This window comes from Anolis carolinensis, chromosome 1 (assembly GCF_035594765.1).
Source record: "Anolis carolinensis isolate JA03-04 chromosome 1, rAnoCar3.1.pri, whole genome shotgun sequence".
Lineage (NCBI taxonomy): Eukaryota > Metazoa > Chordata > Lepidosauria > Squamata > Dactyloidae > Anolis > Anolis carolinensis.
The window spans coordinates 357,186,559-357,320,901 of record NC_085841.1 but is presented as its reverse complement, the minus strand read 5'-3'; the positions used below and the strand labels follow the sequence as shown (position 1 = coordinate 357,320,901).

Sequence of the window (134,343 nt, the reverse complement as noted above, 5' to 3'; positions counted from 1 at the left end):
ATGCCTCAGATGACCTGTTTGGTCTGTTGATGTTAAGGTTTAGAGGATAGGGGAGCTTAGGCTGTGTCTCTGTCTAATACTCCTTTCAACCTGGGTTTCTTAGTCCTTACACAACACAGAGAAATGCTTCTCAGACATTTCCTTCTCTCCATCAACTATTGCACAATGCCCAGTCCAGACCTTTGAAAGGATCCTTTTTTGTACTAGAAAATAACAACAACAACAACAACAAGGCATGAAACTATTGCATGAAATAACTTAGCTGAGGGGGCAACCAGTTAAACCATCTGCAGATTCAAACTATGCTTATTTTTTCTTAAATTGCCTTTCCCTGGTGTGAGTCTGATGAATATAAAACATATTTCTCCGAAGAGACGCTTTAAAACACAGCAAGGCCATTTGCATTGATTGCTGAAAGCTTAGTGCAGATTTACCTTTATGGAAATGCCACGCAGGGTCATAAAAATTGGAAGTGTCCTATATGTCTCATCTTTTGACTAGCAAATGCTCACTCTTCTTAATCGTCTTTTCTATGACAGCATCAAAAATGCAAAGCAATGTTCTTTTGGGCAGAGGAAAGGAACAAACATCTATACAAAGAATGGGCACAAAATGTATTTCAAATTATGTGGGTGGGTTGGTCTTCTGAAGGGTTCAGTGGAATCAAGTGAGGGTTTGAAGAATATTTGTTCTGATCTCAGTTATGTAGACAGGCAGCATTTAAATCCTGAATAAGCTTGCAAATTAGGTATTTTCTAGATTCAAATCAACATTAGTTGTTTGAATAAAGCACCGAGGGGAAAAGAAACAACCATAGTTTTAAGATCTTCTGTTATGATGATGTTTAATTTCTGCTACTAGATCTAGGAATCCATATAGACATTGCCAGAAATACTTTTGAGTACAGAAGCCACAAGGTTTCTGGGGGGAAATAAATGCAGTGTTAGAACGACCTTTGGAGAACTGCTCCCAATGATTTGCTAACTATGTTGGTTGACAGTGTGATGGAAGTTGAAGTGCAGCATATTTCTGGCTTGTTAGGTTAGAAAACAGCAATGTTAAACAATACTGAATTAGATAAATTAGTGTTGTCATTTACTATGAGTACCCTAAAGCATCTGAAAGCAAAGGTGTCACTATCTTAGCTACCCATGTAGATGATTTTGGAGTACAGTTGTGGTTTTGACTTTTGCAGATTTGATTATTCATGGATACGACTTAAAATGTCTCCTTTAGAAATCTCTAGGTCCTCCAGTCATGCTGGAGGACTGAGAGATTTCTAGATAGACTACTTCTCTAGGAATCTTTAGGTCCCCCAATGCAATTCTCTTGTGCACAGTTTTCCACTTTTATACCTGTGTCCTTAATAACAGAGAATGTGAAGGGTTGACTATATTTCGGATTTCTGGGTAAAGGATGTTCACCTTGTATTGTGTTTTTTTTTTTGTTATGTGGTTAATTTATTTTACAAATTGTGTTGCATTTTTTTGTTTTTAGCCTTCTTCTCTCCCTTTCTTTCTCTGTGAAGGAACGGATGATACAAATAAAACAATGTAATGTGTGATTAAATGCCTTTGGCAGAATCTACTGTTTTTTGCTGTTTTACTTGTGAAGTGCCATGCAAGTGCCTGTTTGCAAGATCAGAGTAAAACAGAAGATGAAGGGGGCTCTTGGAGGTTTCTCATTCATAAGAATGCCATAAGTAGAAGTTGATTTAATAGCAAGTAACACTTTCAAGATGCTAAAAAGGTATAGTGTTTTACATTACTTGAGTTGAAATGGTGAAGCAGTCTTAATAGTAAAGCCAGAGGACGACGCAAGAGCCCTTTCTTGTGTTTATCAGACATTTCTCTGAGGGCTGGGCCGGGGGGAGAGAGAGAGAGAGAGAGAGAGAAAGAAAAAAACAGATTCCTGTGAAAATCTTCATTCTTTAGGCAGGCATGTATGACTGAATATGATCCCCCAGAAAGCATAGGGGCAAATGTTATAGGGTTTGAGAGGTCATGACCAGTATTTTGAACTGTGCCTGCAGGGTCAGATTATCATTGATTCAGCTGGCACAATTGTTGCGGCACCAACCAGAGGCCCAGGGCTAGAAAAAAGGTGCAGCTTGCTTCCTCTTTCTGCAGTCATTTTCGCTATCTTCCAGTATATCTGTCATCACTCTTCTGTGCATTATTTAAATACTTGAATAAAAATGTGTGGAATCAATCTGTTGGTCTCACCAAAATCATGAGGCTGAAAATGAGTTCATTCAAAGTATACTTTAATGGTTGCATATTCCTTTCCTTTCAAAAAGGGAAATAGAACAGATTATGAAACTATCAAGGTTTCTCCCTTTAACTTCAGCTGGGAAATTCCTTGTAAGAATCCTCACAAACTGCCTTCTATTGATTTCAGAAGACATTATCCTTGAATCCTAGGTAGGCTTCCACCCCTCAAGAAGAACAGTGGATATGATTTTCATTGCACAACAACTCCAAACAATGTTGACCATTTCTGCTACCTAGGCAGCCACCTCTCCACCAAAGTCAACACTGGCTGAGAACAGCATTTTTTCAAATGAAGCGGAGAGTGTTCAAGCATCGAGATATTTGTAGGAATATGAAGATACTTGTTTATAAAACTATTGTCCTTCCATCTCTGTTGTGCGCCTGTGAAACATGGACCATCTATAAATGTCACTCTCAACTTCTGGAAAGATTCCTTCACCATTGCCTCTGAAAAATCCTGCAAATATCTTGGGGAGACAGGTGGACAAACATCAGCATCCTGGAAGAAGCAAAGACCACTAGCATTGAAGTGATTTTCTGCGATCAACTTAGCTTGACTGGCCACGTTGTCCAAGTGCCCGATCACCGTCTCCCAAAGCAGCTACTTTACTCTCAGCTAAAGAATAGAAAACAATGTTGATGGACAGCAAAAGAGATTTAAAGGTTAGCTTAAAGCAACCCTAAAAATGTGGCAGAAACACAGAGAACTGGCAAGCCCTGGCCCTCAGTTGTTGCCAATAGTGTCATGGATTTTGAAGAGGCACGGATGGAGGACAGAAGGGAGAAACATGCCAAGAGGAAGGCACTCCAAGCAAACCCTTGCCGGGATTGCCTTCCACCTGAAATTGATGTCCTCATTTTGAAAGAAAAACTATGTAGATCCAGAATATGTCTTCACAGTCATCTACAGACCCACCGCCAAGACTCTACCGCTGGAAGACAATCATACTTGTCTATGAGTGATCCCCTAAAGATAAAGACAGATTCCTTTATTCAATTTCTATGTGACTATTCCTAGAACAACGTACACATGTACAATAAGGGGCCTCAATTTGGGAGCTGCTCCCATGTCCTAATCCACTTTAATCTCCCTACTGGCAGACAGTGAAACTGTTGTAAGAAAGGAATCATATTCTCTTTCCAATCTTGGTGAACAATCTGGCCAAAGCGTTTTGGACCTGAAGAAGTTTTCAGAGCTGTCCAGCATAGAGAATTTGCTTTCAATAACTCATTATTTTGTGTGTGGCTTAGATGGAGCTGAATTTGATGGCTGTATTTAAAACTCTGGGGGTTTTATTGTTGGAAAATGAATAAGTGCATAGTTCCAAGAAACCTCCACAGACTATCTCTCCTCCAGTCACTGTCTACATCTGCGACTGGAACTGTGGCAGGAATCCAGGAGGCTTTGATGCATTGAGGCAGAAAGAGGCTCAGTAACTTCATGCCAGGTACCCCTGAAGCTTTCTCTACAGCTAAGCAGACTGATATTGCCATGTATTATTAAACAGATATTTACTTTCTTTGGAGGCACTAGAGAATTTTTACTGTGCAAACCTATGCATATTCATTCTGTAATAGGTTTATTGCTTTCAGAGAAATGTAGTCCTGGGTAAGTACGAAGGATTGCTGTTTAGCAGAGGTAATGTCTTTCAATTTGGACAATCAGTTTCCATGACTGGAACTGGAAGAAAAATATCCCTCTCTCTTCTTCAGTTCTCCATACATTCTAAAAACTACTTTAGAGAGGTTAAGAAGCCCCGAAGAGCAGGATTTGGATGTGGTAGATGGATACAGCAAAGAGGGGAATGAATTCCTGATGCATTTAGTCCGAGAAGTTGTAGAATATGAATGTGGCTGAGTGATTTTATTAAAGCCCTTTATTTTAAAGATCTTAGTATACACTTTTTACTTTACAAAAGTAATATCTCTTTCTGAAATAGCGAATATAGATATTATCATTATCAACATCACCATCAACGACATGAATCGAATAAATCACATTCAATTTGTGAAGGCGAGATTTGAAAAATCAGTGTCAAAGTTCTAAGACCCAGCTCAGTAAGCTAGAAGGATAAAATTCCTTTTAAGAAAGTAGAGCGACATAAACACCACATGCGCAAAATAAGTAATTATAGTGGACCTTTAGTGTTTGCTGGAGTTTGGTTCCAATAATATACCATGTCTTGGAACCAAACTCTGGGGATGTTAAGGTCCTATTATATATAATAGCATAGTAAGTGGCTTCTCTTCTATAAAATGGCAAACAACAGTTTGCTTTTGGGGGAATTTTTTTTCTGAATATTTTCGCGTCATAGTTGATTGTATAAATGGATCCAAAACCCGTGGATACAGATGACTAACTGTAAATCTGTATGTGTATATATATATGTGTGTGTGTGTGTGTGTGTACACACACACACACACACACACACACACACACACACACAGGAAAATTGAAGTTCCTACCTTGAAAGTTAGCTTTCATTAGGTTTTGTAGAAACATGTGCAGACATTGTTGAAATTTGACTGAAATATTTGAGAAATGGAATTGGATTGAAGGACTTGCGATTTGCCTTGCTTACATGAAAATCAGGTATTTTGCCATAGTTGGCTAATGAGTCCTAGAATCATAGAATCATAGAGTTAGTTGGAAGAGGCCTTGGAGAAAATCCAAATGAAATCTTCCTCTGCTGCAGGTTGCAAATATAGGCTTTCCTTGTATCCATCTCATGAGTGAGAGACTGTATAAGTGAGATGCTTTGTTTCTTGTAAAATGTATATATGTACAGAGCTGTCCTCGCAATATCTGCCTATTTGTAATGGGTGTTATATAATCGAAAGTATTCTTCGTGCAATGCTTTAGTCATTTTAATGTGAGTACTGTATTTCTGATATATTCAACATTTCCATGTAGGAATCTAGGTTACTCTGCTCTAAAGGTTTCATTTTATTTTGGAATGCCACCCTTCTTTTTGTGTGTAGCTTTTTAGTTTTATCAACAGAAAAAATAATGCAGAAGGAATTAATTATGTGGCTTTTAAAAACAAATTGAGAACCGAAACAGTGCTTTATTTCTTGAATGAGAAAGAGATTGTGGCTTAAATGATTTGAAAACTTGGATGAGTTATGGACTGCAGAAGTTTCAGTTGCAGCAGGAGGAAAAAAGCAGGAATGGCATTTTGTATTTCAGCTTGACAGTTGTTTATTTTCAAAGGCCGTTGAAGATGGAGTAGGGTTAGGGGCTAAAATAATATGAAAATGGATCTTTCTAATCTATCAGTTTTGTCCCCTTTTTTCACCCGGGTGTTGATTGATCAGAATCAATGAGATCAGGAAAATAATACCCTCAAATTCCATATCCATCCATGACTGGTATGAGAGGATGAGGAAGACCAAAAATTTGAATAGAGGTTTCCATGGGGAAGTCATCAGCCCTTCCTAAGGAGATTTTTCTACACTTTCTGAAATCTGAATTCTTCTTTGTGGTCTTTGTTTTTTTTTTTTCGTGTCAGGAGCAACCGGAGTTGCTTCTGGAGTGAGAGAATTGGCCTTCTGCAAGGACGTTGCCCAGGGGACGCCCGGATGTTTTGATGTTTTTACCATCCTTGTGGGAGGCTTCTCTCATGTCCCCGCAGGGAGCTGGAGCTGATAGAGGGAGCTCATCCACACTCTCCCCAGGTGGGATTCGAACCTGGCAGCTTTCAGGTCAGCAACCCAACCTTCAAGTCACTTAGTCCACTACGCCATCTGGGGGCTCCTTGTGGTCTTTGTGACTCACACATATGGGTCTTGTGCCCATACAGAATATGATCATGGAGAGAAACAAAAACAGGCATTTACTAAAAATGGAAAGAGTGAAAAAATTGCATAGCTGCTTCAGTGCTACCAAGGAGACACTGACAAATTAATTTTATGCTCAAAAATTTGTTAAAACTCCTTTCCATTTCAGCTTTAGCTCATGCTGCCCCATTTTAATCTGTATCTAATAGTTCATTGGTCAGTTTCCTTTTTCCTTTGAAGAACAAGATTGCTTATGAATGATTCCTGGGTAAATGGAACTGGAATCTTCTTGTAGAACTTGTTCAAAATGCTTTCAAGTTATGCAGTGCTTGAGTTTCCACTTTTTTATTTTCAAAAGGAAAACTAGGTTTTTATTTTCTTTCGACAAACCTTGGAATTATTCTTGGTAAAATCAAACATCATCCCTTTCTCTAATGAGCCGCAACTGAAAGTAGAGAGTTTAAACTCTTCTCATCTGTTGGGTTGCAGCTCTGGACCTTGTTGTAGGATATGTCCAAGTTTCAACCTGTTTTAACTTAATGATTGAAACAGATCTGGGGGGGGGGGGGGGGCAACAACACATGTAGTCTCTCAGGTTTGGCAAACAAGTTGGGAAGTTTTGGAATTTCTTGTCATATTTCTTAGCATTTTTAAAATATTGCCAAACATTTTTGTTTTTTGTCCTTCCCAACACCAGCTGCAGCATGCTATTTGCACTCTCAAGTAATTCTGAGCAAGTGAAAGCTGAAGAATCACAACCTTGAATACCTCTTTGGACCCATCTGAAAAAGCCAGTTGCTAGTAGCAGATGCAAACTTAAATATAGTCATGGCACTCTGCCCTCATTTCATCTTTAGCCAGGCATGCAGAAATTTAGGACTAACATTGATTTTTCAGGGAGCCTTGATTTCTTAGGGGCAGTTAGTTTGCAGAAGTGTGTGTATAAATGCATCTTCAAGTTGCCTTTTGACTTATGTCGACCCCGTGAACTTAATTGGGTTTTCTTAGGCCCCTTCTACATTTCCGTATAATCCAGATTATGAAATCAGATAATCCAGATTATCTGATTTGAACATGATTATATGTCTACACTGCCATATAATTCAGTTCAAAGCAGCTAATCTGGATTTTATATGGCAGTGTAGAAAAGGCCATAAATAAGGAATACTCAAAGGTTGTTTTGCCAGTTCCTTCCTCTGAAATAGAGCTCACAGGACCTAGTATTCAGTGTTCGTTTCCCATCCTAGTAACCAAGGCAAATCCTGCTTAGCTTCCATGATCAGCCAGAATCTGGTATCTTTAGGGTGTTTACATTTTTACATTTTATATCTATGGTATCCTTCTTTTCATTTATGAAACAAATAGGGATTTAATTAAGAAAATTAATTTTGATTCCATTTAAAAGGCCATCCTGAGAACTTATGTGGAAGTTTAGAGAGCTCTGCAGAGATAGATTAAAGTAGTTTCTCCTTTCTAATTAGACCTTTCAGGAAACAATTGATTATAAATTGCACTAGGCTTGCTGTGTGATATTTGTTTGATATTTCTTATGACAAATGATAGGTTTTGCCTAATAAGTTCACCAGTGACACAGGAAAGCAGCTGCATTCAGTTACAGTAAGCCTGATGTCAGTAAATCTTATTTTCCACCCCTCCCTCTCCAAAGAATTATAGCTAACAAACCATTTTCCCCATACTGTTAAGGTCTAGGAAAGAATTTCAAGCAGGAAATGGATCGTATAATGGCCAGTAGAGTGCTTTGATGAGATGTTTTAAATCCAACTTTATAAGGGTGAACATTACCTTCCTAGTACAAATCTCCTAAAATATACCACAGTCCTAAAACATCCCGTTATATCTTTCCAACAGGGTCAGCATATTTCCTTAGCTCCTGCTCCGAAGATTGAGGAAGTGCTCTATGAATACATGCCGTTGCATGTAGAGACCTATGGGCCACAGGTTCCAGAGCTTGAATTACTGGGGAAATTAGGGTAAGTATTCTGCACATCCAAATGTGACTGTCACTGAGATGTTGTTCCATTTGGGAACTTTTTTCCCCTCCACCAAAGTGGAATTTTTGAAAAAGAAGAAGCAAACAGAAAAGCCTTAATGAAATAGTCGACATCCTGCCCAAACCAATGTTTTGTTTGGGTGGCTAAATGTGATTTTTATTTCTCCCTCCCTCTTTCTTTCCTTGTCTGGTCTTTTATAGATCAGTTGAGAATTTGGTTGGATTGCATTAGTGTTTGCAAGGTTGCCGTTGGCAGTCAAGAAGAAATAGCTGTTCATTTTCAGTTGCATAGTATCAACATGTAGAAAAAACAACAACGTAAGGGGCTTGGTTTGCCCAGCAGCTGCTCTAAGCCAGTAAAAATATCAAAACTGGTGTTTAGTTATGGGAGATGTTAGATTTTACTCTGTCTTAGCACGCAGTAATGTGTTCTGTTCACATACTCTTCCAGATGGGGTATATATGTCAGGAGTTGGCAATATTTGGCCCTTATTTTTCATGGTTTTTAAAAAAAAGATTCAACCAACACTTTCCCAAAAGTTGGGGAGGAAAAAAGGAGATGAACTATTTTAGATTTGTTTCTAACCAACAGAAGAATACTGTTTAAGTGGGTAGAGATACAGTGTTCCCTTGCTACTTCGCTGTTCAGTTTTCGGTCCCTCGCTGTTTTGCGGGTTTTCAATTAATAATAATGTACACATTTATCGTGGTATTTTTGCTGTTTTGCGGGGTTTTGTGGTGTGCAAAGGGTTTTGGAAGGTGGAGGAAGGAAGAAATAAAGGGGGGGAGTGTAGGGAAGGATTGGAAATTAAAAAAAAGGGTTATTTAGCTTCCATTCTTCTTCTCTGCTGGTATACTGTATATTGTAATTGCTAAAATAAAGTACAGACTGCATAGTAGTAAGTGGCCTGTGGTTTGCTCTCCTCCACACATAAAATAAATATAGTGTCCCTACTTCGCGGATTTTCACTTATTGCGGGTGGTCCTGGAACGTAACCCCTGCGATAAGTGAGGGAACACTGTAATGGTATCCTTGGTTGGGAGTGATAATGTCCCTTTGGAATATGTTATACAGAGGAAAGGGAATATCAGACACATACTCTTAAGTTCCAAAAAAGCTGATTTTAATTATCTCAGTGAAATACTGGGCGAAATCCCATGGACAGAAGTGCTGAAAAGGAAGGGAGAACATAATGCATGAGAGCTTCTTAAAATTATGATATTAAAGGCACAGTTGCAAACAGTTCCATTAAGGAAATAAAATGAGAGGTGTCTACAGAAACCAGGGTAGATGTTTCAAGAACTTTCAAATGAGATGAGATTTAGAAGAGACATGTATAAGAAACAGAAGAAACGGGAAACCACCAAAGAGGAATACAAATTGATAAATTTACTTGCAAAAGAAAATCAGAACTCAGCTAATGTTTGGCTTTTATGACTATTTTCAGATTGAGAGGAACAGCAAGGAAATAGAACAGCTATATAGAGAAGAAAGTAATGGAGCAGAGAGAAGTCTGACTTGTTCAGTATCTTCTTTCCTGGGCCTTCTCTCAAAAGAAAAATGGTTCTCGTACTTGTGAAAATAGATGAAATAGTATAATAATGGCATAGGATAGGGAAAGAGGTAGTAAAGGAACACCTAGCTACTTTAAGGGAATTGAACTTTCCAGGGGCAGATGAATGGTTTCAAGAAAACTAGATGAACTTAGAGATGTAATATCAGGGCCACTACCAATATTCTTGTAGAATGCTTGGAGAACAGGAGAAATCCCAGTAGATTGGAGGAAGGCAGATGTTATCCCCAGTCAGCATGATGTCGATACAAGGAAACTGATCATTAGTCTGTGCAGCCTTAGAAAGAAATTCATAGAGTGATAAAGTTGGAAGACACCACTAGGGCCATCTAGTTCCAACTGCATTCTGGCTTGCAGGGAATACACAATCAAAGCACTCCTAGCAGGCGCCCAACCAGGCTCAGTTTCAAAACCTTCCAGAGGAGGAGAGTCCACCACATTCCAAAACAGTGTATTCCATTGTCAACCAACTCTTACTGTCAGAGTGTTTTTCCCCTGTAGTTTGAATCCATTGCTTTGTGTCTTAGTCTCATGAGCAGCAGAAAAACAATATGACATCCTTTCAAATATTTAAGCATTGTTATCATGTCCCTCTTAACCTTGTTCTCAATGCTAAACATACCCAGCTACCTAAACCAGTCCTCATAGGTCTTGGCTTCCAAACTTTTTACGTTTTTGGTCATATTTGTCTCGAAACATTCCATCTTGTCAATAGCCACCTTGAATAGTGATGCCCAGAAATGGACTCAATATTTCAGATGAAGTCTGACAAAAACAGAATCAAGTGTTATTATTGCCCCCCTCAATCTACACACCACGTATACACTTATTTTTTCCATATAATTTTATTGCAAAATATATGAGGAATGGGGAAGGGTAAAAGAATGAATATAGAACAGGAGCATTTTTAACAGCTTGCATTTCTGTCTTCTTCTATTACTATCCAATAAAAAAGGTTTCTTTCTTGTTAAAAAGGGGAAAAAAGAAAACATTTCTAATCTGAAACAGAACTAATCTTAACTCTTTTTTGGAGTTACAATCTTGGTAAGACAGAGAGTGTTGTGTATTTAGTATACAGCCAGTCCCCAAGTTACAAACATCCCACTTACAAACAACTCAGAGTTAAAAATGAAGGTGAGACAACAGGAAGTGAGAAGAAATTACTATGTCTATGTTTTGTTTTGCACTCGTATTTTGCATGTCACACCTTAAGTGTTCTGTGAGCTGCCCTGAGTCCCTCTGGGAGATGGTGGCGGGATATAAATAAAAGATGATGATGATGATGGCCCCTCGGAAGGGAAATTCACTCCTGGAAGAGTTATCATGGGGAAAATGTGTCTTAGCTGAATCATTTAGCACCAGTCATTGTTTCCACAACAAGCCAAATTTTTCAAAATTCAATTATCACAGCGATAGAAAAGAGGTGAAATCTGCTGTACAGGGCACAGGCTACAAAATAAAGAACAAAGGGGTGCTACCCTTTCCCTATATATATTTTTGGCTGGAGTTATACCTTAAAAATGTACCTGTTTTGACTTACAAATCCATTTTATGGACTAACATACAGAACCGATCTTGTTCGTAATTTGGGGACTCCCCGTACTTTGTTTCAGTAAGGCTTTTGACTGGGTTCCAAGGATGGTATATGACCTTCTGGTCCTACATTTCTCAACCTTGTTTTTTGGGGTGGGGGGGGGAAGGCTGTTTGTGAAGAGGCCAGACAGAAAGGTAAGGAATAAATTAAGTCAATAAATAAAATCCTGCACTGGTTAAAGCAAACAATTAGCACAAATGCATCTATCATGTGAATAAGATTGTGCAGTTGGTTACAATATGACCTCACTGTGTGGGGTTGGCCTCAGTTTCTTGAGGGTCCATTCCAGCTGCTTAACTGATGAGCTCTTTAAATGTTGAGTTTCGTCTCCAGTTTATTGTTCTGTGCTTTTTCTCTCCATTTGCTGGTGTATCAAGTTATCAGAGGCAAATATTAATTAGCTTTCCCAACCCTAACATGGGCTGATCTAGCACACACCACCTGTTCTTGGAACAGCTGCTTGGGCTGCCAAAGCCCTGGGATTTCTGATGACAAATGAAAATGTGCGTCAGGAAGCAGTCCTCTCATTCCATACCAAGTACCTCTTGGTTCTTGACATTTTGCGTTTTCCTTGTGAGTTTGAGAGCAGCCTTACAGCAATAGATGTGGAACAGAACACATATCTAAGGCCAAATTTCATCAGGTGGTGCTTGTAAAATATTATTGCTCTTTTAGAAAAAGTATACATATCAGATGACTAATAACATAGATCATTCTTAACACAGGATCAAATATTGTAATTGTGATTAACAATAGCCATAATGTGGAATTGATTACAGTAGAGTTTCACTTATCCAACATAAACGGGCCGGCAGAACGCTGGATAAGCAAATATGTTGGATAATAAGCAGGGATCAAGGAAAAGTCTATTAAACATCAAATTAGGTTATGATTTTACAAATTAAGCACCAAAACATCATATTATACAACAAATTTGACAGAAAAAGTAGTTCAATACGCAGTAATGTTATGTTGTAATTACTGTATTTACGAATTTAGCACCAAAATATCACGATGTATGAAAACATTGACTACAAAAATGCGTTGGATAATCCAGAATGTTGGATAAGTGAATGTTGGATAAGTGAGATTCTACTGTACTTACATATAAGTTGACCTCATATATAATTTGAGGGCAGTTTTTGGGGCCAAAATGATGGAATTTGATTTGACCCATTGATCAGTTAAGGATTATTCTGCAGAGAGAGAAAAGCATTAGTGATGCTTTAGGGGGCCAGCTGCCCTTGACCACCATTATTTTCCTTCTCAGACACTCAAAAAGACACTCAAAAAGCGGCATCACAGTGGAGATAGAAGAAATGGATTGATGCTTTCTTTAGGACTAAGGTTTTGTTTTCTGCTACTCTACAGAGAGATGATCTGTTTTCTGATAAGAGTTATGGTATGTTCTTACGTTGATCCATGTGTAAGTCAATCCAGGTTTTTTTGGGTTGATATTTTGGCTAACATTTCTAAACTTCTACATGAGTATATACAGTAAGTGGTTGGCTTTAATAGACTTTAAATAAAGGTTGTCCATAGTTAAAGTGGAAGCTGTTAAAAATTATTATAAACACATTTTATGATTTATTTTTTTCAATACAAATTTCAGTGTCAAAGGTGCAGGTGGCAAACCAAATCTCAAAAGAAGCATTCCTCTTTGCCTCCTACAGGAAGAATCCTAATGCTAAGAAATATGTGTCTTTTAAATGATGGTGATAAAATATTATGTACATCCACTTATCTGTGAAAAAAGAATCAATCACAATCAGCTAATTTGACCACTAACATTTCTGAGATCACTTGATTAACATTTTTGTGCTTAGCTTGCAGCTCTAGTCATTAATATCGCAAGAATCATTGCATCAACTGCCAGGTAGACTAGAATTATTACATTGCCGTTTCAGTGCTTGTCCTCGTGGCATACAAACCATGTGGCAGAAATGTTGCAAGGACTCCTTGGGGAAGTTTTGTGACCTCAGCCCCCAGTTGCACCTTGGCTCCCTTTTTCAGATCAGTCCAGTTGAGACTTGAGCCATGTTGAGTTGAGAATATGGAAAAGAGGCAGTACCTGAATCAGGAAATTCCTGTTGTGCAGCTCAATGTCGTAGCTATTTCTGTCCTGCTTAGAATTGAGAATGGAAAGAAGGTGCTTGATAGGAAGAAGATGCTTGCCTAGGGTCTCATCCATTGAGTATCACCACCAATTAATGTTTTATTTGTTAGAGCTTGCTTCCTTCCAATCATTTTTAGTTATTGAGTCATTGCACCTAGCTGTTTGAGAGAGAGCTAATGCCATATGGTCATCTAAGCTCAAAGCTATGATTTTGGAGACCAGGAATTGCATTTTCACTTGGTCATGGGAATCTAATGGTTGACCTTGGGCAAGTCATACTCTCTCAGCCTGAGGGAAGGAGCCTTCGGTGGCCTAGGGGATAAAAGCCCCATGACTTGAAGGTTGGGTTGCTGACCTGAAAGCTGCCAGGTTCGAATCCCATCCGGGGAGAGCGCGGATGAGCTTCCTCTATCAGCTCCAGCTCTATGCGGGGACATGAGAGAAGCCTCCCACAAGGATGGTAAAACATCAAAACATCTGGGCGTCCCCTGGGCAGCGTCCTTGCAGACAGCCAATTCTCTCACTCCAGAAGCAACTCCGGTTGCTCCTGACACAGGGAAAAAAAAGCCTGAGGGAGGCAAAGGAAACAACTCCCAAAACAAGTCTTGCCTAGAAAGCCCCTTATAGGTTCTGCTGAGGTCATCATAGAGCAGAAATGACAGAAAGTCCTCCAGTGCAACTCTTATGGTCAACTTCAGCAAAATTTCAGCAGAAGTTGATCATAGATTCATACTAGAAGACCTATAGATTCCTAGAGAGGTGTTGTCTTAGGTCAATTCATTGTTTTTCACTTTCACAGTGGTATTGTACCCCTAACACCAGCGAATGTGGAGGGCAGAGTGTACTGTGTATTCCTAAGGAGGAGAAATATTTCAAGACCTTGACAGGCTAAATGTACTGATGCTTTTCGGTACAAATAAGATTGTTAATTTCAATTACTTCTTTTAGAAACGGAAGTGTCAAAATTGTATTGAGCAAAGTGGCAACTGTTTGGAATAAGAGCGTCTTTGTAGGTTTTGAATCTCATCCTTCCTAGTTTTAGTCCCAAACAGTGCAACTGTTTTCGGTGAAAACATCTTGGTTTAATCATTCAAGGAAGGATCTGTGTTCAGTGCCTGAAAATCTTGTTCCTCCCTACTTGTTCAGCGAAAGGTGTAGCAATTTTGCTGAGGAGGCTGCAGTGAGCACACTGTTAATGATATTAGAAAGGCCGGCATATTTTTGAAGGACCCATTGCATGGAATGTTCTGAAAGTAATAAACCACATCTCAAAAATCAATAGAAAATGTTACTAGAAGTAGATTTTCAGAAAGCTGCAGGACAGAAGTAATACACTGCATTGACAGCAAAAATTGGATGGGGTGGGAGTAGCGGTGGGGCGATGGGGGAGAGACCATTCCCCCTGAGAGTTATAGAAGCTGAAGTCTGCACATCGCTTTAGGAAACTGCTGGTAAGCAATAAATCGTAAGTAATCAAGTTGCAGTATTATTTTAGGGACATGGAGTTTTGCTGTATCCAGAGACTAACTGTATTATTTTAAAAAGATAATAAAAGAAGGGAAAAGAAAGCAAGCAAGAAAGCACAGCAAAATGAAATGGCACCAGTTCTTGAGGTCTCATCATGCATTGTTTTCATTCTGAGTTCAGAAGAATCCAAGGATTCTGTTCAGATTTATTGGAAATACCTAAATTATATGTAGACTTGCAAACGTTCTCATAGCTTACAGATATATATGTATGGTGCCGCTTTGGCTGCATAACGATTAACAGTCAGAGAATGAGTTTTGTATTGGTTTATAGGATATGAATGGTTTAATAAACATCATTTTGATTGGTGCTTGAAAGACAATGAACTTTATGCCAGGTTTCCCTCTTATAAGAGAATATTCCGTAGCTGGGGAACAGCTACTAGGGGTCCTTCCACACAGTCATATAACCCAAAATATCAAGGCAGCTAATCCACATTATCTGCTTTGAACTGGATTATCTGATTTCGCACTACCATATAATCCAGTTCAATGTGGGCTTTCTGCAGCTGTGTGGAAGGGGCCTAGGTCTTCTTTTCGACAAAGACACTGTTTGAAGATGGGCATTGTGGACAGCCCTTGGCATTTAGCTTATCTGCATCATTTGTGAGTAAAGCTCAATTGTAATTGAAGTCTAAGGAACACCATGTTGACCAATCGTTGTCCTTCAAACTAATTACAGTTGCCTGTTGGGCCAGCTCTTTGATCCAATATTTAATATTTTTACAACATATATAAGAACTCTGGCTATTGGTCCAAACTTTGGATTCATTTACAGGTTGTAGCATACACATGCAATTTAAATGTCTTGTTCTCAATATTTGGAATTTCTGTCCACTCAGTTTTTCACCTGCATTTTGCAGGTAAGGCTTTAGTGGATTGCATTCCAAAAATATGGAAGCCGGACGTGTATTACCTCCAACGCATAGATTCATAGTGGGTGTGAAGGACTTATTGCATGGAATCTTACATCCATTGTTTTCCATTACATTTTTCATGATATATTTACCCAGTTTATTGAATAGTTCTTCTTTACTTTTTTGTGGTGTAGGAACATACCCCTGGTATTCACATTATTTTTGTGGTCTAAAACCACATTTTCTGTGAAAGAAGCAATGTACAGGAATGCATCTACTTTGTTAACTGACATATATCTATATTGAAATATCCATCTGACTCCTAAGCAGTGTATTTCTCTGCCATTGCTAATTATAATAATTTGCTCCAGGAAAGATGGAGAAGTCTGTGTTTTGCCAATGATCACTGAATTTTCCCAATGCAGAGTGCTGATTGAGATTCACAAGACTGCCCTGTTGGCCATCATGATATTCCAGGGTTAGCAAAATACTATTTCTCTCTCCGTACAAAATTTTTGTGCTGCTGTTTACTTACTCCTTGTACTTTTTGTTCTTAAAAACAGTCCAAGAATTTTAACAATGAAAATAAAATAATTGTAATTTAAATTTAAAGAGTAAAAGAGGAGAAAGGCAACTGAGCAGAGCAATATCACTAACAAATGAAATGTGGTTCCAGATTGCAAGCCAAAAATATTGGTTTTTTTTCTTGTGCCAAAAAAAAGTCAAAGAAAGGACCATGTGGACCTACTTAGATAAAACCAATCAAACCAGGCGTGGCCAATCAAACCTCTTGTCAGTGTACATTGTAGGGGTGCCGGGGCCGTCACCAAATAAAATGGTGAAGGAAACTCATGGGAAGGAAAGGTGATTAGCAGAGTTCTTCAGTGTGGTCCTAGAACCCTTTCGAGCCCCACTCTTCCACCCAATTGAGAAAAAAATCCTCATTATTTTCTGAAATATCCCCCCCCCATTTCTTAAAGTTTACATATTTAAAATGAGAGTTTAACGCATTTTAAGCCACCCACATATGCAAGGACTTGCTTCTCCTACTTCCCAAAGCCCTTCAAAGCTTCCAGTCATCGTATTTTAAATAATAAGCCAAACAAAAGCCCTAAACTACATGCAAACATGGTAGTTTGTTTCCCACAACTTCCCAGAGCTCCCCAACCTCCCAAAAGAAAGAAATCACCCCCCAGATTGGCCCTAATAGTATCTGATATTGACATGTCACTTTTGGTATGCCCGAAACATGCTTTTGTAGCCCACTGGCTGAGTATAAGAGGGAAAAACTGCCCCTGTGCTTCTCCACTCCTGTCCTCATAATATTTTATGTAGTTTGTCCTTTTAAAAACATGTATTTCAAAACAGTTGATTTGATTACATTGTTTTTGGTCTTCCAAATCATGTTTTGCATATACACCAACATTTGGCACCTGATCTCTCCCCCAAGCACATAGTGAACACATCATGTGCTGGGATATTTATTACAGAATATTTAGTACAAGGCAGGAAAGCCATTTGGATGTTTCCAAGCTGCCTGTGGATTAACACGCTTGGACTAATCAGTTGCCATGTTGTCCCACACACCAGGGGATCAGTCTGAGGAAGCCATTATCTCTTCCCTCTCGTGCTCCGGCTTCTCAGAGCAGCTGGGATGTCTTAATGTTCCCTCTTCCCAAGTAATGGAAAAACTTAAATAATTGCTGTTAATTGATAGGAATAAATGTTTCTTTGCCCCTGTCCTATAACAGAGATTCTCCCATGCAGAAGTGTATGATGCAAACAATATACAAACAAAAAATTGGCTGAAAAAATTACATATATGCATGTATATAAGTTGACTTATTATATAGGTTGAGGGTAGATTTGGGAGCAACATTTATGGATTTTGATTTGACCCATGGATAAGTAGAAAGTCATACTACAGAAAATGAATAGTGCCAGTGCTGCCTCAGGGGAGCCAGATACCCATGGCCATCATCATCATCATCATCATCATCTTCTCACCAGGTATTCAGAATGGCCAAAAGCAGCACCCTGGTGAAAAGAGAAGCAATTTATTTTGTATGTTCTCCCAGGATGGACTACGTTCTTGTCTTTTACCATTTAACTCTGAGAGGGGGATGATTCTTTTTTGGTTGAGAATTAAGGTGCAGTACATTGGCCCATTGATAAGTTGACTCAGTTTTTTTTGGTTGATGTTTTGACAAAAGATTTCTATACTTATACTGAGTATATACAGGACATGCCTATCATCCTTTCTCTGGGATCCATTATACTGATTAGATAACATTTTTCTCTAGCTATGACTTAGCAAACTCCTTTCCGGGGATGCTCTTTGGTAATAAAGCTTAGTTATGCGTGCAAAGACCTGAATTTGGACCATTTGTTTTTGTTTAGAGGTGGACTTATTTTGCAAGAAGATTTGGAATGTAATTTGTTCATGTGGTGGTTTGAAATTTCTTGCGGTGTTTTTCTTTTCTTTTCTTTTGGTAATGAGGGAAGCAGATAAGGCTAGTAGTCCAGCTGAATCGAGACCAAGGACAGGGACGTGGCCTCCTGCAGGAAGCCTGAAACCCTCACTGTTTAGAAAAACTAGAGGTTTTGGCAAAGCGTCTTCTGAGCTTTTCAGGCGGCACCCTCTAGTATATGGAGGTTTTGAAAGGAGAACTTCTGTCAAGGTCATTAGCGGAATATGTTGGGAGCGGGCTGCTTATGAAACAGAATTTTTGTCTTCCTGTCCGCCCACCTGTGGGCCTAGTTGTGGGTTCTGTAACTTAGCAGTCTCAAGAGGATTGTAAAACCCAAGAATATGGAAAATGTATAATGGAGCAAAAAAGGAAGCCTGCGCTAGACTGCGTACGTACTTATATTCCTGGTTGGCTGCCGTCGGGCATGTTACCACTAAATTAACCTCAGAAAGCCTGGACTTGACAGCCGAATGTCCCTAGTAATTGTTTTCATTGGCATTTGGCTTCAAAGTTAACTCATTGATCGAACACGGGCCTGTGTGCTCTGAATATTTGTCCGGTAATGAGTCTGTGTGGTTTCCCTGCTTTCAAGGGTTTTTTTTAAAAGATGTAATCACGAGAAAAAAATGTTTCTGCTTTGAACAGTTGTCAAACAAGCTTCTTTCACTGACAATCAGATGCAGGGCAGCTGAAGGGGGTTGTTTAGTCTAGAGTAAATACTCCAGAGAATACAAGGTCATGCTAGGAAATGTAATTACGGTGTACCATTTTATTCGGGAATAGTCTCTGGGTTCTGGGGCTTGTTGTGTGTGTTGTAAGAGCAGTAGGGCCTACAGGATGCCAACTCATGGTGTTTGTTAAAATTACACACACAGTTGCTTTCTCACTTGTTGGAAATGTTAGAATTTCAGGGCCAGAGTATTACGAAGTTACAGAATATTGAGTACAGTTGACCGGAGACACTAATGTTGTAGAGCAGTAGTTCTCAGCTATTTGAGGTTAGTACCACCACAAGAAGCCTACTTTTTCTGAGAACATGTATATATTTACAAGTGCTTGTTAAATTAATCATTTATGGTATGCTTTAAAAATTATTAGGAATTAAAATTATTGCTTTTAGTAAAGTATAAATGAAAATAATTATGAATTCCGTTTCCCACTTCATGTCTCATCCATGGGACACAACTCACTAGTTGATAACCATTGCCTGATGATTTTTTCAGACATTTTGTTAAGGATTTCTCATGAAAAGAAACAGACAAACTTCCATAAAACCCGGGGCAGCTGCAGTGGTTCTGAACACATCTTGTACAGTAATACATTTTCAAACTAGCTCAGTTAAACTAAAGTTTAGGGCCTCAAACTATTAGTGGTCTTAATTACAGATTTTTGTATTTAATTCCCATTTTTAAATGCTTGTTTGAATAGTACATGTTTATTTTGGCAATACTACAGAGCCTTTTATTGACATTGGCCAGGTCTCAATATCACACTTACAGATGTGCAGCCTGGCGTTACGCATCCATAAATGATCCATATTTACAATCTCAACACATTAATTGTGGCACTACTATTGCCATGCAACTGCCTCTCCCAACCAACAGTTCTGTAGGTTTTGAGGAGGCACGGATAGCGAGCAAAAGGGAGAAATGTGCCAAGAGGAAGTTAGGTCAAGAAAACCCTTGTTGTGACCCTCATCTATCTGAAATATATGTCCTCATTGCGAAATATCTTGTGAATCTAGAATAGGTCTCTACAGTCACATACAGACCTACCACCAAGGCTCTACCCTTGGCGGACAATTATATTCAGCCATGAGTGACAGCCAATGATGGTGATGAGTATCAGCTACACCAAGAGAGCAATTGGGGCATGGGTGAATGGCAATTAGAAACAATGTTTGTTACACTTCTGTGTCACAGCTTTGTTGGCTGATGGAGGTGGGTGGGAATGTCATCTACCTATGCCTCAGTCACCAGCAAAATTTTCTGAACATTTTTAAAACTTCTGTTTATTTTATTTTATTTGTATCCTATCTTTCTTCTAATATGGGACCTAAGGTGACAAATCATTCCATAAAAACCCAAGGATGGGGTCACCAAAAGTTGGTCTCAACTAGAAGGAACATAGCAACAACCAGGCCTTGGGACATCTGGGGAAAGGGGGCATGGGAAGACACAAATGCAGAGCTGGGTGATATATGCAGTTTATGGGCCACATTAAAGAAAAATATAGTTTGAGCATAGAATTCTGAAATCGGAAAGACTACAAAATTCAAAATTGTCCGGAGATAATGACACCTTTGCTGTTTGATGGTTCCGTGTGGACAAACTTTGTTTCATGCACAAAATTATGAAGAAAAATATTGTTTAAAATTATCTTCAGGCTATGTGAATATGAAACCTAAATATGTAGAGTTTGTTTCCAAAAGGTACCAAATCTAAATGGGTTGAAAAATGAGTTCTGTTGTTGGCTAGGAATAGAACATTATGCACAGATCAAAACTATGAAAATGTATCAGATCACAGGGTTTGGAAAATTGCATTTTATAGCAAAATAATGCACATTCTCAGTACATTTTATTGAATTCCTGTAAAATTTGTTCAGATGGATTTGGTATTTTTTCGAGTGAAGCAGAAAGTGTTCAAGGATCGGGAAATTTGTAGGGATATTCAAGATGCTTGTTTATAATGCTATTGTCCTTCGAACTTGATTGTACGCCTGTGAAACATGGACCACCTAAAACAGGGATCCCCAAACTAAGGCCTGCAGGCTGGCTGCAACCCTCCAATGTCATTTACCCACCACAAAAGAGACTTAAAGATGGACTTAAAGCTAACCTAAAAATATGGTATAAATACCAAGAACTGGGCCCCTGGTGGCACAGTGTGTTAAAGCGCTGAGCTGCTGAACTTGCGGACCAAAAGCATATGACTGGAGGTCAGCTGTTACCAGCAGTGCTGTGGATTTTGAAGAGGCAGGAATAGAGAGCAAAGGGGAGAAACATACCAAGAGGAAGACGGTGCACTAAGCAAACCTTTGTCATGATCGCCTTCTACCTGGAAATTTATAGCGAAGGACCATGTGGATCCAAAATAGGTCTCTACAGTTACCGGATCCACCACCAAGACTTTGCCTCTGGAAGGCAATCATACTCAGCCACAAAGGATTGCCCATGAATGAATTTGTCATTCAATCTAACATTAGTTCACTTTTAAGGATCTGACATAGTAAGAAATTACATTTTCTGAGTTTGAATATTATGTTGTGTTTCCCTTGTTTGGAATCTAAATATCCCCCAATCATGTAACATTTCTAATAATAAAATAATGACTTGAACATATGCAGAATTTACAGATTAGCCATTGTCAAGGCTAGGAGGCAACATGGATATATTTTGGTTCCTTTGCATAACTGGTTTTAAATGTAAAAACATAAATCCTCCGTTGCTGGAGGGGTAGTGGTGTGGTTTTCATTTGCTGTAATTTCCTGTGAGACACTATTCCAGGCAAGGCCTACCTTCGCAAGACAATACAGTTTTGCATTCACCAGAATATATCCCAATATATTTAAGACTTGTTAACACGACCTGGGTATATCATACAGTCTCCACGAATGTGTTTAATAAAGAGCACTGAGGTTTGAAATAATCTTTTGAATTATTTTACAGTAGAAGCAGAAGCTAAATCAACCCCCTTGCGGTCATAAATGTCTCCGGTTTTCTTCCACTGAATACTTTTACTTGCTTGCCGCTGCAAAATCAATTGTGTGACTCTTTCTGGAACTCCAAAAAAAGAAAAATATCACAACTGGCTTGTACATTACTGACTTGCAAGAACACTATACCTCTGTAACTTGTCAGAATCAGGTTTTAGTTAATAGGTATTTTTCAGTGATGTAATGGGAAACGTTTGGCAGAGAGACAAAATATAATGGACTGTGATTAATGTTTTAATATGCACTTTTTGCTCTTACATATGATGCAGAGGCGAAATGTTTTCACGCTCAGATTGATAGGCCTTCAGCAGGTGTGTGTACGTAATCTTTTTGGAAAAATGCTAAAAAAATAAAGCTAAACTTTTTAATTTGTGTGTGTGCTTTTCTAAAAAAGAAGTGGGTTTTGATTCTTTAAAAAACCCTCAGCACTATTGATGTGTATGAAAGCATGCCTTCTAGGGAGTTTTTTTTCCACTACTTAAAGTAATTGCTTTTAAAAAAGCCCCACACATAGTAAAAAGATTTATTTGAAAATACCTCAAAGAGAGTCTGAGAGTTAAGTTTGATAATAGCAGAGTTAGATTTATTGTTAATTCTAGTGTGTATGTATTATGTTCACTTAGATTGACTTTTCATTATGGAACTTACATTTTCTTGACCCTTTTCTATGTTCCCTTAATTCATTTTTCAGTTAACATTTTGTTTAGTATCCATCACTCAGAGCTAGCCCCTTGTTTAAATGCCTGAGAACATTTTCAGAAGTGGTATTCAGAGCTGTGATTGCAACACTTGCCTTTTCATCTGCTGTGTTGAATTTAGAATGGTTTTAAGTCAATTATGCTTTGAGGATGTTTAGAAATAATAGCTTTTTAGGGCTGGGGTCAACAACTAGAGCAGAGATGGACATAGTTCAAGCTGTAGACTGCATGCAGCACTTGAACCTCACTTTTGTCATATCTAAAGCCCCTCTCCAGATCCCCTAAACCTCCAATCTCCCAATTTAAAAAAATCTGTGTGGTTCTGTCTCAAAACTATGCAGAAAACCCCACAAATGTATGAGAATATAAAAAAAAAACCCCTAAAAGCACCCGGAACCTTTTATTATCCCCCAAAAGCTTTGTTTTTCTGAGCAGCTCTTCTCAAAATAACGAGAAAAAATTATGAGCATTGATTGCTTCATGTCACTATTTGGAGTGGAATTTTAGAACAATAAGAAAATATTATTGTTACAGTTACTGCTTATTTTTATAGCGTCATCAAATCCACATGGTGCTTTGCAAGTGAAACAATTAAAAACTCTGTATACTGCCAAAGGTGTTTAGTCTAAAATATATAATTATGACATGCATACAGAGAAAAGGAATGACTAATAAAATTATGAAACGATTAAATATAATTGTAGAACAAATTATCCAAATATGATACAAAATATATAAAGCAAACTGACCAACACATGTAATCAAAACTCATTATTATAAAGCAATATTAAATTCAAATTCCCAAGGCTTTGTAAAACCAGCAAGTGTTTAATTGAGATTTAAAAATAACAAGGGAAGGAGTAGTCCACAAACATTCAATGAGACAATTCCAAGAGTCTGGAGCAGCAAGTGAAAAAAAGTGAAACTGGGCCAAAAGATAAAGAAGAATTTTATAAAAATAAAGCAAATACTACATCCTTCTTTTACAGGGTAAATGGGAATACTTTTGGAGAACTAATGTTTTTGGAGCAAAAAAAAATTTGCCATGTTATGTTTTAGCAGCGATGAAGCATCCATTCTGAAATATTTGAAAACAGATATTTGGGCCTTCTGAGTGAGCTACTACCCTCAGATGCGTGGCTCCCTTGTTGTCTCAGTAAAGTGTAGACAAGAGAATTTCAGCAGCCCAAAAGGGCCTTCCTAAAATAGACCTAGAGTCCACTTAAGGCATAAGATGTCTTCCCATAGTTATGAGCTATGGGAATCTCATAACTGGACCCTCCTTACCATTAGACAGGGCAACATTCCTCAAGCAGGAAATGCTGGGGGTCTTGCCAATGAATTTGGATTGTGTGCCTTGCAACCTATTACAACACATAAGCTGACCAGGTGTCCTTAAATGTGTGGAGAATGCTGCTTTGTCATGAAGAGTCAAAAAAGATTCAGTTGTGCAAAGATGTCAGGCAGGGGGGAATCTTTTTAAAATCCTACCGCTGACACCAATTGCAGAGATGTGGATAAGTTTCTATTAATTAATTATATTTATATTATTATTATATATTTTATATCCGCTGCCACCAGTTATTAAAGGTGTTTTTATTTAAACGCTGCCACCAGAGGTAAAGATGTTTTATAATACGGCCACCAGATGTAAAGGGGATTATCAACTCTTGCCACCACCATGGAAGATAATCCCACCGCTTGCCACCAAATTGAGGAGATGTGGAGGTGGAGGTTGTTTTATTTAATTATATTTTATTTTAGCGCTGCCACCAGTTTAATTAAAGATGTTTATATTTAAACGCTGCCACCAGTTTAAAGATGTTTTAAACTTTAAAATACCACTTCTTCCTTTACTGCTTTAACCTGCAGTCACCCTGTGAATTTCAATCACAGACTATCTGTTCCTTATCTGGAAACAGACTACCTTAAAATAAGCCACCAAACTTATTTTAAACTGACTCAAAATCAAACATTTTGCCACCCTGATCCCTTCACTGAGGATCAGTCTTAACTGCACCTCCTTAGGGCACAGACTAACGGCTGCTTTTCAAACCTGCACTTTTCCACTGAACTGACAGTTGACTCCGCCCACTTCCCCATGGCAACCAACTCTTGAGTGCAGAGTAACTGAAATATTGACTCTTTTAAAACACAATTAAACATGGCATCTGTAAACTAAAAAAAAATCACACTTCATTACAAGTTGCTAGTGCTTTTGGCTTATTTATGTTGACCTTCAGGAAGGAGAATAAATTCTTCTATTTTGTCCCAGGCAGCAAAACGTATTTTGCCATCCTTAAGAGATTGTGATTAATAATAGTCAACCATCATTCTACCCCCCTTATCCTGTGCCACAAATGGTTGCTGATATAGTTTTAAATACATACTGAGATAATGCAATGTAGAATCTCATAGGCCATTGAGCACCCTCCCCCAATGCACATGCCCATTCTATACCCTCCAACATTTCACAGATTAAAAACAACATATGTGTGATCAAATAACAGCAGAGTATGGTCAAGACGCAGACGCAGACTTCAGCCAAGAAATCAGAAGATGTTTACTTCTTGAGAGGAGAGCAATGACCAATCTCGATAAAATAGTGAAGAGTAGAGATATCACACTGGCAACAAAGGTCTGTATAGTTAAAGCAATGGTATTCCCCATAGTAACCTCTTGCTGCGAGAGCTAGACCATAAGGAAGGGTGAGCAAAGGAAGATAGATGCTTTTGAACTGTGGTGTTGGAGGAAAATTCGGAGAGTACCTTGGACTGCAAGAAGATCAAACCGGTCCATACTCCAGGAAATAATGCTTGACTTCTCACTTGAGGGAAGGATATTAGAGGCAAAGATGAAGCACTTTGGCCACATAATTAGAAGACAGGAAAGCTTGGAGAAAACAATGATGCTGGGGAACATGGAAGGAAAAGAGGGGCCTACCAAAGACAAGATGGATGGATAGTATTCTTGAAGTGCCTGGCTTGACCTTGAAGTAGCTGGGGGTGGCGACGGCTGACAGGGAGTTCTGGCGTGGGTTGGTCCATGAGGTCATGAAGAGTCGGAAGTGACTAAATGAATAAATAACAACATGGTCAAGGTGGAAAATATTAATGAGGAGGAACACACACGGTAGGAGAGGCAGAAGCAGTTTATTTTTGTTCGATTTGCTAGGGAAGGTATGGATCTCATGCCTCCATGAAACAGGCCTATAAAAATAGTGAGACCAGGAGATACCCCACCTTCCAAAGATCTCATCACCAAGACAGGCTCAGGATGCTTGGGTCAAAGTTGTACAGGGTTTTTAACGGGTCATAACCAGTGCATCCTTGTGCTATAGTTCAGTTGTCTTACTAGTCAACATCCTTATCCAAATTGATATCCATCACATCACGAGCATGTATCTTAAGAGATGTTTAAGCTACATACGGAGACTATTTTTATGTCTTTCTACTTTGTTTCTATAACATGTTTGGTTACTTCTTGTCAAAATTTTATCTTGAGTGTACTTATTGGACAGTTATAGTTTACTTTAATGATGCTAGTAATTCACGCTTCATTTTGTTCCACCTCCCCAGGAGAACTTGATTGATATCATCGGCTAAACAGGGGATTGCTGTTTGGCTTGACAAAGCTGCCTTGAGTTTTCACATTTGCCTGTTAAGGCCACAGGACAACTTTCATGAGACACTGAATTTGGGCTGCAACATTTAATAGATTGGGCAGAGTAAGAGATTTTTAAAAATTGTTTGACAGCAATGATGAGGGCAAATGTCAATTGTAGAATGTTACCAAAAGTAAAATATTTATTTAAAGGCTTAGAAAAATAAGGGATAAAAACCTTTAGATAGTGAGTATGAGGTTCAGATAATTGTTTCCTTGTTTACTAGTGTAATTTGTGTTTGTTTTTGTAGGTGTGCATTTTGTTTGTGTGTTTTTGTTTTGATGTCATTTTGTAGTTGTTGTAGCTAGAATGTAGTTCTGTAGTATTAGCATTATTTATTATACTACTGCTTTTCTAGTATATTTTATTTCTTTTTGAATAAAAATTGCTTATACAAAATCTTGACTGACTAAAATGATGCTTCCAGTTAATCAGGCAAGTTGTTTTTTTTTTTAATCTCAATATTAAATATAAATACTTAGAAGAATTAGAAGTGATACTACACTAGAAAAGGTTTTCCTTCTTTCCCCCCCCTCAAATACACACATTTGTTTGGGTGTATTCATGGTTCAGCTTTGGACCTGGATGATGACATTTTGGTGGTGTGTTTGCACAGCTGAAGCAACTGCATCCATCCTTGGAGGTGTCAGATCCGGTCATGGTGATGTGTGCCTCATATATATCTCATATGTGTTCCATGATGTAGACTTTTAGAAGTGTCTGGAATCATCCACTGGTCCAAGATGTTGTGGCCAGATGGTTAACTGGGGCCAGTTGAAGGGAGTATACAACTCCCTTTTCACAACAGCTCACTGGCTAGCTATCTGTTTCCAAGAATAATTAAAAATATATGTAACTTAGGTCCAGCCTACTTAAGGGAGCATACTCTCCCATATGAGCCTGCTTGGGCATTTAGATCTTTGAGGGAATCCTTTCTCTCCATCCCATTGTCCTCAGAGGCATGTTTGCAGGGAATATGAAAAAAGTAGTTATTTGATGACTATTCAACATTGTGGAAGTTCGTATCAAGAGAAGTCAGGTTTTCCCTGTTTAAATCCTGCATAGAACTTTTAATTCAAATACGCCTTTAGCATCCAAATTAAGTTGCTGTAGAAGGTTCTTTCAAGCCAAGAAAGAAACATATTTTAATTGCTTTTAAAGTTGTTTGTTTTAACCAATCTGTTCTATGTTTTTAACGCCCTTGTTTCATTCATCGTATTGTTAACTGCCTCAAGTTCCATTTTGACTCCCATGGCTCTTTCCCAACTTGTGCTTGAAATGGCGTACAAATATATTATCTAAATGCAAAATGTGGTTTTTGCTTTAGAGACCCATAAAGTGCACTCCTGTGCAATCTTTTGCAAACGTCAGTTGAATAAACCTCATGCAGTTAATTGACTGGGCTTTCTTTACACACACGCTACACAACCTGTTCACCTCCAGACTCCTGACAGCTTCTTCCTTTGCAATGGTTCATGTTCAGTCACCGCTCTTGTTTCTCTTGGCTTTGGGTCCAGTACCATTTCCCTTTAGCCAAGTTTTCTTCCTCCTGAGCAATCCCAACCAATCAGGGACCATGTCATCAATGCAAAGGCACTACAAAACTATGTAGCCAGATTTGTAATATGTAATAATGTCACTGAAGGAAAACAAAACCATTGTTTTTCTCTTCGTTCCTAGTGGTCTGGAGAGCAGAGGGAATTGATCAGTTGGGTCAACAGTGGGAACACTGTCTGAATAGATTTCACTACAGTGCAGGAAGACTGGAGGATGGGGTGTCCCAAGTAAGCATCCAAATCAAGATTTTTTTATTAGTATTAAATAACTTTAAGCAGGAATAGACGATTCAGAGGTGAATCCTTGGTCCCATTCTGATGACAAGGTGTAGTAGATTAGCAAGCATTTCAAACTCTCTGTAGTTTTAAAGGAGTAGCAGCAAGTAAACTCCTCCTCTTCTCCTGAATGAATCAAGATAGCTTTAGGGAAACCGGTAGTAGATTAGAGGATTGCTTGTAGGCTCTAGGTCTGGTTTATTGTTCTTGTTATGTTTCATTAAGTCAGCTTTAACATAATAGTGACCAATCTCCATGATCCCCAATTCAGGTTTTTTAGAAGTCAGAGTCATGACTTCTTTGGTTGAGTTCAGTCCATTGGTTATGTCCGTTTCCTCTTTTCCAGTTGCCATCCACTTTAATAGAGATTGTATTATCTTGCAGTGACTCATGTCATCTCAAAAGCCGATAGCCTTAGTTTAGGCATATTGACTTCTATTGAGAGTCCAAGCTTAATTTGATCTACAACCACATTATCCTTTTGGTACTCCACTATATCTGTAGGACTCTTCTCTGGAATCATATTTCAACCTAGTTAATCTTCTTCCTGTCAGCTTCTTTACTGTTCAGCATATATTCACAGAAATTGGGAATATTCTGATGTGAATATTCTGAATGATTCTGGAATCTGGTGATAGATCTATGCAATTGAGAATTTTATTGATTCCTTCCTGGCTGCCATTCCAAGTCCTAGTCTTTTTGTGATTTCTTGACTACAGCCTTCATTCTGATGAATGATTGAACTAAGGCATCAACTTCCAACTTTAAAATCATGTAAATTGTCTATAGTCATTATTTTTGTTTTCTTAATATTTCATGGTAACCCTACTTTTGCATTTTCTTTCTGAACTATCATCGGTACTCACTCGTCCTTGGCAGTTCTGGTAATGAAAGCGAATTCCTCACGTAAAAGCATGTGCCGAAAAGAGACAGCTTGTCCTGCAATCTTTATCCCCCCCCCAGACACCAGTTTGCTGGCAGATCTCTGAATTCCAATGAAAAACAAAATATCCCTACAATCCTGAAGTTTGTCAACTCCTGAACTAGTTGTATCCAAAACCCTAGCTTTTATTGGAAGGCCTAAATGTCTTCCGTACACCATTTCCAGTGACTGACCTTAAGGGGCCTTGTTAAGCAAACTCATAAACTTTAGGGCTACATTGGAATATCTCCGCTCAATTTTGGTTTTCCCTGTAACCGGGCCTCAATTTCATAACAAAAAAATAGTGTTATGAAATCACTGTGAGCTATTGCGGTCAAATCTTTTGCCCTTATGAACAACATGGTAGCTGGTTTAACTGCATATCTGCTTCTGTATTTAAGATTGAAATCTTGCCTTTAGTCCAAAAACTGTTTTGGGGGAGGGATATGAAAGCAAAATCTCATGCTTTAGTTTCTGCTTAGCATTCATATTCCCTCTGAGAATTAAATGGAACCATAAAAATAGTATATGAATCCAATATTTAGGTTGGTATGAATATTTTAATATATTTGGGTTTAAAGTAACCACAAGTTTTTTTGTTTTCCATGTGTCCCCTAGCAATCCCAGGAGTGGAACATATTTGTCCTTTATTTTCTAAATTTTTTTGCCTTGCCTTCTTCCTCACAGGGCTGTTGAAGGGGCCTCTTGTATTTTGGATGATCCTAGATTGTGGCGCTTGACTGTAAAACCCAGACTAAAGTATATTTCTTATGTCAACTTTTTTTTAATGTTCTGCTTTGGCTTGCCTTGAGGATATCTTTGCCTTTTGGATAGCAGATGAAGTAGCAGAGTCTTGCTGTACAATTTCAGCCAAGCCCCACTGGAAATGGCATCGCCACAAAATATTTAGGGCCTGTTTTTAGAACAAGATCTCAGCTGCCAACAGCAAAACCAAAACAAAGCAGCATCTTAAGGCAACGAATACAAAAAAAGGAGCAGTTGTGGAGCGCACATATTGCTTAAATCTACTTCCAATTCCTATTTCTTTCAATTTAGCAATCTAGAAACTAACTCTTTTTCCATTTCCTCTTAAAAGAATTACATTTGGGAATATATCACTAATTTTCTTGTAATATAGTTGCCCCCACCCCCAATTTCAACATATAGGTAGTTATGGAGCTAATTTCTTGGATACTGCCAACTGAAAGGCCCTCCAAAATAAGACAAAGGCATCTGTGTGGTTTTATAATGAAGTATGTTATTTATTTGTTTACTTACTCTTCTAGTTTAAATCTTGTCTTTTCATATACAGCAGTGAAAGCAAATAAACAACAGTGATGAAAAGGATGTGGTAAAAAAAAACAAAAATTAGTAAGATGAAAAAAAAGAAGAGAAAGATAGAAACAATCAAACAGACCAGACAGTGACCATATTGTAACATCTAGATGTAAAAAAACAAGCCTTGATTTTTAAACAAAATAAAAGCTTGCAACATCAGGAAGCTCATAGAATTATAGAAGTTGGAAGAGACTACAAGGGCCATCCAGTCCAATTCTCTGCCATGCAGGGACACACAATCAAAGCTGATCCTAATGTTTAGTTGGCATTCACCTTCTTGTTATTTTAACCTATCAGTTCAGGTCTATCCTGAGAAGGTAACCAGCTCAATCCATCTTCCATCCTTTCAGCTGATTCCATTTTTCCAGACGAACCATCTTCACTTCTGGGAGTTGAGAGGTATAGTCCAAAATACAAGATTTCTATTCTCTGGTGTTAGTGTCTCTACCCAAAGTATCTACAGTTCCTTTCTCCAGCTAGTAGCCTTTGTATTTTTGGGATTGGAGCCTAATCACTTTACACCATTATAGAACTTGAATTCCACTTAGAATTATAGAATAATAAAGCTAAAAGGGCCGTTTTGGCATGCAGGAATAGACAGTCAAAAACTCTCAACAGATTTCCATCCAGCCTATGTTTAAAAACCTCCAGAGAAAAAGACTCCACCACACTCCAAAGCATTATATTCCTCTATTGAGCAGGTCTTAAAGTCAAGTAGTTCTTCCTAATGTTTAACTTTAGCTGCTATGATGGGATTTGTAGCTCTATAATTGAAAATTCTAAACGTTCTCCCTAAATGGTAAATTCCAGGCTTTCATAGGATGGAACCACAGCAGTTAAAGTGGAATTATTATTATTATTATTATTATTATTATTATTATTATTATTATTATTATTATTATTATTTTATTATGTCACAGCAAACAAGATAGATATGCTGGATTTCGTATCACAAAATCACTTCCCAAGTGTCTAGGACTGTGTGATGTATTTTCAGATGATGTGCGCAGATCCCAGTAGGGTGGCCTTTTGCAGTTGGCAGATCGTAATTTTGTCAATGTCTATTGTTTACAAATGCCGGCTGAGATCTTTTGGCATGGCACCCAATGTGCCCATCACCACTGGGACCACCTGCACTGGTTTCTGCCAGAGCCTTTGCAGTTCGATCTTGAGGTCTTGATAACGGGTTAATTTTTCTTGTTGTTTTTCGTCAATTTGACTGTCACCTGGTATGGCGACATCAATAATCCAGACTTTTTTCTTTTCCACAACTGTGAGGTCTGGTGTATTGTGTTCCAGAACTTTGTCAGTCTGGATTCGAAAGCCCCACAGTATTTTTGCGTGTTCATTTTGCAATACTTTTGCAGGTTTGTGATCCCACCAGTTCTTTACTACCGGCAGATGGTACTTGTGACATAATTACCAATGAGCCATTTGGGCCATATAGTTGTGCCTCTGTTTGTAGTCAGTCTGTGCAATTTTCTTACAGCAGCTGAGGATATGATCAATGATTTCATCAGCTTCCTTGCACAGTCTGCATTTTGGGTCATCAGTTGATTTTTCAATCTTAACCTTAATTGCATTTGTTCTGATGGCCTGCTCCTGGGCTGCAAGAATCAGGCCTTCTGTCTCCTTCTTCAGCGTACCATTCATGAGCCATAGCCAGGTTATTATTATTATTATTATTATTATTATTATTATTAAATATACAACAAAATTAGTACACAGCAAACAAGATGACGCTGGTTGTTGAATTGGATCACACGGCGGACACTTCCCAAGTGTCTAGGACTATGTGATGTATCGGCGAATAATGCGTGCAATCTGAGTAAGGTGGCCTTTTGCAGCTGACAGATGGTAATTTTGTCAGTGCCAATTGTTCTTAAGTGCTGGCCAAGGTCTTTAGGCACTGTACCCAGTAAGCCGATCACCATTGGGGCTGCTGCTGCTGCTGCTGCTTCTTCTTCTTCTTCTTCTTCCTATTCTGTTTTTATACCCACTTTTTCTCTCCACAAGGCGACCCAAAATGGCTTATCACAGTGTGATAATTTTAGTGAAATGGCGGTAAGCAGATAATGCAGGTTTTGGTTTTAGAAAAGAGTTGCCTATGCCCGTGTTTATCTTTCTTTTTCTTCTTACCAAGTGTTCACAGACAAAATTGACATATCTGTAATCAAGGTCTGGGAACCTGGCCCTGCATTATTATTTTTTTTAAAAAAAGAGAATCTCGTTTTATTTTTATTTGTAAAGGGAACTCTTTCTCAGTTTCCTCCTTCAGTTCACAACATATCTGTTGTCTGTTTCTTTCACCCACTTTTTATTGACTCTTCAGTTTGGTCAACTGAATTCATATTTGGATTATGGCTTGTACATTACTTCAGCCAGGATTCTCTTTCTTGCTTTTGCTTCAGGAGCTCTCTGCTGAAAATACATATATGAAAACATTGGGATATGATTACATGTTTTTGTGGCTGAGGGAAAATGCTGAATGCAGTCTTGAAATAAAAATAAACACTTATGAAAATAGTTTGGCTTCCACAGATTCAGAACAGTGTGACTGATTTTCTTCTTGTAGCATTCAGCATATTGCCATAAGTTTTTCATTCTTTTCAGTGCTACTTTTAATCATATCAAGCCAAGAGGGCTCTTTCCTTTCAGGTTCAATGTTAAGACTTTATTAATTCCTTGCTCTCCCGCACTCCACCCCCAAATCGTCTCAATCAAAGCATATTGATTCTTTTTAGGATTGAAGAGGGAAAAATTGAGCTTAATTCATACATGACAGAGGCAGTTTGCTGTGGCATTAAATGTTAGGTCTCTGGGTATCCAGCACTAATTTATTTTTCATTTTTGTGAGTTAACCTGAATGAATTCATCTACCAAGCCATTAAGAGCATTTACTGAACTTAGTCCCTTGAAGATCACTGCAAAATCTGGCAACCGCATGTTGTTTTGTTGTATTTTCTTTAAAAATCTGTTTTGAGTTTGCAGAGCATCATTTTATACAAAAATTTTGATCTCCCTTCAGCTTTTGGGTAAATATTCAATGTTCATCATATTTGGCCTTCCAGTTTTAATATTGTATAATTGTGGAATAGATTGGTTGTGGTAAACTCTGTTATCTTTTGGGGATGCTGCCGCTATGCATTCCTGCATGACTGGGGATTGGACTAGAAGGCCTTTGTAGTCAGTTCTAGCACTTTGATATGCCTGTGCCAGAAGTTGTTCAGTACTACCTGTGGTTTCACGTATCCATACAAAGTCCTGGAACGTATCCACCATGAATAAGGGAGATTGTACTGCACTATTTTTTCTAGCAACCAATCTTCTGTGACTTTTGAAAAGTTGAGGTTTCATTTGTCAGTATTGTAGATATCAATGCCAAAAAGGTGAGAACTTTTGTTTGATATTTCCCTGTTGCACGTAAACAGGCAAGATCCTTGCTCTTCTTGTTCTTTTAAGCTTTCTTTCAGCTATAATTATTTGGGGATGGGGCTATCATTATATTTTCTATGGTGGAAGAGTGTTGCCACCATTGAGAAGATCTCAGGGCCTGTAAAATAAATGAGATGATAGTGGTGAAGAAATAAGGTGACTGAATCTTGGAAAGAACACCATAGAGTTAAATGTAGAAGGTTCAATCTCTGGCATCCCCAGATTCATTGGGAAAGCCTCCATCTTGAAATCCTGCTAGTCAGTGCAGTCACAAGTGAGCCATATGGCCTCATGACCTGACTGTGTATGAAACAACTTTGTACATTACTGTGACACTTGCTTGCAGCTGGAGGGAAGGGCGTCTATTTTACAGCAACATTATATTGTGATTTGAGAGCTGGGACAATGTCAATTCCATGGAGATGAAGTAAATATCAGTAAAGATTTCTTGTTCTCATGGTAAGAACTATACCTTGGTTCTGCTATAACATGACTCTAGATTAGCCCCTTAAGGTCAGAATGGGAACATGAGAGGAAAAGTGATCTCTCAAAGTTCATATGGGAGTGGGTGTGAATTGTCCCATCTGATTTTTAGCTCTGTAGGAAGAGAAAATGCAACCATTTGGTCTCCCCACCCCTGGCATTTTTGTGTGCGTGTTGTCTATCAAATAGTTTCGCCACTGTTGTTGTCAGAACCAGGGGAACAGTCCAGAAAAGGAATCAAGAGCATACAAAAATCCTTTCCACCAATCCCATCCTTCCTAATCTTTTCCACCATACAGTGGGAGTTTAATATTGATTGATGTTTTGTTCTAGGACACCCCATGGATACCAAAATCTGTGGATGCTCAAGTCCTATTATATACAGTAGGATAGTAAAATAGTGTCCGTTATATACAATAACAAAACTAAGGATTTTTAAAAATATATTCAAGTTGTGGATGTTTGAATCTGTGGATACAAAGGGCCAGATTTATCTCATAATCCTCAACACATGCTACTCTGTTTGCAGGTGGCTCAGATGAACAGATCCTCCTGCCACCTGGTGTTTAAGGACAGACTTTTGTTTTTTTTTCAAATGTTTTAGTAAGAACTCTTAACAACCATGGTATTACTCAAGAGCCTTTAATTTAGACAGAGCTGCTTGGGTGGGAGCCCTTCCACAAGGCCTCAGTCTTGTCCTTTGTTCTTCCTGGTTCCAAATATTCACGTTCTTAGGAATTCTCTGAAATTCTACTGCTTCGTTTTTTTTCCATTTTCCAGCCCTGGCTTTTCATGCTGACATTTGGTTTGTGCTTCTGAGCTGGGTAGAAGCAGGTAATCTACCTGAACCCATCAAGCTAACAGCTGGAAAAATATGACCAGGAGTGTCACTAAACTCTTGCCCAACAGGGTCCCCTTTCATGCTGGACAGTTGATTCCATTTAAAGCTGCCATCCTGTGGAAGCCTGGAATTTGTAGTTTGGTGAGGTACTAGAGCAATATTTAAAAATTTCAAGATTCCAAAGGATAGAGCCATGGCAGGTAAAGTGGAAGTAAAGTCCTATCACTGTGGTATGAAAGAGCTGCAGGCCAGCTGTTAAATGTTTCACTCTTTCTTCCTGCATAGAAAAATACATTCCTAACATGTACCCTTTGATGTTATATGGACATTTTCTCTTTCAGAGAGGGGATGAACTGGGCAGTTGTGAATTACAGCACATCATGTGAGTGTGTGTATTATGTCGCCTAGCTCTCAGCCTGTTTGTTGACAGAACTCCTTCCAGATCCATGTTATTTGTTTATTTGCTTTATTTTTATCCTGCTTTCCTCCCAATATAAGGACTCATGCCATGTGAGAATGATGATGGTGCCTGCTAATCTAAATGGCAGATTGGGGAATGTCATTGGTAGTAAACTCCCTTCTAGAGGGCTGCACAAAAATCCCTGTGTTAATTGATAGCTCTTTCTTCAGTACATTCTCTTCCAGTTTAGCAATACAACCCTAAATCATCCGTCAGGAGAACCTGTTGTCTGGATAGGAAGTGGAGCTTTTGGTTAATCCCTGAGGCAGTACCTAAATGCCAGGGACAAATGTTGCATTTATCACTGGATAGATCAGCTTTACCCGTATAGAAATCTCTATTTCTGTGACAACTAGTATATTCAGCCTTAAAGACCCACACATGTTATTGTGTACTGTTTGTATTTATACCCAGCCTTGTACCCCATTTCCATGTGGAGAAGCCCAGTTGAGAGAGATTGATGGAACACATGCTAAATATTCTTTCCAGATAATTTTTATACATACTTTACTTTTCTAGATGAAAAGTTACAAGTGGCTTAATCTTAATGGTTTCATTCCTGTTCTTAGGAAATCATACTAGATCCTCAGCAGAACGTTCTCTGCAAATAAGGAATGGGGCCCAGTGTTCTAAGCAAACCTCTTTCCCCTCTAAAGTTCTCATTCTTTGTCATCTTCATTATAACAAAAAACTAACCCACTTGTCTGCCTGTCTGCTTTTTCTCTCTTTTCTTGTTTGTTTCTTAACTGCTTTTCTCTGGAAATTCCATCATGGTGTGGTGCAACAGGGGGAATAAAACAGAGTTCAGTTCTATACATATTTTTAACAAATAGGAAAAACAGGCCCAGTGCTTGCTGCAACAGAAGCCAAAGAATAATGGCATTCATAATACCTTGACAAAAGGAGGCAGTGAATTCCTATAGACTCTGTGTCTCCAAGTCCCCAGCTGCAAATCCCCTTCTCAATGATAGCCAAGGGCAGTTGATGGCTCCCATGAAAGTGAGGTGGTAAGCTGACTCCTGGCTTCAGTCTGAACTTTAAAGGGGCTATCCAAAGCGTTGAGCCTATTTGGGCACAGGGTCCAGAAATGTGGATATAGCTCTTTTAAAATCTGAACTAAAAATTGGACTGGATTAGCCATCCCATTGACATGGAAGCTGCTGTTGGAGATAAACCCAAATGATTTCAGCAACTCTGTGGGATTCATCAGCTACTTTGTGGTGTGCTATGATTTTAAAAATGAGCTTGTAAAATTTATGCACCTCAGTTGGTGTCACATTTAAATTGAGTCATTACCCCCCTTCCCCACAGACACAGTATGTAATTTCAAACCAATTTTGGGGACAATTTAAGGTTTACCTTAACCTTAGCTACTGTCCCTTCCTCAACAAAAAAGGAAACACTGTGGTATAGTGGTTTGAGTATTGGACTAAGGCTCTGGGACAGGCATGAGCCAACTTGGGCCCTCCAGATGTTTTGGACTTCAACTCCCACAATTCCTAACAACCAATAGGCTCTTAGGAATTGTGGGAGCTGAAGTCCACAATACCTGGAGGGCCCAAGTTTGCTCATATCTGCTCTAGGGCATCAGGATTTGAATCTCTGACCAGGTGTCCTTGGACGAGTCACACTCTCTCACTTCAGAGGATGGCAGTAACAATCCTCCTCTGAACAAGCCTTGCCAGGTGACCTCTATGAGAGTTGCCTTGGGTTGCCGTAAGTTGAAAATGACTTGAAGGCACACAACAACAACAGCAACAACATCCTTGGCCCAGTGTCACACAAGCTCAAGTATACACTCAGTAGATGAAACAAAGAGTCAGTACCAATCTGTGTGGCTGGTGTTATAATAAGACCCCCATAACCGCAAAATCCATATCATATTTGCACTTGGAAGGAAGTGGTATTGCTAATAATAATAATAATAATAATAATATGTTGTTGTTGTTGTTGTTATTATTATTATTATTATTATTATTATTATTATTATTATTATTATTATTATTTTATAGAGGTATTTGCTAGCTCCTCCAGGTGATTATATGGTATTATTCCCCCTTAAGTTGCCATAGAATTGCATTGGCGGACCTTGCAAATTCTTATAGAACAGTTGTTCTCAACCTGTGAGTCCCCAGATGTTTTGGCCTTCAACTCCCAGAAATCCTAACAGCTGGTAAACTTGCTGGGATTTCTGGGAGTTGTAGGGCAAAGCACGTGGGGACCCACAGGTTGAGAACCACTGTTCTATAAGAATTTGCAAGGTCCGCCAATGTGTCCTTCAACAGAACTCTTTGGTAGGAATGTATCACAAGTCAGGTAATTTAAAGGTGTTCAATCATGCAGGTCCAGGCAATCATGGTCCAATTGGGAAAGTATCTCTCACAGATACGGGGTTCTTATGCAGAAAGATGGAAGAAGATATTTTCTTTTGTGATTATTCATATTCCTGAGCATGTACTTTTCAACAGAGACATAGCTGTTTGTGTAGAAAGAAGTATATAGAAAGAAGGAGAAGGTAAAAGCCAAAGGGACAAACAGTCCTCATGTTTAGTGACATTCTGTCCACCACCATGACCCTATCTCTAGCAACCAATGTCCTTGCGAAGTCCGAGTTAGTCATGGCCCAAACGCAGTCACAACTTTGTGGTTGTTGTCAGGTATGATCTACCTCCACCCTTGAGTCTGTTTGTTGGATTCTGGCTCAAGGACTGTGACTGCAATGTCCTTGCCAGGCAGAGCCGCTGTTTCTCAAGGATGTGAAAATGCTTCACTTGCAGTTATTTCTGCGACGGGATGATTGATTTGCTGTATCTGGAGGGTTTGGGACCTGGAAACCCGAGCGCAGCAGAAAATGCGCTGGCTGTTTTGGCGAAGCAGGGTGTTGAGAGGACAGACAGCTGGCCGGTGACCTCGGGAGAATGACAAATGCAAGGGCCAGGTGCCTCTGCCATTACTGAATGCCTTCAGCTAAGCCATGCCTCTCCTCAGAGGACGATGGGCGGAAGCGGTTCGGACCTAAGTAGGGCCCCTGTGAGTCGGGTCGCAGCTTCTGGAAACAGGCAGTGACTTGTGCTTCCAATCTCAGTGTGCCGGTAAACAAATTCTCCTTTTTCCGTTGGGAGAGGGACACTGTGCCTTCTGTTGTCATGCTGAAAACCTAGTTGGAGCCGTCATGGCTGTCCTGCAGCCAAGTGATGGCATGTGGAATGCGGAGGGATGAGATCACTGCAGTAATCTAAGACGCCAGGGACTGAAGGGTCTTGAAAAAAAGAAATTAAAAAAGACATTTGTTACCCAGCATAACCTAGGCCTCTCTCAGTAGGGTGCCTTTGCACCTGTTGAAAACTCCAGACACTTAGCAGGAAAAAAAGGAGGGAGGAAATGAAAAGTTAGCGTAAAGTTAGCACCCCCTGTATATGAAAATCGAAGCGAAAAGACTGTGACAAACTTGAAGTTGACTCTTCAGTGAAACCATAGAAAAAGATCATCTTATATAAATGTAACTAGAGTTTTACTTTTGAGGCTACCACACCTAGAATTCCTTAGACATGGGTAACTTTGCCAAGCTTTGACTGTAATCCCAGCACAAATGGATAGGCAGTACATTCCACTGAAATCAGTTTGACTTGCAACCAAGTTTCGAAGAGGAATGGCAACCAAGGTATAATCTTCCTTGAATGTCTGCATGAATCCAGTATTTCAGTCTTGGCAGTCTATGCTGTTCCAGTTTCAGCAAGGTTGTAGAGGTAAACCTTAGCGAGTGGGAATCCCTGAAGAAGGGATTATGAGGAAGAACCATGAACAACCCGCAAGCACATGAGGGACAGAATTTCCTCCTCTATTTGTTCCATAGAGTCTTTTTGATCCCAATCCAGGGAAAGTTATTTACACTAAAGTGACTTGCCCTGAATCGGGACCTGCGTGCACAAATCCGAGAAGTGTACCAGATCTTTTTTAATCTTGGGAGCTAAGCAAGGTCAGACCAGGTTAGTACCTGGCTAGGAGACCGCCAATGAATACTGGGTACTGTAGACCATATTTTTAGGAAAAGAACTAACAGGTCCTAGTATTCTCTAGTGATTTTCACTACATGCCCAATTCTACTTAGCTTTTGAGTTCAGACAATGTAGAGATAGTCCATGTGTTCACAAAAAGATGGATCAAAGCAAGGTACTAAATAGTATATAATATAAACAATCCATATCTGCAATGTATTCAGTTCAGATCCAAGTACTGACAGTAACTCCAGGCTTTGGTACTGTTTTGGAAGATTCTTCAGAAAGAAATAAAGCTACCTAGGCAGGAGCACAGAATTGATTCCACTTAGTGGGTCTTTAACACTATTGAAGAAAACTTCCAGACTGATACTTTTTCTCAAGGCAGATGCTCCCCAGGTAAAGATTGGCATTGGCACCAATGAGATTCAAGATGAGGGCTTTCTTGTTTTTCAGGTGATTTTTTGAATCTATACTAGGCAAACTTTGGCCCTCCAGGTGTTTTGGACTACAACTCCCACAATTCCTAACAGCCTGTCAGTTTCCATTGCCAAAATCATGTTGTTGAAATTGGAATGTAAATTCACTATAGCTAGAGGTTTTTTTCCTTTTGCTTACAGTATTTGTTATATTTTGTCTCATCAATCAGCAGTCAGAATAATTGCTGAGTTCCCTTTCCCTGGGGACATGGCAAAACCCTCAGAACATCTTTTGTTTGCCTTGAGGGAGGGGTTAAATGTTGATCTATAAGATTAAGTCTTTAATTGACTTTATCTAAATATGTGTTATGTACTTGGTATCCTAATAATCCACCCCAGGCTTTAGGGAAGAGAACATTTAGCAAATTGAAATGAAACAAGAAGGCAGGTACAAAGTGTTTGCGTTCCTGGCAGTCTTCTCATCTTTTTCTCTCAGTTCAATAATTGATCTCCCGTCGTCTTCATCTCCCCCTGTGCTCTATCCCTACTACTACTGAGGTTAAATCAAGAAGCCAGTAAAGTTTGCTACTTGGGGAACAACTTTCTCTCACCCTGTCAAACAACTGGTGAGTAAATCTTATCTTCCCCATGCTGCCCATAAGACATCTGGACAGCAGATTTTGGGGAGGGAAACATCTGCATGACAAATACTAGCAGATGGAGTCTGTGTGGTAGATGATCCAACTTGAAAATTCACACAGCGAGAGCTGCCTGATTCTAGGCAGCATTGGAGGGAGATTCCAGCCGTCATCCACATTCCCAGGAAGAACTAACCACTTTGCCCTCTCAATGCCAGCTCTCTGAAGCATGGAGTGAGAGAAATAATAATCTGTGGTGTGCGCATGGTTGTCTGTTTACCATTGAAGTTTTCCCCAGTGTCCAAATGTTTATAGCATGGTCATGTCTTCAAGAGCCAGTTTGTAGACTCAAAAGAACTAAGCTGAAAAGCTTTGACTAAATTTTGCCAGTTCAGATTGGAGTGAACTGGGTGTTTAAATGCTCTTTCCTGTGAAAATTTAGTGCATATATGTTAAAAAGTCCTCCAGAAGGGACTAAGAGAAGCAATTGGTTTACTAGTTTTCTTTATTCAGGGATAGGTGGTAGAAACACCAATTTCTTCCTGTTCTCTTTGTTTTCTCCAAAAGCAGGCTGTCTTGACAGGAGTAACTAAGTGGATTTAGTTGTTGTTTGCATCAAGTTGATTTTGTTTTACGGTGACTCGCTGAATCAGAGGCCTCCAAAATCATCAACTGCTTTGCTCAGGTCTTTTCGACTTGACCATGACTTCCTTGAGTCAGTCCACTTGTAGTGTGTCCTTTTATTTTCCAATTTTCTTCAGTTTTACTAAGCATTATCTTTTTCTAGTAGGCCACATCGGATCATAATACATCCAAAGTATGACATCCTTAGTACACTGTACTAAGTTGGAGGAAGGCAGGATATAAACGTAACAGAAGTCTTTCTAGACAGCAGACCTAACAGTGTGATGTCATAGTAAAATAGGCCAATGAAGTCCCAGATATCAAGAGAATGTAATATCTCAGATCAAGAGATATAAGAGTTCCACTTTACTCTGCTTTGGTGAGACACTCACCTGAAGGAGTGTGTAGTTCTGGATACCACAGTTCAAGAACAATATTGATAACCTAGAACATGTCGAGAGCAAGGTGACTATGATTATCAAAAGTCTGGAAATCAAGCCGTATTAGGAGGAAGGAGACTGTCAGGTAATATAATAGTCACCTTCAAATATCCAGAAGACTGTAATATGGAAGATGAAGTAAACTTGTTTTCTTTTGCTCCAGAAGCTAGAACCCAAAGCAACAGCTACTCCAACTAAATCTTGGGAAGAACTTCTAGAATCTAGATAATAATAATTGTTAGGGAATGGAATAGACTAACTTGGAAGGTGGTGGACTCAAATTTGTTGGAAGCATTGTGAGAAATAAGAATGATAGATTCAACTGCTGGTCTGTTTTAGGAGATCCTGATCAACTTCATCTTGACAATAGCCAACATGTGCTCGCACATGTATTGTTTGCTGTCATTTGTGCTATGCTATAAATGCTGTGGCGGCAATTTTAAAACCAGAATTTTAAGACATACGGTGCCAGACTTGGAAACATCCTCTCCAACAAAAGCTCTTGATACATGCTGTCCTGATCGCATAGACTTCAGATAAGGATTGCCAGATATGTATTAGATACAGAAAAAACGTTTTGCTCATGCACACTTTTTCATTGTTTGCGTTACTCTGATGTTCTACAAAATACTGATGCTTAAAATATCCATCTATCTCAACCGTTGCTGTGAATAGGTTGGACTGAAAATAGTGCTGAGTCCTGGTGGACCAAAGTTATAGTTTCTTGCCTTCCTGCTTAGTTTCAGGGCTCAGTCTATCTACAGTGCCCTCCTGGAGATACAATAGGGCTGGCATTTGAGTTCTACCCAACAGGGTGAACTGGATGGCCTTTGAGGTCCTCCCCAACTTTATCATTCCCTTAAATGGAAAATACGGTATCATTTGTGATGTGGTCGTGCATATTTTGTTCCTCAGATGTTAGAATAGCATTGGATAAAGAGCCTAACAATGCTTTCACTAACTGCAAGACTCCCCATAGAATTGTTAAAAGGTTCAGGACTGGCTATCTTTAACCAACAAAGTAGTATGGGAATAAACCCCTCAACGCTTCTGGAGATTATGATACCACTGAACTCAGGGAGGCCAGGAGAGCTAAAAAAGGAACTTGTTTGGGCAGACTTCAGAGTAGAAGCCAGCTCTCTGTATCAAAAGAATCTTGGCTGATTTTCTTCCTTTAAAAGAAGAAACCACAGAAGCAAACAGAGGGTTTATTCTTCTCTCACTACAAACAAGAACCAGAGGACGCTGTGTGGAACTGAACAAACTTCCTTTTTCCTACTTTCTCAAAATGCGCAAACTTTCAAGTAAGTCACTCAGCTACAGGTCTGAATGTGCTGGCTTTGCTTAGTGAGTGCCCAGGTTTTTCCTACAGGTTGGAAAACCCAGCTGAGTTTGATGTTTAGAAACAGCTTCGGTTGCCCAGCTATGCAGACCACATCCCTCTGCCCTGCCACATGCCCTTCTGTCGTCGGGTAAAAGGTGGACATGAAAAGACCTGGAACTCTGCCAGGAACCGCAGGAATCCAGTTCAGAGATGTGATAGCCATAAAGGAATTAAAGCAGCGCAGATGTGGGTTAATGTGAAAAGGGTGGTAAAACAGTCCTTGCTCTGTGGTTGTGGGGTGGCAGAACCTCAAGGAAGCAAAATGCCAACTGCCAAGATATAGGATGTAAACTCTCTTCAATTTGGTGGAGTATTTGTTATTGCACTAAAAACGTGAGTTCACTAAGTAGGCAGGACTATCATGTTATTGATTAGATCCTGTGTTATATTTGATAGAACAAAATTTTTTAGAGTTTTATGGAATCTCAGCCATTATCTACGTCAACTCTTTGCTCAGTGGAGAATTTGCAAAGCAAGATGCACCATCAAAAACATTTGAAAATAGTCATTCAGCCTATGCTTGCATTCAAAAGGATGGCCCAAGGCAAACAGCTTCCTACTGTCAAAACACCTCATATTAATAGGTTTCCTCCTAGTATTTAGTCAAAACCTGTGATTTCCACGATGTTTTATCCAGTCCTCTGAAGCTGCTGGGAATGAAGCTGATCCACTTTGTAGTAAGATCATGTATGTCTTGACTGAATCTTCACTGCCTCAAGCTATACATATCTAGCTCATTCAACTGTCTCTCAGAGGAATAGTCTTCCAGGCCCTCCATCATCTGGGTTGCTCTCCTCCAGATACACACCTCTTTTGCTATCATCCTTCCCATTAGGTGGCACCTGGAACTGAAGCAGTGTACAATAATACAATAATAATAATAATAATGGGCCTCCAAAACTCTTCTGTTGAAAGTTGACCATAGAGTCACACTAGAGGACCTAAGGATTCTTAGAAAAGTGTTCTCTTTGGTAAAAAAAAATAGTTGTTTTTTTATTCAATGTTTTTTCACTTTAATGGAGGGTCTGCACCCCTAATCCAACGGCTATGTCTTTGTGTGATATATGATGTTATTTTATGTGATGTATTTAATAATGTTTAATGTTTTATTAGAGGAGGGTCAACTCTGATGTTTTATCCTGTTTTTTATTGAGGGCATTGAATTGTTGCCAACACTGTGAACCGCCCTGAGTCACTTTCGGGGTTGAAAAGGGAGGTATATAAATACTGCAAATAAATAAATACCACAAATAAACCCCAGAAAATGTGAACAGATGGTTTTATAACTAAAATTAATTTTAAAATTTAAGACACATAGATCAAAAACTCATAAGAATAACATTAGAGCACCAACCATTTACACATTAAAACATATAAAAATATCAGTTTAAAATTCAGTTCAAACTCAACTGGATACGCCTGCCAGAAGTAATAAGCATGTTTAGATGTTGAAGCTCTTCTAGCAGGTCATTCCACAATCTGGGGGCAGCTGGTAAAAAGGTCTTTTGGGTGATCTTCTGCTAGCCATCTTATTTGGCTGAAGTAAAAGTCCCCCAGAGGACCTCAATGTATGGGATAAATTGCATGGGAGTAGGTGATCCTGTAGGGAATATGGACCTAAATCAACTAGGGCTTTATACTTTGCCTAGAAACTAATTTGCGACTAATGGAGATACTAATTTGCCTGGAACTAATTGGCATATATGCTTTTGGAACATGGTCATACTGCCCAGAAAACTCACAGCAGCTTTGCTGTATATCTCTTGCTAGCCTTTGGGCATTAAATATGAAGACTTGAAGAGAGAGATCAAGTGAGTTCTGCTGGATTATAGTTAGAAATCCTCCTCCTCCTCTTCTCCCCTTGGTATTTTGTGCATTCTCTCTCTCTTTTTAAACCCAAACTCCTTGAAGAGGCAACATGTGGGAATTCAGGACTTGTGAGTCCTGCCTTTTCTCCTTGAAGGGAAACTTTAATCCTAGACCAACTCCTGGTACGAAAGCCAAGGAGACTTCTGCCCATCGTTGCCAGTTTGTAGTTAATATCTGGCAACATTTAACTTATTCCACCCTGTAAATATTAGATTAAGCCTCCTTCTTGGCTGCGTGAAGCAAATATTCACAATTCACACATCTTGAGTTATTCAAGAGGCCTCCCAACTAATAAGATCTTAAAGAAGCATGCCAGGTCCAATCGCTTTGCCATTTGAAGAAGGATGCCTTTGTGTTTATAGGTTTTTTTCTCCTTTCCCAAAGTAACCAGATAAAAGGATAAACCCCTTCAGGACTAACAGGAATGTAAGAGTAATATTACAGGGTGTGGAGATACGGTTTTGCCTCTCTGATGGAGATTCTGTCAGCTTCCATGTGGGAAAATGTCCTGGGGCTATGTTGAAAGAGGGTAAGAGGCTGTTTGGGGCCATTAGGGGGGCAGATGGGTAGGGAGGAACGCCTGGCTCTTGGCTATCCTTTATGTCTGCTTCGCCCTGAGTAAATTGTGTGTCAAAAACTAATTGTCAGAGCAAGGTGAGAGAGGGCCTCTCACTTGAGTGTTGTTATTCTGTGTCTTCACGCCAACTCCAACTTATGTTGGAGGGTTTTCTTGGCATGATGTATTCAGAGGAAGTTCACCATTTTATTATTTATTTATTTCAATTATTTATACCCCGCCCTTCTCACCCAAGGGGACTCAGGGAGGCTTACAAGTGGCAATTGATGCTGTTACACTGATATACAATAAACTAAAATGATTAAAACAGTTAAAACAGTCATAAAATAGTCATAAAATACAACCATTGCCTTCCTCTTAAGATTGAAAGAGTGTAACTTGTTAAAGATCACCCATAGCTGAATGCAGATTCAAACCCTGGTCTCCCAGAATCCTACTCAAACACTCATAGAATCACAGAATCATAGAGTTGGAAGAAACCTCATGGTCCATCCAGTCCAACCCCCTGCCAAGAAGCAGGAAAATCACATTCAAAATACTCTGACAGATAGCTATCCAGTCTCTACTTAAAAGCCTCCAATGAAGGAGCTTCTGCCACACTTCGAGGCAGAGAGGCATATCAAATTGATATACCTCAAAGGCTGACAGGATATGTATCTTCTTCCACAATGTCCTCCTCGCCTCCCTCATTATGGTGTGTAGATGTTCTGGGCTCCTGAAGTCTCTACCATTTGATTGCAGACTGTCTGGTCTTTATCAAGCTGGTATAGCCCAAGGATGGACTGTGTGTCTGATGATCAACTTTCAGCTCAGCTCAATACAAAGAGGCTTGTCCTCAGGAGGTTGGCCACCAATTTGGCCACATCAACGAACACAGTGACAATGTGAAATAGTTGCAATAAGTGTGAGTGGAGGGACTGGATTTGTCAAACCACAAATGTAGAAGGCCAACTGTTTTGTCTATTTCTTGTATTATATTTTTTGCTGGTTTTAATTTTAAGGATAGTTTCATGACATTAAGTAAGTGTCCCTTCTCTGGGAAGCAAAGAGAGGAGGAGCATGTGTTTTCATCCAAAATGGGGCTTCATGCCATTTCCTCCTCTCTGCAGACGCTGCAACATAACTGACCTCAACAGAAAACACCATGTTTGCCTTCTCTGTTCTGTCAATGTAGCACCTTTACAGAAATAACCTACTTAGAAATAGTGCTCACGTTTGCCTATTTGGGGAAGTAGGTGCAAGAAATGCTTTTTGGGAAACTGGAGTTAATCATTTTCTTTTAAAAAAATATATGTCCCTTTGTTTTATTTTGGCTGGGTTTTTTTTCACACTATTACAGTGTGGAGAAGGTTCTTGCTTGTTTATGAAATTACCTCTACAAAAGGTGACCTGTTTTATGCAACCTTTATGGAAACCAGTGGCATTGTAAATTAGAAGATGTAAGTGTTTGGGCTCTTTTACTGGTGGTCTTGGGCACTTTCCTGCTGGCCCTGTGGCTGTTTTGGGTTTCTCGGGACAATGTGCAAAAGGCTGTGGGTGGGTTGCGAGTTTACGCTTACACTGCCAAGTGGGGAGGGAGGGAATGACTCAACCTTCCCAGGAGCAAGTTGGACCAACTAGTCACAAATGGTGGCTTGATGCAGAAATGTGGAAGCTGGTACTGATTTGTGATAGTGTAGTGTAAAAGTTAACAGCCAAAGCAGTCAATTGTCCACTTATGGCATGGTTGGATGAAGATTGGTAGCTGGCAGCCGGAAACCATTTGGGTGTTCACGTGGTTCCCATTTGGCTCCTAAGAGTGGCCCTTACTGCCAAGATCCTGTGCTTGTTATGATTCACTCCCAGTAGTTTCTCCCAAACCAAGAAAGGGGTCCTTTAAAGCCTGCCATAAACACCCACAGAGGTTTTGGCCCAAGTTTTCTCATTGTACATCGCTGTAGATGCCTTCATGTTCCAAAGACAGAGGGATGGGAAAGAGTAACTGAGATGTATCATGAAGGTGGTCCAAAGCTCTGTGTTCCTACTCATAACAGGAAGGAAAGACTTAGATGGCCTTTTAACTCACACGGGAAAGAGTCCTCAGACCTGGAAGAGAACTCATTTTTGAGATGCTGTTGTTATTAATTGCCATCAAGATGACTTCAACTTATGGTGATCTTATCAATTAGAGACCTCCAAGTTACATCAACTGCCCGACTCAGTTCTTGCAAACCGAAGGCTGCAGCTTCCTTGAGGGAGTCTATTCTCTTTTTCTGCTGCCTTCTACTGTGTTGTCTTTTCTAACTAATCATATCTTCTTTACAATTAAGAATCTTTTTGGCTGCCCTTTTCAATCCTAGTCTTCTGATTTCTTGACTCCAGTGTCAATTCTGAGGAGACTATAGAGATTTGGGGCAACAACTGCCTGGGGGCTTCTGGAAGTTGAGGTCCAGGGCAACTTTCCAAAGGTTTTCCTTTCTTCGTTGGCCTTTGTTCAATGCAAAACATAGTTCCAGTTTTTAAAAACACACACATGGAAAGTAGCTTCCCTCAGGGCATTTATAGGAGTCGGCTGGTGTGATAATTTTACTGAGTAATAGTAAGTGTATAATATTAACTGTGTAACACCTGAATTGGGGCTTTTAAAACTTTGCCATAGCAAGTAGGTTTTTCTTTCCTTCTGTTGTAGTTTACAACTATACTGTATGATCCTCATAACTGCAGGGGATACATTCTCAGACTTTGCATGAATACATAAAACTGTGGATAATAGTAAACCCTATTATTTTCAATGCAATGAAAGGGGATACCAAGAAGAGAGTGTAGCTTAGAATGCTTAAAGTTTGTCCAAAGATAGTTATGATGAAGGGAGTTACTTTCAGGTGAATTTGGATTTGGCTAACTGGCTGAACCCATAAAAGGCTCCTCTTCATCCTGGAGAGAAGTGACCAGAAGGGTGCCACAGTTTCTGTCTTGAGTTTGTTATTAGATGTTAGATGATGAAATTGAGGACATGCAGATTTGCAGATGACACCAAATGGACTCAATAGCCGTTTAAAAATTTAAAAGATGTCATATTGAAGAAGTAGGCTTTTTTCTGCTCTAGAGACTAGGACACAGAGCAATGGATTCAAACTGCAAGAAAAGATATTCCACCTAAACATTAAGAACAACGTGGATGGTAAGAGCTGTTTGACAGTGCAATATGTTTCCTGGGAGTATTGTGAAGTCTCCTTCTCTGGAAGATAGATGGCCATCTGTCTGGAGTGCTTTGTTTTGTGTGCAAGAATAGAGTTGGACTGGATGACCCTCGAGGTCTCTTTCAACTCTGGGATTCTGGGATTTTGCAAACAGATGTATAGATTTTGTTCTTGGACTTTCCCCTGCATTTCTGCTTAAAAGTAATTTAAATTAAAGCAAGTAATTGGGAGACAGTTGCAGTTGCCATCTCCTTCTTTAAAGGTTCAAGAAAAACTTGGACCAGCGTCTGCTATGAAGGTCCAGATTATGTCCTGTTTCTAGGCAGGAAGATGCTGGATCAGGTGAGATATCAAATCCCTTCCACCTACTCTAATTACGTGATGCCTTAATCGAACAAGGAAAGCAAACCTCACTTTAGTTTCTCCAGTTTCCAATTTCAGCATCTGTGGAAATGCATTTAAGCGGTGGGAACCAGAGAAATTGGATTTTCTTTCAGTTCCCTCCTGGAGGATGAAATGTTTGTCTCTATCCACTCAAACAATGTCTCTCTTTGTTCCAGGTATCTAAACCACGTCCGAGCTGCCTCCCCGCAGGATCTGGCTGGTGGCTACACTTCCTCCCTGGCTTGTCATCGAGCCTTGCAAGATGCCTTCAGCGGGCTGTTTTGGCATCCCGGCTAACTTGGGACTGAGCAACCCAGACCGGAGCGGAGCAAGCGAAGCAAAACCTCAGGTGAAAATTGCTGCCGTCTGCACTATGGCTGAGCTGCCATCATTTTTCTATCTCCCCCCTTTTTAAAAAGTTGTGAAGCCAGCTGTGTTTAAGTATTAAAAAAACCTCACTGAACAGAAATGTACTTTAAAAACAGTGGTTGTATGTGTGTGAGTCTTGCGTGTGCTTTTTTCTTTTCAGGGTGGGAATGGGAAACGCTTGTAAGTCACTTTGCTGAGAGGCTAATGGAAGATGTGAATAATCATTTTGTTTGGTGTGTTTTGAGGTTTCAGAAACAGACTTGTAAAAAGTTCTAAAATAGAGCCAGACTTTATTATTATTATTATTAAATTCTGCGGTTTCTAACCCCACTTCAGGGTTTTATTTGCACAAGCACTGAAATGCTATTTTGATTAAAGTTTTATGGTGCTACTCTGCCATAAGCATAAAGCCTTTTCTTCTCATAAAACCAGCTTCTCCTAATGCAAGCAAATGGGTTTTCCTTCCTTGAAGCACGAGATGAAGGTGGGTGGTGGGCACACAGCTCTTAATTCATCCCACCTAGTGTTCTGAATGATGAATGCTAGACTGGGATGAAGGATGCACCAATCTGTTGCTCTAAAGCAAACCCTTACGGCCAAGGTTCTAACATTTGGACTTCTTTATTTTATCTTACATAGTCCTGTGGTTGTGTTCCTGTTACAGGTTGAGCATCCTTTATCCAGAATTCTGAATTCCAAAGTACTCCAAAATGGTTCAAATGGGTGGCTGAGATAGTAGCACTTACATTTTCTGGTGGCTCAGTGTACAACTGGCCCTCCACATTTGCAGGTTTGACTCTTGTTATATTATTCACAGATTTAATTAAAAAGTTTAGATCCTCCAGTGCAAATCTGTGGTGAACAGCTGTAGAGCATTGTTGATAACTGGCTGAAACTTTTGGAGTTGGTCCAAAGTATCTGGAAGATCAGACTTTGAGAACCACTGGTATAATCAATTTATTGTTAAATCCAATGGGTTTTTTCAACTCCTAAAACCCTATTTATTTAGAGGGTCTATTCAGGTTGGGACTAACAATGGGATCTATGCTTGGTCTGCAAGATAACACAAGACCTTGTATACCTGCTCAATGTGCAAACTGGAATTCAGTGATATAATAAAGGGTAGTAAGTATATACAGAAATCCCTCACATCCTGAATTATTTTTTAAAGTGTTATTCATATTCAAAGAAATTAAGTTTGTATCATCACATCAGGATTATACCATAAAGACTTTCCCAGGAAATAAGCTCCATGTCAAGTTCCCTCCAATAACCAAAAGCACTACTTTTGTAAGGAGCAAAACATCAGGCAAGACCCTTCTTTACTTTAAACACAAAACGCTGAGCTAATGAGGCCAGTTGGTGTGTTTAACCACTAGCTGTAAACTAACACTGGTCAGTTCATTCGTTTGCCACAGAATTTAATGGCAAACATTGCCAAGAAAACCCTACGATAGATGCCTTAGTGTCACTTTGAGTGAGAAATCATTTGAAGACCCTCAACAATGCCAGGACAATGCAATGTACACGTACACTTCCACATTTCTATTAGGTGGTACTTTGGCTTGTATTAATATTCAGAATATTTTGAAATACGGGCAGTTTCTTGTTGTTCCCAAATGCATACTCTGGAGTGATTTTGATTCATGGGATTGTGGGTAATTTTAACTTTGCATCAAAATGCTGATTCCTTTTGTTTTTGAATATGAAGCTAGAGGTTACAAATCAGTGTATCGGATTCCTGTGGTTTTGCCATGTGCACAGATACTTTGCAGGCATTTGTCACAAGCCTCTGTGTGGTATCTGCATTTCTGCCATAGCTTCAGGAAGAGCCATCAGTGTTGCTTCTCTGGTTGCACTTCTGTCTTTCAGGGCGAGGCAGAGTCCTCTCCTCTCGTCCTGCTGTGATCCATCCGGGGAGTGGGTGGGCAAGGCCTTGCATCTGTTGAAGCTTTCTCATTACTTGGAGGATTGATGACTGGCTATTAATACTACTTAGCTCTTGAGTAGGTATTTAGCAAAGCACTACACGTTTGTTATCTCACAACAAACTTGTGTGGGAGCTGTGATGGGGCTGAGAGGATAGCCGTTCTTTTAAATCTGGGGCAATCAAAGTGAGATGAGAATTTTTACAATAAAATCTGTTTCTGGTCATAGATCCCAGCAGGAAGACTGAACTAGTGCTGCAGGCAGGGAACTAAATATATTTGGAAAGCCTGCAATTGAGACTGTTGTGCTCAGCAGGAAGCAAGGTTTCTGGTCAATGAGAACAAATCTTCTATCTCCACCACAAACCCTAGATGCAGAAGCAAGCCATATCTAGATAGCAAATGTAGGAAACGTTGATTGATGAAAACTGAGAAAAGAAGAGGGTAAGCAATAACATAATTAAATTATGCTTGGATCTTTTATCCTTGAAACCCAAATTCTTGATTGTGAATTAATAATGGAAGTTAACAAATCAACTTTTATTCTGGAGGACTCCTTGGAACATTTCAGGTTCCAATAAATCCCCATATAAAACCTCAAGTAGAAAGTTGGCTATATGATTTTCAGGAAATATCTGTTCTACAAGACAGATTTTTATTAAAATGGATGGATGGGGAGAAATCAGGATATGAATGATGATAAATGAGGTTGTTGGAGGTAGATAACAGTTGTTCCTAGGAAGTGAAAAATAAGAACTGGGCCTGGCAAGAAGTCTCATAGGGAATGCCAACTACTGTTTAACACAAGATCCAGCTCCAAAGAGACAATTTAGGACCTTGTCCCAGAGAGCTTATTTTGCTGTCCAGCTGGCCCTCCTTATCTGCAGACTTGTATCAGTGTATTAAATCAACTGCAGATTAAAAAAATACACAATACAACATAGAATACACAACACAAGTAGGATAGTATTTACACTTATTTATGAGGCTGGGGACAGATACGAAGCTGGAGAGAGACTAAGGATCTGCAAAATGCTGGGAATCCAAGCACAGTGCTGAGAAAAGATCATTATAGAGTTGGTCTGTGAACTCTAACCCTAAGAATGCTGTGACTACTATGAAAGAGTCACACCTAGTTCGGTAAGTGTTACAAACAATCGGGATCAGAAAAATGCTTTGGATGGATTATGGAATTAGCAGTATTATGGAAAGTCCCACTTCCAAGATACTTTTGATTTTCAAAAGTATGAGAAACACAACACTATTATTAGGTGGAATTCCAACTAATTGGTTGATAATAAATAAAGTGAAAAATTCGGTCTGTGTCTGGTGTATTTAATCATCTTTACAAATAACTTGGATGAAGCAGAAGGAATGTGCATTTGGTCTGCAATAACAAAAATTGGGATTAGGAGCTACAGTGATACCTCAGATACCTCACGAAGACCTCAGTAGACTGGAGAACTGGACCAAGACTAACAAAATAAATCTTAACAGAGAAAAATCTAATGTTCTACACTGAGGCTGGAAAAATCAGACTTACAAATATGGAATGGATTGACAAAATATAAGTGAAAAGCAACTAGGGATCTTAATACACTACAAACTAAATATAACAGTGTTATGATAGCAAAAAAGAGGGAATGTATTTCTAGACTTGATTACCAGAAGTGTAAGCTGAGACTGTTTTACTTTGGCCATGTCATGAGAAATCATGTCTGAAGTGCTATCCCATGAATAACAGAACACAATTGTATCATATTGCTCCAGAGACCAAATACAAGGAAAGGGATCCCAACATTGTGAAGGTAAGTGCCACTGACCATGGAATGGACTACCTCAGAAATAGAGTGTCAATAGCCACATGCCAGGAATGGTTTAGTTGTTAATACTTGCATTGACATGGAAGTTGAACTAAATGACCCTTGTAAGTTCCTTCCAACTGCAATTCTGTGATTTCATGGTACATGCTTAATAAGTGATTAGATAGAAGAACAGAGCCCAAACTATTTGAGGTGCCAGATGTTTTTTTAAAAATATATTAAATTGGTTTAGGGATCTGCCAATCTATAACTGTTCATACATGTGACAACATCCTACATTGGCCACTACAAAAAATTAGGCCAAGGGGAGGATTAGAAGGTAATAGTATCTGACATGTTGTCATGTCAGATACTCAGAAATAATTCTGGGTTTTCACACAACAGATACCTTATACAAATATATTGATTCATGTGAAAGACAATGCTCCATTTCCTCTTCCTGTGGCCAATGTTCCGAAGAGTCCTGACTCTATTACAGTTACTTAATTTTTCATATGGCATCCAATTATAAAAAGTCTTAAAAGAGAGCCTTTCCAAATTCCTGGTTCCTTCACCAGACGGATAGAACTGAAGAAAAGTGAGTAATAAATGGTCTCTGGTTGCAACCAAAGGAAGCTCAATTTTTTCAGTTTTCTCACAACTTCTTTAACCTCAGGAGATGTGGAATTCCTCTCTTATCCCACCTTAAAAGGGACTGTGCCCAGGATTATAAAGAGAGGGATAAAAATCAAAATACAAATCTTTTAAAAGAATTCACCCCAGTCTATTGCAAATGCATTTCCTTCTTCAATCTGGTTTTCCCCTTATGGGAACAGTGGGCTCAATGGAAGGACATCAATTTGGCTGAAACTTTAACAAATTCTCTCTGCAAAAACACTGGCTGGAGTTGTTGAAAAGCTACAGACAAGATACTTTTCCACGCGGTTCATTTAACTTCCCCAATTTCTCCTTGAAAGGCTGCAAAATAATAAAAGACGTCAATGGTGAAAAAATAAATTTTAATTATTTTTAAATAGAAGAATGGACCCTGGCCAATTTTCATAGAATAAAAAAGAACCCAGAATGATCACTGCATAATCAGCATGTGAGCTTAGCATCTGGAATTCCAGTTTCCAGAGGTGGCTATTCAACATTTGCTCTTATATATTCAAAAGAGCAAATCCAACCCAATCTACCCATCTTGAAAGAGGAGTTAGTGTTCTGTTTAGCTATCCACAAAAAGCCTTCTATAAAACTGGATTCACTTTTTCATCAAGGGCATCTTCAGTTAAGCGCAAGCGTTTTGATTCTGGTTGCTGAGTGTTATCCACACCTACAACAATAAGAAAACAGGTTATCTCAATCCATACAGATTTGCATAACTTACTTATATAAATTTCTGAAGCTGTTCAGAGTTTAAGTTACTCATGCAGTCTTCAGGCACAAAGCTGCCTCTTGACAAAACAATAGGTTGCCCAATTCTGAATCAGCACTGATCCAGCTAACTCAGTATTATCTTCAGTGAAGGCTGTGGAGCTGGTACACTAAACCTTGGAATCCAAAGCCTGTATTCTTTCTACTCTTTCATAAATGGTAAATGTAATATAATCAGTAATAAAATATCTATTGTAGGAAAATTATAGCACAGCCACCCATGCCACATCAGGCTACTTAGACCAGGCATGGGAAAACATTGGCTCTCCAGGTGTTTTGGACTTCAACTCCCACAATTCCTAACAACTGGTAGGCTGTTAGGAATTGTGAGAGTTTAAGTCCAAAACACCTGGAGGGCTGAAGTTTGCCCATGCCTGACTTAGACTAATGGAACATAAAATATATTTCTTTGATTAAAATATCTGAACAAGACTTCCATACATTATTTTGAAATTAAATATGCACTAAACTAGGCATTTAATATAAGGTTTTATTTTGAAGTTGCATTCAATACATTTCAATTAACTCCCAACTCAACCCAAATTTTGCCTTCGATTTTGGTTCCATAGCACTGACTGGCAGCATACCTCCAGAAAAGCCATTGTCACATGAAATGGATATGAAGAAATGAAAAACTAGTGATCTACACGATACAGAATACTGTATGCACAGTGGGGAATTTTCTCCCACCCTATTTTCAAGTATAATTCTTCCAGACCACTAAGGGACCTCCCCTGTTCAGGGACAGGGAAATCAATGACACAGAGGATTACTTGGATGCAAACCTCCCCAAGACTATCTGCACCCTTTCAACCTTGGCCATCGAGCCTAGGATTAGAGTGACAAAAAAATTAATTATAATTATAATTATAAAATATAAATTAATTATTTAATTATTCTAGAAAAAGCATGAAAATGTACCGAGAATATGTGATGAATATGAATGTTTATTTCACCAAATCTACAGTATTTATGCTGAGAAAATGGCTGATCACACTTTCCCCCACATAACACTGATACATGTGTAGTCAACGCATTTTTTTAACGTTTGTCGTGCTATTTCCCTCTTTTTTTTCCTGTCAGAATATTATCATGTCTGTTCTGGTTCAGAGGCCCATCTATAAGTTAAGAGTGAGTTCCTTCTATAAGTTGAGTTCCTAATTTAAGAATCTCCACTGGACATTAATCTATTACGAACAATTTGTTTTCAAACACAATGAACCCTCAATGTAATACCATCTGTTTCCTGGGTGAATTTACCTGCTAGAGGTGATGGTGGCTTGTACAACACTTCGGCAGGAAGACAGAAGCTAATGCACATCATATCTTTATTGGGGGCCACGTTCCTCACCAACTCTATTGAGCACAAGCCCTCTAAGGAAGTTCCCAAGCAAGCTTCGGCTCGTTGCTGAACGTCCTGTGCGGGATTTTCATGCTTGGAAAAGCAATGGCAATGCACTGTGGGAAGCTCCGTGCTGCTGGGTTCTCCATCCAAGAGATCCTGGAAGACGTCGAGGAAGTCAATGGCCATGGCTGGTAAGTTCATGACGATATGTAGAGAGCTCTTACGCTCTTTCAGAGAGAGTTGCTTGATCAGTTCTTCCTTCATCGGCCCCTTCATGAACTCTCTTCCATCCATGTTGAACACTTGCACTTTTGTGTCCACTTTGTTCAGTTTACAGTTGTGCTGCAGCCACTTGTAGGACTCGGGGTTGAGGTCATTCGCAAACACAATACAGTTCTTCTTTGCTGCAGGGATGGCAAACGGTCCCACCCCAGCAAAGACGTCAAAGAGAACATCGTCAGGCTTCAAGAGGTTGACAATGCGCGCGTGTTCGGTGGAGAGGCGGGGATTCCAGTAGACCTTGGAAAAGTCAAATTCATAGGAGAGGTAGTTTTCTTTAACCTGAAAATGTCCAAAACACAGTCTATGTCAGATATGCACTCAGGAAGAGCTGCACTGATGCAGTCAAGAGATGTATTATGTCAAAGTCTACATCTTTGCTATGGAGAAGGAAAGCTTTAACGACTGTGATGTCACTTCCAGTGTAGCCCCTTGGGATATTTGTGGATGTGAATCATAGTGTTGGAAGAGACCACAAGGTAATCCAGTCCAATCCACTTTGCCATGCATGAACACACCATCAAAGCACTCCCAATAGTTGGCCAACCAACCTTTGTTTGACTTCTGCAGCTACCCAGCCCTACCCTAATTTTTTGCAAACCTATGTTATTAGAAAGGGTAGGCTTTGGAGCTGCGCAACTGCAAGGAAATTTCGCAGTGCAATGACATTTAAAACCGCTTTCTATGGTACAGATCTCCTCACCGGTCTACTGCAAAAGAATCAATGGGTTGCTATGAGTTTTCTGGGCTGCATGGCCATGTTCCAGAAACATTCTCTCCTGATGTTTCACCCACATCTATGGCAGGCATCCTCAGAGGTTGTGAAGATCTTAAAGAAGGCCAAAAGAATCAATTCTGAACCTAGACTTTCTGTACTGGGACCTTAGGAGGGCCAAATTCAGGCCAAGAGCTCCTGACATTTGCTCTGAAGGCGCAGCAGCCCTCTGTCATATATGCAGGATTCTATTGTTTTGGTTTATTCAACATGAAAGAACTAAAGATGGAACAGGCACCCGGAAATGCAACAAGGAGGCTATGGAGCTGGAAACCAGGTTTTATAGTCTGGGGCTCCACACTAAAACAATGCTCATTTTCAATATGGGATTTAAATATAACTCATTCTCTAGGGCAAACAAAAAACTGCATCCATCAAATTTATTTTGCATGCATGCCTGACTAGGAAATGACCAAGTGGGTGTGTTTTGGATTTAAAATATTTTAATACATGTGATATGATGCAGAAATGGTACTGAGATTTAATGTGCTTACCTATTTTCCTCAAACCAAATGTATGCATGCTGAGCGGGAAAGCTACTACATTTCTGAAGGAACAGAATACCATACCAGGCTTGTACACTAGCTCTAAAAAGAGTTTCTCCAATAGTTCATTAATGTCTTTGGTTATGTGGTTCAAAACAATTTAATGTGGCCTATAAATTCAACCAGTAAGCTATACTCTTTCTACTTAAGGCTTATGAGCAGAGCTGTGATTTCATTTAGGCTCAACTGAGACATCTGAGAATATGTAGACTGCCAAGTCTGTCAAACCCAGAGGAAAGCAAGCATTAGTATGTTGGATTGCATCTTTCCATAATGTCTACACTTTGCTTTGTCTACTTTCTCTCTTTCAAATGTAAGAATTTAACCCTCTTTTTGCTACCTGGAAAAAACTGTTAAAAGCTGCAGTACCTTTGTTGTCATGTTGCTCTCATCTCCAGCCAGCACCTCCATTTGGAAGTTTCGATAAGCACTCTCAATGGTATTAATTTTATTTACAGCACACGTGATACCATTATTCTTGTCAATAATAACTTGGCCTGAAAGTAAAGGAGACAGATAATTCGTTTTCTATATGAAAAAAACAGAAATATGATTTAGGTATATCCAATAAAAAACTAATTCAATTTTCATGAAATCAGTGCTTTTGTTTATTAATCAAAAGTAACATTTTCTACAGCTCTCCCAAAGCATAACAACTGCCTTTGTCGATAGCTATGTACAACTGTTCTCTAAGTCTAAGGAATTATCAGTTACTCTTTAAAACTGAAAGAGACTGATACCCCTTCAGGGTTATACATCTTATACTTTCTTCTATTCCTTGAGGCAAAAGAAAAAGATGGGGGAGAAAACACAGCTTTGAAATTTTATTTTAAAATGTTACTTTTTCAACTACAATTCCCAGAATTCCAAAGTCAGCATGGCCAAACACTGGAGATCAATGGAAGTGAGTGGAGAAGAAGGTGGGTGATCTCACTAATTATTGTAAGAGTAAAAGGTCTTGTGGTAACTTAACTGGTAACAAATTAATTGCAACATGTGCTTTTTAAATCACCATACAACTGTCATTTTAGGACAGACTGACTCATTGAATTTAGATTGGTCAGTTGTAGAATTTTCTCCTAATAAGGTGTTTTTTAGGATTGGGTTAGAGACCTACACTATTGTGGTACCCAATCACAGTATTGTAATGGCTTTAAATTCAGGGAACCAGAAAGAAAAGCTGAATAAATGGCTTTCACCCTCTGCATTCAAACACGAAATGTAATTATTTCAACACTCCTCTAATCTTCAAGTCAACATTAATTTATGACAACCCTCTCGTGGAGTTTTCCTGGCATGATTTATTGAGAGGAGGCTCATCAATATCTGCTTCCTAGGCTGGCTGTGTATGACTTGCCCAATGCCGTCATTCAAATGTAAGAACATTTACTGTACTTCTCTGAATTCTTTCCAAAAGGAAGAGGTCACAGCTCAGTGGGAGAACCCCTGCTTTCAGGATAGAAAGACTCAGGCTTCAGTACTTACCAGATCTAATTATAAGGATCAGAGAACACAGGAGTGGACAAAGTATACCTCACAAAGGCTATAGCCCTCAACTCATCTTGATCCCCTGTACTGCCCTTTTTGGACCAAATAAGTGGTTTGAGCATTTGGCTATGACTCTGGAGATCAGGGTTCAATTTTCTCCTTGGCCTTGAAAACAGACTGGGTAACCTTGGGCACGTCACACACTTTCAGCCCCAGAAAACTGTATGATAGAGTTGCCATAAGTCAGAAACAACTCGAAGGCACACAACTACAAAGGATGAATCGTCTCTCCTGGAAATCTCCAAAAACTTCTTCAAATATGAAAAATCCTGTAATTTTTTCAAAACGGACAATGAACTTTTGGATAATATATATCTAATTTGGGCAGAATGTTTGGCAGTCCACACAGCCCCAGGAGAATTGAAGGCCAAAAAACTAACCAGCTGAAAACTCTAGAAACAGAATCAGCTTGGGGTACAAGACCTCCCCTTTAGGAACAAAGCCCAGTTTGGTGCAACAATGTTATCATCTTAATTGAGAATGTGCGGCTCAGCTATTCACAGGCCACTTTTTGCCTATTACTCTTTTCTGTTTCTTTACAAAGAGCACACAATGCAATTCACAGTAAGCCACATTATTCAAGTCAGGTATCTAAAGGCCTGAATCCTTTTTGTGTGCCTGAAGCAACTTTAAAGAACACTGCTGAATCTCTAAAACGAATACTACAAAACCTTATCTACACATACCAATTAAATGCTTGTAAGGCAGCTGATGGTCTCTGAGATTCAAGTGAGCGATGTGGCCGACTCTGCTAAATGCCGTGGTCACTTCCTGGCCTTCAGGAAGCACTGCTTGCAGAATTTCTTCTGCCTTGAAATGGTCATATGTCAGCTCCATGTTGTAACTGATTATCTCGGGGCTAACGTTAAAGCTCTTTAAGATCTCTTTTTCAGGTTGACCAAGGGAACCATCAGCAGACATTTTGTGAGGATCTAACAAAATAAACCTTCTGCTTTCATCTTCTGGATCTTCAATGACTCTCTTAAGACCTGGTCGCTTGATCATCACCTCCTTAAGGGACTTCACCAGCTTGTTTGTGATGTCTTTGTTCACCTTAATTGCGGGTACCACAACATTTCTTTTGAAAGCATCTCTGTTCAGTATGGTCATTCCACGAACCCTGGGATGAGGGATGTTGAGGTCAAGTTCAACCTTCTTGCCAAACATCTCTGGCATTGTGAAAATGCTGTTACTCTGAGCTACTACTGAAAGATGTCCAGGAAGTCGATGAAGAGATTGGTCCCAAAGCTTCCAAATTGCTGGAAATGATATATGGGATGCAGTTGTTCTGAAATCTTTTGTTTTCAGGAGTCCAGCAAATAAGCTATTTAATTGCCTGCAAATCCTAGAAAGGAAATTATTTGTTTTATAGACATTATGTAAGCGTTCAGACAGAAATGTTACAAACAGACATGTCTGCACTGGTCCCATAAATTCACCTGCATGAGATTATGTGAATTTTAACTTTATCCAGAGCTGTGGCAGGAAAAAAAGATACATTCAGCATTCCATATCCACAGATTCTAAATCATGGTTTCAAAAATTCATTGCTTGAAATTCCTCCCCATCAACAACAATTTTTTCCCCTAAAAAACAAACCTTGTTTTTGCCACTTTATATAACAAATTCAACTTTAATATACCACTATATACATAATGGATCTGGAATATTCATGGATTTTGGTTTCTACACAGGTGCTGGAAACAAATCTCAGTGGATACTATGGGTCCTCTGTACTATCATCAGTCATTGGCTGTTTTTGAACATTTGGGTTGAAAGCAATAGTAATAATAATAACTAATAATAATAATATTTTACATACAATATCATCATTATAATTTGGTATCCTGTTGCCTGTAGGTCTTTTCATGGCCTACAGTGATTAACCTAGAGCTCTCAAATAATAATAATACAGTATCATCATCATATTGGCTCCTGTTGTCTGTAGCTCTTTTCATGGCCTACAGCGATTAACTTAGAAATCTCCTTAATGAAAACATGCCATTTTTAACCTTTCAATGTACTGACTGCAACAAAGTTTTTGCATGTAAAAATAAACCTTTTACGTGTTTTTATGATGTATAATCATTAGGAGATGACATTTATAAACCTGGAAGAAAAATTTTGTTACATAGTGGAATTATTCCCTCCTACTAGTTTGATCCACTATTAATAAAGGCAGCAGGGACAAAATGAAAAGGCTGTAGGCTGCTTTGAATGCAATTTTCCTGCTTCTTGGCAGGGAGTTGGAATGGATGGCCAACAAGGTCTTTTCCAACTCAATGATTCTAGGTGCAGTGATGACAAAGAAAAGACAATCATGAGGGACAGGGTTTTCTCAGTGGTGGCCCCTCGGCTATGGAACTCCCCAGTGAAATTAGATCGCCCCCCCCCCTCTTATTCTTTAGAAAACAAGTTAAAGCCTGGCTATGGAACCAAGTGTTTGGAGAGTAACATGGGCTATATGCAGCTACAAAGTGATTGAAACGGCTTCTGGGTTATGATTTTTGGTCTATGTGTAATGTTTTAACAGCTTATATATTTATATGTTAATGTTTTATTATTTTCATGATTTAATGCACAATGTATATTGTATTTTGTCTTATGTTGATGTGGCATCGAATTATTACCAATTTGGAAGCCTGAGTCCCATTTGGGGTTAAGATAGAGCGGGGTAAACATACAGTAAAGAAATAAATAAGATGGCAGCCAAACATGGTTCTCAGTAAATTTAGGTGTTAAGAAAGCCATAGTAGAAAGCTGGCTTGGACAACTGCTGGGGCAATCGCTTAAGAACACCTGTTCCAGCCACAGCCAAATCTGCACTGCCAAATAATGCAGTTTGACCAGGCACGGGCAAACCTGGGCCCCTCATGTGTTTTGGACTTCAACTCCCACAATTCCTAACAGCCTACCGGCTATTAGGAATTGTGGGAGTTGAAGTACAAAACACCTGGAGGGCCAAAGTTAGCCCAGGATTGGTGTAGACAAACTGCATTATATGGGTATACACGCAGCTTCAAAGTCTGGCTTCTTTCTGCCTGGGGAAATCCTTTGTTGGGAGGTACTAGCTGGCCCTGATTGCTTCGTGTCTGGAAATGAAACACTAAACAATCAGGGCCAGCTAACACCTCCCAACAAAGGATTTCCCCAGGCAGGAAGCAGCCAGGCTTTGAAGCTGCGAGGCTATTCAATGCTAATCAAGGTGAATAATTGCGCCATTCGCACTGGCCTCCAACAGACAAGAGTTTTTTCTCCCACCCTGGACATTCCACGATTATATAAACCTCGCTTGCTTAGTTTTCCAACAGACTCAACCTCTGAGGATGCCTGTCATAGATGTGGGCGAAACGTCAGGAGAGAATGCTTCTAGAACATGGCCATACAGCCCTGAAAACTCACAGCAACCTGGGCAAGGGTTCTTTCTCCCACCCTGGACATTATTCCAGATAGATAGATAGATAGGCTCCATCTGCCTCATTCCCAGAGACCGCTGAAGATGTAGAACAAGGGGTGGTTCCCTCACCTCATGGCGGGCTCAGGCTCCCTCTGGGGCGAAGCTAGGCCCCGGCCTTTCCTTGCAGGAGAGGGCGGCGCCTCTGCGGCCTAGCTCCTCCTCCTCCGGCCTTGAAGCTCCATCCCGTCAGAGGAGCCAGCCATCCCTCCCTCCCTGATGGCGTCCGGGAGCATCAACGGCGAGGCCGGCGGCTGGTACTTGTCGGCCCAGGAGCTGGAGGACGAAGCCGCGCTGCTCTCGCCGCTGCCGGACCCGCCAAGGGTGCGTGTCTGGGGGCGCACGGGAATGGATTAGAATGGAAAAGAATGGCTTCCTCGCATTGGCTCCCACACTTCCGGGTTGGGGACTTCAACTCCCAGAAGCCTTCGCTGGCTTGTACAACGGCTAGGAAGTCTGGGAGTTGTAGGCCCAAACTGCGAGGCTTCTTGTTGGTACCTTTGAACGTTTTGGACTTCAGCTCCCAGCATTCCTAGCCATTGAACGAGCTAGCGAGGGCTTCTGGGAGTTGAAGTCCATTCCAGCCTGAAGAACAATCAGTGCAATTTGACTCAAGCCCTTTCCACACAGCTGAATAAAATCCCACATTATCTGCTTTGAACTCGGATATATGGCAGCGTGGCCTCAGATAACCCAGGGCCCTTCCACACAGCCATAAAACCCAGAATATCTGCTTTGAACTGGGTTATCTGAGTCCACACTGCCATATATTCCAGTTCAAAGCAGAAAATGTGGGATTTTATTCAGCTGTGTGGAAGGGCTCCCAGGCCGCAGCCTATTCCATTGCCAATAAGTTCTGACCATCAGGATGTTCTTCCCAATGTTTAGGTAGGATCTCTTTTCCTGTCATTTGAATCCATTGCAGGTGAGTCTTACAGCTAGATACATCCCTATAGAGTGAGCAAACAGAATTATTTATCAAACCTTGTGTGATTTACAGTACAAACTTCTCATGGCAGGATGGGGTTGCCATTGTTTCCTCTGAGGCTGAGAGAGAGTGACTTGCCCAAGGCCTTCCTGTAAATGGATTTATTGGAAGTTGCCGAGAGATCTTATGATAAAGGCTGGGAGATAAATATTTTGATAGAGAAGAAAGCAAGAAATCAATAGCAATGTTTCTCATGGTTTAGTAGAACATGGACTTCATTTATCACTAGAAAATCCTGCAAAGAGGCAGGTAACAAATGATATTATTATTATTATTACTACAGTAGAGTCTCACTTATCCAACATAAACGGGCCGGCAGAACGTTGGATAAGCGAATATATTGGATAATAAGGAGAGATTAAGAAAAAGCCTATTAAACATCAAAATAGGTTATGATTTTACAAATTAAGCACCAAAACATCATGTTATACAATAAATTTGACAAAAAGTAGTTCATTACACATTAATGCTATATAATAATTACTGTATTTACTAATTTAGCACAAAAATATCACAATGAATTGAAAACATTGACTACAAAAATGCGTTGAATAATCCAGAACGTTGGATAAGTGAGTGTTGGATGAGACTCTATTGTATTATTATTCCAGCACAGGTGTTGTTGTTGTTGTTATTATTATTATTATTATTATTATTATTATTATTATTATTATTAGCTACATTTATATCCCGCCCTTCTCACCCTGAAGGGGACTCAGAGCAGCTTACAAGTTATATATACATACAATAAATTATTTTATTAGCATAGCACAATATAAGTATTGTATATAACTATATTGTACTATACTACTATATTGCAATATTATTAGCAATATTACATGTAATATATAATATGCAATTATAATAGTGTATTATTAGTATTATATTTTATTACATTATAATATTATTATCAATATATGTATATATGATATATTATTAGTATAGCATAATTAATAATATTAGGAGCACTAGACAAGCTTGTCACACCCAGAACTGTAGTAGAAGGCATGCCCTCGCCCTGCTCCTATTTTATTGATTCTTAAAATACCAAAGAATAATTCTGCTAAAGTTACACTTTGAAAGCTCACAATTTTATTGCATAGCTTGTGATTTTTCCAATTATATGAAGCTCTAAATATTACAAGAGTTGTTTTAAAAAAATCGATACAGAGCTAGTGAATTTTCTAGCAATGCAAGGTCTCTAATTTTCTCTCAGAATGTCTTATTATAATAGTGAGATAAACAGTAATAATTAGAATTTGCATTTAAAAAGTCTCCCCTTCTTATCTTTAAGCCATTTCATCCACCTCAGCTCTTTTGTTTGAGCCCATTGAAATCTGGTGAGTTCTCACAATATGAAATGTAAACGTAAATACATATTTTAACTTAAATGGTTCTGATTCATAGACATAATCATAGTGGGTTTGAAAGCAGCTGTTGTATGTATGCATTTAATGAATTTGTGAATCTGAGCCTATACGTTAAATGTCTTCTTGGTTTGGCCTTGTTTTGACCCAAATGAAAAGCTTGCAATATAACAATCTCTTCTGATTCCACCATTTACAGAGATTCTCACCTGGAGCTTCCTTTGGCTTCTCAGTATTTAACTTAATGAATGCAATCATGGGCAGCGGGATCCTTGGATTGGCATATGCTATGGCCAAGACAGGAATAATCGGGTTTAGGTATGTTTTTTGGTCTCAGTTACACCGTTAATTACCCTCAGAGACTTTGTGCTTAATATAGTTTGTCCACAAAAATGTATATGCTGTTAACATTTTTAATTACATTTTTCCAAAAAATGTATACACCCTTAACAGGATTTAAGATCCTAATAGTAGAAAAGTATTTGAAATGACAATGGGTTTGCAACTTTGCTTTGACAATGTGAGCAATGCATTGATGAAAAGGGGCCCTTCCATACAGCCCTATATCCCAGACTATCAAGGCAGAAAATCTCATAATATCTACTTTGAACTGGGTTATCTGAGTTTCTGTTCAAAGCAGATAATGTGGGATTTTATTCAGCTGTGTGGAAGGGGCCCAGAGATGACAATTTGAACACTTTACATAAAATTCTAATTTAAGATGAAATATATAACTCTAAATAAGTTGTTATTATAATATTTTTTTTCTTTGATCTCAATGTATTTACTTACCCTTCAAACACTCATAATAGCTACTATTGGCTGTTAAATGATATATATATATTTGGGAGGCTGCATAATTATTACTTGTGTCAGGAATGGGGATTTTTCTTAATGTTTAATTTGAAATACCTGTATATTTTAAAAGCAGAATTGGGGAATAATGAGGAACATTAGCACATTGGAGAAGTTTTGTAATCTTTTTTACTTAAAGAAAAGGCTCGCTATTAAAGTATATGCTCTACCTGCCAAAAAGCTCCAGATTAAATTGTTCTTTTCTCTGATTCTGGTTAATAAAACTTCAAAGGAAAAGATCTGTTGAAATGTTAAAATATGTTGCATTGCTATACCCATGCATTTCTGTTAGTCTATGTTGAAGAAATTTATGTTTTGATGTGTTCATGACTCATTCTGATTCATACTGATAATGTTTAGTTTTAACAGTTGGAAACAGATCCTGGGATTACAAGTAAATCAGCCAAAAAGAGCAGTTTATCTTTGCTTTTTTCACAGGAAGAAAGAAGGTCAAATAGGTGACTGGTGTTTACCAGAGCTTACATGTTGACCATTGTCAAAGACCATTGTCTTTTTGCTGTTCTACATGTTTATCATGATGGGATCTAATTTTATCATATGAGAAAAGTCATAGAAAAGTAGAACATGGAAAATGCGGAATAATCTTCCATGTTGTGAATCATATTTTGCCAGTATAGATTTTCAAATGAGGAAATATGTCTTGTGATTTGTTTGTCGGAAAACACAACTTTCAGTTCTCCATTTCTCCAGAGAATTATATTCTTGAGTGTGGCTCTGACCATTTGTCTTTTCCGTCCTAGTGTGTTGCTGATGCTTGTTGCCATTCTTGCATCTTACTCCATATTCCTGTTGCTTACTATGTGCATTCACACTGGTAAGTTAAACTTCTAAAGCAGAAATTTCCAAACATTTCCTGTTGGTGACACCCTTTTTGGACATGCATCATTTTACAACACCGTAATTCAGTTTTACTAGCAAAATTGAGATTCAACCAACTCCTTATAAAAAATACGAACACTTACCTAAATTGTAATAGGTAAATATGTGGGGGCACAACATACCTCATGAAAGCGTTTCATAAAAATTTTGAAAAAAAATATGATTTGTAATAGATTTCCAAGATTTTTGACTTTTTTTGTTACATTCATGCAATACACCTACACACTGCAGTCAACACACTAATGTGTCACAACATAGAGTTTGGAAAGCTCTTTTCTAAGGTGTTGTAATTCACAAACCTGAAATACAGTACAAATCCCATATCCATAAGGAATATGTTCTGGACTTTGCATGGATATATGATAATAACAGCCTCCAGCCCAAGAATTTCATAGAGTTGTGTTATAGGATCTAGAAAGGACATTTGTGGGAATAAATGAAACTGCAGATTCAAGGTTGTACTGTACATGCATGTTGTGCAAACTAAATCTCAAAACATATCTGATGGTGTAAGAATAAATTACTACTATTAATTTGTCAAATCTCTTGCACTTATTGACATTTTCTCTGATGAGGAACTAACACAAGGAATTCTTTTTGTGTTGTAGAATAGGAATGTATTGTTAGACGATCCGTCTTTGTCCAAGGATTATGTCCTTTCAAGTGTAGTGTCTTGGCAGTGAATATGTAGGTGACTGTGGAGTCCTATTCTTGACCTGCATGTTCTTCTACAGTGGGGACATCGGTTTCCAGGTGGAAAGCGGTCCTGTCAGAGTTGCCTTGACTCGCCTTCCTCTTGGCATGTTTTTCCCTTTCACCCTCTATTTGTGCATCTTCAAATTCCACAGCACTGCTGGTCACAGCTGACCTCCAGCCAGAGAGCTCAAGGGCCAGGGCTTCCCAGTGATTAAGGTTATCTTTGAGCCCTTCTTTAAATCTCTTTTCCTGTCCGTTTCATTCCCTTTTCCTGTCCGTTTCATTCCGTTTCCCGTTCTTGAGTAGGGAGTATAGTAACTGCTTTGGGACACAGTGATCGGGCATCCGGACAACGTGGCCAATCCAGCACAGTTGATGGCGTAGGAGCATTGCTTCAATGCTGGTGGCTTTTGTTTCTTCCAGCACGCTGATGTTTGTGCTCCTGTAGTATAGGAGCTTGTGCATGGATATATGGCTCCAAAGCATAGACCAGGCTATTGGCTGATGACTTCCATGACAATATCATTGTATTCACGACTGGCTTTTCTATGTCCGTAAAAGGAGCTGTGCATGTTCTGAGCTTCCATTGTTATCAACTAATAGGGCTTCCTTTTTGTTGCCTTCTTCCCACCAGTTCACTAAAGACTGCCATATAATCCAGATTATCAAAGCAGATAATCTACATTACCTGCTTTGAACTAGATTATATGAGTTTACACTGCCATATAATCCAATCCAAACAGATAATCTGGATTTTATATGGCAGTGTAGAGGGAATTTGGAGATAATCCATGTTCATGTTTAAGGTTACACTTTGCAGGGGAAAATCAGTAGAAACTAGGCTATTTTTATTTTTATTAGTTCTGGAATATTTTCATGCACCGGTCAGATTTTGTACAGTTCTCTAATGTTATAATCTAAGATTATGGTTAAACTGTGTGAAAATAGCAGTTGCTGTCTATAGGAATTTGTTAGTTTCTCCAGCATGTCTTTGTGGTAACTTTTAACAGGAGTCTACCATAGTCTTGCCTGGAAGACTTAGAAAATTCCTACAGAAAACTTTTTTTGGGCATGGATGGGTGAAAGCATGAACACTATTCCCATGAGTAGAGGGGGTTGTATTGTATTGCATTTAATAATCCTATTATCAAAATTCCTCCTGTTCTTCCCTAGTACAGCTCCTAGTATTCCTCAGCACTGGCTATGCTGGCTAGGATTGGGAAGAATTGCAATTCAGCAACATCTGGGTGGCTGTGCCATTCCCACTCCTACCCTAAAGCATGATGTGGATGAGAGGCTTCTTACTTTTTCCACTTTTTATTTGTTTTGCCTGCTTTTATCTTAGAGATAGGAGAGAAAGAGGAACTCTGAGTCAGTATTGTCTTCACTTCTTCGTTATCTTATGATTGCAACACAAGCATACACTTTGGTCTTAGGATTATGGTATTTCCTGTATAACTTGACCTTCTTCTGTCCTAGTGATGTTCTTTTTGTGTTCATTGAGATGCTACATAGAGGAGACAGAGTGAAAATTGATGCATTAGGAAGCAGTTTCACAACACTGCCTTGTCTGTGAATTGCAGTGTTGCACAACTGAATACACCTTGCAGAAGTGCATACACAGAACAAATGGGCACATATGTGCCATAGGCAACCACAACAACTATATTAAATATTTTATAGACATTTCCACATTGAGCAAAAATGTTGAATTACTCTCGTAGAGAAACCTGACAGGATTCCAGCCAACATCTTTCCACTTTCCCATTTCTACTAAATGGGTTTCATGTGTGAAAACTTTCCTTTTTCCTCTTTCCTTTTGTTTTCCGTAGCTGTCTTTGGTCAGTCAATTGACTCTTCTCTGGTCTTTCTCAGAAGCTGTAACTTTTGCCTTCTCTTTGCACTTGGGCTTCTCTCTTAAATATTCAAAGTGGTACGATGGAGTGTTACTTCTTATTCTTTTAGTTTTATTGTTTAGCTAGATGATGGGCTTGTCATAAGAATGTCTGAAGCACCTTACTCAAAAGTATATAATTTACCAGTTAAAAGGCAATAAGCAATTAAAAAAAATAAACCTCAAGAACAGCAAGTCAATAAGAGTAGGAATAAAATGATATTAAGAGTGTTTCTAAAATATTTTTAAAGTAAGACCGTCTTTTTCTGAAGGCAAATGATGGTTGGTGCTGTCAGTCTTTTAGTTAAATTGTCTTCTAATAGGAGGATTTTTTGGCAAGAATGTCCAATTGGGTGTATTACTAATACTATAATCCTTTTAACACATAACTGGAAGTAAGCTACATTGAGTATCATGGGACTTTAGCCTAAATCAGCATCCACAAGACTATTCTCTTTGTTAGATAACATACAGCAATAGTATTTACCAGATTTTAGGAGGCCATCCAAATATGCATGGCATTACCTCTTAAGGCTGGGCTGGATGCTGCTTAGATTTTGGTTATATTTCTTAGCAAATGTGTTTGTTTATTTATATGATCTCTGGGTTGCTATGGGTTTTTCGGGTTATATGTCCATGTTCCAGCAGCAATTCTGTCCTGACATTTCACCTGCATCTTTTCAATGAAGACAGATAAGTAAAAATTAAAAAAGTCTCATACAAAACAGTCGATAGAAATTGGATATCAACAAATATAGAGCATTTGGTGTATTTAGACATTACTTATAATTAGATATTGGGATTTTGGGATGCCATGCATATATTGAAAATCACAGAAAAATTTATATTTGGTTTTTAGGAGAATTTTGTTATCTGCTTTCCACATTTGTCTTTTTTATCACTTTTGTGAAATTTTTGCAGTCCTGGGGTCAAAATAAAATGATATTTTGGTATTGAGTCATATCTGTTTGCATGGGAAATTCATCCTTCAAGTTAGAAAAACCAGTATAACCAGTATAACATTGAATATCTCTATGAAATACATGCTTTGTGTCCTTATTGAAAAAAGTGGGATGTAAAATAGCTGGATTGTGACTTACAATCATATATTTATTTTTTATCTTTAATTAATTATTAATTCATTTTTAATATTTTTTTAATCCATGGAATCAGCATATGTAGGTTTACAGGGATACATTGATTGTGGTTTTCCTGCATGGCAGGAGGTTGGACTAGATGTGGTCTCTTCTGATTCTACTCTGATTATACCTATCAACGTTTTTCATGTCTGCAATTGAAAATTAGTTCAGTTTTTGAAGGAATAGGCACAGACATTAGCTTTATACAGTAAAGATTTGATTTGAGAAATGTTTGAATCTGTGTATATAAAAGTCCATCTATAATAAAATGAATTGCTTATGGAAGCAAATATATAATTGAATTCTTTCCCTCTTCTAACAGCTGTCACTTCCTATGAAGATCTCGGTCTCTTCGCATTTGGCTCACCTGGGAAGGTAAACCAAATTCATTTATCTTACGAAACTATTTTTTCCCCTGTCATTCTGTAATCAGGATTATAGGGTCAAAATGGTCAAGAAATAGGAGGCAGTTTGTAAATTAGTAAAGTGAAGTCTAAAGCTCAACAAGGAAGCTGTGTGGAGTTCTTTGCTTTCCTCCTCCTTAGAAGAAGCAACACGTCCCATGTGTACAAAGCTCCACAGAAACATTAGAATTCTTGTGGTTTAATATATCTATACCATGTTTGTTCTCGTTTTATGGTACAGAATTTCATATAATCAATTACAGTACAATCAACCCTCCACATAGGAGCCTCCTGTGGTGCAACGGGTTAAACCCTTGTGCCGGCAGGACTGCTGACTGAAAGGTCGGCAGTTTGAATCTGGGGAGTGTGGTGAGCTCCCATTTGTCAGCTCCAGCTCCCCATGCGGGAACATGGGAGAAACCTCCCACAGGATGGTAAAACATCAGGCTGTCCCCTGGACAATGTCCTTGCAGATGGCCAATTCTCTCACACCAAAAGCAACTTGCAATTTCTCAAGTCACTCCTGTCACGTAAAAAGTGCCTTCCAGATTTACACTTGTCACTTTTGTGGGTTTGATTATTTACAGATTTGCTTAATATGTTCTCCCTAGAAATCTCTAGGTTCCCTGTCAGAAGTTGATCATAAAAGTTATGCTGGAGGGCATACAGATGCTTAGAGAGAATACTTGTGTAGGCATATGTCAGTTCTCCAGTGTGATTCTGTGGTCAATCTCTAGCAGAAGTTCACCACAGAGCTGAATGCTAGAGATTCCTAGAGATTCTTGGATAAAAAAGGTTTTTATTTGTCGATTTTCACTTTCATGGAGGTCTTACACCCCTAATCCCAGTGAATAAGGAGGGCCCACTGTGTATTATTTAATTAGACCAAAGAAAGAATAAACCACTTTGGATACCTTTCAAAAACTCACTTTCAGTTTCTGTATTTTTGCTCTAGAATGCATGATATGGGAGAATTTTGATCAAGCTTGATAATAAAACCAAAGTTGACATTTCAAATGTTTTTGGAAAGATTGGCAGACTCTGGCTTTTCTCAGTATATTTATGGTTGGATCCTGCTGTGAAACCAATCTTGTGAATTGTAGAGGCTACCAGCTAAACACTGACTACATCTAACCAATGATCCGAGTCAGCGTCAGGAACGTTTAATAATATAGCTATATTAAGTTGAGAACTCAAGGCCAAGTTTAAAAATCTATCATCCACTGGAGGACTATACTGAGCATACATGCAAACTTGCAGCATGTTGTGATTAGCCTGAAGGTTACCTAGCTATAGCTTGTCTAGTAGGTGAATGTTGTGTAAATCATGTTTTCTGAGACCAGCATCTTGTTAGTGACATGCACAGGCGTAAATTGTGTTATTTGTGAAGCGTGATTTCTGTAAGCAATGTGCAATGGTTGTATCCAATTGATAGTATATGTGGACTTATCAATGGAATATCTTTGAATTGATAGTTCCATCTTTCTATCTTTGAAACCATTGCATATGGCAGGTACAAATCAAAGTTCATTGGCGGCAGTCATGTGCATTGACCATTGTGCACTTTCAGCGTGTGATGTTGCTTTTCAGTTGTGGGTTTGTTTAGTAAAAGCATAATCCCCAGTGCATATTTATAGTGCACAAAACCAATGTTGGACTTTGATTCAGTAAGCTTTCTTAGGTTGTGCAAGGCTGTGCGAGACATCACTGATAATTTTAAATTACCTTTTAATTACCTTTCTTTCAGTCTTCTGAGTTCTTCTGCTTTTTGTTAAAGATGTAATTTAGATCTGTTTTGAAGTGAATCATCTGCTTTTCTTGACACAATTTATTGTTTTGCTAGGTTCTTGTGGCCAGTACAATCATCATACAGAACATTGGAGGTAAGAAATGTTAATGACAGATAATACTGACTCTTCTTCAGTGCTGTCTTGAAAACAAATGCATGTCACTTGCATGGAAAAGGGAACAAAAAGTGATAATAATTTAGATAATCGATTTAGTTATGGGTAATAACATTGCCTCCTTTGAGGTGCTGGATATGATGATGATGATGTTATTGTTCTTAACCCCCTTAGCAGTACTGTATCGTAGATTATGATATCTTTACCTGCCCTTGGAAAATTGTTTCATTGTGATATTTTATTTGCTTACAAAATGAGAATGGATTATTGTCTTTCGCTGATCTCACTGTGATTGTAATTTATCATGGCTCCATGTAACATCGTAATTGCATGTGGCTGATCTCTGCCAGATTGAACCGCATACCACGCACTGGACATACGTAACATGCAATCTCAGAAGCCCTGCAGTCTTATGCCTCATAGCAATGGACAGAACCAGGGAACTCTTTGACTCAAGAAAAAATTATTGTAGTAGCACTAAGGTCTTGCCACTGATGCCAGTATTTCACATCTAGATACAGAGGTAGCCAGATGCTCCTCTGATCCTGCCTTTTTGCCCACAAGGAACAGAACGGCCACACTGTGATGACTCATGGGCCATGTAGTCCCGTTCCTAGCGCTGTTGTGGCAGATGAAGAGGAAAACTTGGGTTTTCCACCATTTCAGCCAGAATTGGAACTTTCCCAGCCAGAACTGGAGCCCTTGCACCTGCAGGAGGATTGTCTTCCAGAAATCTGCCAAACAAGCCCTGAGTCAAAATCTCCCCCATTTTCTCGCCGTAGTTATTATCAACAACAAAAAGGAGTTCAACAGGCTAATCGCAGAAGCCTGAGAATCGCAGCCAGGCATTCAGCTGATTAAGACTGCTTTCATGAGAACCTTTAGGGAGTCATGCATCTGGACACAGAGATTGACTTTCGGTTCTGGTTCCCCAGAGAAGTTTCTTTGGTGGGAACGGGACCCTATTTAGGTTCCTTGCCCTGAAGGAATTTTGCGGAGTCAATTCGTCAGCTACTGGAGTAGGTTGTGTGTGGACAGCGCTACTCCCGTTTCCAAGCCTTCGTTCCTGTTTCCAAGCCTTCGTTCCGTTTCCAAGCCTTCGTTCACGTTCCCAGCCTTGTTTTGCTTCACGGACCTTGCCTTGCTTTCCAGGACCTTGCCAAGTATTTACCACTGATCTTGTCCCTGTTCCTCGTACCTTGTTGCCTTGTATCAAGCCTTGTGTTCCAAGAATCAAGTTTACTTCCTAGCCTTACATCAAGTTCCTTGGACTAAGAACTTTGTCATCTCCCCTCACTTTGCCTGGCAAAGTGGGTGTTTCGGTTATTGGATTACAACTTTGGACCTTAGTATTTCATATTGGACATTGTTTCTTTGGACTAATTTTGACCATTCCTGAAAGGTCTACTTCTGAACTATTTCCTACACTTGCTTTTATTAACTTTATATATTTCCTTAATAAAGATATTAGATAGATTCTGGCCTCTGTGTTTGGTTATTGGTGCTCTGCAGCCTGGGTCGTGACACACACAGGGAAGGATTTTGAGATTGTACTATAAGACATGGGTGTGTTGGCTCGAAATAAGAATTAAAGATTCATCTGTATACTGATTTGTTTTAGTGAGCCTGATAAAATATCTTGACAATAGCTGATATCTCCCTATAGCCCAGGCATGCGCAAACTTTGGCCCTCCAGATGTTTTGGACTTCAACTTAAAAGCCAATAGGAGTAAAAGTCCAAAACACCTGGAGGGCCAAAGTTCTTCCATGCCTGCTATAGCCTATATTGTTTACTGAGCTGTCATTTGTGTTATGCTAGAAATGCAACTGTAATACAATGTGTCCAGGGACAACAACCAGATGTTATGGCTACATATAATAGTTCCAGACCCTGAAAAGCAAGAAAGAAATTCTTATAAGAAATCACATAGACTTCAGATAGGCATTATTATGTATGTTTTAGATATTGCTCATGCTCATTTTGTCTTGTCTGTGTCTATAGTTCTATAAAATACTTGTACTTGGAATAAGCTTTATCTGTCTTGACCACTTCTGTGAGTATGTTGAACTGAAAGTAGTGCTGGGACTTGGTAGATCCTTTTGCAAAAATTATTGCTTGTTGTCTCCTTGCCTTCTCACTCAGTGTCAGAGTTCATTCCAGCTCCCTGTTTCACTTGAGAAATACAGTTCGACTGATATTTTAATGCTACTCAAAAGGGAGAGGGGGAGAACTTTTGGCAAAATATTCACAGGTGTTGTTAGGATTTTCTGGGTGTTAGGGAAAACTACCCAAAAACAGCAGAGGATCTAAAATACGCAGAGAGCATGATACTTATAGTTGAACATTCAACTATGAAGTGCCATGTGGCTGTAAAGAATTTAGAGCTTAGGAGGCAAAAATACAGAGTTCAATATTTAAAATCACAAAAGGTTTATTTACAAAAACAGTAACTACATGTCTTACTAGTAAAGAACTGGGTCTTGGCTACTCTAAACTCCATCTCTCTACATCTCTCCTGACACACACAAGCAGAGTGAGATCTCAATACACACAGCACACAGGAAGAAGCAAAAGTAGAAAGGTAAGGACAAAAGGTATTAACCTGCAAAGTATCCATTTTACACAAGCAATCAGAATGAAAGCAGAAACAGAGAGGAGAGAAGAAATAGATAACTTCCAATTGTCATTCAGGAGACAGGAGAGAAGGGATTTCACTCAGCCTATTTTAAGCTGACTAACTACTACTCATTGAGGACTGGAGACTTGGGCAGTGTGGGGTTGACCTCTAACAGATGTAAGGGAAACCTCTATGTATGTATGCTGCTAACAGGATGCCAGCCCATGGATGTTATTGTCCTTAGACCGTCTCTTGTGGGGGGAAAGGAGTCAATCTGGTCTTACCTTTCTTTTAATATTTTGGAGGTGATTATAATGAAAAGTTGGTGCTGCAAGAAACAACAGCAACAGAGATCATATGAACAACCAGCTCAGGTTGAGTTACTTGCTCCCAAGTAAGATGGTTTTCATCCTTCAATGTGAAACCACCCTTGCAAACCAGCCAGGTTGAGAGGGCATTTTTTCCAAGTGGCAAAATCTTTGGAGACCACCCAGTCAGCAAATAGATCTGCTGCTCCGTGTTGTGTCTGTTTGGCCGGTACATGGAACATAATGGGGACAGCTAGTTCCTTTTTAAAATGGGGAGAAATGATTAATGTATCTTCTGCAGTTGGAGGTGAAGGGTGCCAGCTGTTCCTTGTATACATCCCAAGGGAACATGTTGGTATAAATGCAGCTATAGACACTTCATGGCTATCATGTGAAGTTACTTGTTTGTTTCCACATGCTTTGTGTGAGGAAGATTCTTAATATAAAGTGGAAAGACCCAGGCCAAGATCCCAAAATTGTTGAGTGGCGTAATCCTTCCACGATTGTACACGTTCCAAGGTATGCTGCCAGTTGTTGCTTTCCTTATACTTGGAACCTGGGCACTTTCATAATCCAATTTAGTGCCCTTCTTTGTACAACAAGCTGTGTTTTAAATTTGCAACAAATGCTTGGTGTTCACTCCAAGGCAGGAGTGTGAACATGTTAATCCTAAAGACGACGGATTATTTATTCATACCAGTTTGAAGGGACGTTGCAGAGCAAGAAATGAACTTTTTAATTTCCTTTCCTATTTGACTGGACCTCTAAATAAACATCATTAAACAAGTCGGGGATAAGTAGTGAAGGATCAGACAGACCTGGGACCCTAGTACAAGAGTGTGCCGGCAAAGGGAAATTTGAGTCTCATTTCCTCCCTCCCCTCCTCTCAACAGTTCATAACCCATGTATGTCATTTTTAATAAAAATTCTCCTGGGCAGCCCCAGAGGCCTGGACTATTGCACACAGAGTGTTATAAAACTACTTATTCCATCCCCTGTGATAATCCTGCTTGTCATAATTCGGAGACATAGCTGCCCAAATTCTCATTTTTACTTAATTCAAAAGCCTGCTTTCACGAGTGGAAAAATATTATTTCAAGGGTTGGAACATTACCGATCATTTGCAAACTGCCAAGTTATTTTGGTATGTGGTGTCATTGGTTCGCCATTTTCCCATGAAAACAACTTTTCTCTTGGAAAATCTAGATATTTCTCCCTACCCTCCACACTCAGTAATGTAATTACTGCATGGTTGCAAATACTAAGAGTGTAACAAGAGTCGTGCTGGATTTGCCTGAAAACCTACCTAAACCACAGTAAGGCTATGGATATGAGGGCAACCGCACACTCGTCTCACATTCACTAGCAACAGGCGTGCTAGGTTCATTTGCAGAATTAATGCAGTTCAACGTCATTATAACTGCCATGGCTTAGTACTATCCTCAGGAAATGGGAGGGCAAAGGATCATTTTCATGGAAGCCGGGCTCTCAATGATGGGGCTACCGTGTGAATATTTACATAGAAGCCCTTGTTCTCAGTAGGTAAACTGAGTGCAAGGAATTCCCTTACCAACAATGTGCTTCCTGTGGATGGGGATACACTCTGCACATTCACAAGGTAGCCTTGGGAAATGAATGGCAAGGAATGAGTATGGGGATGCCCCATGGATATTCCCAGGCTAGCCCTGTCCTTGGAAAGTAGTACTGTGAGGTTGATAATTCATTCCCTGTCACCTCCTGGTATCATCTATCTGGTATCCCATCCATGTGTATATCCCAGGATGTTTCACTTTACTCTGATTTACATTTGTCATTTTATTGCTCTGTCTTCTGCTTTGGTGAGATCCTTTTGGAGTTGTCTGCTATCTGATTTTGTTCTCACCACTATAAACAGTTTCATGTTTTTGGAAAACTTGGGCACCTCACTATGCAGCCCTAGCTTCAAATATATTTTATGAATAAGTAAAAAAAGGGGTCTGGTTTCAGTTCATATTCCTGAGTTTTGACCTCACTTCTCACATCTTGCTGTTGCATGAAATGATCATGTATTGCTGCTTCCTATTTTTCATGCTCCTTTCAGTGCACAAGGGACTTTTCTTCTTACTGCACGACTGCTAAATTGCTGAGCAGTCTTTGGAACAGGATCATATCAAAAGTATAAGTAGAAAATATCTACCAGATCACTCCTCTTAATGTGTTTATTGACACTTCAGAAAAAATTGGGGGGGGGGGGGATTTACCAAAGGTGGTGTGGATTAAGAGTTATATGTGCTTATTTGCTTGTTAAAAGTTCTTGTCACGGGGAATATGTCACCAGACTAAGGTCCTCACTGTTCTTGCCACCCCATCTGCTGGTCATCTGGTGTAGAGCTGCATCCACTATATTTTCAGGCAAAGAGTTGAAGCTGGAGGGTCTTTCCTCCCCGCTTGAGAAGAATGTGACAGAGATACCAAAGGAATAAAACTGTGCAGCAGTGGGAATCCTCCTCCTGAGTAGGGGAAATAGTCTTAATACTATTTGCACTATGTTTATGTTGAATTTTGTTGATAAGTCTGTGTCTGGCGTAACCTTTTACATTTCTTTTGCGAGACAGTGAATATATTTAATTTCTTTCTCCACATGGAATTCTGCATTCATTTTACTGAAGTCCAGAATGTAACTCCTGTATTTTGCTCAAATCTGATCTTCTAATTTTGTTTTACCAATTCAGCCTGCTGTCTCGGGATATTTTGGTCGAATAGACCATGTTTTCAGTTTTATATAGTCACTGTTTGAAGGCGAGGCATGATACTTTCCCTCAACCTCTTGTGAAGCATTTCATCAATACTGTAGAACTCCCCTTATGTCTGGGCGATATGCCTCCGGACTTATTGTGGATATGCAAAGCAGCAGATAATATCAAACCCTATTGAAATGAAAGACTTCTAGCCCAAAAATACTATAAAATACGCCTTGGGTCCAGGTTGTTTAAGGACCATATCTCCCTTTATGAGCCTGTTGAAACACTAAGATAATATTCTGGTGTCCCACCATTCTCTAAAGCAGGCATGGGCAAATTTCATCCATCCAGATGTTTTGGACTTCAACTCCCACAATTCGTAACAGCCAACTAGCTATTAGGAATTGTTGGAGTTAAAGCTCAAAATATCTGGAGGGCTAAAGATTGTCCATGCCTGCTTTAAAACATATTTGGTGAGAACAAGTAGGCTTTTTTGGTGTCTATTTATATGTACCTCCTGCCAACCTAGCAGTTCGAAAACATGCAAATGTGAGTAGATTAATAGGTACCACTCCGGTGGGAAGGTAACGGCGCTCCATGCAGTCATGCCGGCCACATGGCCTTGGAGATGTCTATGGACAACGCCGGCTCTTCGGCTTAGAAATGGAGATGAGCACCAACCCCCAGAGTCGGTCACGACTAGACTTAACGTCAGGGGAAACCTTTACCTTTTACCTTTATTTATATGTACATATATTTGCCTTGTGTTAAATTCTCTTGTATGGTGTCGTGTCATTGTTAGGCATCTTGAGTCCCTATGGGGAGAGAGGTGGGATAAAAATAAAGTTAATAATAATAAAACCATCCTGAAGGACCTAGAAAATGCTTAGAGAGTGTATATTTTTGGACGTGGATATAAGAAACCATGAGTACTGATCTTGTGGATACAGGGGTCATATTGTATAAGAACCTTCGTGTTTGCATGTATATGGAGTATGTTTATACTAACCCCTCTTCTCGGCATCATCTTCTCACTTTTCTCTCTTACTCCTTATACCTGTTGCCCGATGGCTCACTAGCTCCCACTCATGAAATTAAGGTGAATTGCTCTTGGGGTCATACTTACACAATTGCTCCTGTAGCTATCTTTACATTTAACATTGACCCAGCAGAATTCTGGCCTGTATCTTTAAGGTATTATTAAAAGTCAAGGATAGATTTGAATCATTGCAAAAGGTGGCATGAGACAAAGCCCACATATATCAGTGACACCTTATGAAAACAGGGAAGGCATTTGAGTGTGCTGTGTTTAAAAATGGCTAATCCGAGGAATTATAACGGCAAATGCTGTGAAGAAAGCCAGAGATATGGCCTCTTCTGTACATACTTTGCAAACACTTTAGGAATAAACAGACACCTACATTGGAAGCCAACTTTGTCATTTCCTGCCACGAGGCATCCATGTCTTGGTAAGGATCTGCCCACATTAATCTTTTAAGTGACTTCTGTATTTGCCACAAGTGTGGATTGTTTACAAAGAGATTTAGAGTAATTGGAGCGCACACCCCTTCAGAAGCTTATGTTTAGCCTAAAAGCTAATTACTCTTATTATTTCAAATTGAGTATTTCCAGCCTGACTATAATTGTAGACAGTTTTTCCATAGGCAATCGCAGCTGAACAATTTAGGGGCACTGATTTCATTCATTTATTTAATATAATTTATAGCCTGTCATTCTCTCAGCACAGGACCAAATGCATTAAGATCAGTATTTTAATAACTTAGAAAATAGTTCAGAACATGACTTTAAAAAATATTACTTAGTGAAAGTGTTTATATCCCAATAAATATCAAAAGATAATGGGGGAGCATAAAATAAAAAATCATGTGGACAACTGAAGATTTAAAACAGTAAGGATAATTTAAGTATTTGATATGTGCCTGTCTGTGTACTATTTTTTAAATGATATAACAATTTAAAGTTTTTAAAGTTTCAAACCACACATACATTCAACTTGGTGCCAGAACAAAGCCATAATTAGCACTAGAAGAGAAGGGATTGGTGGCATTTTCAGTTTAAAATCTAATGGTGACTTTATAAATAAAGCAGTGTTTTCCATTCCAAATGAATAACCATGTATTGTTGCCATTACATGTTACAGATATACCTCATCCAAAATGCTCGGGACCAAGAAGTGTTTTCGATTTTGAGATTTTTGGGGGGAATTTTGGAATACCTGTATAGTTTTTGTATATTTGAATATAATCCTTACAGTATGAACGGCTAAACTCTCCCAGCAGTTAATACAGTGTAACCTGTATCCATTGAACTCCATCTGACAAAATATGCCCTCTGGGCATTTCCTAGATCCTTCAGCATGAATCTATGGTATGCTTTCTTCCTTTCCACATGGTTTCATGTATCTATGCAAACTCTTGGATTATATCATATTGTACGTAAGCTGTAAACATATGTGGGCATGTCCTACAAATACTGTCTTGCTCCTGAAACCATCAGTGCCAACATGTGAGACCTGGCAAAATTGGATCTGCAACAGAATGGTGAGTTGTACCTTTGTCACTAGGCAGGCGGGCTTTAGAGTCCTTGATAGTGTTATAGAGAAATATTAACAGCTGTAAGCGTTAATTTGTTGCTTTGTTAGATTCCTTTTGCATTAGCTTGGTAATTTGGAGCTGGTACTAACCTGATCTTATAGCTGTACAGGGAATGAGATGGGTCATGTCTGCTTTCTTTGATTTTCTTTGCTTGTGTCTACACTATATAACCCTTGGGCGTCTGTTGGCCTTACCTAGGGATGCCCAGGGACTCACCACTTTAATCATTATAGGGAACTAGATTGCCAGCCAGGCATAGCCTACGTAGAATAAGTTGTTTTGGGACCCATCTCTACCATTAACTTGGGGGGGGGGGGGGTGCTGGACTTCACCAGTGAATGGACTGTGCACCATCTGCTGCATCATTTACTCCCAATAAAGCTTATCTTGTAGCAATGCCAGAACAGAACAAACAGCTGCAGTAGAGACCTTTCCTCTCATTGGGGAGGGAAAAAAAGATATTCCGCAGCTGGGATGAGGAACCTTGGCCCTGAGACTGAATCTGGCCTTCTGGGATATCCTCCTGCTGCCCCCATGACACCATTGTTCGGTAGTTTCCTAGATTTTGTACTTTCCCTCTTACTCTAGAAGGCTGGAGTGCCTCTCCCAAGACTTAATTAATATCCAAAAGAGCTTTCAGCTAAATCAGGCTAATATTCTTGATCCTATCCCTTTGCTTTGGCTCTTGGCTACTGTTAGAATTTCACCTTTTCTTAAGTGGAATTTTGTCCATGAGCTGAAAAAAACGGGTTTCCATCCTTGGCAGTGTCTGGCCAAAAACCAGTGCAACAGTTCTGTGGTTTCCAGATAACTCTTTCAAATGACAGGGATTGCATCAAGATATTTTTATGCTGGAGATAAAAAAAAAACCCAAAATGGTGCCTGTCAGTGAATTGGATTGCCAGTTTTACTTTGGGAGTGCTGATCAGGAAATGTCAGAGAGCAACAACCTAGTTTGGGGTATACAAGGCAGGCTATGTTGACATATCCAACTCTGTCTCCCATAAGCAGTAATTGTTTGGAAAAAGGAATGGCTGGTGGGTGAACCAGCCAGCATCAAATACTCGAGGCAATTGTCTCACTTTATGTAATGGTAAGTTTGGGCTCTGTCCAGTGGATGCTTAGAGTAGAACCTGTCTTCTGTTTGATCTGTGAATCAAGATAAGATATTTCAGTGTCTGTAAAATAAGAGCACAATTTATTTTTCTCAGTTGTTATGCAGATGGCCACAGGGAGGGCAAATTACTTTGCACATTAGAAGTGTGGTGTAAAATTCAAACTATAAACGAGATTAGTAGGAATAAAAGATTTTAAAAGTCTCCTTCTTGCCTTTAGCCCAAATAAACTTCTGTAAAGTGCTGTGTCTGGCTTGTTCTGTAAATCCCTGTAAACCTCTGTAAAGATATATGTCCTTAATAACAGTGTCATGAACTGAACTGGTTGGTTAAGAACAACTAGCCAGAGGGAATGAGGTTCATTCTTTCCAACCACCGGATGTTTTTAAGGGTGCCTTGCCAACCCTTCAGTAGCCCCATGAACTCCCTGACAACTCCCTAAGTGCATGAACACACATCCTCCTTTTGTCACCAGAAAGCTGCGGTTTTGGCACTAATGGCTTGCCTGTGGACTGAGTGGTTAGGAAACGTTGGAGCCTATGCAAGGTGACCATGAACCTCTAGAAACAGCCCAGCTTGTGTGTTAACACTGGTGTAATAATCTGTCAAAGGATATATCTTCTCATCCTAGTAAAATGAATGTTGAATATTTTCATTCCTTCTCTTCTATGAGTGAATGGCTTCTTCAGGTGCATGTCCTCAGGACTACAGCTTGGAAAATATACTTTTGGGAACTACAACTGCCAAAAACTTCCAGCTAGCATGGCTGATATGCTTGAACTTTATATAATTCTGTGCCTGCAAAATAAGAGTGGGATTTATCTCCCTCAGAGTTATGCTTTCCCTGATTCTGTCCAAGCCCAAGTTATCCCATAAGACAACCATGGCAATTTATGTTCCAAATGGAGGCCTGAAGTCAGACTGAATTTAATCTAGAAAATCATTCAGTCCAAGAGAATCAAAGTTGATTAGCAAATGTTTAGCTGAGTACCTTGCGTTGGAAAACTATGTGAACAATTAATCTTGAGGCTTTTTCCTCGTCTTTTCATTAGGGTCATCAACTGCTCCTAGTTAGGATTGCTATTTTTTGCCTCCAGCATCCAAGGCAGTAAGCCTTTGTATATATTTTGTATAAACATCTGTACATTGGTCTTACTGGCAGGCTTCTCATAGGCAATTGGTTGTGCAGATAGTTGGACTGAATAGGCTTTTGGTTTCATACATTATGGTTCGTAGCTTCTTAGAGTTCCTAGCTTGTGTGGTTTACGTGTTGGCTAGTACAATTTGAGTTATAAACTCAGTTGAGTCTTTAATGTTCCAAGATGGTCTTCCATGCATATTGCTTCTCCCTATGTCTCAGACCTTCTCTGAATTGTGGAGGAAGCTAGTATCTGCTGGGGCTGGCATGTGAATATTCTTGGAAGAAAGTGGAAATTGCTCCCAGTTGCCGCTTGTTCTATTTTGACTTCCTGTTTCATTAATTGAGTAAATGTTTTCCTGTAAGAAGTAGATTCACTAACTGAGCAAGTTGCTAGAGGACTGTTTAAATCTCAGTAGAGATATAATGTTGGGTTTCGATTCAGGCTGCTTGATGCAGAATGTACATCTGCACAAAGCCATTTTAGTATTCTAAATAATAAGTGAGAAGGCAGACATTCTGGCTTTAAGCCATCTTGAGAAAGGAAAAGATTGACAAGTCTAATTGACAAGTCTTAATTGATACCACATTGGACACAGTGATCGGTTGGCTTCCATCCACTGGAGGAAAAATGAATTTATTCAAAATTGCCAGGAGCAAAGTGAGACCGTCTTAGCATTTCAGTGTCCCATTTGCAGAAGCTAGGGATGAGGAAATGACCTGGGGCTTGTGTTTATATCTGCGAAATCTCTGTTCGATCCAGTACATGGGATGACTGAGAAGCCTGTTGACAACTTCCAGTCCTTCATCTAAGTTTTAACTCATTATTTTTAGCTTTTCATCATATGGATCTAAACTGGACTTGGTTACAGTAGTAGCCCTCTACATTAGAATAATGCCTGAGCTGAAGTGGAAATTACAATAAAGAATCATTGGGTACTCTTCATACAGTTAGCTCTTCAAATTTATGAGCTTTGCATATTTGGTTATTCCAAATTTCATTAACATGTTCTCCCTAGAAATCTCTGTGTCCTTGAGTGTAACTCTATTGCCAAATTCTGCTGGAAGATAACTTGCCATAAAGACATGTTGGAGGACTTGGACATTTCTCCAGAGCATATCTCTTAAAGAATCTCTAGCTTCTCCAATGTGGTTCTGTGCTCAATTTCTGCCAGATGTTGTCCATACAGTTGTGTGGGAGGACCTAGAGATTCCCAGAGAGGTGTTTTGCAGTGCTTTGTATTTTCACAATGTTGTCCCTAACCCTGGAAGGCCGGTTGACTTGCTGATCCATAAGAGCTGCCATGAATGTGCAAGGAGCCAGTCAAATGATCTCGTTGGGAAGATCAAAACACAAGTATATGAGGAACGGTCTGGAGGCTCAGACAAAGGATTTGTTTGGTCCAGAATTTTGTCTCCAAAATAACCACTCAAATTACCAGCAAAGCCCTTATATTAGACCAAGCAGAAGCCAAGGGCTGTAAATCACTTAACAAAACCCAAAAGTAGGACCTAATTTGTACTGTTGGTATTAAATAAATTCAAATAAATAAATACCCAATGTTGTTAGTTGTATCCCTTGATTGGAGAAATGAAGGCAGAACTGACATGTCAGCCTAAAGACACAGGCAGGGTAGCCTTTATGACCACAAGTCTGCTGGCAACTAGAAATACAGATCTAAACAATAGTTGTGGTGCACTACTGTCTCAACGTGCATCTGGGATTTGTGGTTTGGTGTGGCATCAGAGGCGGTCCAACCATAAGGCGAACTAGGCACTTGCCTGTGGCGCCATCGTCCCAGGGGCGCCATTGTCCTGGGAGGAGGGCACCACTCTCCACCTCCTTCTCTTTTGGGCCTTCCGGCAGCCACGCTGGGCCTCCCGGTGCCCGTGCTGGGCTTTCCGGCCGGCGCAGACCCACCTTCGCACCACAGGAGCCCACCTTTGGGGCCTTCAGAGATTGTGAGGTCTGTGGGAACTTGGAAGCTAGGTATGTGGGGTTTATATATCTGTAGAAGGTCCAGGGTGGGAGAAAGAACTTTTCTTTGAAGCAGGTGTGAATGTTGTAATTAATCACCTTGATTAGCATTTAATGGCCCTGTGGCTTCAAGGCCTGGCTTCTTCTTGCCTGGGAGAATCTTTTTTTGGGAGGTGTTAGCTGTCCCTGATTGTTTACTGTCTGGATTTCTTCTGTTTTCAGAGTGTTGTTCTTTATTTATTGTCCTGATTTTAGAGTTTTTTTTTAATACTGAGGGCTATCTGGGTTATCTAAGTCCACACTGCCCTATATCCCTGTTCAATGTTTAGTGCTAAATTCGCAAATATAGTAATTCCTACATAACATTACCATGTATTGAACTGCTTTTTCTATTGATTTGTTGTAAAACATAATGTTTTGGTGCTTAATTTGTAAAATCATAATGTAATTTGATGTTTAATAGGCTTTTCCTTTATCTTTCCTTATTATCCAACATTTTCGCTTATCCAACGCTTTTATTTTTCAGTGATTGGTTTGGGGGAGGGGGGGGCGCCAAAATTCTGTTCGCCTACACTTGAAAAATACCTAGGGCCGGCTCTGTGTGGCATAGCACTCTTTGACAAAGAAGACTAAAGACATTGCAAAACTAGCTCCTGTGATTCCATAGCAATGAGCCATGGCAGTTAAAGTGGTATCAAACTGCATTAATTCTACAGTGTAAATGTACTCTAAGATTTACACTTGTTGCCAGCTACACAACAGTGTGCATTTTAATTGATATCAATAAATCTATACTTTACACACACTGGTTGCCATTTCAAACAAATGATCAGCCTCCTCTACTTTTTCTTTTTTTCTTTTCTGTTTATTTATTTGGCACTTTTCCTCTCCTAAAAGAGACCCAAAGCAGTGTTCCGGTTATTATATATTATATTAAATTAAGGGTTGTATTACTATTATTCGGTGGAGATTTTTAATGTGAAAGCTTCCCTTCAGTTCAAAACATATGGGGGACACAACCCTGTAGCTTAACCTTTTAAACTGTGGATAAAGCATTCTCCTCCAAATAGTGCAGTTTTCTCATGAGCTGCCAAAAGAGAGATCCGTATCTTGCGAAAGCCTCGGGGTATAAATATATTCATTGAACTTGGCATCCATTTTCCTTGTTGCCTGAAGTAAGAAAAGGAACAGCATACACAGGAGACAGAGGGAGGGAATGCTTTTCTTTTTAGTTTGTATAAAGACACCGGAGTCTAATAGCAAGTACTGGATCCTTCTTTTTTTAAAGCAGGAGGGTGCTTTTCAAAGGAGCAGCTCTGCCATTTAGGAAACAAAAGAGTCAATCATACAACAAAGGATAGAAATGATCAAATGGTTAGCCAGAGGCTGAAATAAATGCACCAGGAAAGAGTGACAGATTGTATATTTGCAGGAAATCTGATCTGGAAATTAGTCCAAGGGTTTTTGACATCGTTTTTTCCCTCCTTGTCTCAACTGATGTGACTTCTTAAAAAATTGAGATAAATCTCTGATTGCTCAATTCCAGATGTAGAAAACATAGCTCCTTAATGGAAATGAAAGAAAAATGTTCAGTTGTGATACAGGAGACTTTTTCTTTAAATGCCTCTTTACATTCCTTGGGATCTACAGGTCACCATCAGAAAAGGGTAGTGTCTTTATTAGTGTCTTACAGTTATGCTGGTGGTTTTCAAATTACATACCGTTATAACACTCCATCAAATTTTCTTTTAAAAAAGGAATAAAATTGGAGACACCAAATAAAATGTCTCCCCAAGCCTTAGTCAACCGGGAAGGCCAGCTCCGATTGGAAAAACTTGAGTGTCTCAATACAAAGAAGTGAATGTTTCCTTATTTAGTGACCTCACAACTGTTTTTAATTTAACCTTGCTGTAGGTACATGCCACTCTGGATTAATGCAATTCACTTTTCTTTATAGAGGCCACATTCCTTCTCTTCAAAATTTGTAATCTTTAACTGTTTCAGGACTGCGGCATTTTGTAGCAGCTTGACATATTACCTACACATTTGTATTCTTGTCGATTTTGAGAACAAGGCAAGAGAAATGAATTGAAGTACAGCTTGGGTTGTACAGTGCACTTTGGTCATGCCAAAAGAATATTTTTCCAGTTATTTACAATACAGGAGTTTTTTTTTTCCAGAATTCAATTCCAAATGATTTAGTATACAACTCAAATTAATGTTTTTCCATGAGTCACAAAAACCAGTGTTATTCATATACTGTACTGGCAAATGCTCACCATTTTGAAGGTTTATAGGGCAGTTTTTGTCAGTGTCTTACGGTATAACCCCCCCCCCCCCCCGACCAGGAAATGGGAGAAAGTAATGATGCATAAGGCCAAACCTATACTTAGTGAACTGCACAGAACTTACTTTTCAGTGGCTTTTCCCAGACTGAATCTCCCATTCAAGAAAATCCAGACTGGGACCTTCCCTATTGTACTTCCAGCTATATAGACAACACACTATTTAGGCAGGTTCTTGGTACATGTAGGTGACCATACCTTCAAGTCACTTATTGACTTACAGTGACCCCCGGAATTTCAAAGTGTTTCTTAGGCAAGGAAGGTTCAGAGATGGTTTTGCCAGTTCCTCCTCTGAAATATAGACTACATCACTTGGGATTCTTGTAATGCTCACTAGTACTGATCCCACTTAGCTTCCAGGAAAATAAGGTATCTGGTGCCTTTAGGGAATTTGGCCCTACCACTCCTACTACTTGTCCCTGTTATTCTTGAATCTCTATCATCCACCTGCAGTTGGTCTTCCACATTTGCGGGTTTGACTTTTACGGATTTGATTAATATAACCTTTTACGGCAGTGGTTCTCAATCTGTGGGTCCCTCCAATGGCAGTGAAGCTTCAACAATACTGTAGTTATAAAATGCATTTGTACACTCTTACTTATATGTCTACCTTTATCTGTTTATAAGTCAGGGATGGATCATTGTAGCCGTCCTAATGCTTTTTGTTTCCAAATTTCAACAGTCATCCTCATCGTCTGTGGTGAGGGACTATGTGAACTAAAATGATCTCAATGTGACTACAAAATCTGGAAGGCCGCAGATGTTCATTGCAGTTTGATCTTTCTGTCTGTCTTTAGGAGTATAGTTGTTTTCACTGAAATATATAATAATGGACCAAAGGGATTTACTTCTGTGTGACATGCTGCACACTTTAAGGATACATTGGCTTACCTTCCCTCTTTTATGTCAGTTGCAGATGCCTAGCGTTTTCAGGATTCTAACATGATAATAATTGGGTTTTTATTTTATTTTACAGCAATGTCCTCTTATCTTTTCATTATCAAGTCTGAACTTCCTGGGGCCATTGCAGGATTTCTGAGTGAAGACCACAGTGGGTAAGAAGAAATTAAGCCACAGAGTGAAACATAGGGAATTGCTTTGCAGATCTTCTTTGCAGTCTGTGGATGGATCTACACTATCACATAATCAAGATTATCAAAGCAGATAATGCAGATTATCTGCTTTGAACTGGATTATAGGAGTCTACACTGCCATATGATTCAGTTCAGAGCAGATAGTCTAGATTTTATATGACAGTGTAGATGGGGCCCAAGTTTGATGTCTTCTACACAAGTGTCATTCCTTGCAGACTGAGTCCCTGTTTAAGACATCAGTTCACTTTGTGTCACAAGGTGCTCCTACACTGTAGAATTAATGTAGTTTGACACCACTTGAACTGCTATGGCTCAGTTTTGTGGAATTCAGGGAGTTGCAGCTTGTTGAGGCATCAGCACTCCTTGGCAGAGAAAGCTAAAGACCCTTAATCCCATAACACTGAGCCATGGCAGATAAAGTAGTGTTAGACCGCATTCATTCTACAGTATAGAGCAGTGGTTCCCAGCCCTTTTTCGACCAGGGACCATTCTCCAACATTAGTACCGTAAGAGTTACAAATCAGTTTTTGGTCAACTTTAGATTCGGTTTGGTTATTTGGGGTGCTGATTCAGAAAATTGCATTGGATAGACCACATCAGCTCTAGTTTCTGATACAGAACATATGCCATCCAACAGTTGCCATCTGCTTGCCCACAGAAAACTGATTTAATCATCTAGAGCTTAGCCTTCTAACTGGCAGCAATTGGATAAAAACAGTTATTCCTCTCCCCCTAATTAGGACTTTATTTTTCTTTTCTTTTTGTTGTCGGAACCTAGGGGCAAGGATGGTGGGTTGTGTTGCCAAGTTTCATGGTTCTGGGATGTGTAGTTTTGTTGTTTTGTCCTAGGCCAAAATTCCATTACCCTTTTATATATATAGATACATAGATACATACATACATATATAAAAATTCACAATTTAGGTTTCATAATTTGATATTATTTGAATAGATCTGCCGGTGCATGTATTCTCTGATGAGAAATTGCAATGGTATAATAAATTAGTGTTGGACCAGATTTGAGCACCAATTTTCTCTGAGTCTAAGCCCTGTTCTTTTCCAACAATTCTCCTTGTACTACTCGATTTGACCAAATTCCATTGATTTGCTCTGGCCCTTCTCTCCCTGGAAAATTGTATTTTTTTAACTTGAGGTTTGACACATCCCAACTTTAATCAGTTGCCGTTTGGATCAATTGTAGGGGTCTATTTAAAACAGCAAGGTAGTTTCTTTGGTCTTGCAGAGTCAGCCCTAAGTCACACATTATTGGTTTCTGAATGTTTTTTTTAAAAAGAAACATGCCTGCTTTTTTCACAAGGTGACTTTCCTACCTCATTTGCCCAGAGACAATTTATCATCTTCATTTTTATGCAGCAGGATCCATTTTTGTCCCATCAAGATGAACTCTCATTTCCAAGGGGTTCCATCGCCTGTTAAAGTCACCTTGTTTTAGCACCAAATGCAAAACATACAACCCGGCCTGTGACTGAGCCTGAAACGTTTAAACTGCTGCTGTCATGTTACCATGTTAACATATTTTTTAAAACCACAAAGCAAAATTTGGCAGTTACTGAAATTTTAAATATTTTTGTTTTCGCTGAGTAGTTATTGGACTAGGCTTTGGGATCCGTGCCAGTTTTCATATTTGTTTTATAATTCCTCCAATTTGGCTGTGCAGCTGTGTTCCCTTCGCCTTTAGAATTGACTTTGGGGAGGAAAAAAGTGGCTTGGCTTGCTGAGAAAAATGTTCCAACCTCGGAATAGCTTGTACTTGTTTTGAATATATTGTAGTTGCCTTTTGCTCCTACATTTAAATAGCTGCAGGCTATCTTCGAGTTGTCTTTTTCAGTCTCTTGGTTTCAGTGAATTTGAACTCTTACCATAAAACATACTCTGTAAACCAGAAGTTAATGCACAACATTTTGAGTACGCTTTCAGAAAGTCAAATAGCAAAGTGTTTTTCATTATGGGCTTTTGTATTGAGGGTGTTAGGATTTGAGTTTTTGAGACATAGCTCTATTTAAAATGGAAATTCTTTAGTTATTTTCGTGTTATAAAAACGTCTAGTGTTTCCAGGTTTTAAACATCACTAAGGGAGAATTAATATTCATAACTAGCAGGGTTGATAGCCAGGAAGAAGTTTTTGTTCCACTTAAATACTAAATGAAAGGCCAGTCAACAGAACTATGTATTTATCTGTAAAGTTAACATATCGTTCACATTCATAAATTACACAAGACACACATTTCTGTTTTTATGAAGGATCAGCATTTGGAAATAGTGTTTTAAGAATCTTATTTAGTTCATATAATAGGAAAGATTTTCAGTCTTCAGATAGGGAAGATCTGTTATAATAAAGGGCACTTCCCTGTTCTATAGTGGACAGGTATTTTGGACCTCAAATAAGGGGCATCCATTGTGTTATAACCCCTGGCACCCTTAAGTCAATATAGACTGGAAATTGTGGGAATGGGAGCAGCCCATCCGCCCTGCTTGACAAGTGCTCTAAAAATTATGAGAAATCTTTTCTCTTGTCAGTTGTCCTGCAGTTCATTATGTGGCTCAGATATTAATTTGTGATATGATCAGCACATTTGATCTAGTTATTCTCAAGTGTACCATGCCAAGAGGCTGGGAAAAATCACTTTTTAGAAGCTCCAAGATCCTCCAGCCAACGTGACCCTAAAGTCTGGGAGATGTGGTTCACAAAAGAACAGTTTTCCAAACTCTTGAATGTAGTTATATCTTCAAATTGTTGTGCTGCGTTGTCCCTGTGGCATCTCCTTTGGTTTTTCCACAGACTTGTATAAGTTCTCAGTGACCTTGGAGCAATGTATGGTGGGTCCTTGATATCCACACCAATTTAGTTCCTGGTCCCCTCATGGATACCAAAGTCCCCTCAGCCACAGTGGCATATGAAAATTGTGCCCTGTATATAAAATGGAAAAATCAAGGTTTGTGTTTTGGATTTTTAAAATATTTCAAGCTATGGATTATGGAATCAGTGGCTGCGGAATCCATGGAAATGATGGACTGGCTGTATTCAGAAGTTTTCCTTCAGCTGTACATGACTCTCCATTAATTAAGGTCATCATTAAAGACTTCTTCGTGGGTGGTTCTAGTTTCATATCTTAGTTGGGCAATCACTGGTAGCTGGGATATGTCTCAGATATTTAGCTAGAGTCAATACACTATTCTGATATTTTTAAATAACTGTCAGAAAAATTGTGTTAGTCTGTGTTTCTGCACTGTAGTGTCATAACTCTTTCTGGGATGCTTCTGCTGATTCTGCTCATTGTCTTCTGCTTACACAATTAATGATTTGTATTGCCAGTCTTTTCTAGGAGTTTTGTTTTGTTGTTGTTAGCAAGTCTCCTAAAGCACATGTGTGAAAAAGCAAGGTAAAAAATCCTTTAACTAAAAAAACAGATAGTTTAAAAAAAATTAAAACTTTACTCTGTTGTGGAGGGAGCAAACCTGTTTTCTATCTCTGCAGAGTAGTGCTTCCCAATTTTTTTGGACATTGTACCTTTCGGAAGAATTCCCTCCCACCTAGCCACAGAACCCTAACTCTTCCCCTAAGCATTGTGACCTCACAAAGTTCTTCCATTTTCCATCTACTGCTATTGCCTGAGTGTTTTGTTTAATGTAGTAGGTTTGGAAATAAAGACAAAGTAACAACAAAGTTTATTTTGCTACAAGAAAAAATTGATATAATCACAAACAATTATTTTGGTTGAGGAAAATAAGGGATATACACCTAAAGTGATAAATGAATCTGTTTCATTTTTGTATTTAAAATAGTTTTGAAGTAGGACTTTTAAGTCTGGCAGTTGAATATGTAAATCCAGGTCAACATCCAATTTGTTTTTGGTATAAACATTAGTTTAAAAACCTGACTAGCATCGCTTGGTGTATATGAGGGGGAGCATATCACAGTTAACCTTTCAACAGAGTGATACCTATTTTTCTATCAGTCCTATCCAATAGTTATTCAGTGGCACAGATTCGAATTTCGTTTTTAAAGCAGTGATGTGATGAATTTTAATAAGACCTTCGTACTCTGACACAGACTTTAAAAAAGATTTTTTAAAAATCTTTTAAGATTTTTCACATTGTTCTTACAATGCTTTTGTGGAAGGAACCCTAAGATTTCACGGAACACAGTTTTGGAGTTGCTATAGAGACTAGGACAAGAGACAGCAGATTCAAATAACAGGAAAAGAGATTCCACCCAAACATTAGGAAGAATTTCCTGAAGGAAATGGGATATTGAAGTGTAACAGAGTCTACTTCTCTGGAGATTTTTAAAGCTATCTATTTAGGAGTGTTTTGTTTGTGTGTTCATGTATGGCAAGGAGTTGGACTGGATGGGCCTTGTGTTCTCTTCCAACTCTATCTATTCTGTTTTCAGATGAGCCTTATATATTTTGGGCAGACACGGTTCTGGATATGCTTCATCTGAGCAACAGTCATTCCTATATCAGAATCCAGAGATGCTGTAGAATTATCCTTTCTCACCGTAACGTCCTGACCAAGTTGGAGGAAGATATGACTAGAGTTCTGAATCACATAGAAGGACAGTTCTCCCTCCTTTATAGGTGGTACTTTGGACTCATGGAAAATTTAGTTCTAAAGCTATTTTTCCCACTGCTAACACTTTGGTAGTTACTGTTATGTGCAGCATGGTGCCTTGGCATGTATTGCTTGGATTGTTCAGCACAGATCCATATTGCCCCAATTTTGGCTGGCATCTGGGCATGCTTGGATAGTCTTATGGTCCAGCTGCAGATCTAAGTCAGACATAAAGCTCTGCAGGCTCTTTTCACCTATATGGAACAAAAACCAAGGTTGCCAAAGCCTGAACATCAGCACGCACCAAGGCTCTGATAGAATGCGCCAGATCTGCGGAGGACATCTGGCTGTGCCAAAACGTTGTGTTACTCCATAATAAACGCTTTATGAGCAAGTCATCTGCAGCGGATGGTCCCAACTGCCAAGGAAAACATTTGGCCAGAGACAGCATTGGAGTCCTTATAAAAATAGTTACCAAAGAGAGAGAGAGAAAAGAGGGGAGGAAAAGAGGAAAGAAATGCCAAACCAAAACATCTTAGAAAACTCAAGGAGTGAAATTCTTAACCCTTTAGTGAGCTTTATGTGAATAAATTGGTTCTTCTGAGAGACAGTCTATTTCATTTACAGTCAGCGTTTAATGCGTTTTCCAGAACGCAGCCATAACCTTGGGCGCTTCTACCTTCTCCAACAATAATGTTCTTTCCATAACAAATATTTTCAAATTGCTGTATAAGCAAGAAGCATCTTTCTTGCTTTTGTCAACATCAGCCAAAGACTAAGTGCTGATAGGGCAGAATTCCCAACTGCCTAAATAACATTTTTAAAAGAAATTCTTGTTCCCAAGGGCCTTCAATTTCGTTAAGTTAATCTATGATAGAGCAGAACTTTCATGTGTACCTCTTTGCAATAGATTTTTAAAGTAGAGGAAATGCTTAGAAATGAAAAAATGCATAATTATATGTCAAATCAAAGGGGATGCTTCAAATGTACAAGGAATTGAAATATTAGGGCAGTGATGGTTGTTTCTTCCTCCAATATAATAATTTGATTACAATAATTAAGAATGTGTTGTCAATATAAATTTAGTTTTAAAATTAGGAGTTTATTTCTGCTTTTAAAAATAATCTCTATGACTCAAACAATGTGCACCTGAATTTGAGTAAGACCCACAAAATGTATCTGGTATGGAGATGAGAACAGAGCTACTATAGACTTACAAAGAAAAATGTTATTGTAGTTGGATTTCATTTTTGATTACAGTGGAATTAATTGCCTTTCCCTTTGTCTCTATTTTTGGGAAAATATTCTTTAATTTTTATTTTAAGTAAGCAATTTATTATCAAACTCATTTATTGAAGAAAACTAAATAAAACTGTTTTGATTTGAACCATGTCACTTCCTTAAAAAGATGAAACTAATTGTAAAAAAAGTATAAATTAAAATATGCACACTAAACAAAGTACTTTTTCATGTATTGTACTATAATGTATCTATGTTGGGGGCGAGGCACAACATCTGCATATAGAGGTAAAGAGGGGCATGAATAAAAGATTTGAGAAGCACTGTCCCAGTGTATGCATATGGCTACAATCCTAAATATATTTCATACAGTTCTTATATGCTTACATGTCTTTTTTAACATTTGATGACCCTCAGGCAACTCTATCACAGAAGTTAATGGGGCTAAGAGAGTGTGATTTGCCCTGAGTGGTGACCTAGTGGATTTCCATGGCTGAAGATGGACTCTCCAGAGCAGTAGCCCAATGCTCAAACCATTATATCATGCTGGCTCCACTGAAACTATGGAATGTTTGTCTCAGGAAACACACTGTACAAAGAGACAGCATGGGGTGAGAAGATTCATTTTCTGGAAAGTAGAAGAAAAGTTGGATATCAGTTTTCTAGGGAACCTGATTAATAGAATCATAGAATTGGAAGAGACCACAAGGGCCATCCAGTCCAATCTCATTGTGCCATGCAGGAATATACAAACCACTCCCTCCAGACAAGAAGACTCCACCAAGGTCCGAGACAGCACATTCCACTGCAAAACAACTCTTGTCATTAGGAAGCTCTTCATAATGTTTACGTGGAATCTCTTTCCCTGCCCATGCCCTAGTCTGTAGAGTAGCAGAAAACAAGCTTGTAGAGACAAAGTGACATCCTTTCAAATATTTAAACATGGCTATCATGTTCCCTCTCAATCTTCTCTGAGCTAAACATTCCCTGCTCCCGAAACTGCTTCTCATAGGGCTTGGCCACAGACCTTTGGGTGTTTTGGTCACTTTCCTCTGGATAAATTCTATCTTGTCAAATCTTGCTTGAATTTCCAGAACTGGACACAGTATTTCAGGTGTGGTCTGAGCCCCTCTCCTTTTGTTTTGGTAATCTGTCCCCTCTTCTGTATGCACAGAACGTAAATTCCAGACCAGGAGATTTTGTGTTCAAATACATTTGGGATCTATTGATTTAGACAAGGAATAGAAAACATTTGGCAATCTAGGTTGGTTGGGCAAAAATGTTTTGGTAGCCCTTGACCCCTACAGAATCCCCAGACAGACTTTTTTTCTAGCCAAAAACTAAGAATGAGTTTTTGGTCAGAAACCAAGAGAAAGCTTCTAAATGCTACAGTTGACTTTTTTTAAAGATTGCAAAGCCTCTGCGTCTTGTTTGACATTAAAAATATCAATTTTTGAGAATCAGAGGTAGATTTTGGCCACTTTGAGTTTTTGTTTTGAGTATTTTGAAGGTCTATGTGGCCCAGAGATGAGCCCCTTAAAAGTGTCTGCTGGACTTTCCGCAGTTGCCCAGTTCTGCTCTACAAGTTTTGGTCTGTAATTCTCACAGGCCGTTCGACCTCTGATGGGAGTTGCAATCCAGAACATCCTAAGGTGCAAATATTCCACATCATTAGGAGCCCGGGGGGGGGGGGGGGGGGGGGAGCCAGGGAGAAAGTACAGTTTGCTTCTGATCTTGCTGAGTGGAGAATTCAAGGCCAAAAGTGTGCTGGTGATGTATCATCCAGAGAAACCTTGAAAAAGGATATTGGTTTGGTTAGTGGTTGGAAAGCCACAACAGCAATTGGAATAGTTGACTCGCTGCTCTTTCCCTTTGTGTTTTTGCATCCCATTTGCTAATTAGCTGAGAGACTGGAAAATGTGGATATAAACACATATACTTCCTAGTTTTTTGTGAGGATCCCAAGACTCACTTCCCAAATGAGAATAAAATTGAAATCAGCTGAGGGCACTTAGGGTCATTTTGGAGTAATTTGTGGGGCAGTGCCACACAGTGGTTCATTGAAATGCCCACTGCACAAACTGTTTTGAGTGTTGTATTGCCTTTAAGATACAGTGAGTCCTTGGCATCTGAAGGAGTTTTGTTCCAGGGGGTCCTATGGATACCAACATTTGTGGATGCTCAAGTCCCATTATATATGCTGACACAGTGAAATGATGCCCCTTATATAAAATGGCAAACACAAAGTTTGCTTTTGGGGGGTTTAAAAGTATTTCAAAGCTGTAGATATATATTTATGCGTACATCTTCAAGCCACCAGTTGACTCATGGTGACCCCATGAATTTCACTGTCTAGGAGTATTTAGACATGGTTTTCCATTACCTTTTTCTGAATCACAGCATACAGAGCAGCCTCCCATCCAGGTCCTACCCAGGCCTGATTCTGCTTAGCTTCCAAGATCAGTCCAGATTTGGTACATTTCTGTTTTAAGGTCTCTGCCCTTTAGGTACGTCCTATTATACCGCGTTTCCCCAAAAATAAGACAGTGTCTTATATTAATTTTTGCTCCCAAAGATGCACTAGGTCTTATTTTCAGGGGATGTCTTAGTTTTCCATGAAGAAGAATTCACATTTATTGTTGAACAAAAAAATGAACATTTATTATATACTGTACAGTAGTTATAACAAACTAGCATAACCAGACAAACTTTCAAGAATTTCTTGTTACTACCATCATTTCCATGTTCAACACTCTATGGTACGTACATTTACCAATCCTGCATGCTCTGGTGTTCTGTTTGGCGGGCATGCTTCCAAACAAAAACTTTGCTAGGTCTTACTTTTGGGGGAGGGCCTTATATTTAGCAATTCAGCAAAACCTCTACTAGGTCTTATTTTCTGGGAATGTCTTATTTTAGGGGAAACAGGGTAAATAGATACATAGATAGATATATCTACACAGGGAGGTCAAATGTGTATGAAATATTGCTCTGGTCAGCACTGTCCACCTTGCTTCAACAACCAGTGCAGACATGCCCATATGTGAATGGCCTACTTAAATAGTAATATGATGCCCGGGCTTGTTTATGAGGTGCTAACCATGCTCTGCGCTAAATAAACCCTGAGCTCAAGGTGTTTATGGGGAACAACCCAAAGAGATGATGCATTAAGGCCCTTATCAGCTACAGTTTTAGCCAAGAAGACTCTTCACATGATGTTCCTTCAGAACATTTTGATGACTTGACAGGTCACAGTCATCAGGACTCTTAACTTTTCTTACGACATATTTATTTTGCTGGAGCAGGAGAACATGCCCTTGCCATGAAGAGTGATGAAAGAAGCTGTTAGTTGAGGTTGTCCTTGCTTACAATTTCTGTGGCACTTTTTCCAAAGTGCTGTGTTTTTTTCAGATGTTCCTGAATTATCCACATGTCCAGGGCATTTTTATACAATGTTATCAATTTCCCATTCAGAAGGTTCATGAGTGGAAGCTTCTCCACTCCATATAATCCTGATAATGTTTTTTTAAAGGCAGAAGGTCAGCACAGAACAACAAATATATTTACACACTAATGGAAACTATAGAAAAGCCATTCTTCTCTGTGTGGAGTTGTTTCAATTGATCAAGGACCTCATATCCCCATAATGTAGAACCCTCAGCAGTTCTGAATTGGTTCCAGCTCTTGCTTTGGGAGAAGGTAACTTAGAAGTAGTGCTGGGGGATTCCTGCTTGATACTATTGACCCACGAGACCCCTTAGAGTTCTGCTTTATCCCTTGTGCTATTTAACATCTACATGAAACTGCTGAAAGAGGTTATCCAAACTTTTGGAGTTGGATGTTACCACTATGACATCCAGCTTTATATCCCCTTTCCATCCAATTGCAAGAGAGTTGCTTTTGCTAAAGACTCAATGAGAACAAATGAATTTGAAACTTAATCCAGATAAAACACAGTTATTTCTGGTCGGTCAACAACAGATCAAGGAGTAGGGATTCAACCATGTTGGATGAGATTATGCTCCTCCTGAAATCTCAGGTTCTTTGCTTGGATGTCCGGGTCTCACCAGTGTCTAGGAGTATGTTTGCACCAGCTAAAACAGATGCAATAACTACATCTTTTCCTTGAATCATCAGATCTGGTTATGGCCATTGCATCTTATTTGGATTACTATAACACACACTACACGGGATTCCTTTTGGAAACTGTTTAGAAACTCCAGTGGGTTCAAAAAGTTGTGGCCAGGCTGCTAACTGGATTATCAGGATCATATAACCAATTGGCTAAGTCAACTCTATTAGCTGTCAATCTGTTTTTGGACAGATTTGAACATGATGAGTATGGCATTTAAAGCCCCATGCAGCTTGGGTCCAAACTGCACAGGGCTTTGAAAAAACTGTAGCTTTCTCTATGAACCTACCTGTGTGCTAAGAGCTGCAAAGAAAGGCTTTTCAGCCTTGCCTCCATCCCAGGAATATCTGATGTGGACATGAAAGGAAATCGTCTTGGTAGCTGCTCCCTTCCCTAGAAAATCTGCTTTGTGCCCTCCCTGCTGTCTTTATATCTAAGGAAGTTTTTGTTTTTAGTTTAAGGAACATATACTTTTTTGGTGTGTAATTTTTATTAGTCATTTCCAAATATTTTTTTCTAGAGGGTATGGTAGGGAAAAGAGAATGGGTAGGGTACTTGTATTCGTGTTAGTAAATTAAATCTAAATAAACATCTAGTAAATTGATGAACGTTTACTTTTTTTTAACAAGGATGCATGTTTTAAAGTATTTTATGATGCTCTTTTAACTTGTTTTTAATTGTTTTACCTTGTGTCTCTTAAACAGAAATTTAGTTTAGTTGTGTTTTAACTTCTATATGAATAGTTCTTTAATTGTATTGTGCTTTTAAAATGCTGTATGCCATGTCTCAGTCATTCTGTTATCCTGCCCACCAACAGAAAATAGTTGAATTAAAAAAGAAACATTCCTAAAATGGTTATCGAAGTTTAGAATAATTGGTTTAAAAAGCACAATTTGTCCAACATTGGGAAAAAATTGTATTTGGGGATTATCTTTATTTTTCTGGTTAAAAAAGTATTCAAACAACAGTTTACTGATTACATTGTATATTTTCATTTGTCTTCACTGGATGACCAGCATCTGCTATCTAGGACTGGTTATCCATTGGGACACACAACTATTCCTTTAAAACGTCTTGCTCACATTTACCTTATGGAATAAGTTTAGACTTTGCACTGGACTATTAGGTTTCTTTGTGGCTAAGCAGATGTTGTAACTTCAGCCAATTAAACAATTACCCCCCCCCCCCAAAAGAGCTTTATTGTTTAATTAAGTCTGGAAAGGTTTTTTGCTTGCCATCAGTAAGATACTATATACTGTACGGAATGTGCCCTTCATTAATTGGGGAGCAGATGATTATTTATTTTAAAACAATCCTGAAGGTATGTATTCTCAAGAAAATCTTACTGAGTTTGATAGCATTCACTCCTAAGAAAGATTGCAGCTTGAGATTTATTTAATTAGGTGAAAGCCTACCTGCCCCCTTTATTATGTATAGTAAGTGGTAGCATCACAGTTTTGAATGTGTCCTTTAACATCCTGACTCCCAAAGCAATTTTGTTGAAAACTGAAGAAGATCACTTAATTTCCAAGAATCTGTCTATCCTGAAGATTGAGTTGTTCTCAGCAAAAGAGCATTTGACACTACAATCACCTTGTTTTATCTCACCTGATAGTTCCTGGTACCTTGACGGGAGATTGCTGCTCCTGATTACCTCCGTCTGCATTGTCTTTCCTCTAGCACTTCTTCCTAAAATTGGTGAGTAATTTTAAAAGGGGGCCTTATTGTGGTCATAATTACATAATTACTTCTCTTTTAGTAGCAGTTTAATTGAAGGGTTTTAAAGAAACCCTTTAATAGGTTATTGGTTTTAAAAAGGGGAGGGAGAAAGATCCCAAGAAAGATAGGGGGTGGGTTTATTTGCAACTTATTCTGTCCCCTCTCCCCCCCCCCCCCAGCTTTGCCTAGTTAACCTATTACTGAGATTGCAGTAGTGTTTTGTCTGCTCTACTAAAATAAAACCTTTACAGCAGGACATTAAAGAGCTGCATTTACTTATAGCATGCCATTAGTGGTAAGCCAGTTCTAATTCTGCCCTACAAAACTGCATAAATGATCTGTGACAGGCAAGTTGGAATGTTGTTATTCTGAGTCTTAAGCCCCAGATACCAAGCCCTGTAATGGAAAACATACCTACAAGCGCTTTTAGCTCTACGTCAGGATCACTTTCCTTATAAATTGCCTCTTATTTTTACTGTTATTTTACAGGCTTTCTTGGCTACACAAGTAGTTTATCATTTTTCTTTATGGCGTATTTTGCTCTCGTGGTAAGTCCCAAAAAAATAAAATAAAAAACCATACAGTTCGCTGCTTATGTTACGTTTTCTTATTATTTTGATGGATTTCAGCGTTCCTTCAGAACGGATGTCTGCTCTTTTAAAACTTGCTTCTAAAACCAATGTTCCTTGTCCTGGCCTTTATGTGTGGCATGTGTGTTTGTGTGCGCTTTTGCTATTGGATACATTCATTTGACTGGGGCAAAAAAAAAGGGAATATGAAAAGATATACCATCGTTAATTTTTTGGACCGTAAAATGCAGCAAAGTGTATTTGTTTTGCTGACAGGGTAATGAAAAATATTGGCTCGTGTGCCTCCCTTCCTCTCTGCTCCCTTCCTCCACGTGTGGAATGGGATTCTTGTGTCTTTCCTTCTAACCACCATTTAATGCAACTCATGCAGAAGAAAATGTCACATATTCCAAGTAAATTGAATGTACATGTTCGTTTAATGATGAAAAAGCACAAGAAGCAGCAAAACCCTTCAGAGCAATTTAATATAAAGATATTAATATATCAAAAAGCTTATTCTTTCCAGCTGAAAGGAATGGGTTTCTCCCCTTTCCCCCCTCTCTCTAGTTTTCTTTCTCTCCCTGTGCCAACTAGGGCATTTCAGTGGTGATATTTACAGCCATTGATTTCTGCGTGATATATGGAAAACTAAATCCTGGAGCGCATTTGTTTTCGATTTGGGTTGATAGTGGTTTTTGCAGACAAGAGAATATGGAGTAGCTTTTCAGGAAAATTAAAAAAAAAATATAGGATATATTTCAGCATGATTCCATCTCTCAGACTTGCATTAAGACCCACAAAACCCTTGCCTATAATAAGCTCTGTGCAATTGCCATAACTCTTAAATGTTCTTTTTAATATTAATCCATATTCCAGCATATATATATATATATATATATATATATATATATACACACACACACACACACACACACACACACACACACACACACCTCTGCCTGACTGTTATATTGTGGCCATACATTGACTTAGTCTTAGCACGATTCCAAGATATGCTGATAGCTACCAATCTGGACAGTGTTAAAAGGGGGCTGGACAAATCCATAGAGCTTCTAGTTGTTCATGGCTGCCATCCTGGTTTTCTCTGCTATATCGCAAAAACTCTGCCTTCTATATGAATGGTAAGCAGGAAGATGCTATGGTTCTCATGTCCTACTTCCCAGAGACAAAGGCTGATTCTAGACTTAATGATAGAGAGTGGCATCAGAGTGTGACATAAAGTTTGTGACATGCCCTTCAATAAGAAGGTCCCCCCCCTTTGTTTGTGCTAAGGACATGTAAGAGGAAGCCACAAAATGAAATATCAACCAGTTAAAATACACAGCGGGCCCTTAGTATCTGCTGGGGTTTGGTTCAAGGACTCATTGTGGATACTTGAATCAGTGGATGCTCAAGTCCTATTATATACTGTGCTCTAGTAAAATGGCAGCCCTTATATAAAATGGTCAAATCAAAGTTACTGTTTGGATTTTTAAAAATATTGAATGTGGTTGAATCAATAGGTACAGAACCCTTAAATACAGAGGGTCAACTATATGATCTCTCTTCGTGTTCCCTCTATGTGATTCTGGTAGCATTTGGTACATGATTATTGCACCTTCCTGCCTTCCTTCCTTCCTTCCATCCATCCATTCTTCCATTTCTTTGGTTCTCTTGTTCATTTTGTTTTTTGTTTAATAAAAACTCAGTAAAATTTTGATTGGCATGCTCTTGAATCATCCCAGCTAGTTAGACCCATTAAATTGATTGGTAAATGGAGAGTCAACAGCTAAAGAATTCAATTGGTCTACTCTAGTTGGGACTAAAAGATAATTTAGGTTGCAGGATAATAAAGCTTGCTTTGATTCAAATTCACATTTAGCTGTGAAGCTCACTAGATGACACCAAGCCAGTCAGTATTTCTCTGCTCAACCTGAATCATGAAAAATTGGTATATGCACCACCATAACCTCCTTGGAGGAAGAGGGAGATGCAAATAATAATTAATAAAAAGATAAAGTCCAGAGTAGTCAAGCAGTTTCCAAAGGGGAAGGGGGTATGTTCATCCAGAATGCCTATTCTTGAAATGAATGAGTTAATCCACACAAAATCACTCATTACAAAGCGATAAAGTCTGTTTATGTGAGCAAGAATTACAGCCTGCCCATCTTCTCTCTGTTGTTGTCACCCCTGCAGCTGTTTTGGGCCTTGAGTGCATAGATTAGCTGGGCTGCCCCCCATTATTTCAGATTCTCCTTAAGCAAACAACCTCCAGACAAAGGGTCAACCCCCCCCCCCCATTCTTTAGACCAATACCCAGGATGTGATTAATAACCTCCCACTGCGTAGTCTGGCTTGCTGTGTCAGTTTTTTGTTGATGGTGGTGGGCTTTTAATAGCTTGTGTTAAACATCAGTGTCATAATGAGGGGCCATGTGCGCTGCTGGTGCCATAGAAATAGATCTTTTAATTGTAAAAGACTTATTCACATTGGAAGAAACCCAGGGAGAGTGGTAATAAATGGGTGCAGATAGTGAAAACTGGAGTGGTAATACATTATATTATATTAGATAGATATAAAATATATATTTGTACCTATAGTAATTAGTGGGTGTTTTATTTTTCGAATTCTAGTTTATATCTACTCTGGAGCAAACTAGAGTTGAAAGGAAAGCAAGTGAATGAAATAATAGTTATATTTATGTAATAGTTATATAGTTATTCATGTGAGTACCTGCACCTTGCTCTGAGTCTTCAAGAGTGTGAATATCAAGAAAAGGCCACATAAAAGAGGAAAAAGAAGAGGGAAGGGAAAGGAAGGGAAAGGAGGAGGTGGGAAGATGTATGAGGAAAGGGAAGGATGAAAAGAAGGAAGAAAAGAAAGAGGGGCAAGGTATATGAGGGAAAGGGAGGAAGAAAAGTAAGACCCGCTAAGAAAATGCAAACATTGTGTGCCTGCACCTTGGTTCATGGCTGAGAGACTGTGGCTTTCAAGAAAAGGCTGGATTTGGTGCCATTTAGGTTGTCAGGCCATGAAAACACCCAGGATATGACATAGGAAGAGTATTTACTGTTAACTTAACAATGTTATGATTTGTCCTATTATAAAATATATACCTGGGCAATGCTGAGTACTTAAGCTATTGTAAATATCACTAAAGATATATAAATGTAACTGCCTCCCCCCCCCCTTCCACCTTAGAAGGCTTGGTATGCAGAAAATCATTGCTTTGGCTCTGGGATCATCAGGAAAGCCCCTAGACCCCCTTGGCTTGCATTGACTTGTGTACAGGTCTTGAATAATGTGTGCCGTTTATTTTTGTTCCCACTTTTTAAAAAAGATAAAAATCAGGGAAAGGCTGTCCAGCAAAAATGTTGTCCACCATGCGAGACATCCAACCCATTAAGGAACTGAACCATATGATAAAAATCAGACTTCAAAGCTGTCAACGTAATTCCCTAAGGGCCGTGTCTCTCAAAAATGGCAAAAACCCCTCCTGCAAAGGTTAGGAGATAATAATCTTCTGCAACTTCATTTACAGGAGGAGACTTTTAGGTGAATGTGATGATAGACATTCAATGTGCATCCAATTCCTTGTGTATCCCCAGTGTTGTGTATGATTGTGAGCAGCAGACCACTTTTCAATATCACTATCTCTTTCTTTCCAGTTTCAAAAGTTGGCTTGGCCAGGTAGCATTACAGTAGGGTTGCTATTTATATCTAATACCCAGATAGCCAGTGTGCTATAATTTTTGAGCAATTGACTATCACTCTATAGACCAGGCCTTGGTTTACTGCTCAGCCATGGAAACCCACTGGGTGGCCTTGGGGTGAGTAACACACTCCCATCCCCAGAAAACCCTACTATAAATTTCCATATGTTGGAAGACACACAACAGCTGTAGGTACACATTTGTGTTGCATTGCACTTTGAATCTTTCAGGTTACTGTGCTTCAAACTGTTTAGTTTTGCATGATAATTCCCACAATTCACCATGTAGTGGTAGCCACTCTCGTTGAGATGTTGAAGTCCCCCAAAGCAACTTTTCCAAGCTCTGTGGATTTTTGTTGTTGCATGCATTCAAGCCCAACTATCCTGACTAAACAGAACAAACTACAGCCTTACAGATGTTAACTGTATCCCAACCCCATCAGCTCCAGGCATGATGTCTAATGATGAGGAAGACAGGAGTTGCAGTCCAGCATCTGGAGGGTCACATAAAAAGACAAGGAGGGCCAGATTCGAGTTTGACCCATGTGCTCTAAATTGATCCTGCACATGTTTTTGAGTAAAACACATTGTTTTTGATGGGTCTTCTCCCCTGTAAGCATTGGATATGATTATCACATTAGTTTGCCTTCCATATTTAACTTCCAGGTGGTTTAGCAGCATTAGAATGACTAACTCCAGTAACATTTATTAACCAGAACTCAGAATATGAATCCATCTCCACTGAGCTTTTCCAATATTGATCCAAAAACTTTTCTTTCTAGGTTTTTTAAAAAGCTGGAACTGTCTCCTGTAGCTTAAAGTGCCTGCGTGGCAAGTTAGGAGCCAAGTGTAGTTTTATGTGTGTGTATAAAATATAAATATTTTGTTATTTATTAAACATATTGTACTTTAAAAATCAAAACAGGAACAAAAAGGAAAGAAATCTTACGTTCATATTTCACATTCCATTTTCCACACTGAAATTCTGGGAGGTGTTTTAAGGGCAGTTTGGTTTTCCCAGCTAAAAACCTCATGTTGAGAAACATTTGCACAGCATTTCCTGCGATCACAAGCAGATACACTTGTATTCTGTTCTAGCAGAGGGAAAGCCCTACACCAAGCATATGGAAGCAATACTTGTACTATAATTTCCTATCATTGGTTTCTAGGACAAACCATCTGTTCAGATCCTTGCCTGTGAAGATGAATGTTCAATATGAGTGTATCTGCACTGTAGAATGAATGCAGTTTGACACCACTTTAAGACTCATGGAAGCTGTGGCTTGTTGAAGCAATAGCATTCTTTGGCAGAGAAGGTTAAAGTCCTTGTAAAACTGCAGCTCCTATGATTCCATAGCATTGAGCCATGGTAGTTAAAGTGGTGTCAAAGTGCATTCATTCTGCAGTGTAAATGCACCCTCAGGCTATAGGTACTCGCTTGGATAATCAAGTATCATACGGGTAGAAAGTGGGAAACATCAATCAGTCAAATGAAAACTATTTGTACTATTTGGTGTCCTGAGGGTCTCTCTGTGTATATGTGCCTTCAAGTCACCTCTTGGCTTATAGCAACCCTATGCATTTCATTGAGTTTTCTTGGTTAGGGAATCCTCAGAGGTGATTTTCCCAGTTTGAGCCTCTAAAATATAGCTGGCCATGCTTAATTACTGAGATCATAAGGGATCATTAGGTAATTTAGGCACATCTCCTGGGTCCTAATTCTCAAACAGCAGACAAGGTAGTAAATCTGTCAGGATTGCACCATTTCAGACACCAGCTGAAGGCTCACTAGACAGAATGCTCCCCCTTGCACCCAGCCCAATATAAACTTAAAAATAAACATTCCTACACACAGCAAAATAGCCTGCCAGGAAGCAGTCTAGCCTAGAACTCTTCCATCTGACTTTCAAGTTTTTTCCCCTGTGCCCAGGGAATGCTGCATCAAAAAACATTTGATCACAGGAGTCTGCCCTCCTTCCAGCCTTTCTCTCCTGGCACAGTCCAAGCACGTGTTTCCTGCCTCATTTGCTATTTATGAGACTTATACCTTGGGCTCTGCTCCAAAAGATCTCCTTTCTCACAGGTTCTGTGCAGATACCATCTCTATGAGGTCTATTTTTCTCTCTGGACTCAGAGTATATCTACACTGTAGAACTGGTTCAGTTTGATACCACTTTCACTGCAATGGCTCAGTAATTTGGAATCATAGTTTTACAGGGTCTCTGGTCTTATCTACCTAACCTAACTACAACTCCCAGGATCCCACAGCATTGAGCCATGGTAGTCAAAGAGGTATCAAACGACATTTATTCTGCAGTGTTGATGCACTCTCTCAATTCTGATTTTCTATAATTATAACCAGAGTTTTGAAAAGTTACCCTTTTAGACTAGAACTCTTAGTAGCCCTGTGATGGCACGCCCAAGCCTTTGGGAAAAACTATAGTGCCTGGCTTTACTCAGGGGCTATCTGTATACCTTCTGTTAAGATCAAGACCCTTAACATACAGAGGCACTTTAGGCAATGTGAAAGATAACCAAAATGAGTTTTCTGAAACCAAGATGAATAAAGAGTTAACTCCACCCAGGACTATTATAATATAGCTTAAAATAATACATTACAAAAAGAGATTTTGCTGGTTGCAGTCATCTCTCTGGAGTCATTGAAAGTCTTCTGCCTCTGATGCAAAGCAATGGTTTACAACTGGTGCTTATAAGCTGTCTTAATCTTCTTTCTTATGAAACTTAAGCTGGTCAAAAGCTTCTGTTGTCTCTGGAACTGGTGATACATGAATACTGCTGAATGCAGGTGCTAAGGATGCCTGTTTTGGATTGCTTGGGCCGAGGATTACAAGACTGTGTCCGAGCCCCTAGTCTCTGTAGCTCTGCTGCAGGAAAAGGAGCAAAAGAGCTCTGTACAGGCAAATGGAATAGACCAACTAAGGCTGGCCTCTAGCGGGTTCTATGCTCCACCCAAAAACTAATACAAAGGGAGGTATCTACACTATTGGGAAAACGTATAAACAGGAGGAACTAAAGCAAGGGAGAGGAAAAAGCAGAGCTAAGACTTCATAAGCCCAAAAATTACTCTTTCATATTCTAGACATGATAGAGGGTGCAAAATGAAGCCACTGAACTTTTTATTCGGTCCCCAAATTTCTAGCACTGCAGTACTGTAAAACAATTGAGAGTTTAGAAATGCATTACGATGAACCCCACCCCCAATATCCATGAGGAAATGATCCTGAACTGACAATGGAAACAGAAAACCATGAGTAATGATGAACCCTATTAAAATGAATGACTTCTGCAGACGTTATCATAGTGTCACCTTGGATCACCTAGAATATTCCTGAAGAAATACTGTCTTTAGGATTTTTTAAAAGTTCTCCAATGTAACTCTTTGTTCACTTCTGACATAAGCTTGCTATAGAATCACTTGTATGGCCTAGAACATTGGTTCTCAACCTGTGGGTCCCTGGTTGTTTTAGCCTACAACTCCCAGAAATCCCAGCCAGTTTGCCAACTGATAGGATTTCTGGGAGTTGAAGGCCAAAACATCTGGGGACCCACAAGTTGAGAATCACTGACTTAAATCATTCCTACAAAGATATATTTTGTTGGATGCGGTTAGGTGAAACCACTGCATCATTCCTTCAAATATAGGGATCAGATTGTAGGTTTAGGCATCCAAAGAATAGGGGCAGGCCAAGTGACCAGTGGCATGTGAATGCAACAAAGAGTTGTACACATTTATTAGTACATCTCAACCTCTGCAATCCTAGGAAGTGAAGAAAAATTCAATTAAGGGGGCATAATTCTTTGTGTGGCACAATGCTTTCATTCTCATCTCCCTCTCCCCAAAACTCTTATGCTCTTATTCAGCTTTTCTTCCTCCCTTCCTGGCGACCTAATTCATCAAAACACCTCTGTGTCCACATGGGACCAACTGGAGTTTCCTCTGGAGAAATATAAGATTTAGGGCACAATTGCCAGTTTGCTCTACTATACATGCTGTGCTATACATTTGGATTTATGTTTTTTAAGAGAAGGAGAGGGGCATCACCACTTGAGGGCACTTTCTTTAGTGAAGGCTCGGGACCTGTGTTTGGCAAACAACCATCCACATTCAAATATCCACAGTAACTCTAGGTTTAATGGTATATATTTGTCTTTATGCCAAGGAACTGGTAAAGTTTCCAGCCTTGCTCTGGATTTTTCTTGGAACAGAAATAAAGCTTGGATGAGGTCTCTCTTGCAATCTGCAATTCCAAGGAAGATGCAGTCTGGACAAACAATTATTTCTCTGAATATCACTACAGTTTATAGCTGTGGGCTGGTGGGGTGTGGTATATGTATAACACATGGTCCCACACATATAGAGATGATAAAGCCTGCAAAATATCAACTCTGTTCTCTCTCTGTGCAGATCATAATTAAAAAGTGGTCCATTCCGTGCCCTTTGCCTCTCAACTTCGCTGTAAGTTTCTTCCAGATCCACTCATGTTGAAGAAATTCATTGACAAGATAATTGTATCTTATTATTGTATGGTGAAGTGATTGCTTCAGTGTTTGGAAACAGCACAGTTTGAGTTGAAGCTAATTGGGGAATTAGTGTGTTTTGCCTTTTCTGCCAAAGAAGGCTGGTGCCTCATCAGACTACAAATCCCAGGATCCCATCGCATTGAGCCACGGCAGTTAAAAATGGTGTCAGACTGGATTAATTCTACAGTGTAGATGCAATCCTGGTCATATTTTGGTGGTTCCTAAATCTGGGCATTTCCAGATTTGGTGGGACTGTAACTCCCAGAATCTCTTTCCATTGGCCATGCTATCAGGATTTTCTGGGAACTGAAGTTCATCTACATCTGGAAACCCAAGGGAAATCTGCTTCATATTATTCCTTTGAGGATTTCATTGCAGTAACCACCATATGTAGACAAGTGGATTGTGATTTTTTTTTCTAGGTTCATTCATAGGATTTTGAAATCGTTTTAAACCTGTGGGAATAGAATCCAGCAGTGAGCTTCCTCACAATGCTTGTATGTTTGTCTTTTACAGGTTTCAAATTCTACAGAAGAATGTAAACCAGCACTTTTTAATTTTTCTAAGGAGGTAATCCTTTAGCATCCTTTTAACAGATCATAGGAGCTTAGGAAAAATGTATTTAAGCCTTGGGGTAAGCCATGACTTTTCAAAACGTATTACTTTGTAGGTATTGCTTCCTGCCACTGACAATAGTTTGAACAGGGATTTTTAAAAGTACTTTTAATCTTTGTGGGATGCAATAGATGTGCAATTTATACTATTCTGTTTTATTCTTTATTTACACTGTGCATCTTTTATGTTAAAAAAGCAACAATAAAACAGTATAATATGAATAAAACAATATATTGCATGCTTTAAAACAGGAATGGTAATTATATGGCCTCTGGTTGTAGTTTGATTCTATATCCCAGCAGCTCAGCTAACATAGCCAATAGTGAGGAATGCTGGATGTTGCAGTCAAATGGTATCTGTGCAAGATGCAAGATTAAATTCTTGGAAGGTTTAGAAATACATGTCTAAAATTTACTAGCCTTACTTCAAAATGTTGATATGTTCTTTTGTCCTTGTATTTCTTTTAGAGTGCTTATGCTATTCCGGTTATGGCGTTCTCATTTCTCTGCCATACATCAGTATTGCCAATTTATTGTGAGCTCCAAAGGTAACAAGTCATTTGTATAATCGTTGGACTTGAAATCCAGCAGTGTGAGAGTACAGTGGTTTTCCAAAAGTCTGTTTTGTCTTTCATTTACTGGTGTAGATATAAGTGGTTCCTTCAGTATTTTGAGCAGCAATGGGCAGCTTCTGAATTCATGGGCTGAATGCAATTTACCAGGTCTCTCCTTCCAGCCCAGTTAGTTCTTTTCCTCCTCTCCAAAAGCTCCATGTGTCAGGAAAGGCATGGGAGACCACCAAGAAGAACCTTTAGTGTTACTATTTTCTATTATGGGGAGAAAAGGAAGCTATGGCATTGCACAAGAGTCCTACTTGATTGGACCTGAATAATCATTTGTTTCAGCTTTCTGTTTCCAACAGACTTTGTGGAGACATAATACAAGTAAAGCATGTTCACACTATGAGATTATAGCACTATGATTCCACTTTAACTCCAATGGCTGCATTCTATGGAACCCTGTGGGATTAGCAGTCTAGAATTTGCTGACAGTACTCTGCTGCCTTATCAGACTACAAATTCCAGTATCCCATAGAATGTAAGCTTAGCAACTAAAGTGCTACCATTGCAATTAATTATAATTGTGTAGTGTGAAAAGGTGCCAGGTTTCTATAGAATGCAGATACAATAGTTAAAGTAGAGCTGTGGTGCTATAATTTTGTGATTTTAATGTTTAGATTGGGTATTTTTAATTCTATGTCTTCATATCTAAATGTTGTTTGTATCTTATGATTAATGGTCTTACCAATTTTAATGCATAGTTATGTTTTTTGTTTAGATTTTATGTTTTGGTTTTATATATATGTTAGGAATTGAATTTTGCCATTATTATGTTGTAAACCGCTTTGAGTCCCCCCTGGGGTGATAAAAGTGGTATATAAATACAGTAAAACAAACAAACAAATAATTGCGTGGTGTGAATGGATCCCATGTGGAAGCTACTCCCTTCCCGCACTATGTCTCCCAGAAACTGAGACAGACTGCCTCTACTTTTGGAAGTTACATCATTACTGGTCACCACTGCCAGCCTTCACTTCCCATGAATATTTCTAACCACATTTTTTTAGGATACATCTGCACTGTAGCATTGATTCATTTTGACACCACTTTAACTGTCGTTGCTCAATGCTATGGAATCCTGGGAGTTGTATTTTTACAAAGCCTTCAGCCTTCTCTGCTAAATAGTGCTAATGTATCACCAAACTACAACTGCAACTGAGTCATGGCAGTTCAAGTGGTGTAAAACTACATCAGTTTTACAGTGTAAATGCACTCTCAAAGCTAGCTAAGCCAACCCCCCCCCCCCCCCCCCATCACTAGTAAGTTCTTTCCAGGAATGTATGTAGAAATTCCTTTTTATAAAAGTTGCAGAAAAGTGTGGCTCCTTGAGATTTACTTGTTTATTGGGGGGGGGGGGGACACTGAGATCCCTTGGTCGACATCTGAAACAGTCATCAACAGAGACTTCTTGTCTACTGACATCTTGACTTATGCTGCATTTTTTCTTTTGTCCTTGCAGTCCGTCCAAAAGCAGGATGCAGAAGGTAGCCAACACAGGAATTGGCTTGAGCTTTCTGGTTTATTTGGTGTCGGCACTTTTTGGATACCTCACTTTTTATGGTATGTGTACATCTTTATTTCAAGATAGTAATTCCTTTTTTTTACTGACACTTACCTGCAGAACCGTTCTCTCTCCATCCTCCTCCTACCTTTCTTCCATTCATTTATCTCTCCCAAACTGACTCAGAGTGGTTTATAAAACAAACAAACAGAATAGACATACAAATCTCTCTTAGGAGAAAAAAATGATGAGTTTTTCTTCTAATATATAGTACAACCATATCTGTAATGAAGTACAGTAGAGTCTCACTTATCCAACATAAACAGGCCGGCAGAACGTTGGATAAGCGAATATGTTGGATAATAAGAAGGGATTAAGTAAAAGCCTATTACACATCAAATTAGGTTATGATTTTACAAATTAAGCACCAAAACATCATGTTTAACAACAAATTTGACAGAAAAAGTAGTTCAATATGCAGTAATGCTATGTAGTAATTACTGTATTTACGAATTTAGCACCAAAATATCACGATGTATTGAAAACATTGACTACAAAAATGCGTTGGATAATCCAGAATGTTGGATAAGCGAGTGTTGGATAAGTGAGACTCTACTATATCTATTTTCTTCTTAAACCCGGATTTAAATAATCATGCTTTTGAAATGATGAGCCCTATTATAATGAGCATATTCTACACTGAGTGTAATACATGCATGCTAACATTTAGAAGCAACAATAGTTTAATGGGGGGAAAGCACTCAGTCATAGTTATTTGAATCAGTGTAGGCATTGTTTCTAGCTTATGACAACACTGAAGTAAACTTAGATTTATTCAGAAGAGGCTTGACTTTCTTTGAGACTGGAAGACTATGACTTGGCCAAGATTACACAGTAGGTTTCCATGTCTGAGTAAGGATTTGAACCTTTGTAGTCCAGTTGTAGTCCAGCATTCAATCCACTAGACCACACTGGCTCTCTACATGCTCTTAATATCTAGTCAGATTTCAGCACTCTTTACACTTTGTAAAAAGGAGGAAAAATGGAAAATATAGAAACGCAGAAGCATCTTCAGTGGCTTTCTTCTTTTCAAAGGTCTACCAAAGTACTGCAGAAAATTGGTGAGTGATCCATTTGACAGTGTGGCGTAGTCAGCTGGTGTGATGTAAATAGAAATTACTGTATATACTTGTGTGTAAGTCTAGAAATTTTAGTTGAAAAACTGACCTAAAAGATTTACCCAGGGGTCAGTGTAGTGGCATCTCTTTGGTGCTTCCCCTCAAAGGAGCAGCAAGGGAGTAGAGGTGATTGGTGCTTCTTTAAGGTTCTCCTGGGAGGATGAAGCTTTCAACTTTCATCACTCTACTCAGTGAGAAGGAAGGGCTTCCTATCTTAATTTTTATCAAGAAAAATTCATTCCTTTGTCTGAGTGGAGTGACCAAAGGCCTGCTTGAATTCCTGGCCAGGAAAATGCCAGCAATGATTTATCCGTGGGCTGGGTTCTATCAAATTCATTTTGGTCCCAAAACTTGCACTTATACATGAGGCTGACATATGTACAAGTATATAAAGTAATTGTTTTTGTCAAAAGCATGATCATAGTGTCCTGGTGTTCACCAGTGTCCGTATAGTACTGCTGTGTGTTTTTCTTTCTGAGCCTTATCTTGTTATTATTTTAGCATAGGTTCATGAAGCCACAATAATTTAAATGTTTGTAGTAAGGTCATTTAAATGCAGGAATATTTGTCTCCTAAAAGCAGCTGGAAATACTCTTTTAAGTCATAGAAACTTAGTAGGAACTATGCTTTGCTTAGCGTGTCGCCAGCCCATTTTCTTTCTTTCTTTGGACTGGGGCTTTGAGAAAGTAGAGCCCCAGTGGAAAGTGCTTTGATTCCTCATTCTTTGAAGCACACAGGGCTATGTTTGCACTATCTATCTAAGAAGAAATCCCTTTTCAACATGTGATAGATATGTAGCCAAGACGCAACAGATATATCTGCCTGGTTTTCATTAACTGAACAAGAGATATGATAAAAACATACTACTTGAAGATGTCACAGTTAGGTAATTCTTCTGTAGTGTTTCTAGGAAAGGAAATGATCTCTAGACATCAAACTTTCAATCTTTAAGTTTCATTTCTGATCCCCAATACACTGCAATTTACTTTCTTCAGCTTCTTCTGCCACTTAAAAAAATCTGGGTAAGTGTTCTAAGGTAACGTAAAACAAATGGGTGGTCCATGGACAAGTACTGTGGGTCCTGAGATAGCTTCCAAACTTCAGCCTAGTACCATGTACTTCAATACCCTTAATTTATCTCCTCTGTCCAATAGCTACACCCTTGAGAAAACTACAAGTATCTTGGGCTTTAGCATCTGTGAGCTTTTCTGTCCTATTTATCTAATCTTGCAAGATTCATAGGCTATATAGGACTTGGTTGTGCCAGCAAAACTTTTGTAGATTCTTTATGCTTGTAGATGCCTTTTAATGCAGTCAGCAACTATCCAAGAAATAACGTGGCTGGGATGCAAGAACAGATCAGGTCAGATACAAGATATCTACTAGGATGAAGGGGAAAGTAAGGCAGTTGGTTGCCCTTTTAGTCCAGAAGTCATACAAGTCAGTAGTACAGATACACAAAGCCAGCAAGGTATAGAATTGTAGATTGTAGCCAGTCCAAGGTCAGGAAAATACTAACAACAAAGAGTACTTCCAGTGACCAAGAAAGGACAGTTGAGAGTGGCAGGGATCTGCTAGGAGATTGAAAGCCAGCTACGTCTCCTATTTAACTGTTGCCAGGATTGGTGTACTTCTTCCTCCTTCCTTTATCTCTTTGCAAATGATGGTAACGTGTCTTCAGTGTCTGCATTTCTTGCTGGGATCAAAGCCCCTCATCTGCCTCAACTCTCAGTTCTTCAGGCTTAGAAGAACTGTCATCAGGAGCTGTAAATTCCTGGTGATCCTCCTCCTCCTCCTCCTCCTCTATTTGATTCTTCTGATGATCAGTTATGACAGTAGGGACCAAAAGAACACATGTAGGCATTGGTGCTTATTAGATTAGCCTCAAGTTTATATCTGAATGTTTTGTTTATTTTAGTTTCATATTTCAGTTTTTTTCTCTCTCATTCAACCATCACAGCTATGTCATGTAGAAATTAAGATCTCTGCAGCAACCAAATTAGTTCAAGGAGACTAAATGTAGTCACTAGAAAAAAAAATATTCCCTCCATTCTGTTTTGCTGTTTGGATGAAAGATGGCGTATTTAATTATCTTAACTGTATAACAGTCTATTTTTTGTCCTCCATTGTTGCAAAATTTGTGGTTGTCCTCCCATTCTGTTCCCAATTAGCTGTTCTTTAATATCACCCAGAGTTTAATTTGCCAAGATTCAGAGGTCAAAAAGTTAGGAATGCACCACACCCACTAGCTTATGGTAGAGAGTTGCAGCATGTTATTAACCTTAAAAATGAATTTTATGGAATATGTTTTTGCCTATTACACAGTGTCCTAGACCTCTTAACTCTTCTCTATAACTATCTCGCTATAACAAGCACTGGCCCATCAGACCTTCTTCTTTTTCTTATACAGGTTCTTGTAGTTATTGCCTCTATATGACAGTTTATGAAGCCATTGCAAACCATGTTTTTTAAGGCAAGGTGCAGCAGCTTGCTTGCCTGGATGCCGTGCAAAACTATGGCAACAGATAACCATGGATATGAAGGAAGAAACCTAAATGAGAGATTGAAAGGGAGGTCATTTCTAGCTCATTCTGCATGATTGAACCTCCAAGCCATGATTTGGAATGAGACTTCAGAACAAGGCCTTGTATCAGTATTATGAATATGATGCCTTCTTGTACATATACACAACAAATACTAAGACTCAAATCAGACCTGCTTTGTAACTAACAACAGATGAGCCGGGAAGGCGTATGGTGAAATCTTTAAAATGTTGGCCAGTAAACTTCTTGGATCCATATTTATTTGTCCTCAAGCCATTTCTGACTCTTGAACCTGTCATTTCTCTTGTGACCCAGAATATGAACCCAAGATGACCACCTTTCTTCTGCCCCGTAATCAACACTTCTTCCTGTTTGTCCTTTCCAAAGAATATGGCTAGCAATGGTTTTTTTCTGGGGATAATTCCAAGTCATTGTTTCCTGAAGAGATAATGAAAGTGGTGGACAAGTTTTAAAAGTTGCCTCAAGTTTTAATGGTTGGCCCTAACAGAGCAGATTTTTTTTCTAAAGCACATTCTAAAGTAAATATTCTTTTTGAGCAAGGATGGGAAAAGCACCATCATCTAAAATTTAGATTCTAAATGTTCTTAGATTGAAATTCCTACCAGCCCTAGCAAGCATAGCTGGTGATCAGGAACCAGCCCAATCTGGAAGGCTGCACTCGGTTGCACCATGCCTTTAGATAGATTCTGCTCCTGCCAAAGTAGTGGTAGTATCCTGCTTTCTCTTCTGAAGCCACTAGTTCACAAGATTATCAGACAAAAAGTTGCTTTCTGCTTTTACTGAGTCTAAAACACAATCCTATAGGTTCAAATCACAAGGAAAGAAATTCCACCCAAATATTAGGAAGAACATCTTGTAAGAACTTCTTGACAGTATAATTGACTGCCTCAGAATGTGGTGGACTCTCCATCTTTGGAGGTCTTTAAGCAGAGATTGGATGGCAATCTCTCAGGACTGGGTTAATTGTGCATTTCTGCACAGAAGGAGTTGGACTAGATGGCCTTTGCAGTCTATTCTGGCTCTTTCTTTCTGGCAGATGCTTTGTATTACAACTGTGGACATAGTTGACACAGGCTGGCAGCAGGAGAGTACACATGGCAGTGGGTATATTCAGACATTGCCATTCCAAATAAGAATTCTGCTCCCACATGAATTTTTCCTTCTATTTCTAAGTTTCTAGCATTGCACCATGCCATTCTGAAAATCATTCACATTTAGATCACTTATACTTGCTGTGTTTGATTTTTCCTGGTATCTTTATCTTCCTCTTTTCTCTGGATGCTCAAATTGTGCTTTTTTATGTTCAGCTGAGGTTTTAAGTTACTTGGATGCTAGACATTTGGAAACTGGAGGAAAATTTCATAGGCCGAGTCCACTTCAAAAATAAAGAACCAATAAAAAGACAAGGATGTGGGAGTTTTCCATCAACACAACCCTCAGACAACACACAATACAGACACACAATCAGCTGTGCACATGTTTCCTTGCCATAACATTCCACTTTGTAATGCCTTGCCCACTGGGATTCAAAATGGTGTGGACGTGTCTCTATTTTTGTTGCCAAGTCAAAGTGTTTCTTTGTCCAGTCATTTAAAAGTTGGCATTCATTTGAGTCTGCTTTGCTTAAGCCTTTGCATTGTTTTTATAAATATTGTTTTATGTCTGGTGTTGTCTTTGTCACAATTAGTTTTGCCTGTGTATATTTTATACTGCCTGAGGATCTATGAGACTGGAGAGCAGTATAAAAATATTTTTAAATAAATAAAGTGCATTACAGGTTGAGCATCCCTCATCCCAAATTCCAAAATTGTCCACTTGGGTGGCTTAGATAGTGATTCCTTTGCTTTCTGATGGTTCAGTATATACAAAATTTGTTTCATGCGCAAAATTATTACAACATATTGTGTTAAAAGTTAGCTTCACTCTCTCTCTCTCTCTCTCTCTCTCTCTCTCTCTCTCTCTCTCTGTGTGTGTGTGTGTATAAATAAAACACATAAATGAATTTGTGTTTAGACATGGATTCCATCTCCAAGAAGATGATGATGGTCCCCCATGACCTTCTGGCAAACAAACTAGTCAAATGTGAGCTAGTCAAAACTGCATTTAGGTGGATCTGTAATTGGTTAAACAAATAAACCACCAATGCTTCGTCTTCATCCTGGAAAGAAGTGACAAGTGGAGTGCTACAAGGTTTTGTCCTGGGCCCGGTTATGTTTAACATCTTTATTAATGACTTAGATGAAAGGTTAGAAGGCATGGTCATCAAGTTTGCAGACGACATCAAATTGGGAGGGATAGCTAATATTCCAGAAGACAGGAGCAGAATTCAAAATGATCTTAACGAATTAGAGAGATGATTGGCCAAAACTAACAAAATGAAGTTCAACAGGGACAAATTCAAGATACTCCACTTAGGCAGAAAAAATGAAATACAAAGATATAGAATGGGTGATGCCTGGTTCGACAGCGGTACGTGTGAAAAAGTGTGGTGGAGGCTCCTTCTTTAGAGACTTTTAAGAAGAGGCCGGATGACCATCTGTTGGGTGTGCTTTGAATGCAGTTTTCCTGCTTCTTGGCAGAGGGTTGGACTGGATGGCCCACAAAGTCTCTTCCAACTCTATGATTCTATGTTTCTATGATATTTTTTTATTTATTACCCACCTCTTCTATAAAATCACATATTAAAACATAGCTAAAATGCAACCATAAAAGCATATATTAAAATTTACAAATATCAAAATGCATGAGACAAAAGTTAAAACATAATAAAAATAGAATGTGATTTAGATGTCATAGTAGGCCTTCTGGGAGATATTCTGAAGTCTGAAAATGCCTGAAATCTTAAACATTTCTGATCCTAAGCATTTTGCATAACAGATACTCAATCTCTGTATTTATATAGGAAAATGACATAACAGGGGGGTTATATCCAGCAACTTCAACTGACTTAAAGCCCAAGGTTTTTCCCTCACTCTTTCCTTCCAAAGCACTTCTGCTCCCAAGTGTTTGGGATAAGGGATACTCAACCTGTACACGTTTCTGTTTTAATTGTAAGAAATATTTCTAAACATGTGAATATTTGGTTTGCAATATATCCTCTTATGAGCTCCTTTTTTGTTTGGCATGTGAATTTCATGTCATTGTAGTAGTTTTAATGCTAACTTAAAAAGTAATTAGCCACATTACTTTAGCTGATTTGATGTTGATGCCCTATTGTTAAATTGCTCATTGGAATAGTGGGCAGGCCAGCTGTTTTTCAAAGAAGCTTGCTTACCATATCTGATCACTTTAGGGAGCCCTTGGTTAATATTTCCTTGTAGCTTTACTGAATATGGTATTACATGAATGATTGAGGCCCACTTCCCATCTAAAAGCCTTTTAAAACCATTTCAGGTCACGTGGACTCAGAGCTGCTGCGAGGATACAGTAGGTACTTGCCCCATGACACAGTCATCATGACAGTCAAACTGAGCATCCTTTTTGCGGTGTTGTTGACAGTTCCCCTCATCCACTTTCCCGTAAGTATTGCAAACAAGTTGATTTCTTGGCCCTGCAAAAATAACTTACTTAATTATTTCCAGACCTCATTGCCATCTTGGTTGTCTCCCACGTTCAAGTGGTTGATCCAGATCCTCAGGCTCTCATTAACCACAGGCTTAAGATGCTGTGCTGATTTTACTTTTTAAAAAAGTTAAGAGAAAGAATTTTGGACTTCAGTTGAATCATAGCATTGTTTCCAGAATAGGATATCCTGACATTTATTTGGCTTGAATTCGTATGACATTTTCAAGCAAGCATGCATTTTCATGAGCAAGGAGGAGTCAGCAAAACGTTTTCTTGAAATCTCAAAGCCTGTTTTCCCCACTCTTTGATTATTTGAGCCTCAGGTTGATCAGCAAAGCTAAATGGCAGAAGATGTACACAGCTGCATGATTTAAATTTATGCAGGTATTGCTATGCTTGGCTTAATGCTGCAGGGGAATTCTACTAGTTCACACAGTTGTGTAACCAATCATATAATTTTATTATTTATTTATTTATTTCAATTATTTATACCCCGCCCTTCTCACTCGAGGGGACTCAGGGCGGCTTACAAGTGGCAATTGATGCCGTTACACTGATATACAATAAACTAAAACGATTAAAACAGTTAAAACAGTCATAAAATAGTCATAAAATACAATATACAAGTTTAAAACAATGCAAAGTGCTTATGCCATTCATCCACCAGACCTTATACAAGAGCCGTAATTCAGACCGCGTCGAAGCCAACACATGCTTATTCTTCAAATGCCTGCGTACATAGCCAGGTCTTCAGTTTTTTTCTGAACCCCAAAAGGGATGGGGCCTGCCGAATGTCACTGGGTAGGGAGTTCCACAGCCGGGGAGCCACCACCGAGAAGGCCCTGTCTCTCGTCCCCACCAGCCGTGCCTGTGAGGCGGGTGGGACTGAGAGCAGGGCCTCTCCAGAAGATCTTAAGGTTCTTGTGGGCTCATAGGGGAAGATACGTTCGTACAGGTAAATAATAATGTACAGCAGTGGCCCATTTTCACCTATTAGAATAGAATCTCTATTCACTTTCATAGAAAATGCAACTGTTTACCTCACGTTCACTTCTGTTTAAGTCTCCAACACTACAGTCTTGATTGTGTCTATCAACCATTTTTGGTTATCAACAACCGAAATGATGCAAAGTTTTTTGCTTTCTTTTGTCCAAATATAACAAAAAGAAATTTTGAGGGTTGTTTTTGTTTGTTTACTCATTAAAATGCATGTATTTTTGTCTTTTGGATTCCCCAGGCGAGGAAAGCTGTGATGATGGTATTTTTTTCCCATCTTCCCTTCTCTTTGACCCGCCACATCTTCGTCACTTTAGCACTCAATGCAACTTCTGTCTTGCTGGCTATGTATGTACCTGACATTACACAACTTTTTGGAGTAGTCGGTAAGGCTTTCTCTGAGTTTTCCTTCCTTTGCCTGACATTATAAAATATCTGTATAAGAGGGTTTATAACTAAATAACATTCCTCTTACCTTTTTCAAGGGTCTACCTCATCAACCTGTTTACTTTTTATATACCCTGGGTTGTTTTACCTTAAGATCAGCACAGAAGATTTCGTTTCACGGCATAAACTTGGGGTAAGAAGTCAGTGTGATGCTTTTGTTGTATTTTGAATTGCTAAACCAGGAAGATAGATGTGGTTTTAGCACACAGGTGCCAAAATCTGAATACCAAGTTAACACACAGCCTTCTGTATTCTGAGTTTGTGCCTAGACATATGAGCGATGGTGCATCTCAGAGATTTTTTAAAAAATTGAACTGCTATATATGCCTCGCAAGAGTAAAGTTCTCTGTTTTAATCTGAGATCTTAATTCAATTTCATTGTAGATCCCCTTTTTTCACACATCAGGTCATGCTCAGTTCATTCCACTAATACTGTTCTATCGAAAAGTGCGAAGAATTGTGTCTTGCCAAGTTTCTGTCTTGGAGGTTACTATAGCTTTATCCAGTTGAGAAGGCAAATCCTTGAGTGAAATCATTTCCTCAACCACAAATGCAGCCCATTTGTGTGAGCAGATCCGAATATCCCCAAGATGCACACAGTGAACATGTTTGTTTAAATGCAACCATTTAACTCTGCTGCCACCTAAGAGGCGAAATAATGTTCCCTTAATCACGGACTTAATGAATCAAAGCGTAAATTGGTTTCTGCTGCTCAGGATTTATCTGTTTGTCTTAATTCCTTCCCAGGCATGTGCGTTGCTCATTTTTGGCCTCTTGGTTGGCCTCGTCAGTTTAGCACTAATCATTTACAATTGGATTCATCATTGAAAGCATTCCTGCCTTCTGGAACTTGGAGCTGCTACTCAGATAAACATTTCAGCAACATCTGAAGTGAAATCACTGCTTCAAATGCTGGGGGAGAAAGAAAGGCTTCACAAAAGTTTGCAAATCATAACAAATCTGCACTGCAAATCAGATTTTTTTTCCTTACTGCAAAATTGAGCTGGAACTCAAGAAAATTATAGCAGCAGTTTTATCATTTTTTACTCTTTAGTAATCCTTTTCCACTTACGGGCTTCTTTGCCTTGCAAACAACATCCAGAAAGATCCAATCAAAAAACTCAGAGATCACAATGACATCATGTTATATTATCTGGTTCCAGTTATAAGTGTTTTGGAAGAACTGAAGAAATGTTGGGGTGTTTTTGCACAACAACCTCCAAAATTCCCCTGTCAGCATGACCAAAAAATTGGAATGTGCTATCCAGAACAAAATAAACAAACAAAACCCAGCAAAACCTCAGAAACGTTTCCATGCTCTGCCTGTCTCTGGCCAGCTAGTAAACAACCAAAAATCGAGTATTCAGTGTGGTAGAGTTGTGGCTGAAATCCAACAATACAAGGCAGTCTTCTGAGAACATCCTGCAAAAAGTGGCTGAAATCCTGCTACACCTGCTGCTGTCAGTTCCACAGAAACAGCATTCAAAACTCCTCCATCCTTCTTGCCCAGCAAAGAGCTCCAATATGCAAACCGAAGCCAAGTCTGGTCTAGCTCTGATTAAAGCCTGCCATCCCAGTTGATTTATAGTTCAGCAGAAAAACAAGAAATCACTGTGAGATTAACCCTGCCTGCCTGCCTGCCAGTGTGTCCTGACTTTTTTACTGAACAGTAAAATGTGTACAGTTTTTATCCTTCATTGCATTCGGAGGTAAGATCCCAGGGTTAATGTAAAATAAAACTCTGGTTTCTTTCAAGTGTGTCGTTTGCATCAAAACTGCCATATTGTGAATTTATGCAATGGCAACAATGTTCTTAGTTTAAACTATGTGAATGGATTGGCATGGTACAGTCCTTCCATGCCTCTACATGAGCACATTGTACTGATATAACTTCCTATGATAAAAGGGGAAATCGCTGTTTTGGCTGAACTATCCAGCACCTCCGCTTGAAAATCACTTTCCATCAGGCAGAAGGTATGGTTTGAGATTTTCTCCAAAAAAGTATCACTGTCCCGTGAGAGGGCTTCCAAGCAAGAACTCTGTGTAAATTCTGGCTTTGTATCCTCATGGCCTAGAGTTTGGATAAAAATACTCTTTTAAAGCTACAATCCCATATGGTCATTTGAGTTGCACTTCCCCCCAAGTTGCTTTTTCATATTTCAGTCATGATGACTGAGAGTGTATCTACACCATAGAATGTGACACCACTTTAACTGCCATAGAGGCGCCGCTGGTGACATAATGGGTTAAACCCTTGTGCCAACAGAACTGCTGGCTGAAAGGTCAGCAGTTCAAATCCAGGGAGCAGGGTGAGCTCCCATCCGGGCGTCCCCTGGGTAACGTCCTTACAGATGGCCAATTCTCTCACACCAGAAGCAACTTGCAGTTTCTCAAGTCACTCCTGAACATGAAAAAAAAACTGACATGGAATTCCAAGAGTTGTCGTTTTACAAAGTCTTTAGCTTTCTTTTCCAAAGAATATTGGTGCCTTACTAAACAGCAGATCCCAAACTTCCATAGCATTGAACCATAATAGTAAAAGTGGTGTCAAACTGCATTAATTCTATAGTATAGATGCACCCAGGGTCAGAGAATGATACAACATAAGTTCTGTTGCGGTGTTCAAACATATGGATCAGAGCTGATTTCGTCATGTGTAAAATAAAGACTTAACAATCACTTCATACTCTTAGATTTGGTCCAAGCATTTCATTGGGGTCTGCAAATTTACATAGCTGAAACAAGGTTGAATTCCAGCACGAAACAAATACCCTAAATATAGAGTTTTTAAACACATGTGAAAACACACAAAAATGCCCATAACCCTACAAATCAGGACCAAATCTCAAAATGGTAAGAAATTGTTACCATTTTAGAGGATTGCAGAACAAAACAGGCATTTGAGCATTTGAAAAAAGCAGCACTGCAAAGTTCAGATGACTGAAGAAAGTCTAAATGAAAGCAGGGATATGCCAGTCATCTTTGCCACTCCTCTTTTTTCTCACTGAAGTCAAAACCGCACAAGAAAGTATATCTCAAAAACTAGTGAGGAAAAGAATCCACTCCACAGAGGGAAATTCCAGAAGCCCTATAAAGCAAGGCAGCCTTCCCTTGTTGTATGATGGCCAACACCGATTTGGTGAAATGAGATTTGCCTGGGTGGGAGTTCCCATAAAAAGGCCTGATCCCACCCAGGTCATCCAACAGAGAGAGAACTTTGAGCAATGCTGTGCATTTTTGTGGCATTCTTTAATGTTTAAAGCTTTTTATGCTCATTATCTTTGCAATCCTTACAATAAATCCGCAAGCAGAAACTGGAAGTAGTGAGTTGCTTTAACTGCCATGGCTCAATGCTAAGGAATCACGGGAATTGCAATTTTAGAAAGAATTTAACTTTCTCAGTCAAAAGATGTTCTTGCTTCACCGAACTACAACTTCCTGGATTTGCATGATAGTTAAAGTGGTATCAAACTGAATTCTACAGTGTAGATTAATCCCAAGAAATGTGGACACAGTGAAATTACAGTCAAGGAATTCAGATGCAATAAAGTTACATCTAGTAAGACAGATCTTAGTTTATTGCTTTGATAAACAATGCCTTCTGTTTACTTTCAGAAGTAGAATTTTATGAGAATTTTATAGATCCTTTCAGGAATCGTTTTGGGGTTATGCCATTGCTTCATCAATCCTTCACACACAAAAAGAAAAGAAAAGGGACACAAAAGTAATGAATAGAAGTAGTAGTTTTGCATCCAAAGTAGTTTTGCATTCCATTTCAATAGAAGCACCCAAAGTTAGGGTTGTTGTATGTTTTCCGGGTTGTATGGCCATGCTCCAGAAGTATTCTCTCCTGACGTTTCGCCCACATCTACCTCGCAACCTCTGAGGATGCCTGCCATAGATGTGGGCGAAACGTCAGGAGAGAATACTTCCGGAACATGGCCATACAGCCCGGAAAACATACAACAACCCTGTGATCCCGGCCATGTAAGCCTTCGACAACACACCCAAAGTTATTTTTCCAATAACAGAATGAGTAATGATTGACAAAATGTGACGTTTGAGACACTGTAAAGTCCAAACTTATATTTTAAAAGTAAGTTTCTAAGTTCTGGCTTGTAGACTCTACCATCACAACTGAAGTATATGAATATATAAAAGTACTTTGTTTAATGTTATCTATGGAGGTGGTGAAATTTGAACTGGTGGATGTTTGTGATTCATGGGTCCATCTCAGAACCATTGTAAAATATTGGCTGCTAAGTGTGGACTTCAAGAGTGTTCCAAGAGGCAATTTGAATCCATTATTTGATTTGTATTTCTGAAAGCCCATTGCTAATTAATGTCAAGAATGTGAAGAAAAATATGTTTTTTTTCTAAATCACCTCTGTTGCATTTTTGCCAAGGAGGCTTCCAGGTTATTTGTGCTTTGAATGCTTCTGGGCAAACTAGATATTTTTCATGGAATAGAAACAACCAAAATAATAGTGTATATTCGTCCTCCTCCTCCTCCCCTCCCTTTCCCTTAAAATTGTATCAAGGAATGGTTTGTATTTAAACTGGGAGCACCTTTCATCTCTGTCTTGCAAATGTTATCCTCAAAGGAAGTCTGCTTCTCCAGAAAATAAGAGCTTAACATGAAATTATGAAATTAAACCTTATACTGGAATGGCAGGAATTCCAAGCGGGGAGTTCCTCATTATTTCCAGATGGATGGATGGAGTTTAATTTTGGCTGAAAGCTTACAAAAGCATTGCTGCCTTCTGAGTACGCCTGCCCTGTGTGCCTCCGCTTCCTGCCAAAAGCACAAAACCCTCGCTGTCCATTGCTTTGGTACAAGGCTTTTCCATCCCTTGCCAACTGACCTTTGCCTTCCCCACCTAGAGGCTGTGCTGTCTGTCAGCGTTTCATAGGGACACTCTTCTCTGAATCCTCACCCAAGCCGGCCATAGCCAAAAATACCATAAACACCCACTAGAGATCTGCCAAATTTTTGGCAGCTTGGGTCAAATCAGTATTTTGGTCTCACACTGGCTTTGTCTCCTGCTGTCTGTCTTTTTCCTCCAACAGTTGGCTCTGCTCCGACCGAATTTCCTTTTGTTCCCTTGCCGATTTCCCTTTGCACCATGCCTGTTCTCATGTATTTCCACTGCATCCTTTCCTTCCACTGCTTTCTTTACAGTTGAATCTGTCACCAGTCTTTCAAACTATCCCAGCTTGGGGTTCCTTTGACCCTGCGTTCTTTCTGACTCTATTTTTTTTAGCTCTTCATGATCAGACAATGGAAAAGTTCCATTATCATTGTGTGTCTGAAGCTGAGAGAATCTGGCCCAGTAATTTTCCATGGCTGAGCTGGGATTCGTGCCCTGGTCTCCAGAGCCACAGCCCAGTGTGCAAACCACTACACCACACTGGCTCTCAGTATACTTTAAAATAGTACCAGGAGCAGATTCGGCACCCAATGGATAGGGAAGCTTCCAGCTACTGCTGACAATTACCTCATTCAATCCAATAGAAGACCAGTCCTGTGTTTTATGTAGAATGGGTACTTTCAAAATGAATCACAAGAGTTTGGCTACTAAATAGTAAGTCTTGCCTCCTTCCCCTATAACACCAACATGTTTCTCCAGTCTCAGTCCAGTACGACATTTTTTTCCTTCCTGAGAAACCAACATCTTAACATCACACTTAAAAACCACCTTGTGTTTTCCATTACTAAGAAGTTCCCAAAGAAGAATTAAGAATATCAATATAACTCTCTAGCATAGTGCTAGACTTCTGGGCTCAGTTCTTAACAATTCTTGTTGCTTTTCCATCTCTTATCTTTGGCTATTTCTAATAATTATAGGTCAGTTTCATAACCTGGCCAGTTTCCCTCCCCATCAGAAACATGAAAGAAAGAAGTTTGGCTTCCCAGTTGTAACCTCCCAACATATTTTTGGCTGGAAGTTCAAACTTTTGGCCCAAGTATAATTTGTGATATTTGACATTTCTGCTTTGCATAATATATGTGAGTTCTGGCTTAAATGCAAAACTTTTGCTACAATGAATGTTAGATTTTGTTTTTACTGTGGAAGATCCATGATAGTAATAATTCCTAGGTAAACTGGCCACTGATGACGTCTCTAAAATATATGCTGGAGGCTGAGCACAGAATTAGACTGAAATTTCACAAGCTGGCCAATTTCAAAAAATAGAAATTCCTCCAATGTGCCTGGAAAAAGTTGACCATAGAACTGCACTGAGGACCTAGTTATTCCTAAATAGAACATTTTTAATCAAACCTGCAAATGTTGAGGGCCAAATGTATATTTAAATGTATTCCTAAAAGTGAAGTCGTCATTCTGTTCCAGCAATGACTTTTTCTCCTCAAATATAAGCAGTTAGAAGAGCTAGATAGGGCAAACTCCCCTCTAAACCTAAACTGAAAGATAAGCCAAGTGCTTACTTTATATACTCATGACAAGTGAAGCTCATTGTGGCCTTCCTTTCCCAGGATCTCTTAATTCTCCAGATTCACAGGCTTAGTTATGCTCAGCTGTCTTGGTCTGAAGGGTAAAAAAAAATCTAAATAGATAACAGATGGCAAGAAGGAAGCACCTTGTGAAAAGAGTTGAAGACAGCTGTAAATCAGTGATTACATATTGCCTTGTCCTCTCAGGCTTAAGGAAACATCCCCCTTTTTGAAGTACCTGGATGGTTGTGGGTCTTCTCCTTCCTCCCCAAAGGTTGGAATCTGTTTGTGATGAAGTTTGTAGCATCCTAAGCAGAGGAATTGAATGTTCAAGCAGTCTTAGCAGGAATAAAGCTCCTTCTGCTGATACCATGAGTTCTCAAGGGTGAGCGAACAGGTCATGAAGCCACTAAAAGTTGATACAAGCGGAAGCCAGAGATAATTAATGGACAGGCTTGGGTTAACCTTGATTGTATCCAATATTGGATGTATCAGCCTTAATGAAATACACTAAGCCTATTCAGTCTAAACAGAGTGTAACCGTCTATAATGTTATCGATGATTGTTTGTCATGATGGCCATATTGATCTGGATTCTGGCATGATGGGCTTGCAAAACCAGTTGTGCGGGAGCAACTGGAATTTTAGACCAATTTCATGTCTTGCTTCTGTATTTCCATCAGTCATTGAAACAGGGCTGGGCTTAGTGGACTTTTGACCAGCTCCATCTGGGCTCTTACTGTTATTCAAACCATGGGGGCTTTGGACTGCATCTCCCAATCTGCAAAAGGGGCCCAAAAATTAACATGTTGCTCATAAGGCATTCTGGAAGTTGTAATCCCAAAAGATAGACTTTTCTAAATGCTGCATCATATACTAATAGACCTCAGGTCCTGAGTTAAGATGCCAGTGGAGCCAAGAGAAACCCACTAAGAGACAAGGGAGAAGTATCAGCATGTTTAGAGACATAGACAAAAATGGGTGGGAGTAGAAGCTATTTGGAGGAAACTCAGCCAATCAAAAACCCAGTTTACTAACAACTGAGTATGTTCAGTGGCTGCAAAAAGCTGTGATTTGGGTAAGAAGAAGAGAGAAATGGAATATCCTCTTTAAAAAATAGCTGGCTAGAAACATGCCACAATGCCACATTTTGTTGCAGATTTTGTTGTTTTTGTACACTCAGTGTTGCCCACAGTTGCAATCAATCAATCCAGATGGCTGTGAAGCACCTGGTTTCTTGCTGCTGCTGTTGTGTGCCTTCAAGTCGAATTCCTGCTTATGAAAACCTAAAGTGACCCTATAGCAGGAGGGTCTTGGCGAGATTGGTTCAGAGGGGATTGTCTTTGCTTTCCTCTGAAGTTGAAAATATGTGACTTGACAAAGGTCACCCGGTAGGTTTCCATGGCTGATCAGGAATTTGAACCTTGGTCTTCTGGAGTCCCAGTCCAGCTTTCAAATCACTATACCATACTGGCTCAGTAAATACCTAGCGAGTTCTGTTCAACTTGGCAAGCCAACAATTACAGCTGGCCCTTCACAATTATTATCACCATTATCATAGTTCTTATTACCTGCCTCTCCTTCCTCTGGTTAGGGACACAGAACCCCTATGAAAGTGAGAAAACCATTTATTTAAAAAATGTTACTTTGTAAACTGAGGGGTACTCTGTGAGTTCTCCAGTATTGTGCAGGGATAAACTTCTGCCACAGGTTGACCATAGAATTGCAATGGAGGACCTAGGAATGCTTAGAGAAATGTTCTCACTAGTCTTTCTGGTCCTCCAGCAGAAGACCTAGAGATTCAAAGACATATTGATCAAATCCCTGAAGAATCAAATCTGTTAGAATTAAATAATAATAATAATAATAATAATAATAATAATAATAATAATTATTATTATTATTATTTCTTATATGCCACGGCTTACATGGGGACAATGCCCTAAAAACAACAGTTGACATATACATAAAACAGTACAAGTTACAGCATTAAAATACATAGCAAAAGCCAAACAATTTTAAAACTTTAAAATAAACACATGTAGTGGTTGGACAAGAATTAAACACCACAGATGTGAAGGATCAGCTACATATATACTTGTATGGAGGGGTGTTAGCCTGGATAGAGAAAGCATCTCCGCAGCCTCCTTCCAACATAAGGAGTGGGTATGTATCCTCTCTAAGCATTGCCTCCTGAATAAATAGTGCTTCTACAAGCAGAAATGAAACGGGGACCTCTTTTGTTTAGAGCCTGGCCCTCCTCCTTTTCATGGCTCTATCCAAGAGATTAGCCTGGGAAATTTTCTTCCTCCTAGCATGGAGATTCACTGGTGGGAAAAGCTTAAACCTCCTGACGGGTGCCTCTCATGCAGCTGTTGAAGACAGAAATAGCTCTGCCAGAAGGAAGCAAACAAAACACCAAGCCCATCGGTTGGCAGTAATAGGCCTGTGTCAAAATGGAGAGGCTTGTCACACAATTGTGGAATAAGACTCCAGCAGGTGCGGCACAGGTGGAATGGTCCCTCCCAACACACACACTTCCTCTGCCTTGGCCCTTGTGTCTCAAAGTTGCCCAGGAAGCAGAAATCAACATAATTTTGTCTCATGGTTAAGCTTGCCATTATGTGCATATTTATCAGTGAGTAAAACCCTTCTGAAAGTTTCCATTTCCCCCCGGAAAAAAAAAAGGAAAATAGTTTTTCATCTTTTTTTGGGGGGGGGGGGAATAGAAACTTCTGGAAAGATTGAAAAAATGAATTCATAAAATAGAGTAATAGAATTTTAGAGTTGGAAGGGACCCCAAGGACTATCTAGCCCAATTCCCTGGCATGCAGAAGCACATAAAGCACTCCTGACAGATGGCCATCCAGTTCCCTCTTTAAAGCTGCTAAAGAAGGAGACACTCCATATTCCACTGCCAAACAACTTAGACAATTCTTATGCACATACCTTCTTACAGATTGCAAATGGGTTTTTTTTCTTTAGGGACATCAAACCCATTGTGTACAGTGCAACTTTGTTCATCATAAAAATAAGTTTGATATAATATTCAGAAGATAATTACAAATCAGCCTTAAGTTTTTGAATTTTTATTTACTTGTTTGTTGTGCTACAAATGGAGTTACTAAGAGTGCATCTCCATTGTAGAATGAATGTAGTTTGTGACCATTTAGGCTGACATGGTTGGATGTTATGGGATCTTGGGAGATAGAGTTTGGTGAGGCAGCAGCCTTCTTTGGCAGAGAAGGCTAAAGAACCTATTAAACTACAATTATCATGATTTCATGGTAAGAATGTGCAAACTTCGTTTGTCGTATCTATTTCGTTAGAGGTAGCTCTTGTAGTTTTTTTAAATGCTGTTTGTAAAACTTCAAAATTTTCCCCAAAATCAGTGGATGGATGAAACATTCTGAAACTTGATGGGCTAACAATGGTAAACGTGTTCTATAATTGTAGCAAGTCTCATGCCAATAGTTTTAACAATAAGGGAAAAAGGAGCCATTGGCACTATTACTCATATAATTACCTCATTTTATTTACGATATGGACCCTATCCAATGTTGGAAATACTTTAGAAACAATTACCCCACCCTTTAATTTTGGTAATGAGTACTGAAACATTTTTTTCATTGATCGCACAGGCCTATAACATTGAGCCATGGCAGTTGAAGTGGTATCAAACTGCACTGATTCTACACTTACCCAAGGTCCTGAATAGTAACAAACACCTTAATTCTAAGGAACTCTTTTAATTTTCCCAGTTTATGAGCAACAGGCTAATCCTAGGTCTTCCAACATGACTCTATGCTGTTTTTGGGCCAGAATTGCTCCATTTCAATTGGTTTTGCTACAACTCATGGTTTTGTGCATTTATGCAGTCTTGGAATGTACCTTCCTGCCATGCACAGATATGAGGACTGTACTGTATTTGTCTTAGCTTATACTGCAAGTTCCTTTGGGTCCCATCTTGCAAGAAAGGTATGATATATTATCAAATAAAAAATAAATCCAGATGGTGTCAGAAAAAAAACCGAATTCTTCATTTCTGAAGCTTATTAAATCCAGTTTGTGTTGGATGTACATTGGTTGGAGGTACTGGCAATATGAATGAAAAAGAATCACTGCTAAAGCTTCTCTCAAAATGATTCCTTCTGAGTGTTTTATATTATAGCTCCCATCAGCCCCAATCAGTATGCCCCATGGATTTATAGTCCAAAACAATTGGAGGGTATCAGACTGGAAAGCTGTCTGAACTAGACAGGTAAGTTCTTTCTTTTTTTTAAAGCCTCCTTGTGTAAATAGTTAGCCTTAGCCTTTGAAGCTGACACTCTATTAAAGTAGATGGAGGCAATTCACACCTTTATGGGGCTATAAAATTTCAAATACGCTGCCAGGCAGACAGCACAGCGGCTGCTCTGATCTGTCTGCTCTGATCTGTCGCTTATCTTGATGGCAGACAAAGTCAGAGAGGGGAACTCCCAGACGATTAAAGAGAGATACCTGGGTATGCGTTATGCAGTTGTAATATGCTTTGTATGGTTGCCTAGTTTTAAAGTGGAGGGCAATATGCTTTTAATTCTTCCGGTGAATCTAAGACATTCACAGTGGTACATTTTGAAGTGTGAGGCATCACCAGACTATCTCTTTAGCAACAGTCCCCACAAAAGTGGAAAAACAAGAACATCTACAAAAGTGGATAACCATGAATTAAAAACACTTTAGAAAATGCCTAAGTAAATAAACAAACACAGACAACTCTTCTTGCAGGTTGCACAGTTCAGTATAGTTGTCTTTCGACTCTATAGACATCCTTCCACATTTGCAGTTTTGACTTTTGCCAATTTGATTTCTATTTTATTTATTCATGAATTTTATACCATGCCTTTCCCCAGTCAAGAGCCCAAGGCACCTTACAGCCAGCACAATTAAAAACAAGTTGAAACCATAAATATTATCAAATGCTTCGAAACACTAATTAAAACCTAATGACGCAGTAGGTTAAACCACTGAGCTGCTGAACTTGCTGACCGAAAGGTTGGTGGTTTGAATCCGGGGATCAGGGTGAGCTCCTGCTGTTAGCCCCAGCTTCTGCCAACCTAGCAGTTCGAAAACATGCAAATGTGAGTAGATTAATAGATACCGCTCTAGCGGGAAGGTAATAATAATAATAATAATAATAATAATAATAATAATAATAATAATAATAATGATGCTGCCAACTGCAAAAGGCCACCCTACTGGGATCTGCACGCATCATCCGAAAATACATCACACAGTCCTAGACACAGGAAGTGTTCGACTTGTGATTTTGTGATGCAAAATCCAGTATGTCTATCTTGTTTGCTGTGTCATAATATAATAATAATAATAATAATAATAATAATAATAATAATAATAATAAGTTTATTTATATTCCACCTCCATCTCTCCTGAAGGGGACTCGGTGTGGCTTACAGCAAAATCAAAATACAAGCGATGATAAAATATGAAACATCAAAGGACAACAATAAAAACCAATAATAAAATATACACAATAGGTGAAAAACCACAACACAGAATTAAAACATCAAATTAAAAACAATGAGGTTGCAATAGTGGATAAGCAAGGTGCACATTATGAGTAACCGCGCTCCATGCAGTCATGCCGGCCACATGACCTTGGAGGTGTCTATGGACAGCGCCAGCTCTTTGGCTTAAAAATGGAGATGAGCACCAACCCCAGAGTTGGACAAGACTAGATTTAATGTTGGGAAAACCTTTACCTTTACATACATTAAAAAGCACCCTGTTAATATGTAACGAAGTCAAAGGGCCTTCCTAACCTTTGGATATCACTAGTTTCCTTTGAAGACTTCCTTGAAAAGGAAGGTTTTTAGGGTTTTCCTGAATGCCAACAAAGAGGGTGCATATTTAATCTCCCCTGGGAGGGCATTCCAAAACGGGGAGCCACTCCTGAGAAGGATCCCTCTCTAGCAATCTTCAAATGGAGAGTTTCATGGATGCTTGAGGACACCAGCATTTCCCCAATTGATCTTAATACTCTCCCCAGAGTGTACAAAGGAACCTGATCTCTCAGCTCATCTGGACCCATGTTGTGAAGGGCTTTCAAGGTCAAAACCAGCACTTTGAATTGGGCCCAGAAACTAATTTGGAGCCAATGCAGCCATGTCAGGAGCAGGAAAGTATGTTCTCATATCCATGCCCATCAACAGCCTAGATGCCTATCTTTGAAGTTTCTGAACCGTTTGGAAAGGCAGCCCCACATAGAGCGTGTTACAGTAGCCCAAGGCATGTACTATGGTGGCCAGGTCAGATTTTTCCAGGAATAGTTGCAATTGGCATACCAGTTTAAGTTGTGCAAAGACGATCCTGGTAACGTCTGCCACCTGAGCTTCCAGGTTTAAAGAGGAATCCAGAATTACCTCCAAAATGCAAACCTGAGCTTTCAGGGGAAGTGTAAAGCCGTCCAGCTCTGGTTGTACCCCTATTCCTGGATCCATCCTATGTGAGACCAGTAGTACTTCCGTCTTACCTGAATCCCGTCCATGACTGCTTCCCTAATTTTATTTAAAATGTTCTAGGAATCTCTAGGTCTTCCAGTGTTGTTCTATGGTTAGCTTCCAGCAGATGTTGACCATAGTCAGGGTGGAAGATGTAGAAATTTCTGATTTTAAAAGAGGGCACAATTTTTCATTCACAATTTTTCACATTCACTAGGCTCTTGTTCCCCTAAACCCAGTGAGTATGGAGGGATGACTCTATATATACAAGCTATTAAAACGCATCTCTGCCTCATGTTTAGTTTAGTTTTGTTTGAATGCTCCTTTGTCTATATTGCTCAAAACACTGTTATTTATCATTCTACTGTTAATGTTGGTTAAGTCATCTTTCCATCTCCACCTGTAACTGGTTGCTGTTGATTGCCATCATGTGGGTTTCAACTTAAGGTGATCCTGTAAATAAGAGCCACAGATCATCGTCATCAGCTGCGAAGTTTAGGTTTTGCAAACTCAGGGCAATGGCTTCCTTGGTTCATTCAATCCACCTGTATTGTGGATTGTATTTCCAACTTTGCCAAGCATTATTGTATTTTCCAATGAGTCACGTTCTTAGCTACTAAGAATTCAGGTTTGATTTATTCTATAAGCCATTTATTTCCCTTTTTGATCGTCTGTAGAACTCTCTTCAAATGCGTGAGTTGACTTTGTTCCTCTCAACTTTCTTCATTGCCCAGCTTTCACAACTAGACATAGAAATCAG

The 134,343-nt window shown here is 39.1% G+C and overlaps 3 protein-coding genes across 7 annotated transcripts in view; 2 read left to right on the top strand and 1 right to left on the bottom strand.

Moving 5' to 3' along the window:
* mnat1 (MNAT1 component of CDK activating kinase) overlaps nucleotides 1-49,866 on the top strand; it is a 129,028-nt gene extending 79,162 nt beyond the window's left edge. The window contains exons 7-8 of the mRNA XM_003224707.4: nucleotides 7,923-8,044; nucleotides 49,278-49,866. Of these exons, the coding sequence (XP_003224755.1) occupies nucleotides 7,923-8,044; nucleotides 49,278-49,398 (243 nt within the window). The 3' untranslated portion in view covers nucleotides 49,399-49,866. The remainder of the gene's footprint in view (nucleotides 1-7,922; nucleotides 8,045-49,277) is intronic.
* Nucleotides 49,867-54,202: 4,336 nt separating this feature from the next.
* trmt5 (tRNA methyltransferase 5) lies at nucleotides 54,203-62,791 on the bottom strand. The gene is made up of 5 exons (XM_003224712.4): nucleotides 62,653-62,791; nucleotides 59,813-60,471; nucleotides 57,948-58,075; nucleotides 55,895-56,540; nucleotides 54,203-54,533 (listed from the first exon to the last, which is right to left on the bottom strand). Exons 1-5 carry the CDS (start codon nucleotides 62,655-62,657, stop codon nucleotides 54,448-54,450), a joined length of 1,524 nt encoding a protein of 507 aa, XP_003224760.3. The 5' UTR covers nucleotides 62,658-62,791; the 3' UTR covers nucleotides 54,203-54,447.
* slc38a6 (solute carrier family 38 member 6) lies at nucleotides 62,771-122,385 on the top strand. 5 transcript variants are annotated; one of them, XM_008116714.3, is made up of 16 exons: nucleotides 62,771-62,904; nucleotides 65,135-65,253; nucleotides 66,552-66,625; nucleotides 70,742-70,794; nucleotides 72,667-72,706; nucleotides 88,541-88,619; nucleotides 100,220-100,302; nucleotides 100,813-100,871; nucleotides 109,031-109,081; nucleotides 109,663-109,716; nucleotides 110,229-110,308; nucleotides 111,840-111,940; nucleotides 119,017-119,141; nucleotides 120,425-120,569; nucleotides 120,669-120,763; nucleotides 121,378-122,385. In XM_008116714.3, exons 1-16 carry the CDS (start codon nucleotides 62,800-62,802, stop codon nucleotides 121,456-121,458), a joined length of 1,344 nt encoding a protein of 447 aa, XP_008114921.2. In that variant the 5' UTR covers nucleotides 62,771-62,799; the 3' UTR covers nucleotides 121,459-122,385. The 5 variants fall into 5 exon arrangements, 4 of the variants coding, with proteins under 4 accessions (XP_008114921.2, XP_008114922.2, XP_062824656.1 ...); XM_008116715.3 differs by lacking the exon at nucleotides 62,771-62,904 and adding an exon at nucleotides 63,155-63,468; XM_062968586.1 differs by lacking the exon at nucleotides 62,771-62,904 and adding an exon at nucleotides 63,155-63,505.
* Nucleotides 122,386-134,343: the final 11,958 nt, after the last annotated feature.

Excerpts from the sequence above, each read along its gene's own strand:
- slc38a6 (XM_008116714.3), top strand. The coding sequence starts at position 62,800 with ATGGCGTCCGGGAGCATCAACGGCGAGGCCGGCGGCTGGTACTTGTCG. Across the intron at positions 100,872-109,030 it reads TGGCGTATTTTGCTCTCGTG|ATCATAATTAAAAAGTGGTC; the intron begins GTAAGTCCCAAA and ends CTCTCTGTGCAG. Across the intron at positions 109,717-110,228 it reads TTTTTAATTTTTCTAAGGAG|AGTGCTTATGCTATTCCGGT; the intron begins GTAATCCTTTAG and ends TATTTCTTTTAG.
- trmt5 (XM_003224712.4), bottom strand. Across the intron at positions 58,076-59,812 it reads GCCTTACAAGCATTTAATTG|GCCAAGTTATTATTGACAAG; the intron begins GTATGTGTAGAT and ends CTTTACTTTCAG. Across the intron at positions 54,534-55,894 it reads GCCACCATCACCTCTAGCAG|GTGTGGATAACACTCAGCAA; the intron begins GTAAATTCACCC and ends TTATTGTTGTAG.